We start from the raw sequence: 143,037 nt of genomic DNA, 5'->3' as shown, positions 1-143,037 counted from the left end.
GGCAGCAACAGGGAGCAGAGCACCCCCAGCACCTCTCAGCAGTGCTGGGAAGCAGGAACCCACTGAGGGAAGGTGCCCTGTGGGCGTCACCTTGGCTATGCAGTGAGTGGGCGCCTGTGCCACTTGGGATCACAGCTGGCAGCTTGGAGCTGAGGGGAAGAGCAGCCTAAAAGGCAGCAAGCAAACAGAAATCCTCTGCACAGAGAACTGCCTCTGCTTCCACCCTCACTTTCCTGGTCTTGCTTCCTTCCCCAGTCCCCTTTGTTGTAGCTCAACAGAAAGGGGACAATAAGACTTGTCATTTTTCCAACTGCTGTGCCCACAAGCCCTCTTTGCTCCAGGCAGGAGCAGGTGATGGGTGTCCCAGTAGTAGCTCTGGAACTGGCTGGGGATGGAGCCTGGAGCCAGAAACATCTCCGTGCCCCTCCACCTCCATTTTGCCTGCTGCCGTAGACATGCCTTTAACTAGTCTTTAAAGATAATAAAAGGACTTACAAAGCTTAATATGAGTCAAAGTGTTTTCAAGAAATGTCAGCTGCCACATGTCTCTATTTAAATAGGGAAAGGGTTTTCTTTTTTTTTCCCCCATCTGTAAAGCACAAAACCACACCGCTGCGTTAATTCATGAAAATGCCATGGAAAGTGGCGGTGAGAAGTAAAAAGGGAAAAATGACCAGGTCACCTCCACTGCCAAAGATGAGTGAAATGCTGAAAGGCTGAACAGAAAACGTGGTGTTTGAAGAGATTTGGTGCCTGATTTAACGCCTTCCTTCCCTCTGTAGTTCTTCTGCTATTGTGCCTCACAGGGTGTGCACTGGAGCAGAGGCACGGCCTCTGTCCCTGCACTCCAGCCGGGCACGTCTGTGCCTTTATCAGAAAAAAAAAATGCAAAAAATGATTTTTTTTTCCTCTGGGTGAGTGACATTTTGCTTTAATAGCCTTTATCTCCTGTCATTGTGCAACAAATCTTGTGCCCAGCTCTGACCCGCCCTGTGCACCCTGCAGCCCCAGGGTGTTCCCCAGATCACAGGGCTCCCTCCAGCATGAGCCATGGGGTTTTCTTTGCATCTCCAACCAGGGACACTGGGTGTTCCTTTGAGCAAGAAAACCCCCTCTCTGTGGCAGGAGAGGACCCTCAGTCCCCACCAGCAGTGTGCTCAGGAGTTGCTGTGCACACGCCATGCTGGGAGCCAGGATTTGGGAGCAGGGAGCCAGGAGCTGGGAGCCAGGAGCTGGGAGCCAGGAGCCTGCAGCCCTGGTGGCTGTTTGCACAGTGCAAATCTATTAACTGAGTTACTGCTGTAATTTCCTAATGGGATGGGGAGTGCTCAGGAAATGATAGAACTGTATAATTAAACCAAGTCTATCTGAGGATCTTCCATTACGCCACGGTAATTTTCTGGATCTCGGCATCCTTCTTTCCCTTTTTTAGAAGTCGGGGAGAAGGGAGATGTGTGCGTGCTGCTTTTCTCTTGAAGCCTTAGGTAGCGCACCTTTACGGTCATAAATCCCTGCTTATTTATGATCCAGGGAAGTTAACCTTCCAAATCAGATTATACAGATAATTCTATGCCTTGCCTTTACCTGGCTGGCAGGAAGGAGAGCTGCTAGGGAGGAGGCACGTATTCCAGCAGTGGAATATGTTGTGTATAGGAATTTAGCAACATCTTTCTGAGTAAACGGAGAGCTCTCCTTTGGGACTCACTGTTTTTTATTGCAGAAGCTATTAAAAAGCTATGAGAGCAGCAGGGATCAGGGCAGCAGGTTTTGTCTATTTGCAGAGGGTACTTAACCTGGTTATTTAGAGTCCAGTTGTAGATGTTCCTCTGTATTCCTGAACTGCAAAGAGTAAAAGCCACAGCAGTTTGCAAATTCTCCTTCCACGCTCCACTTCCAGGACTTGCAGTTCTCTGGCCGCTGCTCAGGGTTGAAACTCTGACATTGCTCAGACCTGCAGCAGCTCTGCCAATACCCGGTGTGATCAAACACTGTGAGACCCAGCAAAACGTGGCAGCAGGTAGGCAATTTTCCCACTGAAGCAGGCAGGAGCCAAGATTTTAAGGACAAAGTCAGGCAGCCCAGGTTTTGCTCAAGAAACAACCGCACTGGAAGACTCCAGGAGACTGACAATAGGTGCTGTGCACAAAACAGAGATGTCTCCTTCAGGGTTATTCTGGGCACATGCCCTTTGGTGATTGATGTCTGACACCTTCAATGCAAAGTTCCTCTTCACTGGGTCTTGTTTTTGACAATGCAGCCTTTCATTCTGGCAAGGCTCGCTCGGGGCGTGCGCCGACTTTGCCCATCCAGGCAGCTCAGAATAAAGCTGTGGTCACAAAGCACTGAGGAAAATGAATCTGCACTGGAAAAAAACCCACCTTTGCCTGGTATTTAGAGTTAGACTGATCTCCAGACTCCTGCAATAACACAGCCTCACTGGGAATATCAGCTTTTCTTAAATCCTTTTTCGATTTACAATGTTATTGCTGGAACAAGGTAAACAGTTACTTAATGCAAACAGATATTTTATGACAAGGAGGGATCTGAGACGCAAAACTTGGGCTCGTAAGAAAGCAGAACATCTCCAGAGTTGCACAGAATTTGATTCAAGGCTCCCAGGGTTATAATGGGACAAGAAGAATGGCAGATTTGCATGCCCCTTCTTTTCTTTCAATCCAGTATTTCTTTATTTTGATGCAAATAAGCGATCCGTGACCGAGCGGCCGCTGGAGCGCGGCTTGCTGAGACCTGTGCAAGGGCTCTGCACATCTCACTGGCAGCTGGCAGAGTCCTTTATTATCCCATAACTGTTCCATCAACATCCTACACCTTTTTCTTCTCTTCCTTTGAAATCTTTGGCTGTCCTTCCAATTAAATGTCTCTGTTCTAGCACCAGCATCCCTTGCTGGTACCAGACTCAGCGCACTCGTGTGAAAGGTGAAAGCTGCAATGTCCTCTCTGAGGAGATATTGGGCACATTGGCATTTTGGGGTGAATTTCCCCCTCTCTGCCCTCTGTTAAGACATGTTGGAACACAAGTAGAAATGCAGAACCTGGTCTCTACCTTAACACAGAGACCTATAGAGCAACTACCCAGCAGGTAAGACATGCAAATCTGAATCTATGGTCTTCATTACAGCCTAATAACATTGGCTAAGGGTGGCAGATTTCCTCATACAGCCTCTAATAGTCAGTTCTGGAAAATAATAGATCCCGATGCCTGGGATTTCCTGGGCAGAGGCTGCAACCTGCCAATTTTACTGTGCAGACAGTCCAACCCCCAGCAATTGGTTTAAGTCCAACAAATTAGTTCCTCTAGTGACTTAAGAGCCATTGGGATGTGGATCTCCAGAGATAATCGTAGAATCATTTAGGTTGGAAAGGATCTTTAGTGTCATCAAGTCCAACCATTAACCCGGCACTGCCAAGGCCACCACTAGCCCATGTCCCCCTGTGCCACATCTATACATCTTTTAAATCCTTCCAGGGATTGTGACTCCACCACTTCCCTGGGTAAGCGTATAGCATGTGGCAGGGAAAGATGGGAGTCTGACAAAAGCACTTTCTCCTTACATAAAAAGAGCATCACTAGCACTAGGAAGGTTGGGAAAAGGAATATGAAAACCCCCCAAACACGTAGAAGTCTGTGAGATCTCAGGAATCCCACAGCTGCTTCAGGCCTCACTGAGGTGCCAAGGACTCCCCAAAGGCAACATTCAGGCAAGCAGGATGTTATTCTGCATTCTTATCAGAGCATTCAGAGGTTTATATTCCCACATTATTGGCATCCTGGGACTACAGATTACAGAGCTATAAATTATTACCATTAACTGTCATACCAGTGACTGAAGTGCCCAACTGGAGACAACACAGCACAGTCAGGCACTGCAGGACCCAGGACCTGTTCATCCAATGTAACAGACGAGCAACTGGACCCATCCAATCACTTGGATTAATGTAGCAATAGTGTAAGCAGAGATTTTGAAACAAAGACTTCTGGTCTTTCAGCCAGCTCAGGGTTTCCTGCAGCAAAGGGTACAAACTGGAGGTTTGGTGGTGGTAGAACTTGTGTAAAGGGGCACCTTCTCCACTGTTCAGGTGCCCATGGATTCACCTGCTGCTGGTTTTTTAGGGATGTGTTGTGGACTCTGTAAGAGGAAAAAAAAATCTGTGCTTGCCCATGGTTACTCTGAAAAGAGACTGCAGGTGCTTACGGCCTTTGAGCAAAATCCCCTCCTCCCTATATATCTTCAAATTTTGCTTGTGTTAGGAAGTAATGAGTGCAATCCGTGTTGCAGCCTGACCCCTCCATCAGGAGTATCTATTGCATGGACTTTATTAGGCTGTCGGGCAGAAATGAGGTTAGGGAGGCTGGTCAAGAGGTGATGTGCTCCTTCATTTATAAATGCCCATAGCAGGGTGTCCTGGGAAGTGCAGATCCGGTCTGCAATTGCTCCAAGGACAGAAGCGAGGTAGAAATGAACAGATCAGCTATGAAAATTATACCCTTGCCTTTCCACTTAGGAAAACATTATCTGTGCACCCTGGTAGAGGTCTGGATAATGATAAATGGGTACTAATGGAAAGCACTAAGTAGATCTGCCAGTCATGGTACTTATTACCCGCTCCTTACCCAGCCTGAGGCACGAGCTTTGGGCGATGGGGGGATCTTCGTCCTCCTCATCACCTGTAGAAGGAAAATGAGAGCCATATGTGGGCATAATGCTCTTTGAGCCAAGGCCACCTCTCATTCCCAGAGAGCTCCTGACACCACGGATTTTGCAACCTGCATTTTGGGTGCAGCTCACCTAACTGCAATTAAACTTTTCAATAAGTAAAAGCTTATAACCAGCAGCGGAGAAACAGTGTCTTTGGCATTTGCTCTCACCACTGTGTGTGTCTGTGTCTTTGCAACTCAACCTGGATGGAGTTTTGGTTCCCTTTCCTCGCATGACTGCAGCAGCATCTTGCTGCAAATTTAATCTATTTTAGTGCTTTATTTTCTTCCTGGAGACATTTTCAACATCAAAACAAACCTTGTGTGTGGGTAAGGGTGCAATGAAGAGTGGGTTCTCTCAGCTGATCTTCACTGTGAGCAGAAGCAGGGCTGGAGCAGAAAAGGCCTGAATTTTGGCACAGTTTTGATGCAAATCTGCATTGCTTTTCAGGTGGGATTAGGCAAACCAGTCCCTCCAATCTTCAGGCCAGGTTGTAACTCATTGAAAAAAAAAAAAAAAAGACCAGTTTATTTTTAACTTTCTCTTCACTAAATATGCAAACCCCATTCTTTTAACAATTAGTCTCAAACATATTTTTTCTCTTCCCAACTGTTATTCCTTATCTTAGTTGTCTCCCTCTGTTTATGGTGCCTCTTATATCAGGCATTAATGTATTTCTTAAAGGTAATCTCTAAATACCCAGGCTGATTTTGGAAAAGGGAAGATACTGTTGGTCTTTTCTAAATAATTTGTTTTGAGGGAGTCTTGGAGGAAAGGTTTTATGTATTTATTAGGAAAATGCAATAACACTTTAATGAGAAAATACAGCGCTAAATATACATCACATGTATTTATTTCTCAGAAAACTCATATTGTTCAGTCTTTGGGTGAAAGCCAAGCACTTGTAATAGTTACCTGACATGATGCAGCCCCGTGACAGAAAGTCTAATGAAGACTTTCTTGATAGGAATGTAATTGTAAAGAAAAAAAATGATTAAAAAAATTGGTTCCAGTGCTCTGTGATCCAAGAGTTCATTTGTTTCCTCATTCATGCACTAAACAAGTCCCTAATTAATCTTGAACCTCGGAGAAAGGAGACTAGATTGGCATCTTCTGAATACGAACGTACTTCTCATTTTGGGAAGTTTGAAGAGGCTCTTAAGCATTCTCTTTTAATGGTATTTTTGCAAGGGTTTAAAGTGGCTTCATTAGCCTGCCAAAGCCACTAATTGCATTACCATATTTTTAAACTTCGGAGATTCCTTTTTAAAAAGAAGGAAAAAAAATTAGATTAATTTGCCGGTTGAAACCGACTGAAGTGCTCAGTGACTGTCACGGTCCTCAACTGGAACCAGTGTGGCACCGAGCAGTGAGTGCTGCTGGGGCTGCCCCCAGAGGTGCCACCACTGCCAGTCCCACCCACTGGCTCCTGGGTAACTTGGGCAGTGTGATCTCTCACCTGGACACAGCTCTGCTGATGCAAACCTGCCTGAATTTCTCAGTGCCGGAGCTGGACAGGAGCAAATCCTTGTGCAGGGCCAAAGCTGTGCTGGATCATCGGCTTTGGCTGTTTGGGTTAGAAATGCAGAACTGACAGATCTCTCCAACATGAGCTATGGTTGGGAAATGAAGTGCTGATTGCATTTTGAGCAGCTCTTCACCATCAACGGGGGATCTTTAGCAAAACAACCCCATCTCTGGGGATGCAGCCTGGGGGTTCAGCTCAGTGCTCACCCTTCCAAAACCCTTCCATGTCCAGTGGGCAAAACCCTTCTGTAATCCCAGGCCTTTTGGAGGAAAAGTGGCGGTGCTGATTAACTCCGGCTCCTCCATTCCTCTGTGCTGTGAAGTGTGAAAGGGATGGAGTCAAAGCCTCAGATGGAAAGTGCCAGCCAAGTTCAAAGTGTGGCTGTGTTAGTCCAGCTGTTCTTATTACAGTAAATAGGCACCTGAACTGTAATGAGGTCACTTCCCTGGATCTTGCTTGTGTTCGGCCCCAGGTGGCTTATCTAAGGTAATATGAATAATACGAACAAGATAAGATAAGGCTGTTAGCCCCAAACAATATTATCAGCCTGTGATTTTAGCTGCCTACCTACTCCATCCTGACAGCCAGGGATAAAAGAAAACCTAAAACTCCAGCCTTGGAGACTTACAAAAGCCTTGTTAAAAACCATACGAGAGCTCCAAGAAGAAATATTACCCTGGCTGGGGGAAGGGGGTGGAGGAGAATCAAGGGCACCAAGAAGAAAATACAGCTCACGGTTGAGGGAGTTGGTTGTTTTTTTTTTTTTTTTTCCTCCTTTGCAAATGTGTTCTTGCTCATTTCATTGTGAGCACCGCGATATATTATCAGCTTTCACGGAAGTGAAGAGTCGTCGAGGTTTCATTAGTTATGTTTATGCCAATAGAAATAAATCTCCACAGTCATCAGAACAGGCTTGTTCATACTCCCGGCCCCGACTGGGGAATTTCACTGGCCACATCCCTGTTGTGCTGGTGGAGCAGATACAGTTTGAGATATACTTTGGCCTTATTGATTTGAAGGCTTCTTCATTACTTCTCCAGCACTGCAGATCAATAGCCATGCCTAGAGCAGCATAATAGATTTTTTTAAAAAATCAATTAAACAGAATATTTTTAACAGAGCCTTAGTGTGAAATTCTGTTGCATTCTGATACGTGCGGTTTAAGCTTTGTTGCATTTACCTGCAGAGCCATATGCCTTGCAAAGGAATGGGAGTCTTTGTTTGAGCACCCATGTACTGAGGTGTTTAGCCTTCAAAGGAGGAGGAATGGCTCAAGATTAGAAATAAGAACCACCCAGCTTTTCTCCTTTGAAACCCATATTCATCACTGCAGCCTCGCTAGAAAGTGAAATAATGTTTGTGGTCTTGGCTCAATCCTCAGTGGACAATAATTCAGTTAAAATGCATCAAAATCTGTCATGCTTTTTCCTTGCTCCATGTCTCTGAACACAAGGAGATGAGCTCCTCTTAAATTAGCTTTCATGCTCGAAGGGTTTCCTTGTGCATGCAGAGCCTGATCCTGTCCCTGCTGGGCCCAGTGACAAATTCCCTATTGATTTTGGTGGCCTGGGACTGGGGTCAGGCAGCAGTGTGGCTGAGGGCAGCCTCGGGTCCTGGAGCTGTGAAAAGCAGCTGCTCCTGTCCTGGGGTCCTGTGGGACTGGGTAGCTGTTGTCCTGGCCCTGGAGCTGGCTGGGAATCTTCTGTGTCAGATTTTGGCAGCAGTGCAAGTGGTTAACGTGGTATAACAGAGGCAGGTAAACCCCCACGGCAAGGACAACACATATTTCAGAAGCTTTTTCCCCGGTGGAAGGATGCAATGAAGGATTCTGGTGATGTTCTGCATGGTGATGCTCAGTGAGACCTTTCTCCAGTCATCTGGTTCCCCAGATGGGGTCACTTAAGGCCATCCTACAGGAAGCCAAAACCAAATTTCCCCATCTTTATTCCTCTTTCTCCCTCCTTCCCACCTCCTCCAGCTCCTTACCAGCTACTCTGGGCTGCCTCAGCCACTGGCCACTCTCCCACCATTTCTTCCCAAGCCCTGGGTTCAATTGTTTCTTTGAATAATTATTTGCCTGGCAAATGACACAGGTGGGTATTTTGAGAACCTGCTTTGTCATGTCCCAGCACAGCAGCTGCAGCCACGTTGGGTTGGGTTGGGCTGGCTGGGGCATTTTTGCCTTGCAAAGTGCAAGTATTTGTGCACACAACCCCCAGTGCACCTGGACCTGCAAACTGTGAGGGTTTCACATTGATCCAAATTAGGTGTGCACATTGTGGGCCCAGTGCACCAAAGCCTTATGGCAGAGGTGCAGATCCCTTCCCAATGCCTGAGTTCATCAGCAAGCCCCTTTCCCAGAGAGATGCTCTCCCAGGGGATGATTTGGAGGAGACAGACTACTCTGCATCACTATTATAGGAACAGCTATTTGGCCAGGGAGGGAGCTGAGAGAGGCTCACTGGATACAGCCAACTCCTCAGATGTCTGCAGCTGGGAGCTCTGGAAACCTCCTAGTTTTCTTTCTGTCATCCACGTGTGTGGGGGACTTGAGAACTGCTTCCAGAAAGCCATGACTTCCCTCTGCTCCCCTCTATTTATGCTTAAACATCTCGTGCAATCCAAAGAGTTTAAAAACATTAAGCCTGGAATGGGAAGAGGAGCGAGGCAGAGCCTGGCATTGCTGAGCACACAGATTGGAGCCCACCCAGCCCATCATACCCCTGTCAGCTCAAGCTTAAAGCCAAGTGGGGTGTTTTCTGTGAGGATGGGAACTGGGAAAGAGGCAACAGTTACAGAGAGCCGACAGGTCTGCCTGGAGCAGTGGTGGTGAGCTGGGGGCCACAGGGAGGGCTCGGCTGGGGGATCCCAGCCACGGGTGGGCTGTGCCAGTGGAGCAGGTCGAGGCAGCAGTGCTCACACACGTGCTCGATTCATTCATTTTTCATGCCTCATTTTCAGGCCTGCCTGATTTATGAACCCCATTCTTCCTTCCCCTTGGTTTAAATTTATCTTCTGAAAACAAAGCCAGTGTTTAGAGCAGACCCTCCCTTCCCTTGAGACAGAGGAGCCTGAGTTGGTTTAAGGCCACCAGCTTTAACCAGGGCATGAGTGCTGTCCTGGGGACCCAGGAGCCTCTTGGGTGAGCAGCTGTCCCCACAAGTAATGATCTCCCTGCTCCAGGTCCTGCCTTCACCCTGAGGCCCATCCAGTCCTTGGCAGGAGCTAAGACAGCAGAAACCCACCCCATTTGCCAGCAGCTGGGTTTACTTGGGAAGCACCAGAGCTGAAATCTGGAGTGGGCTTGGAAACCAGAGGAGGAAAGGCAGTAAGATAGGGGGAACATGAAGACAAAGAGAGTGGCTGGATATTATGGGGATGGAAGGTTTCCTGCCCCAGCTGTGACACTGGTGCCTCTGGCTGGTCCTCCTGGCCCTCACTAACCCAGCCAGGACCATCACAGGGGCTGCTCCAGCCCCTTCTCTCCCACAGCCATCAGGGCAGCTCCAATTCCATGTTTGTGGCAGCAGCCTGCTTGGACCTCCTGCACTGACACAGCTCCTCTGGAATTGTCCCATCTCCCCGTGGATTGGGAACAGGCACAAATTATCCACCTTTATCTCTCGTGTGTTCCACATAGACAGCAGAGTGATGAGACGAATTGCTCTGATTTGGAGGGAACACACAGCCCATGGAGCTGGGATAGGACTTCCAGTCAGTCTGCTTTGGTGGCATCACCAGAGCTGAGCTGTCCCCTGGCAGTCAGGCACGTGGCCTTCACCCAGGGTTTGCTTTTTCCACCCAACAGGACTGAGGTGGGTCTCTGGCCCTTCCAAGGGGCACCACGATCATGCCATATCCTTCTCCACTGCAAGCTGCCAAGGTGTAAAATCTGGGGACAGCAATTCCCACAGTGGCTCTGCCCTGGCACAGGTCCTGGCGTGCCCGTGGATCCTCCGCCGGGCAGCGCTGACCTTCCCCTGGCATTGGCAGCGCCAGCGCTGTGGATAATTACTCAGAGGGCTAAAAAGAGACTTTGTTATTAGGAAGCCTTTTTTTCCCCAGTTATCTTTCAGCTAATTTCCCCCCAGTTCTTAATTTGCGCCTGGCTCCTCAGAGCCGTTTCAGATCTGTCAAGTGCTCTCCGTGAAACGCTTGTTTTTGTTTGACTAACACGTTCTGGGGGAGGGGGACGGCGGTGCTTTGGAAGAGCCGGTCTGTTTGCTTTGGTGATAGCAGTGATATTTGGGAGAGACAGATGGAAGGCACTTTTTATTTTCTGCAGACACTTTATGATCCAAGCTGCTCATATTGTATAAGAGAGGCCAGATGCCTTGTTAATTCATAGACATGTTTACAGCATGGAGCTTCTAATAGGTGAATATGAATACTAAATAGTGATTAGTGCTTGTCTGACAGACGTCTCCCTCCTGACTGAAATTGGATCTAAGTTTGACCTTTGGTGAGGGAGGAAGGTATTCTGGTATATTATAAGCCTTTTTTTTTATAAATATCTCTTTTCTGCTTGTAGAAAGACAAATCCTTTTCAGGCAAATCCTTTTTCTTCCCACTGAAGGATGTATTTGCCCTAAAGACACGCCAGCCTGCCAAGCTGAGCTGTGCCCCCGTCCCCCTGTCACTGTGGAAACAAGGGGGAACCCCCAGCTGGGCATTGGGAAACTGTGTGTTAAGTGGGGAGCGTGAGACTGATGGTGGTTTAGTGCCCACGAGAAGGATGGCATTTTGGCTTTCTGAGAGGGTGTGAGGAGCACCATGGTTTTCCCCCTGCATCACCAGACTTTTCTGGGATGCTCCTGGCTGGACAACAGCTGGTGCAACCCATGGGTGTCTGTGCACCCTGTGTAGGAGGAGAGGTTTGTGTCTTGGGGTCCTGACACCAAACCAAACACACAGCATGTAAGAACTATAGAAGTGAGAAGGGCAATAGGGAGAGAAAAAAATTAGTTAAGAGACTTAATTTATTAATAATTCCCAGCACTGCTGGTGAAAAGGGGCCACCAGCTCTTTCAGAGGATGGACCAGGGTGCCAGGCCCCTGCACATCCCATCCATGGAGCTTTGCATCACCTCCCTGCAGGACCCAGAGCTATCATGTACATGGAAAACCTTTCTAGGAGCAGCACCAATATACATTTAACTGTTCTTCATGTGGTATAACACCTGAATACAAAAGGGTGACCATCACCCCGGGGTGCTCAGGTGCATGGCCAGGCTGCTCTGGAGGTGGCAGAGATGTGTGTTTGGGGGGATTTGTGGAAGCGAAAGTGAGGAAAGCAGAAGCAGGTTTCAAAAGTAGATTTTGTGGTTGTTTGTTTTTTTTGCAAACTGCTCTTTAAAGATAAGAAAGCCCAGACTTCTCATCTTTTCTTAAGGCATCACACCTATTTGAGAAATTGCAGCCTGCCTTTGGGAGGAGTGCAAAGCTGAGGGGGAGCTGCAAGGGGAGGTTGGCTGTCAGCAAGGTCCCCACACTCTGGGGTTGTGTCACTTCTCCCTGGGGATTGTGTCAGTGGCACCAAACCCACAGGACCTGGGAAACAGGGCAGGGCACCCACACAGCCTCAGGAGAGCCCCAGGTGACCTGTCCAGCTGCAGCAAGTCCAAGGTACCCCAGGAGCATCCCCTTGATCACACGGTCCCCCTTATGGGTGCCAGGCATTTCCCAGTCTGCTTTGGCTGGGAGAACTTTGTGATGCTCAGAAACTGGTGGGGCTTTGGGAAGAAGTGAGAGTGCTGAGGGAAAGCTGAGTGTGTAATAGTCCAGCTTTCAGCCTTTTTGGCCGTGCTAAGCAGTCATAGTGAGGGGCACTCCAGCATCACTGACTGCGCACATCCAGACAGAGAGATGGCCCTGAGCCAGCAGGAGAGTGGAGGCAGCCAGAGTGTGGAGAGAGGGAAGAGGGGTCAGGCCCCACATTTCCAGCCAGGCTTCCCACCCCCAGCCAGGCTTCCCAGCCCCAGCCTGACTCCCTAGGGTTGCAAGGCAGCAGCACGTATCTCTCTGCATTATCAGAGCATCCTTTCACACATGCAAAATCATCTGATGCCCATCCAAGGCACTATTAGGGTTACTTTGGGTTCAAGGGACAGTGCACGAGTTATCACCCAGGAATCACCCCATTAAGCTGAGTGGAGCTGCACCCAGGGTAAGGGAGATGGAGCTCAGCCCCACACACCCAGTGCTCACCCCGCTCCAGCCCCTCCCAGCACACAGCGGTTCCCAGATGAGGCTGCACATCATTTTCCAAGCTTTGGAGGTTCTGGTGGTGACAGGCACCCAGCTCCCACCAGCTGTGTTGGAGAGCAAAGGGCCTGACTCCTGTCACAGCCCCACTGACTTGGAGCCTGACAGGCAGAGCTACTGGTTCCTCAGGAGATGCAGACCCAGCCTGCTGCCTGTGATCACGGCTGGGTGCAGAGCTCGGCTAGACTTGCTTTTATCCCTTTCCTTTTCACTTCATCCTTAAAATTAGATGTTAAGTTTATTCCCCAATTAGACCAGGAAAGGATAAAAATGTTTGGTTTGGGGGATTTTTATTTTTATTTTTTTCTTTTAAAGGCTTGCTCTTGCTGTGAATTTATTGGGTATTGCTGACTGCAGAGGAAATCCTGTGGTTTTTGCTTTTCCTGCTTGTTGTTCAGATGTGAAGGTGCAGAGGATGCCTCAAGCCTTGAGTGAGCTCAGCTCTCACACAAGGCAAAGAGAGCACAAGCGATTGAGCAAAATCAGCCCACAACTCTCCTTTCTGATCTCAGCCTCCCCTCTGCTTGGACTGGAAGCTGAAGCAGGAATGTGGTTTTGGCAAACAACCTCAAAAAGTAAATTGCTTGCTCTGTGGACCGAAAAACACACTCTTTCTCCTCTAACCACTGCCTCTCTGCAGGGAAACAAGCCAATAAATGAACAAGAAAAGAGACCTGGCCTCTAGAACTTAGCAAAGCAGGAAGGCTATGGGTCCTGGGTGGTATTCCCACAGGTCAGGGAGCTGATGCTCCAGCCCTGCTCTCACCCTAGAGCCAGCCTCTGCTGCTGGAGAGGAGGAGAAAAGGGATTTACTGCATAAAACACCATTAAGGACTTTGCTTTAGGTACCAGCTGAGTGCACTTTGGTGGCCATAAACCAAATGATGTGTATATATTATGTGTGTATGTTTGTATGTATCTATACAACATGTTGTTAGATGTTCTTTCCAGGCAGATCCTGCCTCCTTCCAGGGGGAAGGGAGGCAACAAAGCCACAGCATTTTGCACTGACATTAGTGCCTTCCCCAGACCAGCTTCCCTTAGGCATTTGCCTGTGCTGGTGCAGGGCTGGTGCTGACAGCACAGGCAGGTTCCCCAGGGTGCTGCCTGCTCTCACCACTGGAGTTGCTTTGGGTCCAGCCTGCATCCCTTCCCAAAATGATGGTCTAGCAAATTCTGGCACCGGGTCCCTCGTGTGCCTTAGGCTGGACAGGACAAGGGGGCTGTGGCTCTGGGGCAGAGGTGGCAGTGGGGCTGGAGGTCTCCCCTGGGACACAGAAGGTCAGAGCTGTTTCTGGGGCAGAGGCTGGCTCTGGCTAATGCTGGTTCTAACCTCCAGCATGGTTTTTGTGCGAGCTCTTTTCTCATGGCACGGCATCGCTGCTCTCTGCTTGCACGTATTTAAACCCCTCCAGGTCAGCAGGGAGGAGAAATGTCCTCTGTGCTACCAAAGCACAAAGTTACTCCTGCATTCTGTGCCTGTGACACTTCCACAGGGGCCCTGGCTGCCATGCAGGGCGCTGGCTCTCAACTCCACCAGAAAAAATGATGGTGTTTGGAGCTGGGATTTTGGCTCAGGCCCATCTTGAGCAATATTGTTTCTCTTGTTTTTGAAACCATAATGCACTGCACTTGGTGGTGATGTCAGGTACTTGTGGGTTGTAATTACTGTGTAACCCAGCAGCCTGGAGAGGGATGTCTCAGGAGGGGCAGCCTGAGGGGAAGAAAAGTTAGTCCTTTATGAAATGCAGATGTTTTTAAAGAGCTGCAATTAACTGGACTCGATGCAGAGTATTGCAGATATAAAAGTTAAACAGGCTTGTATTTTTAAATGTCTTCTGTGTATTTCAAGAGGTCACTCAGGTCTGTAGTGCAGGATTTCAGTCCTGTCTGTGCTGACCCCAGCATCACTCTCTTGCTTCGGGTTCTGATCTTATCGTGGCGCTTTTTCTCCTCCATCCAAAAACTGAGGAGCACCTAAACTCCGTGTGCAGGGCTGTGACCCTTTGCTCCATCCCTCAGCACAGCACAGGCTGGAAACAGGCTTCAGGACGATGCAGAGAATGAGGCAAGATGGGCAGCACGGAAAAGAAAAACAAAACCCCCCAGCGCTCGCAGCTGAATAGAGCGAGCTCTCCAACCCCAAGTTATGAATTTTGTCAATGAAATTAGCCAACAATGTTTGGGAAAGAATAAAAATAAAGCAGTGAGGGCTCAAAGAAAAACCAGCAGAGCCCGGGAGTGAATGGGGGCTTTGTTCGGGCTCCGGGCCCTTCAATAGGCAGCCTGAAAGCCTGTGAGTCACGGCGCTGCTGGCCAGGCGCGGGGCCTCCCGGAACGGCCGGGGGGAAAATCCACCCCTCTCCCACTTCACAGGCTGACCAGCGACAGAATAAAGTTAATTTACTGTTAAAGTTAATTTGTTGGGTGAGAGGAGGAAACGAGGAGCATGTTATAATAAACGCAGCAGCAGAGAGGCTGCGGGAAGAGTGTCTGAGCGAGGGCTGCCCCTTGCCCCCCAGATAACAGGGTCTGTTTTGGCTTTGGGTGTCACAGTGCATGTGATCCCAGTAACACTCTCTGCAGGGAGAAACCGCCTTTACACAGGAAATCCCTGGTACAGCAGCAAGGTGATGCTGGAGATGGGGATGCACATGAGCCCAGCCACATCTGTGGCTGTCATTCCCAGGGCCAGCACCGAGCCTGGCATTGGAGATCCAGACCTGTGTTGGTGTGGGCTGGCTGTGAGCCATATTTTGGTGGCTGTAGTGCAGGCGGGGCAGGCAGCACCTCAGGTCACACCAGGTGTGTTTGGCACATGGAGGTAGGCTCTGCAGGGCTGTGCAAAGCAGCACATTCCTGGGATGTGATTTCACCCCTGGCCACACACTCAAAGCTTTGGAGAACTGGGAAGTGCTCGCTGTGCCCTGCACATACCCGTGAGGGTGAGAGGGAAGCACGGAGCGGGGGAACAGGTTACCATGGAGTGGGGGAACAGGTACCATTTTGTGCCAAACCAGTGCTGTACGTAACGTGGGGGTTTGCACGCGCAGAGCCCCGTGCGTGGTTTGGTGGGAGTAGCTGCTGTTCCCAAACAAAGGGCTCCTTTCTTCCCAGCAACCCGAGGTAGCTGGTGTGAGCTGAATACAACCTGCCTCCAGCCTTTGTTCTGCAGTACCTAACTCACCCCGTACTTGGAATCAGACAGGAAAATGATGGTCCATCTCCACGGGGCTCGGAGGAGCTGCCTTTGCTTTGTCCCACCACTCCATCCATGACCCTTCCCGCAGGCAGGGATGTCCCAGCTGAGGGTGATGGTTGTGTAGGGTGAAGGATTCCCTGCCTGGCACTGACTCAGCACGCTGGGAATTGTACAAGTGCCTACCCCCCCCCCCCGTCCAGTCCCCGGGACGCCGCCACGCTGCCGTGGTTTCAGACAGGCACGGCTTGTCCTGGGGGGTAGCCGCCGAGCAGGGGAATTAGGGCATTGCTGGGGCCATCCAGCTGGAGCAGGGGGGAGCACGGCAGGGCCCTGCAAGGTGGAATGAGCCGGTGTCAGAGCCAGTGCCATGAACTGGTGTGGATTGGATGTCCAGCCTGGACGGGGCTCTCCTGCAGCCCAGAGCGCAGATGCTGGGTCATATCACCTCCCTCGCCACATCAGCCAGTATCTAATGAGGCAGAGAGGCACCAAGATCGCTTCTGGATTACACATCATTTGGGAGGAAAATTTAATGGTTTGTTACAACATTTTAAAATCTGGGTTAAGCCCAGAAATGGCACAGCAGAGGTAACCACCAGGCAGCAACAAAACGGTACCATCTCCCCTTCCCAGCTGCACGGGGCCATGTTGTGTGACCAAAGTAATCCTCCTTTCTGCTCACTTCACCTTTCCGGATTTATCATTTTAATGTTCTCTGGGCCACCAAGCCCCACAGCTGTAAATTAATTTTTAAAGTAATACAGGTCTTAAAACTTCCATCTGCTTTAATGAGCTTGGGGGAATCCTGTTGTATTAAAAAACATGCATGCAATTATTTTTCCATCTTGGGTTTCGCCAGCTCCCAGCACCACCCGGGCGGTGACATCTTCTTCCCCTCTCCAAAGTGTTTTCTTGTGATAATGTGGCATTGTATCCTGATGGTGTGTGTTTTGCCAACACGTGGGCAAGGCTAGAGAGGACTTCTCTGAGGACGAAGCAGTATCATTAGCAGGTCCCTCGGTGGCTTCCCAGTCACCTTTCCATTAATCCAGTTCTGCATCACAGAATTACGAAGCGGCTAATGAACAACTCCAGCGCCGGGAGCCTGGAGGTACCGTATTAACCGGACGTCTCTTTGAACTGCCTGATTTCTGGTGGGAAAACTTCATGGAGAAACGAGATTGTGTTTGTTTTCACAGCCTTCTGCATCTGTTTTTAAATATTTGCTCACAGTAGTTCTGGTGGTTTTTTTTTTCTTTCTTTCTTTTTTTTTTTATTAGCAATTAGCCTAATAAGGCACCTTTTCATTGCTTTGCATGTAGATTAACCACTTCAGAGAGTACAAAATAAACATTTTGCAATGCATGCATGTATCTTCTGGAAGAGATGAGTAACTTGCTTCCGCTGAGACAAAGTCCTCCTAACATCAGGGTTTTGCTCTAATCATTAGTGCCCGAGACTTTTTTTTTTGTTCCCTTTTATTTCCCTTAAGACAACTTCTTAAAGCGTTCTTAACCTGAATTTTTAACACAATTAATTCTTATTTAGCCTGTGCCTTCAAAATGATGTTCTTTATAAGTAACAAATAAACAGTCTGGGATTGTTTAACTTTCTTTTGATACCTGAGCATTCAGAAGGTGCATTTCCATCAGCCTGGCTGGCTGTCAGTCCAACCAGGAGCACAGTCAGGGAGTCACTCTGCACTTCGTGGAGACCCTACTCTAGTCTTTTTTACCTCCTGCATCAAAATTTGTAGGATCTAAACATCTTCATCACTTCTCTGTCGAGCACAGTAAATGTTGTGTTCCAGAACGAGAGGGGGACAGTGGGAAGGAAGAGGTAGCATGACTGCATGAGCATGATTTTTTTTTTGGCAAATGAGGTTCAAAATCACTGAGCTGTTTATGCTTATCCCTTGCCATCACAGCATTGCCACTCCTGGCAGAGCCCCTGAGGTCCTGGACTCAGCATTCTGCATTTTCACCTTAATTTTTTGCTGTTCAACTTGAGCTAGCCGGTGCTCGATTCAAAGGCACTTGAGCACAAGCAAAGCCCTGAAACTGCAGCCAAAAATTAAGCCTGAGTGCCCACAGTGACCCAGGGCAGTGGAGGTGACAAGGGCTGCCTCTGCCTCTGATTCCACACTGTTTCCCCCAGACGTGCCCGCCGTGCTGTGCCCCCCGAGGATGTGCCGGCGGCTCCTCCCCGGCTGGCCCGGGCACGGCCCCAGCTCTAATAAGATCAGTCCTGCGGCGTGTTTCCTGAGCACTGGGAACAATGAGCCTCTGTCCCACACGCCGCCGCAGTGAGAACGAGAACCAGACCGAAAAACAGAGAGGAAAAACAGGAGGAGGGGAGGAGAAAGGTCTTCATCTTGGAGCAAACCTGTGCTCGTGTTCACCTCCTGCGTCGGCAAAGCTAAACTGCCTGTGCCCGCAGCCAGGCAATAAGTTACCAGTGCTGGTGAAGGATTTTTTTCCAGTGCAAGGCCTTAACCTCCCCCCTCCAGGGACTCCTTCGCTCCTCTAAGCTCCCCTCGTGCCCACATGGCCCTTTTCCAGAGCCGGTGACAAATTCCACATCACTGCAAAGGAATTTCCTTTCCCTTCCAGAGAAAAGGGACCAGGCTGGGTGCAGCAGGGTGGGCCCTTCCCACCCAAGAGGGGTATCTCCCTGGCATCTCCCAAGAGGGTTTTGCTGTGCTGCACCAGGGGCAGGAAACACCTCCTCCTATTACAAATGGGGTTGTGGTCCAAACATGGAGAACAGCCAACCTGTGAAATGGAGATGGATAAATAGACTACAGACTGTCTTAAATCAGAGAATCATAGGATGGTTTGGGTTGGAAGGGACCTTAAACCTCATCTAGTTCAACCCCCTCACCATAGAGGAGTTGGGAATGAGTTTCGCTCCTGTTTAAGGCTTTTGCCTAAATGACAGCTGCAGGTTCTTGGGGAATTTGATCCTTCTCCCAGCCTCAGGGTTGGGGCAAGCCCAAGGTTTCCCACAGAGCTCCCTGGCCCTGCTCTGGGCTGGCTCTCCAGAACACTCCCCGCCCTCCAGGAGCCTGCCCACAGCAGAGTCCAGGGCCAGCAGTGAAACACAGCAGAGCCTTGGACCAGCCAGGCTGTGCTGGCCCCACAGCCCGTGGATTTTCTTTGGAAAGGTTTTTAGGGGAGAAGCACTCAAAAGGAAGTCCTTCCAGTGTAGCAGGAATCGTGCTCTTCCCTGCTGCTTTTTTGCCTGAATCTTTCCCCTGTGCCAAGTGATTATTTGGTGTGACTCAGTGGCTTTGATGGAGCATTGCTGATTTACACCAGCTGATGAGCTGCTCTGATTTTCTTATAGAAAATCACAGTTAGGCTGTTACACTTAACCTGTACTAAACTGTGCATGAATGATTTATTGTGTACTTCTCATGCAAATGACACTAATAGACTTTGTCATACATAGGAGAAGATGCTAGAAGATTACTAAAAGCTGCTGCACTTAAAAATGTTTCAGAAGAAAATAATGTCTTACATTGTATTGCCTGAGAAATCCATCTGATCTCCCCTTGAAACATGTACATGAGAGAACAGTGTGAAGGTTGTGCTGCATTGTGTGAAGTACCTTGAGGCTGTAACAGAAAAGCTACAAGAAGTGTTTTAAAGGAATATATATCGATACCCAGAGCTGCATCACGAGGAGGGAAAGAGCTGTTTTCCTCATGTATCTTGTTCAACCCGACTCCACTCGTGATCCAGGAGTGTTTGATGACTTCAGGATCAGACTGCAGAGAAGAAACAAACCAAAAGCAGTCCTGTCTAATTAACTGAACATATTTACATGTGTAAAACTCTCCTGTAGTCCTCCTAATGACTAATGCATAATTATGCACAGACAAATCCCCACAGTAAACACAAATATTTTTGTTTGTGATTATTTATCTCAGGAGACCCTGGCAATTTGTCAGGGCTTTGCTGAGCTTCTCATCTGAGCCAAGTGAGGTGTGGGCAGGGGGTGACTGCCATGGTCACCCCAGGAGCCCCTTTCAGCCATGCAGCAATAGAGGAGGGCAGCTTTGGGCTCACAAAACACCTTTGCATTGAGATTTATAGGATCATAGAATTATTTAGTTTGGAAAAGACCTTTAAGATCATCAGGTCCGACCATTAACACACCACTGCCAAAACCACCTCTAGACCACGTCCCCCAGCACCACAGCTACACAGCTTTTAAATACCTCTAGGGATGATTGGGATCAAAACAAGGCATTTTGCAAGTTTATTCCAATTTCATGGAAATACTGTGGTTTCCCCCAAGTCCAGACCACGTTCACAACCTTTTCCTATTAAACCCCTCTTTCTTTTGTGCTGCCTTCCCCAGACTGCTCAGATGGAAACGGGCTCATGTGTGCTTATCCTGCCTAGATGTGACTTTACCAGATGATGATTGTCCACAGAGAAAAGCCATTTCCCAGTGGCTCCTTCCTCTGCCCAAGTTCAGTTATCTGAGCTGCAGGAGCCAAGTAGGACAGGCATACCTGTGCACCCTCCAGCACATTGCAGAGGGGAAAGGAACATCCTCCAGGGGCCAGATCACTTGGCCCCTTCACCAGGAGAGGACCAGCATGGACACAGCAGGTTCCTGTGGGAAAATCCTGTATTCTCCCGGTGCCTGCAGGAGAAATGATGAAAAACCACGAGAAAAAAATTAATCCTCGTAGCCAACATGGAAGGAGGATTTTAGCTGGGATGGGGGGAGACTACTGGCACATTGATCCATTGAACATGTGTGCTGGGTAGCCAAGGGAGTGTGAGCAGAGCAGAAAACAAGAGCACTTGCAGGGTATAAAAGTGTAGCTTTACACTTCCCACTGGCCTCAGTGGATGCCAGATTTTTGTACTTTTGGTGTCAGCTGGCTTGCCCCAGGGCATTCCACAGCTGGGCTGCAAGGATGGACAAATCTCCCTACTCAGACCCTGCCAAAGCCTGTTTGACATCAGCTCTGATGTCCCTGTTTTCAGTGGGGCATCTGTATCAGAAAATCCATAGCACTTTCATTTCAAACAGAACATCGTGGTGGCCTGGAAAGCCGTGGGGGAAGGAGAGCATGAGGTGGAAATCCCAAGCCAACACCACCACAGGTACAGGCAGCTGTGGGACTGTCTGCATGGTGCCCTGAGCTCACTGGACTTGCAGGAGCTCTGATCCACCCCACTGGTGTCATGTCTCCTCCCTGACCTGCTGTCACCCTGCCTGGGAGCAGCCTGGTCATTTCAACCTGCACCGATGCCTCTGACTTCCCAAAACTCTCCGGGGCCACCAGTCTGCTCTCCAAGGACTCTGTGCCATCTCATCTTAATCCATGGAGCCATGCAACCCCTTGTGATAAATTCATCACTTGGTCAATGGCTTTCCTCCTAAAATCCTCTTCAGGGAACAATTCTCCCATGTCTGATACAATGACTAATTGATAACTTCCTTTAAGAGGACTGCACAATAACTTTCTTTAAAGCAGTATATTATGATCAGTGGGTTTTCCAGGGAGCATGCTGCTCTCTTAATTCTCACCTTCATTATTTTAATACCTCTGCAAAATGGGTTTCTAATAGATCTATATTGCCATAAAACTTTAGGGATGGTGTGTGGGTGTCAATAAATTCTTTGCAATCCGAGCGGCTCCGCCAGCTGGGTTGGGAGCAGAGTGACAGGCTCTGGGGAGAAGCCAGATCTTGACTCAGGATTGCAGCTTCCAGAGGCATGACCTTCCCTGATTTGACCCCATCCTGCTGTCTCTGAACACCTTGCAAAACTTCATTAAGCTACATGACTAGTATCTGTCACAAGCAATTCTTTCTCTCCCACCTCCTCACCCCAGGGATAAGTCATATCAGCTCTGTCAGGAATACAGAAGCTGCCCTAGGTACAATCCAACCCGAAGTGTTGATACCTGGTAGGTCTGTGAAGAATAGCAGTCATCACATCAGAGCTTTTCACCCAAAGATCCCAAGGCAGGCAATAAATGTATGTTATATTGGCATCAATCCCCTTCAGAAAGCTGTCAGCCACCAAGGAGACGGAAGGCAGCAGCCACGATCCCCAGCATAATCAAAGAAAGAAAGAAATGGATGTTATGGCTCTCTGAAAATATGGGAGGCTTTTAGAGAGCTCAAATTATTCCCATGATGATTAGCCAGGACATTGGGAAAAACTCTTTTACCGTTGAATCCACCACCTGGTCTCATGAAAACTGCCCAAGAATCTTGTTTTTGTCTCACCCATAATAACTAATTTTTACCTTGAACATTGAAGTTGCTGGCTGTAACTGTAAGCATTTGCCATTCTGCCTCCTTTGCCCTGAAGAGCTCCCAGCATTAGATGTCTGACATATATTATAAAGCCCTGCTGCAAAACCCCACCAAAGGCTGTTGTTTGTCCTAAGGAGATGGTGTTGGGTTGCCACGGGCACTGTGGAGGTGGTGTGGGAGCACTGCCTGGCCTGAGGACTGGGGTTTATTTTTTTACTCAAGTGTTTGCACGTTCTTGCACTGCTGCTCTGAAAGCTGGTGGGGTGCTAGAAGGTATTCTCCTCCCTGCCACTTGTTTCAGAAGAATTTTCCTGCCTTGGGCGTTTCTTGGGTGCAGCTGTTTGAGCTGTCCACGTCAAAAAAAAGGTCAAACTGGTATACACAGCAAATTAACCTTTTTGTGGCCTGCCTCCAACTCTGCTTTATTCCATTGGGATAAGAGACTTGCAAACAGGAAAACCAAAACCATCTTGAGTTCTGAGCACATCACGAAAACAGCTCCAGTGCTTCCCATACATGCCTGAGGCTTTGTGAGGGGTGAAGGCAAAAATCAACAAGCTGAGGGAGACTCAGAAAAACCTTTTCTGAAAGGTGTTTTCAGCAAAGAAGTGCTGGCACCTTCCTCCCAGCTCATTGAAATGTTGGGCAATCAGGGATTTTTCCCTTTCTGCTGCAGTATTCTTATTATGGACACTTGGCTTGGTGCCCCTGTGAGCTTGCCAGTGCCAGAGGTGACAACTCCAGTATTTCCCTGGGGGTTTGCACACTCAGCAGTGGGTTTTCTCCAACATCTGCAGCTGTGCCCAGATGATGAGCACTGTCTGTGCCACTGGAACAGTCTGTATCTTCCCTCTGCTTGTTCCAGCCCCCTCCTACCAATAAATGATGACCGTGCAGGTGGAAAACAGAGGAAGAGAAACTGATTAATGGCAATACTTTTACTCCCAGAAGCACAGCAGGAAATTTGCATCTCTGCACACTTCTCCAGGCTATAGACTCAACTCAAAGTGGACATTTACAGGTTACAGCCTTTAAACCATTGTTTCCTCTCCCCCAAAGTAAGCTATAGGGTAAGCAAGTCCTGGGCTCTGCCCACTCTGTTCAGGGCAGATTATGTATTTATTGTTAAACAGCTATTGATAATGAGCAGAGCATGTTATCACCACTGCTGTGTGCTATGGCAAGTGGGATAGGGAGTCATGTGCTTCTTCCTTGCTTTTTGGCCTCAGGACACTTGTGTTCTTGTTTGTACAATAGCTCTGCTTGGAGAGCAAGAATAAAAAATACCTTGTTTTCCCCCTTCCCAGATCACTGTTTAGCATCGTGCTACATCTCTCTCGTGGGAAATACAGGTTAGAGACTCTCAGGTTGGGAATTGAATTGAATCCAGATGTTGTGTTTTCTGGGCAAGTGTTTGAAGTGTTTGGTTGTTACACAAAAAAGGGGAACCAGCTCATTCAACCTGGGGGTAAGAGGTGAGCTGTCAGCCTCCTGTGATGACGCTCGTCATGGTGGTTTTGCTAAATGTGAAATGTCTGTGCCAGAGATCAGGAGGAACCCGGGGTACCAGGTTTTCAGGAGCCTTTTCTGCTTTGGGTCAGTGCCACAGAAAGGGCACTTCATGGCTGGGTACAACCACCCCAGTGTGGGTGTCTCACAGTAGGGTATGGTCCCAGCAAGTAGGATGAAAGTGCGGGGAGGGAAACGTAAGTTATTAAAGTGAGTTTTTCCATTAAAAAATGATGTGTAAGTTAAGTACAGTTCATTAATGGTTGGACTCAAAGATCTTAGTGGTCTTTTCCAAACTTAAAAATTCTATGATTCTGTGATTCCACGATTCTATTTAAATGTTCACCCTAAAGACACAGTTCATTGGTAGGGTGGCCAGAAAAGATGTTTGCATTCTTCAGAGGGAATGGACTCCATGCAAACATCTCATAGATCCATAACTTCCTTGGAAAAGCCCTTGCTATCCTTGATCCTGGCTTCCCAGTGTGATCCTGCCCACTCTGCCTCTGAGAATCAGCTCAGACAAGGGAGGGCCTTGGAGGTGTAGCTTCACCTTGTGTGGGCTCTGGGAAATCCTGTTCAGCGTCAGGGAGTGGATTCTCCTCAAGGCTTTGAGATCAGCTTTGTGTGTGCTCATTATCGCTTGGTAAGAGGTGCTTGGTGACTATTTTGACCCACTTCTGTACTCGGTTGGATGACAGGAAAATAAGCAAGAGGTGTCAAGTCTACAGTGGAGGAATATTTTGCCTTGGTGTGGTTGAGCCACCCCAACACAGCCCTGAATGTGTGAAGAGCTCTACTTAGCCTAGCTTTGTCACTCACTCCCAGCACAGAAAAGGCTGTATCTGTGTGAGTGCCTGCCTCTTTGTGCTCATACCCATCCATTCAGCATGCCCAGCACCCTGCGAACATTTTGGTCACAGCCCTTTCCCCGAGACACAGGCGGATTGGGAAATTGGAAGTTTACAAGGCAGCGGTGCAAGCACAGGAATTCCTCCTGCTCTGTGAGCGCTGAACCGCTGGCATCCTATGTCCCTTTTCCTCCCCTTCACACCAGCTCACATCTGTTCTTACTCATGTGTGACAAGAAAAGACTACCTGAGTGCTGGGGGGAAGGAGAAGGTTCAAAGGCAGCAGTGGCTGCCCGGAGCAGCTCTGGGAAGCACAGCTCAAGGAGAAGCCCGTGCCCCACCAGGGTCCTGTCAGCTCAGGCCAAGGGGGCTACTGAGGACAAGTGTACGTGGTGACAGCAGTCACCAGCTCCTACAAAGCCTCAGCCCGTGGTGCTGGAGGTGCAAATGCACCCAGGATCTGTGCGAGCTTCCAGGATCTCTGTGAGCTCCCAAGGGGAGTGGGAGGGCAAAACCTCAGCGAGAGAACAAAACAAGGGGGGGGGGAAATAAAATTCCCATTGGATAGAGCCCTGTATTTACTGGTAAAAGAACTCAGGTAAGACAGGAAAGGTTTACTAGAACACATTTTTACCTGTTAAGGATGGTATCTTAGAACACAGGTATCAAACACAGATACCCGTGTCTGTGTGGCTGCCGTTACATCATGCTTTTTGATGGTAATTTTGCCAGGGCCAAGAAAACAGATTAGTACACAAATCACTTTCAGTTTTATTCCATTTTGACATTTCAGGGTCTCCAGCAACTTGGCATCACTCTGCGGAGCCAGAAATATTTGTGTGTTAAAAGCGTGTTTTGAATTACAAATATTTCCATGTTCACAACACATAATTTAAGGGACCAGGAACATTCCTCTGCTTGATTGCCAAGCAGAGTTTTTGGTGCAGGGCAGCCTCTTTATGTATGTGGTGAGGATGAGGATGCTTGTCCCCTATGCAGGACATGTGGCTTCTCCTGTTCTGCTTCTTTGGGGTGGTTGGTTTATCAGGAGAGCAAAAATCTCTTTTGAAAGCAGCACTGTGGGAGCTGCTGCAGCTCCAGGGCAGGTGTGGGAAGGAGTCTATAGGTGCTGACCTACATTTAAGCAAGGAGACTGAGCTGGAGCTGTGCCAGCTCTTGGGATGGCACAAGGGCATTTTTCCTCCAAGCCAGGTCTGCCACCGTCGTGGTGCATGAATTCACTCCTGTTGAAAGGTGTCAGACTGATATTCAAAACGTGGTGGGGGAAAAAAAAAGCTCCTTTTTCTTAATAATTTTTCCTTTCTTTGTGCCAATGAAGTACAATGGGACATTTAAATCTGATTTTTATAACATTTTGCATGGCTATAGATCACGGTCTGACCTGGAGAAGACACATTGTTCTGACTGCAATGATTTGATATTTCATATTTTAGTATTTTTTGTCTTCCCCGTAGTATTTCTGTTGCATTCTGGCACAATATGGGCTCCCTCCAGTGGTCAAGGGGCTCCGGGCTCCTGGTGCCGCTTGCCCAGGGGCTGGCACAGGGTGGCTTTGGGGCTGGCATCACAAATCCCAACAGGAATCGTGCTGGGGCTGTACTTCTCTTACTCCCTACACCCTGCTGTGGGTGCGATCCCGTTGCCAGCAGTAACAGCCCTGCTCTGTAACCCACGTTCAATCCAGATTTAAGTGGAACGGCCTGAGCAAATAAAGATTCAGGTTCTGGATTTCCCTGCAGTTCCCAAAACGTTTGCTGCAGAAGGGGGAGAGGAAGCAGGAGAGGAGAGAGAACCAGAGAGGATCTGCCGAAAGACCCAGACACAACAATTTTTAGCAAAAATGACTCATTTTTGCATTCCACTCTTCCCCGTGTTATTTTGAGACCAAATCCTGATTCTCTCCTCAAACAAACAGTTAACATGGTTATTGCGGGAGGCAAACCAACCACTCTGAAACCTGACATTTCCATCTCCCCTCTCCGAGGTGCACAATTCCCGGGGGGTTCCCCCGGTTTGCTTAGCCAGGGCTTCATCTGAAATACTGGAATTATTTTTGGAAGCACCTGGGTAGGATGGGGATCCCCTGCGAGGGCCGACAGCCCAGCAGAGCTGTGCAGGGGGGCATCGTGCAGGGCTGGGGTATCTGTAAATACACCGGGAGTGTAACCCAGGTGCACCCATGTGCACACCCACACCTCGGTGTATCTGCTGGCACACTCACAGCCATGGACATGCCAGGGTACAGGTAGAGCCAGAGGGACGTGTGTTTAAGGCAAGGGATGCTGGAAAGGGCGAGAGGGGGCTGTTGGCACCTCGGGGTGCAGCAGGACCACGTTTCACCCCCCCTTTCCCCTCTCCTCCCCCCCGGAGCAGCCCCTTCCCATCCCCACAGAAGGGAGCTCCAACGTGGGGTGAGCAAGGAGAGGGGTGAACGCACCCGCGGCTGTTTGCAGGGGGTGTGTGAAGCCTCCCTGCACCCCTTTGAGGGTGGGGGGCACAAGCTATTTCGCCTCCCCTAACCCCGGTGTGGCTTTTCGAGGGAGGGTGAAAAGCACCGAATGCCGTTTGCACGGCGGTCTGCGGGTGAAGCCCGTCTGTCCCCTTCGGGGGGGGGGCACAGATCTCCCGTCCCCCTCCACCCCAGAGATTTACGGGGGATGGGGGGGGTGAGAGGGAATGTGAATGCACCGACGGTCGTTCGCACGGGGTTCGTGTGTATGTGTGAAGCCCCTGTGGCCGCCTCTGGCGGGGGGACACAGCTCTCCCGTCCCCCCTCGCCCCGCGGGTGTTTAGGAGGGAGAGGTGAACGCCCCGACGGCGTTCGCGGGGGGTGCGTGTGAATGCACCGGCACCCATGTGCACGGGGGGGGGCGAAGCCCCTCTACACCCCTTTGGGGAGCACTAGCCCCTCTACAATCCTTTCGGGGTGAGGGCACAGCCCCTCTGCACTCCTTTGGCGGGGATGCCCCCGCACAGCTCTCCCGTTCCTCCCCTCTTCCCTGCCGCGGGGGTTCACCGGGGTGTTTGTGCAGTGAATGCACCGAATGCACTGACACTCGTGTGCACGGGGTGGGGGCGAAGCCCCTCTGCACTCCTTTGAGGAGGGCACAGCCCCTCTACAACCCTTTCGGGGGTGGCACAGACCTCCTGTTTCCCCCCCCCCCCCGCGGGGTGGGGTGTGAATGCATCGAATGCACCGACACCCATTCGCACGGGGCGGGGGTGAAGCCCCTCTATGACCCTTTCGGGGGTGTGTGTGTGAAGTCTCTCCGCATCTCTTTCGGGGGTGGGGGGCACACCTCTCCCGTTTCCTCCTCCTCCGCGGGGGTTCACGGGGTGCGTGTCTGTCTGTGGGTGTGAATGCACCGACATCCATTCGCACGGGTAGGGGGGGGCAAAACCCCTCTACAAGCCTTTGGGAGGGTGGGGGGCGAAGCCCCTCTAAACCCTTTCGGAGGGGTCACAGCTCTGCCGTCCCCCCCCTCCCCTCTCCCGCGGGGGTTCACGGTGGGTGGGGCTGCGTGTGTGCGAACGCTCCGAATGCACCGACACCCATTGGCACGGGGTGGGGGACGAAGCCCCTCCACACCCCTTTTTTGGGGGGGGTGTCACGGCTTCCCCCCTTCTCCCCCCTTCCCCCCCCTCCTCCTGCGGGCGCGCGCGCGCGGGGCAGTGGCGGGAGGGCGCGCGCGCGCGCGGTGGGCGTAGCCTCGCCGCTGTTTGGCTGCGGCCGCCGCGCTCATTTGCATGTCGGGGAAGGGCGGGGCCTCCCCCGCTCCCCTCCGCGTCACGTGGCCCGCGCGGCTGGGCGGGTGGGGGGGGTGGTGAGCGCGGCACTTCCTGTTCGCGGGCAGCGCGGGAGGGGGCGCGCGCGCGGAGCCGCCCCGCGGTCTCGCGCTGCCTGGCGGGGCTCTGTCAGTCAGCGACAAAATGGCCGCGGCGGCGGCGGCAGCGGCGGCAGCGGCTCCTCTGCTCCCCAGGGCGGCACCGGCACCGGCGGCGGCGGCGGCGCGGAGGAGCGGGGGACCGGCCCGCCAGCACTGAGCACCCCTACAACCCCCCTCCCCGGCACCGCCTTGCCCTGCGAGCGGACGGAGGCGAGAGCGAGCGCGGGAGGAGACGGCGAAGAGGCGCTGCGCCCCCCGCCCCCAACGCCCCGGCGGACCGACCGACCCTGCCCGAGGCGCTGCTGCGGCTCCCCGGGGACGCGCCGCCGCCTCCCCGCCGACCCCCCCCCCGGGTCCCAGCTGCTCCCGCCGCCCACCCGGATCCCCGCCGGATCCCTGCGGAGGACACGGAGAGAGCCGCGGGATCCCCCGCCCCGCGCCCGCCCGCGGATCCCGCTGCGAGCACAGACTGTCGGGTTTCCCCCGCTCCCTCCTCCCTCCGCGAAAGACTTTTTGCTGGATCCTCCTCCCCGGATCCCCCTCCCCGCGCTCGCTCCTTCCTGCGGGAGCGGCCGTCGGATCCTCCTCCCGGCCCGGATCGCCCGCGGGGTCCCTGCGGAGCCGCGGACCCTCCTCCCCTGGCAGAGACACCGCTGGATCCTCCGCCCCCCCGGAGCTCCCGGCGGGATCCTCCTCCCGCCCGCAGCCCCATGTGAGACTCCGCGTCCCCCCCGGTGGCTCCGCCGTGGTGTTTTAATTTTTCTCTCTCCCCCTCCTCTCCCTCTTTTATTTTGAAGGGGGGATCCATCTTAAAAACTCTCTCTCTCTCTCTTTTTTTTTTTTTTTTTTTTCCGCTGGATCCCGGTTTCTCTTTTTTGATTTGCACTTTTTGAAAAAGCCCTCAGATGCTCCTCCATGTGGACTGAGAACCCATCAAGGCACACACAACACGAGAACTCATCCCGATCAACTCCAAATCCTGGCTTTTCGTGGGTTTTGCTGCAACACATAAAAGCAAACTTGTATTTAAGACACACTCGTGCAAAAATTTAGTTGGGGACTTGAACGTGTATTTTGTCTTGGTTTCTTGGTCTTGGTTCTATATATATATTTTTTTTGGTTTTTATTTTTGCTTCACTGGAAGTCAAAAGCTTGTTTTGGAATTGGACCTGCTTTTGCTGCACTTCTCCTCTGGGCTGGATAACACTGAAGCTCTTTGCTTTTCTACTTGGATAGTGTTTTCCTGTTGATCTGTTGGTGTTTTTTTTTTTTTCATCTCCTGTGTGGCAGACTTTTTTTTTTTCTGAGGGGGGTAAACAAATGACAACAACAAAAAAAACTTAAGGTTTTTTTGGCCGTGTGAGATTTTTTTCGTATTCAGATTCGTGAAATTACGGGTACACTTACAAAAAAATTTAAAAAAGAAGCATTAAAAATAAGAAAGGAACACGTCAGAAAGACCCCTACACGGTAGACAAAATACTCACTTGTTTCCTTACAGCAAGACTGAATCGAAAGCTGCCAAAGAGCCCCATAAAGAAAAGACTAAAAGGTAAGAAGGGGTAAGAGCCTCTCTGAATCCGGGCATGGTAGAAGTTAGCAGGGAAGAGACCTGCTAAATTACTACATTCCTCCTTTTCTCACAAGTCTAAACCAGATTATTATATTTTTGTAAACTGCTTATTAGTCAGTGAAGCAAGTACCACCCGGAAACACTTCAAAATGCATTTGTTTTTTTACGGTTTTTTTCCTGTGAACTACTTGCAGATTTTTTAAATACTGCTAGAATTAATTCTGTATCTCGTTCTCTGTCCCTTTCCCCTGTTGCAGTCGCTGTTTTTCACCAAACAGCGATTTGAAATACCATTTGTAAGCATGTTGTGCCACTCAGACACGACACGATAGCAGGTTCTGCTGCAAGGCATGACCGTGTGCTCTTGGTTTAGAACTTACACGTGTGAAAATCATCGCAGAGCGTGTTGGAAATGATCCCAGGGCTGGAAAATTGAGGGCATGGCCAGCAGTGCTTGCTCTGTGGGCGAGCAGATGAGCTCCAGCTTTGTCCTTCGTGGCAGCTTTCTCTTAAAAGTTAGAATATCTGGATTAAGGGTTTTTTTTCCTCTTTCCCCCCAAGGAATGAGGCTGTGGGGGTCCGCAGTAATTTTCTCCTGAGTATTCAGAGAGATGTTCCTCTAAACCTGAAATGTCCAGGGGCAGAGAGAATATGAAACAGAGTTTATTCCTTTAACTGCGACGCAGAATGGGAGGAAAACGGGGAGGGCTCAGTTGTTAACCTGAGAAATCTTGAAACACTGGAAGTTTATTAATTGTTTGAGGCTTCTTTGTTTGTATCACAAGTTTGTGTCAAAGGTTAATCTTCTTAATATGTAATTAGTTGAAGGTTCAATTATGGGATTTATTGAACTCAGTTGGGTTTTTCTCCCTGTTTTTTCCATTAAATGTAATGCTGCTGGTCTTTGTGGGTAGTTTATTTTCTGCTACAACTCCAGTGTAAGTGCGAGAAGAGATTTATTCAATTATTCTAACAGCCAGTTTAAATTTAGAAATAATCTTCGGTACGTCATTCCCGTGTCTGTTGCATATTTTCCCTCTCGTTTGCATATGGATGTATCTGGCGAATTATGCTAATTTATATACAGAAATTTGCTTTGGACATTAGGCCGGTTAAGGTAATTAAAATTCCAATAAATCCCGCTGTTAGTGGGCTGGTCGATGGTGCAGAGCTTTAAATCAGGTGGGTGTCGGTGGTGCCGTGGACCCGAGGACAATGCCAGAGTGGAGGAGCAGGAGAACGTCTGCACTGCTGCTGGATGCACTGGGGGAGGAAGGCATGGCTTCCAAATCCTGCCCTAATCCCATGCGGTGGGTGGGTTTTTTTCGGCTTCACCTACGGCTGAGAATTTAAAACGCAGTTTCCTCTCGGATATTACATTTTTTATAATAATTTTCAAGAAAGTGGTGGGAAGGTACACGCAGATTCTCACTGCTTCCCCCCCCTGTGTTTTCCAAGGAAATAGTAGGTGATTTGCAGCGGGTGCAACCTGTGCTTAAAGCACAGCACACAGTTTTCCACCATCGCGGTTCCTCAAATTCGGAAATCCCCGGGATATCGGTCTGGCCGCTCCAGTGTGTTATCTGTGAGCTCAAAATGGTGTGCTGAGGAACCAGCCCCCGGATGCACTGGCGTTCCTGCTCTGGCTTCTGGAATCCTTTCCAGAACATGAAAGCATCAGTGTCAGCCCTGCGTACGCCAGTGAGAAAACTGCTCCAGCCTGTGGGAGGCTCGGTCTGTCATTGGTAACACTGATGCTGCTTTTTGGGTGAGATTGTTGCTTTTTGGGTGAGATACAGAAGCTGTGTTATCCTCGGGTGTTGGGTAACCTTTGCTGCTTCCGAGCCCGTGACTCAATCTAAGAAAGCTATAGTAAATCAGATTATTTTGAACTTTTTTTTAGGGAAAATGAGTGCTGAAGGGCACCAGCAGTACTGTAATAATGCCTTGCGTCGCTTTGTCCTTATCTTCAAAGGAGAACGGATCATTTCTGACTTACAGGGATCCGCCTGGCACGGAGCTGGTGAGATGAGGAAGGTTCATTTCAGTCCAGCCCCTGGAGAGCAGGTGCTGGCATCGGGAAAACTGTGCTGGAGCCAGGACTTGCTCCAGGGCAAGAGCGGATGCGTGTTAGTAGGGGCTGTTATTTTAGGCAATATTTTGTAGTTGTGTCTAAAGGTTTTGTTTATAGTAATGAAAGAAACAGGGCAGGCAAACCTTTTTAGTGAGGGCTCGTCTGGATTGCTGTGGGATATATTCAGGAAATATTTATGTTGTTGTTCTCTGGGTGGATTGCCATGTTGACAAATTCAGGGATCGGTGTCCATCAGACTAAGAGCTGACTGGACCCGAGCAGTGTGTTACATACGAGTGGTTTGTGTGTGCTCGTACATGTGTTTTACAGCACTGGGATTATTTTGTAACTCGGCTGTCAGTGGTGCAGGGCATCATTCCCAGTGCCCGGGAATGTCCCTGTGGGCAGCCTTGGGCCGTGCCGTTTCCAGGCTGGTACAGAGGATAGTGGAGTTTGCTCTGGGACACTGCCCTTGGCTGAAGAACCACTTGGGGACCTGGAGGTTCACCTTCAGACCTGGCATCTCCCAAAATCTGATCCCCTGTGAGTGGATGAGGTTTGCCTTCCCTGCCATTGCAAAGCCTGATGGACCTTGCTGGGATCCATGAAAACCCCACCTGTCTGGCTTAATTTCTTTTTTGTTATTCCAGGGTTTGTCTTTCCTGTTAAAATAACAAGGTGTGCTTTTTGGCGAGTTGTGATCTTTCACTGATGTTTAAGGGAAGGAAGGTAATTCTATACTTTTTCCTTTCAATGAGCTTTTTAAGACTTTGAAAATTATAGAACAAAATTCCCTTAATATGAGAAATAACATACTACTTTTAACCGGAAGATTCTTTGTTGAAGTTCTCAAAGCCTCCACGTTCCATACCTTGCCGAGCTGGAGTAACTATAAAACAAGATCAAGGTTTTGTCAAGCAGGGGCTTATAATCACCTTGTGTCTTGGAGCAAACTGTTGCTGAGTGGCAGCCTTACGGAAAGCTTACCTTTAAATTAGTCTAGTAATAAACCCTTCTGTTTTTCATTCAGAAAGGCCATGAAATTTATTTACAGATTAACTGCCTGCTGTTAATTCAAACTAACCTACACTTCTCCAGCCCGTTCAGGTGCTCCATGCCGTGGAGACTCCTTTTCTCTTTCGTGTTCAGGTTATTAAAAGCCCAAGGGCAGCGTTTACTTTCAGTTTTAGCTGTGAAGACTTAACCAAGAGCAGTGTATGTGGGAACGGGTAATATGTTAACTTAGCAGCTGGCCTCGCCGAGATAAACATGCGCTTTTCCAAATGCTGTCATCTGGCCCCTTTCCAAAACAAGCTGAAGGAGGAGGTCAGGGGTGGAGCCATCCCTTGCTTCAGTAAAAAGAGGCTTTCATTTGGAAAGAATCGCCGGAGCGTATTGACTACACGAGAAGTGCAGATTTAGAATGAAATGGCCAAACCTTCCTTAAGTAAAGCAAATAGTCTCTGCTGATGACTTAAATCTCAGTGCCTTGTTACACTGCTGCTTCTCTTTGAAGGTTCAGCAGCTTAAATGCAGGGTGCATATGGCTGCTTTTAAAAAAAAATAATCAGTGCTTTATGGAAGACTTTGAACGTGAGAACTGATGGAAAATGTATCATCTTTGGTTACAGTAGAGACCTGCAACACAAAAGTGCTATTGTTTTAATTGTTTAAAATTCAGATTACAAGATAATGGTAATACCATTAGAAGGTTTCCCTTTGGCCTGGAAGCTGCAGGTAGGAGTGTGTCGATCCCTCAGTATTAAAGATGAATGATAAGGAAACCTCTTAAATGCCTGTGACGCTGCAGTCTAGCCAATTTAGGATCAGCTGATGCCTTCTAGTGATAATGGCTTGAGGTTTTCAGCTGTATTATGAAGATATCAGCCAGGGCAAATAGTGTTTAGAGGAGAAGTATACTTTATTGAATGGGGAGATGATCTAGGAGTGACAGTAAATTGCATTACTAAATGATCTATGTGCTCTGTGCAGTCTCTTCACTGGCAAATGCTATTGGTGAAATGAAAGATGGTTATTCTTAATGTATGAAAGCAGAGGAATCAAAGTATTATTTGATCTTCCTTTAGGAATCTGTGCTATTTTTGAAAACTGTCTGCCAAAAGCATGGCTTAGTTGTACCTCTTAAATTCCCAAAGTAGATGTACTTACAGTTATTTTATCATTCCTTAATGATAGTTAACTTCTAAAATTACTTAATCATGGTTAACTTCACTGTGGCTTCACTCACACAGTTACAGCTGTGTTTTCTGAAACTTTATTTGTGCAGCTTCCTGCCCTGTCACTAATATGTTTTAAAATCTCCCGCACAAGATAAAAATATCTGAATTTGATCATAACAAAACTACCTGTTCTTGCACAGAATAGCCACAGTGCTCCTTGAGGTTGTATCAAAGATGGTATCGCTCGAAGAAAACACAGCAGTACTTGAAAACATGCATCTGATTCCTTTGTCTTTTTTTTAAAGTGTAACATATCTCCCTCTTCATCCCAATGAAAAGGCTTCTGTCACTGCAGACAGCTGGAAAATAACGGGCTGTTCTTACATCTCATGGCTCGGGGTACCAAGCAAATCTGAGTGAGTTTTGGTCTCAGCCCTGGGTGTGAATCAGCACTGTAATTTTTCAGCACTGAGGTCTTGAACGTAGTTGTAATTCAAGCTCATAAAATATTCGAAGCCCTGACGGTACCGAGCTCTGCTTTCTGGAGCTCTTCCCCGTGGGTTTGCAGCCAAGGATGGCTGAGAGCGAGAACAGTTATCTGTGCTGCAGCAGTGATGGTTTATGGCTGGGTGCCCAGATTGTCTGGCTTTGCACACAGCTTTATAGTTTGCCTTTGAGGGCTGTGGAGGAGGTGGAAGTCATTTGTAATAAACAGCTATCTGCAGCCTGCTTTTTCTGGGGTTTGAAATGTACAGCCATTTAAAAAAAAATTCTAAGGTAGATATACATTTACTTAGATTTCAGTCAGGAAATTCTATGTTTATAAGCTCAATTATGAGAAATGTTAACAATTGCTTATTGGTTTCTATTAAAAAAATAGCTAATATTTATCCCTTGGATGTTTGGGCTGCTTTTAAGCTCTGAATGGCTAGAGAATGAGGTTGGGGTTTTTGGGTATTTTTTTATTTGAGAGAAAAATTGACTTGTCAAATCGGTTGGCATCCTTTGTGGTAATTAAGCCCCAGAGAAAAATATGTTTATATGTCTCAAAATAGTTATCATGCAGCTACCAGCTATAGGCTCATTTAGGAAAAGATAACACCCACCCCCCTTCCACCCAAGGAAAACAGCCACCCTGGGCTGTGAAGTGTTCAGTGGCTGCCCATGGGTGTTTTCCAGAGGCAGATCCATTCTTCCTCCCCCCACCCCCCGCCTGCCTCTCCCCAGCTTCTTGTTCATGAGGTCTGTGCATGTTTTCCTATGACTTTCCAAAGGGATAGTGGATGCTGCCTTTTTTATGGTCTTGGCCAAGAGGAATCCCCTAGATTGGCATTAGCTGTTTGTTTTTTTTTTTAGCTGTGCTGTTTGCTTTCCTACTCCTTTTTTCCTTTACTGTGTTCTGTCTGCATGAAGTTTACGGTTTTGTCTCTCATACTACATTTCCAAGACTTCCCAGTGGGAAATGGGAGAGATTTTTGTTTTGGTTGAGGGATAAGGGAGCACTGGCAGTGGCTTGGATACATTCTGGGTGGTCAGTATGTTCACAGATCGATTGTTAGTCCAGGATGGCTTCTGCCAAGTCTATTTTAGGCTCAGCCAGATATCTGCGTTGTGTCACTCCAATTTCAGTGCTGCTCTAGCCCTGGACTCTCAGGTCTTTTAGCTCTTCAGAATTCCAAAGTGTTTTGATGGCTGATGCTCCCGTCATTCATTGGTGCTGACAATGGAGAGCCTTGTTTTTAAACAGTAGCTGGTTACTGGTAAACAAAAGAGCATCAGCCCAGTGCTTTAACACAAACCATTCTAGGAAAAAAAAAAGGCAGTTCAGGGAGAATGCCAAGGAAAAAAAAATCAGCAGTACAGATGCATAATGTGTGACTGCCATTTTCCTGTGTTCCTACAAGGTCACTGACAGACCACAGAAGGTGGTCTTTGACGTTGTTTGTGATGTTTTTGCTTGAACTCAGTGTATGTTCACAGTAGCCTTGAGGATGATATTGTATATGAAATGGGAAGTTAAAAACTGTAGTAGCCCTTGCAGGCATAGCCTAATGGGGTGTGTGTAAATCAAGTAAGACTCTTTACACAAGTGTATTACCAAAGCCAGTCTGGAGCAGGATTCCTCGTTACCCCTCTACTGTCTGTCTGTACATTTCAATTTTCTTCTTCTCTCAATATTTTTAATCAACTGCACTTAACAAGTGCACAAGCTTACTTAACACAGGAGAATTGCTTCTAGTGTTTGAGTTGTCTGAATTTTCTCCACGTTGTCAGCCTTGAAATGGATGCTACACTTGAAAGTGTGTCTCTTACAAAAGATACTCCATCTCTGCAAATCTAATCATCCTTATCTCCTTATGGGGTCACGGCTGGAATGCTGTAAGTGCCCAGTTCTGTACCTCCTTCCTGTTCTGTGATGCTGAAAAAAACTGCAGTTAGTTAAAAATAACCTGTAGGCATAAGAGTGCTGATCACATCTGCTCATAACGTACCTCTCCATCTTCCTGCCTGTGAAATTATTTGTTTTCTCTTTGCTGATGTGAACTATAATGAGGTGTATGTTTATCTTCAGCCTTTTGAAAATAAATTAATGTGGAAGATGCAGCATCTTCTGATAAGGAAGGAGGAGAGCATGGTGGTAGCAAACTAAATGCTATTTAATGTGTTCTGGTATGATCACAATAAAATATAACTGTCTGATCTGGGTGTGGAACTCGAATTTGGTCTGTCACAATAATAGAATTGCTGCTGCTGAGGAGCAGAGTCTCTGTATAAAGAGGAGAAAGATTTATTATATGGGACTTACTGGAGCTTGGTGAATGTGTAATTTTTACTATTTCTGTTCTTCTAATCAAACTCACAGAAGTCCCTCACTTTAGAAGAGGATGGTCCAATTAAGTATCATTACACACCAGCAGTACATTATCTAGAGATGTCAGTTTTTATACTCTGGTACCCCACTTACATGTAGTAATTGAATAAAGCAATAGTTGGGTTAGTGGAGGGATGTTTATGTAATGATTTGCTTGAAAAAAGACCCTCAACTTTAATTTTTTTTCTTACATTTGTGAAAATGAAATATTCTTCACAGATTTCTGGGGGAAATACTGCAGTGATAACAAACCCCATTGCTTTCAAAGCAAATAACCCAGACTGATAGATATAGTCTGTTTTATCTGGGTGATATTGGAACTCTCTGATAGTCAACTGCACTGAAACCATGATTCCATCTTCCCCCCATCCCCAGTCCCTCCATCAGCATCTAGATGAGCAAGAGCTGCTCTTTCTGGAATTCTGTCTGCATCTCCTGATCAGATAACATACTTGGAGACATATTGGATATATTTCTGAGAATATTTGCTCCCCTGGGCGTTTCATGCACTAAATGAAGGCATAAAATAGTTATTACTAAGATCGTAATTGACCATAAATTGATTTCCAAAGTGGTATTTACTGCAACTAGTTTTCCTGTCCTGGAAGATCATTTACAGCTATTTCCTTTCCCCATCTCTTCCCTGACCCTGTCTCTCCTCCCCTGTGGAGCTGCTATTCATTTGCTAAGTTGAAAAATGGATGAGGGCCCATTCTGATGGTGGATCTGATATTCTAATTTATGCTTTTACTATTGAAAGCCAAGTAGAGGAACAGAGAAGTTTATTTCCATCGAGTTCATCAAGTTTTAAGGGTTACCTTTTCAGCACTGCTGAGCTACTCTTTTAAACTCTGATAGATTTGTGGAGGGAAAGGTGCTGCCTTGGATTGTGCTCTTTCCTTAACTTTGGATGATAAATCCTTTTCTGAATTTTGTGAACCCAGTTTCCAGCCTAAGGATAGGTACAGAGTAATGTAAGGGTTTCTTATCTCTTGAGTTATGTTGCTTTAGTAATTTTCAAAACAGCATTGCAGCTGAAGAGACAGTGGAACAAAAACTAAATAACTTCAAAATGTATTGAATAGCTTCAGAATGTGTTGTCTTTAAGTTGAATGAAATGATCATGGTGAGCAGTGCATTGATTTTTTTGTGGTTAAACACCAAATGTGTAAAAAGTGCACAAACAAGTAGATTTTCTTCATTTGTGTTTAAACTTTCACGTATTTGCAGTGCACGACTTTTAGTACAGTTTATTAGTCTATAGTGTGTTTTGTCTTCCTTGACTGGGATCAAATTTGGTGTTAACCTCCTGCAGAGAATTCCAGGACCCCTGACATTTTATTGTGACTCTTGATTAGCTCACCAGGGTTCCTGCTAAGAATTCTTCTTTCATTCATTTGATAAATTGAATTCCCTATTCACAGTGCCTTTAAATAGAATGGTATTTGGAAAACTTGAAGACAACAGCTTGAATGCTCAATGAGCTCACTCAGCAAATTTAAAAATGCAGAAGAAGGAAATTATGGGTTTGTGTATAAAAGTTTTAAAAGAATGTTTTATAAAAACTTAAGATTTGCACCTTCATATTTGCTTTAAATGTATTTCCCTTTTGGTTTCTAAGACAAGGGAGTTCTGTTAACATCAGTTTTCCCTTTTTCATCCTATTTTTCCTTGTTGTGTCAGGAGCTGTGCATTCGCCCGACATGTCTTTGTGGGAGCAGGTACAATGAGGTGACACACATCCATGTAGTGGATCTTCAGCTTCCCAAGGCAGGATGGTTGTGGTGTGGAGAGAGAGCATCTATCTTGTTCTTCACCTGGATTATGCTACTCACCACTTTCACTGTGCTGCACTGTGCAGTGCTCCATTCTGGGCTCTACAGCATGGGCTCATTTTTTTCTAATTCTGTATCTTGAGGCACCTTCCCTGTGAGGCTGCTGTCCTTTGTCCTTTGATAGCCCCATCCAGGACTGCAGCAGTGTCCTGCCCCTCCCACCACTTGTACTTTCTGAGGTGACACTTGGAGATCTCAGTGGTGGGATAGCAGAGGCCCATTCCCTGTATGGGATGCAGCCTTCCTAGAGACTGGTTTCTGCAGGCTTCTGCCACACATCGATGAAATGACTTCAATATCGTTGTAAACTCGGGCTGGAGGGGACTCAGGAGGTCATCTCAGATGGGCAGGTCAGTGTTTAAGTCGAGTGACACATGTGTGTCTGGTACCTGCTGCTCCTCACTGTGGTGCTGGTGTTATTCTTAGACTTGCCTGGTACAGCTTCCCTGCCTGTGGGTAGGAATCAGGGAAGTGTCCATGCATTTTTCTGTTTTCTGCTGTGCCCGTGGCAGGAATTCTGCCTAAAGGAGAGGTATTGCTTCCAGACCTCATCTTCCTGGGCCTGTTTAATGACACTGGAGCCACTCATGAATGTGGACACACAGTGGATGTGTGTGACTGTGGTTGGGTGCCTTTAGCTAAAGGTGTGTTGGCACCACCTTATTCCCAGAACAAGCACAAGAGTAGCACCATAAACATACCTGTCATCAGTGTAAATTCTGTTTCTTGCTTTTTGATACTCTAGGTTGTGTTGTCCAGCCCCCACTTGTGTGAGAGCACCAACCTCATCTTTAGCTCTGGCACTGTGCTTTCACCTCCTGCTGCTACCAAAGTGATTGGGCTCAGAAATATGTATATATCACATATCACTGTGGAAGGGGGAAAGGAGAACTAGGGGTGCTAAATCCTTACGGGCAGAAGAGTGCATGATTTTAGTTGTGCAGACTTGCCATTTTTTTAATGAAGAATCGTGAAGGTGTAGCTGTGTTTGCTGGAGGGCTGTGAAGGTTTGGTGCTCCTGCCCTGCCGACCTGCAGCACATGTTGTCCCTCCTGAGCCCGTTACTGCTGGACAGGGGATGGGACAGGGGATGCTCCACCAGCCTCTGGCCCTGGGAGTGGTCAGCTCTCAGAGCCCAGTGGCTGTGCTGCGTGGCAAAGCATCCTGTGGAGCTGCTGTTCCTGTTCCTATTTCCCAGCCTCCTACATTGCAGTATCCCCGTGCAGCTGCCCCAGGAAGCAGTGCTCCTCTGACATCTCCTTCGAGTTCATCCAAATAATTTGGGACACAAACTTGTCCATAGGTTGCTTCTGGGTCAGTTAATGGGAGATAACTCAGTTGGGCAGTCGGTCAGTGTGGGTTTGCCTCTGTTGGCACAGGGCTCTCATCTACTGAAGTATTTGCAGAAACCAAAATAGCAAACAGTATCTGGAGAGACAAATGCTGTGCTCTTGCTGAGCTGCTGGATTCCAAAGCTGTTTTCCTTTGTGCATTATGTCCCAGGAAGATTGGGGACGAGCCCTGGAGCAGATGCCAGATCAACTGCTGGTAACTATCATCAGGCCAGGGAGGGAGGCAGTGCTAGGAAAGTAAATCTGGTTATCTGCACTCTTCACAGTGTGTAGCTTAATTTTCCAATTGGTCCGTGTTTGCTGGGGGAGGAGAGTTGTTTTTCATAGCACATTTTGTGCTGTTTGTTGCCTGCTTGGAGTGGTGAATTTAATGGTAGCTTTTTCTGGGGGTGTGGGGTTTTTTTCTCTTGGATCTTGCATAGCCTGGGTGGTGCACACAATGGGATACTTGAAGTCTGCTGGGGTATTGTCAGCCGGCTGAGGGAGCAAATTCTGGTGTGGTTCATGTCTGACATGTATACAAGGGTGAGAGGGTGAGGTTTGGTAAAGAGTGTTTCAGCCCATGCCCACATTTACCTACTAACTCCTTAAGTTGCCCCAGAGTGGAGGTTGCATGGGCACTAATAGTCCTGCACTGTGGAGCAACACCTTCCCAGGAGAGGGGATGTACCTGTGTGAGGGCAGCTTTGCACCCTATAGGATCATCTACATGATGAGCCTGTTGGTTCGGAAGGGGAGTTCCATGTTTGATTGGCATCATGTGTCTTGGAGTGCAGCTATTAGATTCCTTTTAAGTGTAATGGCATTGGATGATGAGTTCCAAGGGTGCAGTTAATGTTTTCCTGCTGCAAGTGAGGGTGGTGTACATGGGAGCTGGTCTCCACCTGAAACAGAGACAGTGTGGCAGTGAAATCCTCTGCACCAATAGTTTTGCTCTGCAGATCCACTCCTGTGGTCTGCAGTACTTAGTCATGAAGATGTAACATACTTCATCTTAAACATTCCCATTTGTACTCCAGTACTCTCATTAATACACTGTCCCTCTCTGCTACAGTCCAGGAGAAATTGGAGTGTTAAACGGAAACAAAAGGAAGCCTGTAGGTGAAAAACAAACCCTCCAAACCCAACAAACATTCACTGGGACTTGGGCAAGTGCTTAAACATGGACTCTTCAAACTCCTGACTCATAGTTCATCTGCATCCTTAGTTTATAAAGACTGTGTTTCTACTCTGGGATTTCCCCCCACCTCTAGTGACTGGTAGTCAACCAGTAGAAGCTGAAACACGGCCAGGTCAGTGTGCCTTGAATTGCATGATAATAACTGCCTAGTCTGCTTTATTTTTGTTCTAATCTAATCTACTGCAGTGGTTGTTTACCCTACACCTACATAAAGTAGGGTCACAATAAGTTAACAGTGGGTGAACTTCCAGGAGGAGCCCAGGTCCTGCAGGCAAACAGTACCTGGCACTCTCCTCTGCTCAGAGTCCTGCCAGGATTTTACTGCTCTTCGACCAGCAATCCAAAATGGCATGTTAGAAACTCCATGTGCTGCTGCTGGAGAGGCAGCCTGGAGACAGGGTGTGGAACACAGGTGCTCTTTTTTCTTCTGGTCGTGGAATTTGTATTTTACAGGTTGTAAGAGCAGGATTATTGATTCAGTCTTTTGGGCAACCTAAAACCTGCCTGTAGTTTTAGTAAGATACTTTAATTGAATATGTTGCTTTTCACACCACGTTCTCAACTGATGCTGTGTTTATTGAGTGTTTTTTGAATGGCATCTGCACTCTGCTCCTGCACAAATTCCTAATTTGGTGGACTTTCTAAGTGACTACGGGAAGCAGGCTGCTGTCCTTGTTTAGGAGATAAGTTTTATGTTACATTCTTCGAGATAAGTTGACAAGAAACTGGGGGCATCAAAGTCCCAGGCCCATAGCTGTTGGCAGTGGGTGATATTCTGATGTTTCAGAGGAAGGAATCCCCTGTTAAAGCAAATCATGTATTAAGGAGGGACAAGTGCAGGGCAAGGACATAATTTGGCAGTGAGAGGCCCCAAAATGTGGGATTACTAAATCATAAATTGAGGTCAAACAAAAACCCTTGTCAAACTTCATTTAGGACTCCCCATAGGAAATAATTTTGCACCCAGACTTTGAAATTACAGGGTTTAGTTTCAAGCTCTGTGATCACACCTGTACATATAACTCCTCCACAGACTTATCTTCTCCACAGTGGTGTGACTGAGGGCTTTCCCCCATTAATTCTCTTGAAGGGATATTGTAGGATTTTACTTTGTGAATGGGTAGAGGCCTCCAGTTTCCAGACTGATTGTCTTTGTGTCCAGGACACGGTGTGGCCTTGTATCAGTGTTACTTCATAAAAATAAACCTTTTTTTTTTGTGGTTTTCCTCTTTTCTCCTCCAACTGTATATTTATAAAGATTTGGTATCTCTTATAATGTTGGGTTTTTTTAAATGCTTCAGTGAGGAGGATTTTTCTTTATGCCTAATCCAAATCTTCTTTGTTGCAATTTAAATTCGGTGCTACTTACCACAGCTAAAGTAGAAAGATTTTACTCTGTGCTCCTCTCCCTCTGTCTTTAACACCTACTCGAATAAGGGGGTTGCCATCTCTTTAGATTAATTGAATCCAAGTCTGAAGTTTCTTCCAAGAGCCTGTGCTTTTTTGATCTCTGATCCTTGGTGCTGTTTTATTGACTCTCCAGCTGACCTGTATTTCTGTTGCTGTAGATAGACCCAAACTGGACACAGCACAGCAGCTGATAAATTTCTGACCATCTGTGACATTGTTGCTTTGCCTTTGCAGTGAGATCCGCTCTAACACCTGCTTTTTTCCTCCCCAAAACTGGTGTTCAGCCAGTTGTTCCCTATGCTTTATTTATTTAAGATTATTCCTACCAAACGTGGTACCCTGCACTTTTTCCCACTGAATTACTCTGCTTTTTTTCTGCATCTTGAGTTTATCATGTTGTTCTCCATACTGTCCCTCCTTAATTGTTTGGCAATTGTTTGGCAATTGTTTGGCAACCCCATGGCTTGACATATTCTGGAAACTAAGGAAGTGCACACATTTTTCCAGCAGCAAAGTGGTTAGTAAAAATTTTGCTGCTGGCCATGTGTCATACTGCAACAAAAATCCATTGATTCCCTGCCTCATTGGAGGGGTTTTGTGGGTGTTTTATTGTAAGTTTATGTACCTTGTTCTTAAAACTATTAAATTATAAAGGAACCATGTTCTTATTAACAAAACTTTGCGCATTGGTTGAAAAGTCAGTAAATTAGTTTTGTTGCCTCCCTTTCATCCTTTTCAAAAATACCTGTGACTGAGCCACAGGAAAAAAATCTCTCCCCCCGCCAAAATTCTTGATGATGTTTTTCTCTCTTCCCCTGTAAATTATATGCAGTCTTTGTCATTTGCTGCTCTTCCACAGTGTTACCCACCTTCTGCTCATGCTTAAATGACTTGGACACAGTTGTTCCTGTGGTAAATGACAGCAGGCCCAGCCAGTGGAGGAACATCCCATTTCTCTTGGGACTTTTTAAGCTGTTCTTATTTTTGCTGATCTGATTTCCTATTTGGAGTGGTAGCAAAATGTTTAGCTCCATCTCCTTTTCTTCCCTGGTGGTTCATGAAGTTTTCCAGAGAAGCCAGATCATTCCTTCTTCCCAAATTTTAGGAGAAGGGACTTAAATACATCTTGAGCTTCTTGCTTGGAGCCGTGCTCACCAGCCCTTTTTGGGGAGGGAGCCAGAATGGAACGTGGCAGTGGTGGTGGTGGAGATGCTGGGGGCAGGAGCAGCTTGGCTGTTGGTGCTTTACTGCCCCTGGAGCAAAGCCTCCCTCCTCAGGGAAGAGCCCCATGAAATCCCTGGGAGAAGAGAAGTGCTGTCATCTGGGGGCTCAGCACCAGCGCAGGCGGTTGTTGGCCATCTGTTCCCAGCTGACCTCTTTAGAGAGGGCTAAAGCAGAAAGAAAAGTACTGTCACTTTAGCCCTTGTAGGGTCATCTGTCACTAGTCCCCCTTTCCCACTGAGAATCAAAACTAATATTTCTTCTTGTTTATTAATGAAGCACTTAAAGGTTGATTTATTGTTGCTTTTTATATGCACGGTGCTAATATTTTGTTGGCCGTCCTCAATTTGTCCCCCATGTGTTTGTGCTGGGGTTTTTTTCATATTCCTTCTTATTTATTTGACCTAGTTTTGCATGCTGCTTTCTTTTTGAGGTGATTGGAGAGCTTGTAATTAGGGACCAGCTTGACTCTCCTTGATTAATGACTGAGCCTGGATATCAAGGGAACAAAGCTGGCACTTCAATGTCACACCAGCTCCTTGCCTTCACCAGTATTTACTCTAGAAAGGTCACAGAGCTGGGTTGTGTAAAGATGAGACAAAACCAGCAATAGGAAAATGTGGAGTTTTAGTTTATCCATTCTAGAAGTCATGAAAACAAGGGCTGCTGCTGCTGCTGTGACTTCTTGCTTTATGTAGTATTCCTCCTACACACGTGGAGATCTGCATTGTTTAGATTCTTGGTGATTTCCAAGAAACAACACCTGCCTCATCCTGTGGGACAGTATTTTTCAGTTGCCCTGAATGAATTGAAACCTGCCTTTCCAGAGTTTGCTGCTCTTTTTTTTTTTTCCAATTTTACACCCCTTTTTATCACCACTCTTCAAGCTGTTTTCTCCCTTTGTTATCTCAGCCACTTCTTTCTTACCGTTTAGAATCAGATCCTGAAGAACTTTCTAAATACTAATTTTCTTCGTCTCTATTTGAAAATGTGTGATGCCAGATTTTGAGAACTTGTGATTACTTTGTGTTTCTTGTCTGTGCTGTCCAGACCCTTTTGCATGCATCTATTAATTCCTCCCAAAAAGCCTCCACTGGTAGCTGCCTTTGGGTGATTATTTGCCAGTTCCTTACAATTCTACTTTAAAGATTTTCTTTCTTTTTTTTTTTTTTTCATTTCTTTTTTCTCCCATCCTCACTGCTAGGAAAAACACCTGCACAGGAATGCAGGAGGGCCTGTTTTATGGTGAGGGAAGTCAAAATGAGAATACTACTTGAGCAGTTTGTAGGATTTCTGTCAGTAATAGCAAGTTTCACAACTGTCAAGAGAGGTTATTCCAGCAGGATATGAATTTCAGGTACAAAAGGTATTCTAGAATTAAGATATAGGGTTTAAACCAGACAAAAGCATCTGTAGACCAAGATTAATAATTCTGTGCTGAAGAGATAGCTTTCCTATGTTGTTAAATAAACCTTCAGCATCTTACAGATAAAACAAAATTCATTAGGCTGTTGGGGTTTGGAGCAGCGTCACATGGAACAGGAGAGACAGGTCTCTGTTTTGTCCTCAATTACTGCAGGAACTTTTGAACTCCAAAACACCGTATGGGTAATAATACAAATACACTCTACTTGAAGTTTGTTTAAGAACACAATATTCCCTACAGGTGTACTGCAAAATGCTGTCAGAATGTCACATTAGCTCTAATTCAAAGTACCAGCTGTGGAAGCAATCCAATGCCTGATACCAACTAGAAAACTCAAGTTCTTACTTAACCTAAAAAGTAAATCATCTGAGAGTTGTTATTTTTTAAAAGGGGATTAATAAGCCTTTCTGCAGCAGGCACTGACAGACCAGAGCCACAGTCCTCAGCTTGTTCTCACCATGACCTGCAGTTCCTCTCGTTTTCCTGTTCCGAGAGCTCTTAAGCACATGCACTTTAAAGATAACCTTGGTTTAGGCTTGGATTTAATAAGCTGTTTGCAACCTGTGAAAACAACACTTGATTCTGTGGTAAAACCCTTTGCTCGTGAAAATCCCCCACGCTTCTGATACATCCAATCCATATATATTAAAAAGGCAAACTCCTACAAGGATATTCTGAGACACTCCTGGTTTAAAACATGAGCTTTGTGTTCATAAATGTTTTAGAGTATTTCCTGTAATAAAGATTAAACTGTCTCTCAGGAACACGTGCCTCTGACAACGTAATCGAACTTTATATAGCAGTGTTTTTATTGTTTTCCTTTTGTTTTGCTCTTAGATGACTAATTTCTGACTAGTGACAGCAAGAGTTGCCATCTGAGGGGCCGCTTGGAGCTTCGTTTCTATTTTAAGCATATTTAAAGCACATGTGTTCAGAAGTGTCATTATGTAAATCAGTTTTTGAAAATTGAACTCCATTAAAAATTACAGTATATCATTTTCTGAGCTAATCTGAGGCTATTTTAATATCAGGAGTGAAAAACCCCCACAACCAAAACCCAGGTTTTGGGGCAGAGTGGCACTTCTACCTCAGATGTGGTAATTGATGTGATAATATGGTTATAAAATGTCTTGTATTTTTAATGGAGCAAAACGTTTGCTCTTCTTTGATTTGGAAGATCCACTGAGGTGTTGTATTACCTGGAAACCAAAGTTCATAGTGGAGTCCAGCGTGAGGAATGAGACTTTGGCAGTGATGAAAGTTGATCCCCAGTGCTGGACACTTAAGGTTTGGCTGGACAAGGTACTTTGGCCGAGAAAGGTTGGACCAGATGATCACTGAGATCCCTTCCAACCTGGTGTTCTATGGAAGGAACTTGATATTAAAAAAAGAGGCCTAACAAGAAAATGAATACTTTTGTAGCTTAAAGAAGACTCTGCATATAAAGCGAAGTGGTGGTGGTTTGTTTTTGTGGGGGCTTTTTTGGTTTTGTTTTTAAATACTACCCTGAGTATTGAAGGGGTTTGAAGTGTAGTTGTGGTGTAGTGGAATTGCTGTAATGCCGTGGGTTTTCTTAAGTACTAACAAGAGGAAGCCAAAAAGTTTCTCATTTTGCACTGACTTGTTTCATTCACCTGCTTTAAAAAAATAAAACCAAAAAAAGGCTTGAACTTCCCCTGGCAATAGTCTGACAGTTTGGGAGAGTTCACTGGAACACAGGCTTTGTAGAGTCTGGTGTGACTTGGGTAGGGAGCACTGAAAATGAAGGGACTGGATGTTGTTTCTTTGTAGTTCCTGAGATCCTGGGGACTTCAGTTCTCCTCCGGAGCTTAGAGGAATAAAGGCTCTTATTACGGTTTCAACTCAGTTTCTTTTGGCAATGTAAGTTATCACTTTCTGCAGAGCTCTAGAAGAAGCCATTTAAAAGTACAGTTTTAAGTACCTTTTTCTTAAGTGCAATTTAACATGTGTTGCAAACGCCCACCTGCAACTCCTGTGAGCAAACGTTTCTCAAACCTTGATTTACAGTGTGAGCTCTGAAAAGGTGGCCCTTTGGAACTGGAATAAAGCTGAGCAGTCATGCAGGTGATGAAATTTTGGCCACGACAGGAAGTGATTCAGTATTTGAAGTACAGATATCTAATGCCATTTCAGATGTCCTGACCTCCAGTGGTGCACCAGGCACTCCCAGGTGTGCCTGACCTCCAGCTGCTCTTCCAGGCCCTGGATCTTGCCCATATATCTCACTTCTGCACGTAATTTGGGTGCTGTGAAGTGTCTAAAAGGGCACTATCACCTAAGTTTAGACCTGTGAAATGCTGAGTGTAGTGTTTACTGTTTTGGGTAACACAAGGAAAGGTGGGGAATATGCTTTGATTTAGTCTGGAGCTCCATGCAGGATCTGTGTAAGCATTAAAGCATCCTCAGTGGCCAAAGTCAGTATTTTCAGGCAAACGAAAAAGCCAAAAACCAGAACACCCTTCAGCAGCTGAAATCTCAAATATATTACAATGTTCCTTTTTTATAAAAAGCCAAACTATGTAGGAATAGGCAAATTTGTTAAAAGGGAAATGAAAGAAACAGTTAAATTCAAAATGTTTCAGGGGGAATGTTTGAAAACACAATGTGCGAAATGTCCTTCAGCCAAAGGGCTGAGACACACACAGACCTGTTGTGATTAAACAATTAAGCAGAGAGTTTTGTTACTAAAAAAACCTTTTTTAACAACAACAGAAAAAATCTAAACAAAAAAAACGGGGGGGGGGGGCTGTAGGCTTTGGCAAGTTAAATGTAAAGCAGTAGTGAATTAGGCTAGAAGTGGTCTTGGGGAGTAATTGGAAGACATTGAATCTAATAATAGTGATAGTAATGGCTTCAACCCGTCAGAATCAGCCTTCTCAGAAGATCTGTAAGGCTGATAAATGATCAGGACCTGAAGAGCTGTCAAGGATGATAAAATAGTTATAGAGAAGTAAATGAATTATTTGCATTGGTATTTATTGGGAAGGATGTTAGGGAGGGTCACTGCTATAACCATTTATTACAGTGATGGACATAGCAGAGATAAGAAGCTTTCAAATAGGTTTTCTTCTTGATTTGGGACAATTCAGGTTAAATTTTAATCAAGATGCTACTGGAACAGTCCTATTTTGTATTAATGCAAATGATTCAGCTAGAATTTATAGGATGAACACAAAACATGATGATTGGATTTCTTCCGGATCTTAGTGTACAAGCCTAGAGAACAAAATTGATGTGTATGAGAAATTAATACAGCACGTGTTTGATCAAAAAAAGAAAAGCAATTCAAAAATAATGTACTCATTCATGATCTTTAAAGTATATTGTGAATCACAGCTGTTGAAAGCCAGCAAAGCTTGCACTAATTACCTAGGGTTATTCCTTTTTTTCAGTTTTAAACTTTCTTTCCCTAGAATATGCTTAATATTAAGTAGTACTTGTGAGTGATTGTGGAAAGAGGTTCCAAATACAGTCTATCCTTTCTGAATTTTCATTGCCTACTGGTTTATTTGTTGTTAGTTTCAATTTTGGAACAGCTTTTTTTTTAGTACTTTTATTGCAGCATTAGAAGCAGCCTTTATTAGACATGAGATGTAGAAAGTTGGCATACAAGTATGGATTGTTTACCTTTCTAGATAAACTTGGTCTTATTGTAAATCTCTTCCCAACCTTTGTTCTTATCAGGGAGAAAGAACAAGAAACACAAGAAGAGGAACATTTGATGGAAGAAAAGAAAAAGAAAAAGCAGGAAGAAAAGAAAAAGAAGGAAGGTGCTCAGAAAAAGGTTTGTTCATGTTCCTGTTGTAAATGAGCCCTTTACTCCTAAGAGTAACCTGCAGGTGTTGATGGATTACACTGTTTGTTTTGATTTTAAAAAGGAATCGATCACTGTCTTTTCCAGTATAAAAATTAGGCATCATAAAAAAAGTGGGGTAGGTTCCAAACAGATAAAAACTTCACAGGTTTTGTGTCTAAGCCAATAGTGTGTGTGGATTCAAAGGGGGATAGTGGACAAGTTCACAGAAGTTACTTCTGCTGAGTGTTAAAAAGTTCACAAACATAATGTTTGGTTCAGAAAGCCTCTGTTTCTCAAGAGAGAGAACACTAGATGGGTAGATGGGGTCAGTGCCATATCCCTTGCCATACTTTATACTGTCTCTTTGGCATCTGCTTTTGACATCAATCAGACAGAGGCAGCCATTCTTACATTTCTAATACGTGGAGTTGAATTAACATTCTCCAGTTCTTAACTGGAACTAATGCCTGATTTGTGTGAGGACTTCCTGCACAAAGTTAGGCCTGCAGCCCTGTAATTGTTAGGTATAATTTTGAGTATTGACAAGTAGTTGATTTGTTTTGTTCTTTTCTTCTTTCAGGCTGCTGAACAAAAAACCAAAGGTAAATTCATGTTTATTCTTTGTGAACCGTTTGATATTTTTATGAGCTTGTTTAAAAAAGGAGTGCTTCTGCTTTTCATTCTTTGTGTCTGTTTATTGGGGAGAGTATATCTAGGATAGTTCTGTTCCTAAAGTTTTGTTGGAGGATCTGACTATATGTTGGATTTCTCAGCTTTTGCTTATATTGCTGTGTATCCTATAGCAGCTTTTTGACAAGAATATATGGATTAATTTTCTGTGAAATGTGACACAGCATTTGTCCTCTTTTTTTCTCTGGTCTCAGGACAGATGTAGTTCTCCATTTAGTTGTTAGTTATTTATCTGCTTCAAAGACAACTAATGGCCACTCTGCCTCTGCATGCACAATTCAACTCAATTTAGTGGGCAAACTCAGTTCATTGAACTTACTAAAAACTATTCCCCCCCCACTGGCACCACTGCCCATTTTTCTTTCTTGGGCGGGTTTTCTGCTTGGGAAGAGACTGGGGCTGGTTTGCAGCACAGTCCCAGGAGCAGCAGAGGTAAGGACTGGATCCCCCTTTGTGGGCACTGAGCTCCCAGGTGCCCTGGGAGAAATCTTTTTGTCTGGTCTGCCCTTTGGTTTACATGGCAGCACACAAAACTGAGGCTGTGGAACAGTTCTGAACCAGTTAATATGCACTGTTATTTATTGCTGGGTAATTAGGTGACAGGCAAGTGGAGCTTCCCAGATTCCCAAAGACTGGGAATTAGAGAAGAGCCAAGCCTAACATAAGGGATCGACTAAACAACTTATGTTTCAAACACTTTTCATGTATTTATACAGCAGAAATTAAGTATTGCCTCAGTAATACTGAATTCAGAAAAATAAAGACCTGACTACCTGATGAAGACACTGTAACAAGTAATTTATTGAAACTCTTGTCCTTCTCTTTCCAAGTTGTTCCTATGTAGAAAGTGTGAATTCAGGAAGTTTAAGTTTAAATTCTGTTGCATCTGCCCTGTGAGATCCCATGCAGTTTATAACAGTGGATTTTGCTTTCAGAAGGCAGCAAAAGTAGCTAAATCCCACCAAGTCTTAGGCACATGAAAAACCTTTGGAATTAAGATGCACGAGAGCGATTTCTAGCTAAATATAATGTTTCTGTTTCTGCAGTATTGCGTGTTTTGTTCTCTGTATCAGCTCATTTCTGTGCAAAAAGATTTCTCTGTTCTATAATGGATTATAATGACTTTTTAATATCACAATTCAGTGGCAGATGTTTTTGCTGTCAGAGTAACTGCATCCATTTTCACGTGCTGATGCAGTGGCTCTTCATTTCTGTTACTAGTGAGACTCAGCGCCTTCTGCTTTGCCTCTGTGGGATGTTACTATTTCTGTCTCTTGTTGTGACAGCTTTGCTTTTAATTGCTCGAAACTGCCAAGTTTAAGTTTTTAGATAATAACTTCAGGTTTTCAGGTATGCTTGGGAGTTTGTTTCTTTCAAATATTTTTGGTCCGCTCTCCTCGTATTTAATCATCCTGTGCTACTGCTATAAAATATGAATTGGGAAGAAGACAACAGTGAATAAAGGTAGTTATCTTAGAGATTAAGTAGCTTTGGCATTTATTGCTTCATCTGTCAGAAGCAGTGATGCACCTTTTTGCAGTTGATCTGTCCTGCAGAGAAACAAAACCTCCTGTTCATCCTCAGGGCAATGGCCAGGGGTTATTTACAGTCCTTTAAGTGACCCTTCTTTGAATTTCCTTTGTCTGGCAACTACTCATTTCTTTAAAGGTTGCTCTGTGGGAATGCTTTTCGACTTTGGGGTACAGTTCCTTACATTTATCTGTAGGAGGGATGTGCACAAGCTTATGATAGGTAGCAGGAATTTCCTAAAATATGGAAAATATTAATACAAAATTAAAGAGAGGAAAAAGTTGACTGAACCTTTTTTCCTCAGATATTCAGAGTTGACTGTAAACTTTATTGCAGTGCTGCACCAACTATTTTATTTGGATACATTTTCAAGGTTGAGTGACAAATGCTGCTACAACTAAAAGGCAACCACAGGGATTATCACTGAATTTAATTAATTTATTTCCTATCTGGGACACAGTAATTAAATTAGTTGTAAAGACAGGATGACACAGTAACACTGAGTGGACTGCATCAGGTATCACATGCCAGTGGGCAGGATGTATTAAATCAGAGATTAAAACTGGGCTGAAACTGAACATTTTGCAAAATGTAGATTTTGGTAGTGAGATATAAATATGACTTAATGTAGCTGCTTATGGTAACTTAAAAGAAAATTGCTTCATTTTATGCATGTGTCATTCACTTCTGCAACTGGGTTGCCATAGCAGTGAGAAACACTTGCACCAGTTGGAGAAAATAAACCACACAACTGGAAGTGGGATATTGAAGGGTTTTTCAGTTGGTTTTTCGGCTGATTGGAGACAGTGTGTTTCTATTGTTCCTTGTTCGCTCTCAGCAGTGTTTGTGAAGGAAAAGACACTTTGTTGAAGTGGGTTGGAAGGGCTGAGCTTGGGAGTTGATAGCGAGGGAGGGTTTACCCTTTGGGGATGTGCTGGAAGCCTGTGCTCTTATCAAGGTGCTTTTTGATTCTTTTTAATTAGTAGTAAGATTAATAATTAATAGCAAGTAATAGTAAGGTTTGCATTTATTTGTCCAGCACAAAGGCAGATGTGGAGATGTGTCCCATCTAATAATGAGCTCGTTTGCTTTGTACACGAGCCCTGATCTCTGTAAGCTGAGATGGGGCTGTTGCATGTTCAGTCTCTGGTGAGGCCTCAGGAAAGAGAAACTAGTAAGGAGGAAGGAGGTTTCCTGTGGGGGTGTGTGTGTGGTGTGTTGTCAGTTCAGTATTGCCCTGAGGCCTCAGCCCGAGCTGAATGTTTCCATTTGTGATGTGGAGCACAAACCCCTTCCAAAATAAACACACATTTCCACCCACAGAGGAAAGGTATGTGGCTGCTGCTGGAGTTACTGGTCCAGGGGTAGGAAGTGCTCCCTCACACAGCTCTTGCATCTATTTAAACAAATTATTTTTTGCTGTTTAAACAACGATCCAACCCTTTAAATCTTCTCTACATAACAACTCCTTCATTTTCTATTTTTTTTTCCTGCAACGTTGTTTGCCAAAGTATTTTTGTGAGGCTGAATCTTTTATAAATACCCCGTGTGCAACAATTCTAGGGAATGTGTGAAAGGAAGAAAGATTGAAGAGCTGATAAGTAGCTGAAATGTTTCTCAATTACTTGAGAACAAATGAAAGTAGTCTTCCTGTTCAGCTGAAGAGGAGGGCTGCAGAATTAGATGAGGTGAAATGAGCAGGTTTTTATTGCACATCCACATTACTGTTCTTTTATGGTAATTTTTTGAGAACAGGACTATTGAGCACTGGCTATTAGTGTTTATTTTACATGTGTAAACTCGTGCCAGTTTATATGCACTTGATAAAGAAACTTGGTATATAAAGGCTTTTGTAATGAAAACATTCAGCTGTAAGTACCAATAAGAGTTCTGTTCTGTATGGTAAATAGTCACTAGTATGGGAAATGGCTGTTATTTAATAACTATAGGGGACTTTAGGGGAGCTGTGCTCATGATAAATAGTATGAGGTCAGTGTGTTTTGCTGCCTGCTTCTCTTCCAGCCATCCTGCTGCAGGTGTAGTTGGCACACAGGTGATCAGTTCCTTGGCTGCTTTACTCACACCCCAGCTGAATACACTTTGTCTAAAGTGTATGTTGAAGTGCTGATATAAAATAGTTTAAGTGGGTTGTTACTCAAACATCCACCATGGTGATTGAAAGGCAAAGTATCCATCCAGGTCTCCAGCATTACCTCTAATGAAGGTAAGTGTTGAATCTGCAAACAGAGAGTTGAGTCTATACCACTTTTAGTTTGAAGTAGGAAACCAATATTTGGTTAGAAATCTTAATCTGGACAATATTTCTGTAAAAGCAGAGATGGCCAGTCTGCCTCTTGGACCTTCATGATCCTTGTAGGTCAGTCTTTGGCATGTTCATGGCATGGGACCAGGAAGAGAGGTGTGAGCTTTCCAAGGGGAAAATGGGAACTTCAGCTCACTGCTTGTGAAGCAGGATTGCAGAAGCTGGAGTAGCTGCAGTAATCCTGGGATTCAGCAGCTCATCCAGCACTGCCCACCCTCTGTTAAAGGGGTACAGTGAATCTTGAGCATTGTTCCTTTCCACCCATGGTCTGTTCTGGAGTTTTCCCCCTCCCAGGCTGTCTGGGCCGTGTGTCTTGGGACTCTTCACCGTGTCATGATTTTAATCAGGAAGGTTACCTGCAGACTAGGAGGTTATTCTACCAAGGTTTAGGCTTTAATATGTTTTATTTTGAGGGACTTAAAAGAACAGAAAGCACTTAGCAGTATGTGGTTGCTTGGTGGACCATTGTGATGTTGCAAATGTTGGCATACTTTCTTCAGGTTAGCTTTAAAATTTGCATAGCATTTTTTATCCCACAAGCAGTGCTGTATATTTTACCTGGAGCACCATGGTCAACTGTATTATAAAGGAGAGTTAAAGGGAAAAAAGAATGGATGAATATACCTGAAATACCATCCCCTGCTCTGGCATTTCTATTTAAATGACAGGAATAGTGGCATACCTGTCTTAAAAGCCAGGCATTTCCATTTCCAAATTAGCCATGTAGATGGTTGCATAGTTTTAAATTGATTCTTTACTTACCCTCCCCAAATGGGCTGTTAGAATGTTCTCTGTTGGGCTCATTTGGATGTGAATCACCTTCCTGTAACCTCCATTCTCCTCATACAGAAATGCAGTTTGTGTACACTGATAATGTGCTCTTTCTGGCTGTGATAGATGTGACTGATGTGTAGTGGTAGTTCCGTAGAAAATAGGGGAAAATGAAACTTTTTAGAGAATTTCATTGGTATTTTAGGTGTAATTATGTGTGTAACACAATTAGTCTTTTTAAAAAAGTAAAGTCTTGAGTTTTTCTGGTTTGTGTCGTATTATTGTAGGAACCAGCAGAGGCTTTTTCCATAAGATTAGAAAATGTGTTCCAGCCTACAAATCAGGTATGATTTTCAACAGATTTACAACCTCTGACTCATTTGAGTATTTATAGCTTATGCTTGAATATCTGCCTCTGCCATCTTGTTAGTTAAGTGCTGTGTTTGTACTGAACTGCTGCACATTGTAGTGACAAAATGTGCCATAAATCATCATTGCAGAAGGAGGGGGAGCACTGCAGTAAGTTCTTCAATTAGATCTTAATATGCAGTCACTTGATAACTTAATGATAACCTGTGGCCATACATTAAGGCTTAATAACACAAAAATGTTTTCTTTTTGATAAACGTTATCACGGTGATGTTTTGCTATTATAAGTATCTTTAAACAAACATGAGTTTGTTCATAAAACCGACTGAGATATCAACTTCTCTGATAGAGGAGTAATTACCGTTTTATAGCCTGCAAAGAACTGAGTATGGAGGTAATTTGTGAGTCCCTGCCATAATACTGGGTGAAAGGGAGTAGAAAATGCAAAAGATTAGAGCAGACAGGAGGAGCAATTTGCATAGTCAGGGAGACAAAGCAAGAAGGATGAGCTGGGAGGCTTGGAGTTAACTAGTACAGGAAAAAACTTTGGTTTCCTGCTTATCTATTTCAGTTGGGATGGCTGTGACAAGCCATTGAGTTCTCGTGGTGGCAGTAGTTCAGTGGTATTTAATAGGGTTTTTGCTCTCACAAGTGTAAGCAGCATTATGGGGTATCTTCAACATTGCCATTATGAAGTAAAGGAAAAAAATTAAGGTAGCGAGTAAGTGCGAGGATAACTATGGTAAACTATATTTGGGGTTGTAGCACTGTCCATGTTGGTCTTCAAAGGTGTCCAGCTAGAGATCTGCTTTGAGAATTGGTGTCTTTCTGCAGGAGAGGGGTTTGTCAGGGCTGGACACCCAGAGCCCTGTAACCAAGTACTGGCAGCTCTGAAGGTTTAAGTCTTCTGTAGTTCCTGTGGAGCTTTAGACTGTTTAGCTTTCAAATAAATCCTCTCTTCAGACAACGAGGCACCAAAGCAATTAGTTCAGGTTTTTAGGAAAAGAAGAAAAACAAGCAAACACAAAATTCTCCAGGGTTGTTTGAAAATAAGGAGAACCCAAGAGTTACATTCTTCCTAATGTGTTCCTGTCCTGAGCTGGATTTACAGGACACCTGCCCCAAAGAGGTGCTTCAAAGTCTTTTCCTGGAGTTGTTGCTGCTTCCTTTCTGCTGGTCCAGTAAAGCACCTCCAATCCTGGTCAGCGGTTGCCTTGTGAGCTTTGCACATTCCTCATCAGGGAATACAAGCTTTTATTTTCCTTAGAGATGGTCTGTGGTAGTTTGCCATTATGGAAATGTAGGGATGTTCTTATAATATAAATACAGGCAGAATATTGCTCTGGTCTTCCACACGCTTTGCCTTTTCTCAGTTTCCTCAATTAGGAAATGATCTGGGCTTATCAGATTGAGGATGGCAGCAGCCTGACCTGTATATAGTTAGTTTTAAAACTAGATGAAAATGAGAGCTTTCCAACACTAGACACAGTTAATTAAAAGCATTTTTCAAATGCTCTAAATGTTGTAAGGGTTGATAACCTAGGCAGTAGGACTAACATGCTTTCATCAGATTTCCCTTTACATTGTCCATTGTCAAATACATTTCAAGCCTGGGATATTATCTCTACACGAATACTCTGTGAAGAGAGAGTAAGCACAGATTAGGTAACAGCAGTTTGGCTTTTCTCATCTAGACCTAATTGTCAGGGTGCCCTTTGGTGGGAAGCGTTCCCAGGTAAATCCCTGGTTTACTTTCTGAACAACAAAACTGCCAATACAATTGTTGACAACTGGATATTCTAGAATTTAAATTCTAACACAGCTACACAATGCTAGCAGTGGTGGTTAGGGTCAGACTGCACGCTGGGTTATGGTTATTTATCTGCCCACAGTGGGCTCTTTCATCCCCAGTGCTGTGCTGCATTTGCAGTGCTGGGCATTCCCCAGTGCAGTGTGTTTGTGAAACATCAAACTGTTGCACTTCTGACATCACAGCAGCTCAGGCATTGGCATATATTCTGTTCTTCTGTCAGTCTGCTTATAACTGTTTTCCAACTGTAAGTAGAGTGTTGTCTGACACTTACTGTCCATCAGAGCGTATATGCCCCAGTACTAGAGACCAGATGCATTTTTGCATTTTAACATTCCACTTCTGTATCTACTGATCACAACAGACACCCACCCCACATCTCTTCACTTTCTTACCCACCCAAAAAAGTCTGAGATTTGTTTTCTTGGGAGTGGCTTTATAACACAGCTTATGTGTTTATCAGTGTGCTCCTCCCTTTGCTTTCTAAACTGAAGTCTGTCGTTCGCTTTTTCTCTTCTTTTAAAGAAATACGTCCATGAAGGTACTTTCTTGTCTGCCTTGAGGCCTGGCTCACTTAAGTTTTCCTGGAGAAGGCAGCTCACAGTTTCCCATGGAAAAATGACCTTTGGAAAAATGAGCTTTGATTTATCTGCAGTGTGCTGACCACTTTCCATTATTAGATTATCATCTTGCTATGTGGAGGAGGCTTGTAACGCATATAAATATAATATTGATAAGATCTGCGAACTGTGAGCTGGAGGAGGGGTTCATCAGGGAATGTATTAGCTCACTTTGGTAATGATTGTTTTGAGATATGTGCTGGGGTTCTAACGTTTCTCGATCCCTTCCTTGAGAAGGATGAAATCAGCTTTGAACTGTAACTCTAGTACATGCTCTTGGGGGGTAGTTACTGTACAAATGCTGAAGAGGGTTATCTTGGGAAAACAAAGGGAACAAAAACATGAGTTTGATTCTTTTACACTGTGTGTGAAGCCTTTGGCCTGGGGGACCTTGTATTCTGGTGTTACATTCCTCTACTCTGAGAACCCAGACTTCCCTGTGTTTTGCTAGATAATTTTAATGTTTTTCTCAAGTTCTTACAGACTGTAGCCCCTACTTTACAAATCCTACTTAAAAAGTGTGTTTAAGCAGCTCACACTCTTGGTCAGGTGTGTGCTGTGCATGTGATCCTTCAGGTTATTCCTGACCTGGCTCAGGCAGTGCAGTGTGCATCAGCATCCAGAGAGGTGGTTTGCTCATGGGATTGATTGTAGGTCCAAGATCACCACGAGAGGAGGTGATTTTCCCTTTAGGCATCCTACCCTGGCACTGTGGGATGGCAGCAGTGGCTCATGCTAAGCTGTCTTGTGGGACTGCATTTAACACCAGCACTGAATACTTCAGACACTCCTCAGCTGCCCTGAGCGTGTCAACTGTTCTTACTGTTTGCCCAAGGGGAACAGCTGAACTTGAGGCCAGATTCAGGCTCTCAATTGCCTCTTCCCATGTTAACAGAAGTGGTTCTCTGTGTTATCATAGTCTCCTGGAGATCCGTCCTCCTGTTTTCAGGATGCCCTTAATGTTTCTGGCATCATTCCTGATTTGGCTGCTGTTGCTGTCTTTTTTTCAACAGTCTATGGAGCCAGACTTTTCACCTTTCCAAGGCCAGACAGGCTCTCATGAACTTCTGCTCTAAAGCACATGAGTTACTAAGCTGCAGAACTGACGATTCCTCACCTCTGTTTAAAACTCAAATGCCACATCGAGGTCTTATTATCATGGGACTATATATATCCCTTTAGATGAGCAGGAAGGGATTATCTTAACCCTCTCCCCATTCTGACAGGCCCAGCAAAAGTTCTTGAAAGATGTATTGATTATTATTGGAAAGTCGTCTTCGTAAAGGCCCAAACAGTTTTTCCTGTAACTTCAGCCCCTTCTTTCTTGGCTGCTTTGCCCAATGTGTGGAGGGCAGATTTCCCCTCCTCTGCAGGGACCTTTTTGTGTTTTTTCACTTGACAGCCCATTCAGTTTTTCCTTGTGCTAGTGTTTTCAAGCTGTTTTCCAAACCATAATAATTTACGTTTCTCTTCTTTGGAAGGCCTTCCAGTTGGTCCAGAGTTATTTTTTTAAATGCAGTATCTGTATGTTGTGGTTTAACCCCAGCAGCAGCTCAGCCCCAAGCAGCCGCTTGCTCACCCTCCCCCAGCGGGATGTGGAGAGAACTGGAAGAGTAAAAGTGAGAAAACCCGTGGGTTGAAATAAAGACAGTTTAAGTAGAGCAAAAGTCACACACACACAGGCAAAGCAAAACAAGGAATTCATTCCCCACTTGCCATGGCAGGCAGGTGTTCAGCCATCCCCAGGACAGCAGGGCTCCATCACACGTAGCAGTGACTTGGGAAAACAAACACCACTGCTGCAAATGTCCCCCTGTGTCTTCTTCTTCCCCAGCTTTATATGCTGAGCACGATGCCATCTGGTCTGGAATATCCCTCGGGTCAGTTGGGGTCAGCTGTCCTGGCTGTGTCCCCTCCAGCTCCTTGTGCCCCCCCTTCTCCTCCCTGTCGCTGTGGGGTGAGGAGCAGGAAAGGCCTTGGCTGTCTGTGAGCCCTGCTCAGCAATAGTGAAAAGACCTGGTTATCAGCCCTGCTTCCAGCACAAACCCAAACCACAGCCCCATGCCAGCTACTGTGAAAAAAATTAACTCTATCCCAGCCAAAAATTAACTCTGTCCCAGCCAAAACTAGCATGTTAATTGCAGGATTATTAAATACTGTTGAGTTAACTGTGTAAGGATAATCTGCTGCTTTTCACAAGTAAAACCAAAGGTTGTTTTCTGTGCCTGTCAAGCTCACCCCATTGCACAGCTCTGTAATCTGGGCTGTTCCATAGCAGTACTGCTTATTCTCCTTCAGTTACCTGTCCCTGAACTGGGCTTGCTTTAAGGAGCTCCCAGGTTTTAGATACCTTCTCTAATTCTGTGAGGATGTAGATTTAATAATACAGAGTTTCTTCTTCACACTCTCCCTGTTTCTCCTCTTTGTTCACTGACCTTTTTCCCTGTGCAGGTTGTCCTTTGAAGTATACATTTAACTGTTTTACTTGCTTTAGTTTCCCAACAGTTTCCACTGCAGTTGTTTAGGCCTGGTTGGCAAACCACGAGAGCACTTCCTGCAGTGCTGGAGGTGACAGGCTGTCCTGTGCTGCCTCATTGTCAGGTCTTTTCAGGTGTACCTGTGAACATCAGGCATCCGAGGAGTGACTTTCTTCTCAAAAGGAAAAAGTCTCCAGAGAGAAACAGGAAGAAAATAATGTGTTCAGTGCCACGTTTCTAATAGGCTTCATCATAATTCCTGTCTTGCTATAACTTCCATATCTTGCTGCCAGCTTTCAGGAGTAATAATTATTATTTTTTTGTTTGTTGTATAGTTATTTCTAATCTTGTCCAGTGGTCACTGTGGGAATTGAAATAGGAGGTCATCCTTAGCCTTCTCAGTTGTTTTGCTCTTCCTTCCCAGAAAAGATCACTTCATGATTTGGTGCCTTATTGTGTCTACTAAGACCCTAAAAAAACCCTAATTCTAACTTAAAATCTCTGGATAATAACTTAGATGCACAGCAACAATGAACACTTAAATCCATAATCCCGTTTTACTGATACCTGGGATGTAGTCGGGATGTTGAAGCTCAGCTTGTTCCACCCCCGGGGTTGTCACTGTGTTAATGCACCCTTGCTTTTCACATTTGCTTGAGATGTTTTAATCCTTATTTACTGCATTATTTTAATGGAAGTGCTGCCTTTCCTCTGGGTGTTCCCAGAACTGACGTCATTGTGGCCATGGCAGATGTGACAGTGCCGTGTGCTCCCTCTGCTGTCACCAGCTCCCTTCTCAGCACTAACGGAGTTTCTTTCTGAAAACTAAAGAAGTAATGTGGGTTGTGTTTCTGAAAAGTGATTAATGTTAGATAGGGCCCATTTTTGCCTGAAGTGTCTTGATGAGTCTGTAGTACAAGTTAAAGTCAGGGTCGTGGGGTCAGCATTAACACCATCAGCTGGCAGCTACAATAACTTTTTATTTATGTGAGGAACTGGGAGCATCTTGGATTTGCCTCCCATGGCTATCCTACTCCAACTACTTTAAAAAAATCAAACTTACTAATGCTTTCTTTAGTAGATCTGTAAAGCCATTAAAGAGCTCTTATTTTCGTACCCTGCCTAGGCAGACATGGTGTTTTCCTCTTTGTTTGCAGTTGGACTTACTGTAAAACATTTTCCTTTCTTTCTGCAAAAAGCAGAAATAAAACTCTTTGTAAGCTGGACACAGTCATTGAAGATGTGGGAATTTACCCAAAGTATTTGCAGAGAAAGGATTTTAGGATGACACATATTAAGCCAAGCTGTATTTCTCCTTAAAATGCTGGTGTTACTTCTTTTAGCTCAGTCTAAGCACATTTCTATGAAGTAACTGTGTGTAATGCATGTGAAGTAATTAGGTATTCCTTCCTAGTGAGGGGAAGACATGTGTCTAAAATAAACTGAGCAGAATTTTTGAATTAAAATGAAGTAATAATATTAAGTTATTATTAGTAATCTTTATTAAAACATCTTTAATTTCTTTTAACATTCATGTAATAGAATCTGATTTACTGGGAGTGGCATTTAATTAATTTAATTCAATTTAGAGAGTTAACTCTATTACATATTAGTACAGAAAATTACCTCTGAACAGTCATTTCTCACTGGTGACATGCAATAAGTTAATTTAGCTCGGAGTTCGTTTGGGTGCATTGTGAGTTCTTGGTGAAAGTTGCTATGGTGACAGCCCGATCACCAGAGCTGTCACTGCGACAACAACCCCGCCTGACACCGGGCTGGAAACATGGGCAGGTGTTGGAATTCTGGGAAGAGCTTCCTCGGGAATGCCTGGGCATTGCCAGCCCTGTGCAGCTCTGCCCCCCTCACCAGAGGGGTGGGGTCAGAATGGGCAAAACAAACCGAACTCGGTTTGTTGTTTGGTCTTTCTTGGCTTCGTCTCAGCTGCAGTGAAACGATTGCTAAATAAATCCCCGTTGAATTTTAGTTTGGTTCCATTAAGGAAATTTTCCTGAAGAATCAGAAGCTCTCTGAACTGCTAGGACTGCTTTCTTCATGTTTCTGAATAACTTAAATCCTATTTTTCGTATGTGGCATTAATGCACGATGGCACTGGAGACATAAAAAAATCTGTTCAGCTTCAGCTGAATTAATGAAGAGTTTGCTTCAGATTCGGTGTTGAATCTGAAATGAAGGCTTTGCTTCAGATTCTGGAGGTTTGGCTGTCAGGTAGACAAACTCTTAGTTCAAAAGAAAAACCTTCCAATAAATAGGCCATCACTGAGAAGCTCATTCAGAAAAACACTATTGCATATGACGTCATGCTTAGATTTAAGAGCAAGTATTAAAAGAATTGAAATAGAATTTTTAAGTTCAGTGTATTTTCTTCCACCAACCCCCCCAAGATATATATGCAGACTTAAAAACTTGTTTGTTTGATTTTTTTTTTTATCTCTAGAGCACAACTTTAATTTAATTGGGTTTACCCGAGTAAGGGATTGTTCTTCATTTTGAGCTTCAGGTTTTTCACAGCTGCTCATTTCTGAAGCAGAAGAATGACATTTCCATGGGACTGCTTGTCTTTGCAGTAGTGGGAACTGCATCCAAAGTAGGATGTAGAACCCCAAACAGGTTTTTATGATTGAAAATCTGTGAATTTTTCTTTAAGTACAGCCCCCTAAATTGGTAACGATGTCCCTCTGTTTTTTTACATGTTTTTAAGAACCTACCTTGCTCAAAGCATCGATCCTCAGAATAATTTTGTGAAATACAAATGATCTTTAGTTATCCCAATAAGGATTCAGACTTTGACATCTAAGGCCAAAATATTTCAGGTTTAGCTTTCATGGAGTTGGCTCCATGCATGGTTTCTTGGGGTGATGCTACCTGAATCTTGGAATATATCCACGCTGCCCAGGAGTGGGGAAGCTGGTCCGTGCTGGGCACTGTGTTGGCTCTGCTTCAGTTTTTCATGCTGACTGATTTAAAAGGATTGCTGAGATCACTGTCTTTAGAGCTGTAGTGTAAACATATTAAGTCTTCTTTTGAGATACAATGTGAAAACTGGAAGGGTTATGCCAAAACTACAGAGGCCTTTCAGTGGTTGCCCACAAAATCGTTACTATTTTAAGATTCCACCTAAAACGTTCGTTTGGTACCATACATGTACACGACAGGAGAGCCGAGGCTGTGTGTTTACACAGGACTGTAGTCAGTGTGACATGTGTGCCCAGTGCCATGGTTCCAGCAGCACAGCCAGTGTCAGTAAACATTACACTTCATGTCCCACCAGCAGACTCGTCTGCGAGCGGTCGGCACCACGCTTTCATAGGCACGTCTGAGAGAGTTAAATAACAGCCTGCTCGCCCTGCATCCACCCCAGAACACAAACACAATGCCTGGAGAAGCTGTATTTCTGGTTTCCAGAAGGGAAATGTGTGTGTGTATAGCGACTGTGATGTGTCCGGGCTGCTGGACCCAGCGTGGTGCAATGGTGTGTATCCACTCTCCAGGCCTGAGGCGTTCCCGGGGCATTGATCTTGGGCACACGTGCCAGCTGCCTGCACACCCAGTAGGTCAGATGTGTCCTGGACACATTGATCCCCCTGTCCACATGTTAAGACATTGATCCATAAACACACAGTGGCAATTTCCAGGCATTCAAAAAAAAAAAAAAAAAACAAAAAAAACAAAACCAGCCGGAGTCCTTATCTTTTTTTTGGCTCAAATGTCAAAGTGGAAGAAGAGTTTGTACCCGAGGCAGCATGAGTGCTTGGTATTCCCAGTTATCCTGGGTGGGATGCCAGTGCTGACTGTACCCTGGGAGAGACCCTGAAACTCCAGGAGCATCTGCCTTGGGTGCAGAGACCACGGGTACAGCACATATTCCAAGTGTGATACAATTGGTGTGCTGCTGAATAGATTTCTTTAGAAACAATCCAGGATGGAAATGGGGGATATATGGGGGATCTCTTTACACTACCCAACCATGTATGTTTATGAAAGTGGAAGCATTTACACTGTGATTAACTCTCCTTGAGCCCCAACTGAAGAGTGGACTGTACCTGTAGATCCATCAGTGTTGAAGGTTTGAAGGAAATTTCAGTCTCTTGTATACAGTAAACCAATGGACACTGAGATTATCTCAATTTTCAATTACTTATGAATGTACCGTGAATTTTTGTATTTATCTGTTGGTGTGAATGGTTTAATGACTGGGTTTCTGTTGTAAAGAATATTTACTGTTCAGTCCGTGCCTGGAACTGATCTGTGGAAGGAAGAAAAAGGAACATATCCACTGTGATGGCTGCACCATTTGTAAATTTTTTTTTAAAAAAAATTCTTTTTCATATGAAAACTGTGTGTAAAACATTATCTAATGAGATTAAATGCACACAGTCAGCTTAAAATTGAAGGATTCAGTTCCTGGTTCTGCCCAGACCTCTTCTGTGACTCTGTATGAAGTTATTTAATCCGTTATTATATGCTTGAATTTTCCCACTTAGCACTTGTGGTGATGATAGTGTTGGTTTTGGGTAATTTAACTTTAAGCTGTTTCCTGTCTTCTCTGACTCCTTTATTGTGTAGATACTGATGGGGTTCATTGCCTGGAGCAACACCGAGGAAGGGTTTGGAGGGTGAGAGCAGAGGTGAAGGAGGGAGCACATGCCCGTGACTGGCTCTTGACATCCTTTACTGTGTGACTGAATTGTTGGCATTGTGTTTGTGGGGTTCTCATGTCCTGTTGGTGGGATAGAACTTAATATTTTTCCCATAGTGGGTCTCTATAAAATTAGAGGAGTTCAGGTATTTCTAAATACTCTGGGAGGGAATACAAGATGTGAATTCTCTCTCTCTGAAGAGGCCTGAACACTTTATAGGAAAGTCTTATATCAGAAACCTGAAAAGACTCTGCAGATGTTTCTAAGTGCTTGCTGAGAATCCCTGTCTTCATTCAGAGCTGCCCTCTCACTTAAATTTTACAGTAGTAATTTCCTGCACAAGCTAATTTGTCTCAGCAGTGACTCTTATCTCCCTCCCGTCCTTTTTAGACAGTTCTTAGTGCTGTTGTTTCTTAATGTTATTAATACGAGTGATTAAAAACTTCTAATAGCTTCATTATTTTCCTTTTATAATAGACAAGGTAGCTTTCTAATGTCAGTGTATCATCATGCTCTGGGGGTGGGAATTGAGTTTACGGGGAGTCTCGAGTTCAAAGTTAAATGTGTGATGACATGTTAAAGGAAATACGCCTGTGCTGAGATGTCAGAGGCTTCAGGACAGATGTAGTTTAGGGAGCAGCTTTTAGCTGGATGTATTCATTTATTTATTTGTTGCTTTACAAGGGGTGAGTATTTGGACGAGCCTGTGTGTGGAGAGATGTACATGATTAATGCTGGTATTTGAGTTACATGAATTCATAAAGGCGCCTTCACATCCCTTCACGTTGGAGAACTGTCGCTTGAAAGAAAACAGATGAATTGTTAAGTCTTGAAAGTTACCATCTGTTATCAGTTCACGTCCTGAAGGAATGCAGCTATGCTAATCTAACTGTTCCATTACCCAGAATCCTGATTCCTAGCTTGGACTGCCGAGTTTGAGGCCTGATGTATATGATCCAATTCCTGTTCATCAATTAGATGACGGCAAACCCCATGTGTGTGCACTCAGAGCCTTCAATAAACATGAGAGAGCTTGGCTTGCAGTGGAAGAGCATCATATTTGCTTTGGATTATCAATCCATTGTTGATGACAACCTATCAACCTAATTAGCTGTACCATTTTTAATGGCACAGCTAATTAATTGTGAATTTGAAATTAAAATTATAATCAGTGCTAACATGGAGGAAAGCAGCGAGGAAAATATTAAAGCTGTTAAAAGTGTAAATATTCGTCACAAGACTGGTGCATGTGAAACCAACCTGAATAATGTAGAATGGGATTGAAGAAAACTTTTAAAAATACGTGTTGAGTCACCCAAAGCAGGTTTTGTATCTTTCTCTTAAAAGAAGTATTTGTCACCCTCTCCGCTGACAGATTTGAAAGAAAAAAATGTAGATGCTGTTCCAGAAAGGGAAACGAAATCTCGTGTCTGAGCTCTGAAGCATGCACGGATCTGTGTTTTTATTAGGAACTTCTCCACCTCTTAAGAGAAAAGTTAAATTTGTGAATACAGAGTTGTGTCAATAGAGTTGGGTTCGTACTCTTTGCTGCTCAGAAGTTCTGCTGCAGGGTGGGCTGTGCTGGGCTTACACAGAGGAATCACTGTTGTGGTGAAGAGATAAAATGTCACTCAGGATTGATACAATTCCAACTTGACATTAATCAAGAAGGACATGGGGAAGGTCCAGACAAGTGGGGCTGGTGAAGAAAGACCACGTCTGAAACTTATTTAAAAACCAGCTGAAGCTGGAGGGAGTGCTGGGACTATCAACCTGGGAGAAAAATGATCTCTTTGTCATGGCTGAGGGAAGGAGAACTGAGTAAGATGGATTTGGAGCTCCATTTGACATGTAGGGTGGTAGAAAATGATGCTCTTAAGGTTCTTGAGAGGTCATCTACTCCATCCTCTTGCCCTGAGACAAGATCACCAAACCTGTATCATGTCTGCAGATAATCCCTAATCATCCTTATTGTTAGAAATGTAAATCTAAACCTCCCTGACTGCTGTTTAAACCCAGCAAGTTCTGTCTTATTCACTGTGGGATGGAGCAAATTATTTCCTCCTTTTCCTTTGTGTTTTTTTTTCTCCTCTTTTTTTCTTGCTTTGTGTACCCAGTGTCTTGTAGACTGAACATCTTCCTTGCCTCTGTCTGCTGTGGTAGTTCCCATTTCCAGATTCCTGTGTCCTTTGTACTCTCTCAGGTAGTCCAGCTCTTCCTTGAAGAGAGATGGGTACAGACAGTGCCGTAGTGAAGTAGATGGGTTACTCTGAGCCTCAGAGCTGGGTATTTATCCCATTACAACACTTGGCTTCTTACAGTCTTTTTGATTGATCTTTTAGTTCTCTTTGGATTGTGATCTGCTAAAGCATTGCTTCTTTTTCTGCAGAACTGCTGTGGGGTGAGTTTGCTGTTCTGCATTTAATTCTTCGTGCCTAATAATGTGACTTCTCTTATTCAATTGCAGTGTTTTGTCACATCAGTTCTCCAGCTCATCATTTCTCAGTTCTGATCCCATCACACAGTGATCTGACCACCCCCATCTTCTTTCCCCCCTCTTGGTGTCATTTGCAGGTTTAATAAGGATATCCTCCAGTCCCTCATCCACTTGTTAATGAAAATATTGAACAGTGTAGGCTCGGCTCCAGTCCCCATGGAATCTGTTCTGAAACACACTGCTGTTTTGACAGCAAACCATTGATTCTCCCAGGGAACATTTCAACCAATTTTACATTTTGCTCACATTTCCCCAATTTGCTTATGACAGTATCAAGTACAAATGTCATTTCAGAAACCATGACATAGTTAAATTATATAGAGAGAGCTTTCAGTGGTGGGACACGGGTGGGAAATGTGAGAAAAGAGGCAGAACTTGTTTGAACTGAAGCAGATGACGGGGTCTGGGGGGAGGGAGGAACAAATGAGTGTCAGGGTAGGAGTCAGGGTCAGCTGGATTTGTGGATATATGGCTCTGGAGTGAAAACAGAGGTGGGTGGTGGATGAAGTCCTCAGTGTTTCTCTATTTCAGACCTTTGCATAAAGCCAACACTTAAGAAGGTGAAACCTCTTGTTGAAGGTAGTTGAGAAATCCTAATAAGTCATTTAGAGGTTTTCCATGAACTTCGCAGCTTCCTGTTAATTCCTAGACTGACTTCAGATTTCCTGGCAAAATAAAATTCAAGTTCTGTGTAGAAGGTCCAACTTGGTAGAAGTGAGAAGGCTATCGGGAGAGGTGGGTTATAGAAGAGGTTTTAGAACTGTGATGATGAAAGGCTAAGGAAGGAGGAAGGAAACATTGCAAAAGTCAAGAGAAGGAAGTGGAGAGGAAACCTGTGGAAGAGGAAGCAGGAGAAGATGCACTGTGGTCATTTGGGAGGTCAAAGTAGGGGGAAAATGAAGGTAAACCAGGTAAAGACTTCATTTGTTCTGAGCATACCAATTCCTGACAATATCATTTATCCAATAAAACTGAGTAATTTCTTTAAATAAATGGTGATAAAGTTCTAAAGCCACAGTAACAAATGTATTTTTACTTTTATCCCTGAAAGTGGGCTTTGATGTTGAACAGCAGCTTCTGGTTACATTATAAAAGCCATTCTGAGTACTGTGGAAAACGAGTTTTTGGGTTTCTCTTGGCTTTAGACTGTAAATTTTCTGCAGGTGTTTTTCAGGAGAAGTTTGTGAGCTTGAGGGAAGGGATGATCCAGACAGAAAATTACCAATTTTTGTATAAAAACATTAAAGTCAGCTTTTATGCAATAGTTTCTGAGCACCTTTGCTGTTACCAGTAGATGTCACTGTGGATAACAAATCCCAGCGCTTAGGAGACAAAGGAGGTAATTTGTTAAATGAAAATTCAGCCTTTGAAAGTAGGTGGTTGGGGGGGGGGGGGACAATTTTTTTCCGAAAGAGACTTTTGTCAGCAAATAAAAACGGATTTCTTGCTAATGAGGATGTCTATTTTTGGCCACTATAATCCTGTATTTCGTGGCTGCCTTCGCCCGACTTGGGTAAGTTCCTGGCGCTCGGTGTGACCTCAGAGGGGGGGTGTCTGTGTGAGTGTGCTCCTGTTCAGCTTTATTTTGAAAGCCTTTAGTGTTTGGAGGGTGCTTCAAGCAGCAGCCGTTGTCTCTGCAGTGTGTATGTGCAGGGAATTGGCCATGGAGGAAGTGGCTTCATTAAGGTTGATTTGGAGGGGGGAGCAAGATGAGGAAAAAAATTGCCCATATGATTGGCTGGGAGAATAGCTCTGAATTATGGGATCCATCTGTTTCCTGTAATGAATTCATAAACCCATCAAACAATGACCTGAACGAATTGCTGAAGGAAAAAAAAAAATAATACACTGGCATGATATGTTTAACGCAGTGAGGCATTGGCATTGTATAATCAAAAATTCTCCTCACATCCAGCACTTTGTAATGGAGCTGCTGTGTTTAATAGAAGCTGTAAATAAATCCTGTCACAGTAGCAGCCAAGAATGCATTTCTGGGTTTAACTGTTTCTCTTCTGGAATGTCTGGTACTCGAAGGCTTTGGAAATGCAAGTTTTATAGGGCTGGAGTGGGGGATTCTGAAATATAGAGAAATGTTAATGAGGTGAATGAAAGGAAAAAGCTGCCATAAATCAGTATTATGTGGCTTAACCGGTTTCTTTCATTTATGCATGTTCTTTCCTTATGTCATAGAAATGTACTTAAAAGCTATTGTTGTAATTGAAATCTGTTAGACTGATCCTATTCATTATATTAATAAAATCCACCTACAATTGCTCGTAACACTTTTTTATGCAGTTGGGATTCCCGAGATTGTAATCATCAAAAAGCATATGGAGTAATTATTGGATTTGTTTGGGTGAAATTGGATTAAGAAGTTTAGATACCATTAAGTACTGATAATTATTACAGGCAAGCTCATTGTTTAGTGTATGTACAGCTCGGAATGGAGAGTAAGCAGATACCCATCACAAACATCTTCAGAGCGAGCAATCTCAAGGCTTTTATTTTACGCCTTTAATTGTATTTTTGCAAGAGGCTTTCTGCTTAAATGTTTTTGCTTCAGCTCTTAAATCACTCAGTATCAAATCCATTCCCCCATACATTTTAAACAACAGTTTTAGCATTCAGGCAAATTTAGCTGTAAAAGCTCCGTGTTAATTCCTGGATTCCCAACAGCTGCCCACATGCCATTAGCTGTGACAGTGGATTACTTTCAGGTGAAAGGGTGGACAGGCTGCTCCTCCGGGGCTGGAAGGGGCTCTCCATGGATTGGCAGGTCGGCCCTTGGGGCTGATTAAACGCGGAGCTCACGGAGCATCAGTGCTGGGGCAGCTCCGCTGACTGAGGCACTGCCTGGGAGAGGCTCCCTCTGCTCTGCTTTTGTACCCTGCAGTGAGCTGAAATGTGTCTTTGTGCACTGTGTGTTCTGCAAGGGACAGCCCTCGTCTTGGGAGTGTAGCCTTTTGGGAAGGAGAGTGGCCAAAGGGTTTAAAAAGGTGTTGTTGGAGCAAATAGCACATGAGACATGCAGGGCAGACACTTTGAACAGTTGGTATTTCTCACAGTGCATATCAACTGAAAATTGCTGTTTAAACATTGCTGAGGATGACTATAGAATACAGTCATATTGTCTTTGTAAGATATATTCCCCAAATGTTATTGCTGTATTTGAAGTCTAAATTCTAGCCCGGTACGAAGGTGGAATTTGGAGCTCAAGCCCATCACTGTGATGTTGTTCACTCTTTTTGCTTTATTCCCTGTCAGTGGTGTAATTAAATGGTTATTTGCCAGCTGCCATGATTTGTAGACACACTATTCTTGCAAGAGCTTTCATTTAACTACTCTTTTAAAAAGATTTTTGATGTACAAAATAAAATATGCTTTTCTCTATTGATGAGAGAAAAACTAACATATACTCAGAAATATTTTTATTCTAAGATACAGTGATATTTTGATTTTCTTTGTTCTTTTCTCTCATATGGGATTCAGATATATAGAGGGAAACATTGTCTCTAACACTGAAATTGGGTTTCTCTGGCCACACCTTTTTGATCAAACAGCTTTGTGAATTTACATTAAAGTGGAAAATGTGTATTCTATGACTTGCATTAGTGATGGGTTTTATATATATCTCTATATGCACACCTATTTGGAAGTATCAGATGTGATTTATATATACACAGTACAGAGAGTATAATGCTTTTTAAAAAGCAGCCTGCCTTGCTCTCTGAAATATGTTTCCAATTAATTGTTATTCCTTATGAAATCTCAGGGCCAGACAAATCCCGGCTCCGCTGGCATCGTGCCAGTTAGTGGTTTCCATTCTCTTGTCCTTTCCCTCCTCTTCCCTGGCATTCCTTCTCATCTGTTGGCACAAGGGTTTGTGTGCCTGGTCTGTCAGCCGACTTGGAGAACCTTCCTTGCTGGAATGGTGCATTATTTTTGGTCCATCAGCTGCATCTGGAATGCTCTTGATGAACCCTGTGATAAAGGAGTTGCAGCTTCATCCTTTGCAGAACCACTGAGTATTTCAGGTCTCTGTGTTTCTAAATGTTTGCATCTTTGTGATAATGATGGCTTTAGTACGTAAATGCTTACATTGCTGTAACAGTAGTAGCAATAGGAGGAGGAGTTAAAAAGCACCCATTAAAATTAAGTCATATTTTCTGTCATGTGGACAACAGATTTATTTATATTGTGGAAACAGAACAGTTTTCACGTACACGTTGAATATGCAAATTTGATATTTGAAAATAATTATTCTGCGTTCCATGACACTTTTAAACTACTTTTTTCATTGTCAGAGCATGGATAAACTGTTTCCAAAGCTGGTGATATGTTTTGAAAAGGCAATGAAGGTTTATTCTCTGCTCTTCAGGTATTACTGGTGCTTTAATTTTTTTTTTTATATTCAGAGTTCCTTTTTTGTCGCAGACATAAGCATAGGTGAAATTGTTTAGGCTTCCAAAATAAACAATTTGGAGAAGCAGAATGTTGATGGTTCTGTCAAACTTGGCATATTTTTGCTTGGCCAAGTCCCTGCTTGCTTTGACCACCCTCAGCATTCCCCTGGTGCCTGCTCACTGCTGCTGCTGTGGAAGTTGATCAGTTTTCCAGGGTGGCCTGGCTGGTTTACTGCAGGCAGGGTCAGTGTGGGGCATATCAGATGTACACCTGGGGTGTCCTGAAGTGCTTGAGGTGAAGGTTTGTAAAAAGACCACAAGAAAATTAAAGTTTGCGTGAGTGTTGAATAAGCTGGTGTATCAGATATTTTAACTTGTTTTTGGGGAGCTCATTAGAAACCTGAAAATGTTTTTTTTCGTGGCTGTAGGCCATGGGGTTTGATGTTAATATTGGCAAGGTCGCATCCAAACCTGCAAAACTGCTGAACTGAAAAGGCAGCTTAACTGACCCTCCTGTTTAATACTGAATCGTCACAGCTCTCTCTTGCCCTCTGTGTGGTTTAAAACAGGAGGGAGGATGTGCTGCAGTAAGGAATAAAAGGTTCAAATACTGTCCTGGACCACGTTTTGCTTAAGCAGAAAACACATTTTGCCAACTGCGGGACTAAGAAATATTATCCATTTACTCATTTACAGTAAAAAAAAAAAACCACCACCCCCAACCTCTCTGATACTAAAACAATTAATTTTTTTTTTTTTTTTAAAAATGCAGTGCCAGAACCTATTAAGACCAGTTTAAGCCAGCCCCAACCTGCCGGTACCGGTACCAGTACTTCCACCAGCACTATTACCAACAGCAGCAATGGCAAGCGCGCGTCTGCGAATGGGCAGCAGCCGGCTGCGTCCCGATACCTGCCTCGAGAGGTGCCTCCACGCTTCCGCCAGCAAGAACAGAAGCAGCTCCTAAAGCGGGGGCAGCCACTGCCCACCGGGACCCTGAGCGGCACCAGCCCCGCGCCAGGCGCTGCGCCGGCGGGGGCCAGTCCTCCTCCGCAGCAGGGAGCGGGTGGACAGCATCATCCCAGTAAGACCCAACCAGGTAAGGCTCCTGTCGCCGTGGAATTTTGATGCTGAAAAAAAGTCTCCAGAGCGGTTAATTTAGGGGTGAGATAAGAAAGGGTTTATTTTGCCAAGGCTAAGATGTTATAAGACGCGCGCCGGCCGTGCCTGAGATGTTGCATTTTATAATACCATCCATCCAATCCCAGATGTGTCCACCCTGTGGCCTTTACTCTGGTCCACCCCGGGTCCACCCCCTTAAAATGGGTCTGGGGTGCATTTCGGGACCCCCTATTCATCCCACCTTCATCACCATCAGAGCACAAAGGGTACACAGTTACCCAGTTTTTGACCGTGTTCTGTGGTTTAGGCCCTGATATGCTGTTCTGCCAACAATCTAGGCCTTGCCTTGACAAAAGGCTAAACATTTCTATTGGATTTGGGAGTAGGATTGATATATAGGGAGCATAGAATGGGGTAAGAGGGTTAAGGAATGTGTAAACAAGGGTGCTAGAGGGAAAGGGATAAGGGACGAGGGACAAAGGAGGGAGGGATGCTGCTCTTAAAATCTACTTATAAAACTTACAAGTCTTACAAATATTAGAAAAATATAAAAAAACATTAGGGGCTTAAGGCATCACTCCAAACCCAGCTCCGGCACAGGTGGCATAAAAAACATGAGGAATGTTAAGGATTGTCTTAAACCACAGATTTTAAAGCAAAGCATGTGCTGCTGCTCGTCTTCTTACGGGGTACATCATTTCAAGCATCCGCTTCTAAAAGGTTTTCTTGCTTATTCAGATGCTCAGAGCTGTGGGGTCTTTCTTCAGTTTGTTTGTTTTTCCCTCCTCCCCCCTTCCTCTGATATGAATCTTAAGTATTTATCTAAATATTTATTTATTGGTCATTCTTACAGAAGCATTGTTAATTCAGGTGTTTCCAAGTTTTCATCTATGATTTTGATGGTTTTAATGCTCTTTAAAGAGCGTTTTGCATATTTGTAAATAAGGAATAGGAACTTTGCTTATGTCCTGTTATGTTGCTTTTATGCCTTTATTTACTTACTTATGCTCTCAATTGTTATTTTCACATTAGGAAAATAATACTTTGGGAAAAGTAGTTGAGTGTCTTTGGCCTTTCTACCACTTCATTCTCTCCTTTGCAGATCAGAGAATCACAGAATGGTTTAGGTTGGGAGGGTCCTTTGGGAACTTCCAATTCCAACCCCCTGCCATGGGCAGGGACACCTTCCACTAGCCCAGGTTGCTCCAAGCCCCGTCCAACCTGGCCTTGGACACTTCCAGGGATGGGGCAGCCACAGCTTCTCTGGGAACCTGTGCCAGGGCCTCCCCACCCTCACAGTGGAAAATTTCTTCCTTATGTCTCATATAAACCTACCCTCCTTCAGCTTAAAGCCATTCTCCCCTGTCCTGTCACTCCAGACCCTTGTCCACAGTCCCTCTCCAGCTCTCTTGGAGCCCCTTTAGGCACCAGAAGCGGCTCTGAGGTCTCCTTGGAGCCTTCTCTTCTCCGAACTGAACACCCCCAGCTCTCCCAGCCTGCCTCCAGAGCAGAGGGGCTCCTCCTTGTAGCATCTCTGTGGCCTCCTCTGGATCTGCTCCAGCAGCTCCACATCCTTGTTAATTTGGAGGCCCAGAGCTGGAGGCAGCTTTGCAGGTGGAGTATCAGACACACCAACCTTCCTTTGGCTATTGGAAACAGGATATGGAGGAGTAAGTCTCTTAGCTGCCTTTATTTTCCTGAAGCTGCTAATGAATGAGAAAATAAGGAGCTCTCTTCTTACTTGCCCTTCTGTGCTAGAGATCATGTAAGTTTTCCAGTGGAGATGAACTCAGTCAGTAAATGGTGCACATCCCCTTTTCCATCACTGCTGTGTGTGTGTGTGGTGTTAGGGAAGGCAGGGAGTGTTCTGATATAGTTATTTGGGCTTAAAAAAGTTATCTGGACTAAGTCAGAAGGAGTTTTTTGATATCTTGAATATTAGTGATTTCTGTATGATCTGAAGTGTTGCTCATTATCACTCATTAAATGCTGTCAAACATCACATACTTCAGATCTGAACTGTCTGCAGTTTTTCCCTTTACATTACTGAATCTTTCACTATTTTTGCTGCTTGAGCTGAACTCCAACAGAGCAAATTCTTTGGTGGTGTCCTTAGAAGTTTTAGTTAGATAAGAAAATAATCTCTCAGAAATTACAGCTTCTGTGGTTATCAAGATGGATTTGAATATATTATTCAGCTTCTCCCCAGGAACTCAAAACTGAATAGACAAAATAAAACAATTGTTTATTTACTCAAAATGGTCCTGTTTTAGGGAGGGAGGAGGTTCTACTTCTGCATTCTCAAGTATTTGGCTTTAGTGGAATGGAAAGCAATCAGTTCCCACTGGTTAGAGCAGCATCCTCATCTTCCTTGCAAATCCTGGTTCAGCAGGGATGGTTCTGACATTTTTGGCTTCTTTTGCATTTGGAGATGTTTGTTAACTGTCAGATTAATGTTCTGTGTTGTATATGTTTATTATTTTATTTTCAGAACTTTAGAATCATAGCATATCCTGAGTTGGAACAGACCCACAGGGATTATTGAGTCCAACTCTTGGCCCTGCATGGGACACCCCATGTCCCTGAGAGCGTTGTCTGAACCCTCCTGGAGCTCTGGCAGCCTTGGGGCTGTGCCCACTGCCCTGGGGAGCCTGGTCAGTGCCCAACCACCCTCTGGGGGAAGAACCTTTTCCTGATATCCAGCCTACCCCTGCCCTGACACAGCTCCAGCCATTCCCTTGGGTCCTGTCCCTGGTCACAGAGAGCAGAGATCAGAGCTGTCCCTCTGGTCATTATTTATGTGGCAGAGACAGACTGACCAACTCAAGTGGCTCAGGCTGCCTGAGGGTCAGTGTGAGATTTCTTCCAAGCATCATTATAAATATATCTGAAGCATCTGTGTTTGAGTTTAAAGAAACACACTGTAAATCATGAAACAAAGTCCACTGTAAATCATAACATAATTCATAAAGGAACTTCACTTGTAAGAGTGTGGTGCAAGCTGTCTGACTTTGATCTTGCCAGATGCATTTCTACCTTGAGGCTTTAGACTTCTTTTCCTGATTCCTGTTTTAACCTGCTGTAGGTAGGTAGTTGGTCAGCCTGGCAACCTTCAGCAGATGTTTTGCACTGTTGAATTAGTTTGGTTTTTTTATTCTTTTGCTACTTTTCTGTTACCATTGGAAAAATTCAGAGTGCAGTAAAAGCTAATACAAATGAGAGGAAGAGGAGTGCAGCACCTTTTCAGCTTCATATTATATTCCATATTACACCAAACAAATTAACCAAGATCAAACTCTTAGCAAAAGTGTTACTTATAATCACAGAATGACAGAATGGTTTGGGTTGGAAGGGATCTTAAAGCTCATCTTGTTCCACTCCCTGCTGTGGGCAGGGATACTTTCCTCTATCCCAGGTTGCTCCAAGCCCTGGATAACCTGACCTTCAACACTTTCAGGGATGGGGCAGCCACAGCTCCTCTGGGAAACGTGTGCCAGTGCTTTATCCCCCATAGGGAAGAATTTCTTTCTGACATCTAATCTAAACCTGCAGTTTAAAGCAATTTGTGCACTGAGTCACAGTGTTCTGGTGGTTGTTTATTCTGTAAAGGCAAAAGCTTTCAGAGGCATCAGAAGATCTGCACAAAGTTCTTAGTGCAGGGAATAGAATCTTAGACAAGCTAAATCCTTGGCTAATTTTTTGTCTGCTGACTGAAGAGGTGGTTTTTTTGAGTCTTCAAGGATTGCATCTTCCCCATAGGAAGAACTCTCTGAATTCTGGAACTCGTGTAGTTCTTTCCAGCAGGTGGAGCATCAGTTCATTTACTGACTGCAGATGGCTACAGGAGGAAAAAATAAATGTCCAGCTCAGTTTATAGTGATGACAACTGTGTGCCTGGCTTCTTTGGGAGGCTGGGAGAGAAGTATCTCACTCCTGAGAGACCTCTGTAGCCATGAGATACATTTATCAACAGTTTCACCCAGTCTCATATGGGCTTTGTCTTCACCTTGATGAGCATAAAGAGGAAGGAAGTAGGAAGAGTATGGAGGGAAGGCCAAAGCTTTTTCTTCTCAGCTGTTAGAATCTGAGTGATTGTTAGCATTAGAAAAATTTTGGGGCTTCTATATGCTGTAAACATCCAACATTTAAGTGAATTTTCAGGAATTTCCCATGAAATTTAATTTAAACTAATCACATTTTTGTGAATACGAAAATAAATTTTAAACAGGAGGATTCCAACTGAGCAATGCTTTATCAGAAGGAAGATTTTTGCCTTCTTCCTCTTAGCATCAGTAGGAACTGTTTTCCTTTAAATGTCTGTTTCTGGTTCCCTGGGTATTTCATTTACTGAAGAGACTTTGCAGGTCAAGGTTCTCTGGGGGAAGTGAAGTAACAAGATAAATTTAACTTGTCCAGAAGACTCAGTGTAGGTACCTGATCCACATCTAAACAAGACTTTGTCTGCCTGAAGGGCACCTGTGTTGTGGGAGAGTGGACATTATTCCTGGCCATTATGAGACATCTCAAAGACTAAAGGCAGTCAGTAAAGAATCCATGCCCAGGGCTCCCTCCCTCTCTGGTGCCCTGATTGCCTGACCAGAGCCCCTTAGGCCTGTGCTGGATTCTGCCCAAGCAAGGCTCCATGTGAGGCTTCTTTATACTCATCATGAACAAAAATAACTTCTTTCTGTGGATGAGCTGGTGTAAATCAAAGAGCCAGGATCCAGAAGATGCTTGATGTAAATTCATGTCTGTAGCATTTCTTTTTATAGGCTCATATTCCCTCATAGTTAATTTGTAATTGTGCAACACGTTCCTTCCAGGCCCTATTTATAACTGCCTGGATACAAGGAAGGCTGTTAGAGAGGCATTGCCAGCCTCTTCACTCTAAAAATCACACTATTTTATCTCTTTATTCTCTTATCAGCACAGTCTCTGTTATCTACTATCCAAAACACTGATCAGAACTTAACTGCAATGTCGGGAACTAAAAAGGATGTTCTGCCAGTGTAAGGCAAGTGGGAATTGATGGCCACTAATATATTCTTTGTCAGGTTTATCACCTGGAAATGTCAGTGAAGTGGGTGAGAGTAAAGATTTTTTGTTTCTCTCTTAAGGTAATGTCTAAAACATTAACTAGATAAACTGTTAAGAGAAGAAATTAAAGCATTTTAAATTGCATGGAACATTTTAGAAATCTTATCCCTTGAAAACAGTCTTCTACTCATTGTTAAATATTGTGAAACTGTTTTCTGAGTACTTTAGAGTAGAATACTTACTTGTCTGGAGCTTCTGCCTTGAGCTACAAAGCTTGTTCTTGACATTCCCCCTCTGTAATCCTTTTCAGGATTACACTGAAGGGAAACTGTATATCTAATTTATGAGCAGCATTCTAGTATCTAGTCAGGTTTGTTATTGTTAAAAATGGGACTTTTTTTCTGTTCCCACTTTGTCACTAACTCCAAAAAACATGGTGAATAGTTACCTCCCCTTATTGTGAAGCATTAGTTGAATCAATGGAATGGATCTTTTGCCACGTGATCTAAAAGAATTAAAAAGGTAATTTCTGGAAGATGCCATGGGAGATTAAAAACAACAAGTAAATACAGACTTCTTTGTTTCTTTACAAATCAAGAAGTTTGTATAAAAGTCTCCAGGCAACCACTGTGTGTTTGATAATTGTAAGAACAGAGATCAAAAGAAGTCATCAGTTCTTCTCCAAGATGCCTTTGATTTTCCTGCAATTCAGTGATGTGGAACCACCATCCATCAACTCAAAACCAATGTACCATGTCCTACAGGAATTGGGAAGGAACTTCTGTCCCTCTTTTTATTGGCAACTAGAGTGTTTTGTGGAGCAGATCCATATCATAAGTTTTCAAAGTCTAAAAAGAAACGAGAGCAAGTAATTCCTGCAGTAATTATAAGGAGAAAACACACCAGCATTGTGGAAACTCAAGAGTTAGGCTTTTAATTTGTTCTGTCTGTTGCTTTCTGGGAAGTGAGAATTGGACAGCAGTTACAGAGATTTATTTTCCTCTTGTGTGCTGGTGCCAGATTCTGTGCTGAGCTTTATTCTTCTTTTCTGTGGAGCTGGAAGTTTTATTTCACGTTTGAAGATTTCTTTAGCTGAAGTTTGCATATTCCTGCTCGTGGCATGATATGTGCACATAAGTGGTTGTTGTGGGCTGGAAGTTGCTTTGTGGAGTTGTGTATCAGGATAACTCCTATAATATGTTTGTATTAATTCTAGTTTTGATAACTTTTTTAGGAAGCAAGATTAAAAAGTCCTGCTTACTGTTAAATTCATGTCTGGCAATACTCATTCCAGACATCCAGTCCTTTAACTGTGGGTTGCTTCAGAATTCCTTCTGATAGGGTAATTTTATATGGTTGTAAAGTCAAAATTGGAGAAAGGTTTTAGGGTGAAATATCATTTCTTCTAAACCCAGTCAATATAGTTGGAAAACACTGATAAGCTTTGGCATACAGTTGTTTCATCAGATCCAGCAAAGTCGTAGGACCTTCCTGCTAAACTCATGTTTGAACAACTCAGCTTGAACAGTTCTGCCTACTGTGATTTGTGATGGCTGTAGGTAAGGCATGTTCATGCAAGAGCAGTTCTGAAATACATTAATAAAGTTTAATTTCAAAAGTCTGAAATAAGATTTAGCTTGATCTCCTGGAGGCATTGCAAACAGGCTGAGCCTTAACAAACAAAGCACGTGAGAACACCCTTTATGGAAATGATTTGCTGAACTTCATCTCTTTGAGCCCATATTCTGTAATTCCATTAGCAGCATATCTCTGTTGGCAAAACAATACTGTCTTTTTTGCCTTTAGTTGGAAAGTTACACAATTAAAACCAGAAAATATAGAAATTGATTTATTCTGGATCCTCCCATAAGCAGAGCTTTTCATGTGTAACAGTTAAAACACAAAACACTATAAAGTAGAAATCAGGGATTAGATAATATTTATTCATCTTGTTTGCACACTTTCTATGTATATAATTTCACACTTTCTATAGAAAATACGCTTTAAAAGAAAAGTGTTCTCCATAATACCTGATGTGCCTCATTGTGCCCCATGGCTGTTGGTGTCGGATGAACAAGCGTGGTGATGTTTGTTTGGAAACACAGGAATTGGCTGTTTATGCTGTTTCCGTGGAAGGTGGCTGTGTGAAGCAAACACACCATGCCATTCTGCACTGAAGCTCCTCACAGCTTGCAGTTCTTACACCACTTGTCGAGGTGTTGGCCGTGATTTGCAGAGCAGGTCCCTCTACAGCTCTTCACTACACACACATTTCTGCTGAGTGGCTGTGTGAAAGTTTTCCTACTAGTGGGATTTGTTTAAAAACATGGGGAGATTTTTTTTGCCAATACTTAGTGCTGTAAAGGGATGTTCAGGTGTAAGAGGTGATTATGTTTCTGTCTTCTCCTGGTGTTTAGCTTTGTTTAGCTTTTGGTAGTGCTTGTTGTCTGGTTCGTGTCCCTGGAAATCAGGCAGTGTTCCCAAAGGTCACTAGAGCCAGGTATATATTTAGACAAAAGGAAATGAAAACATCATACAAGGACGTAAATGTAGAAATTAACATGGAGATGGGATCTGTCTGGATATGCTCCTGAGTGATGAACATTTCCTGAAATGCAGTGATGGGAAAGTTGTGGAATGTGATTCTCAGCTTGTGGAGGGTTTTGTCTCCCATCTAAATTTTCCAAGATTCTATATAATACCTTGAATATAGAGAAGAGGCAAGCTCTGTGTAGCCCAAATACGGGCATTATGAATGAAAAATAATGGTAAAAACTCATCAGTAAACTAATCTCTGGAATGAATTTTTCTGTATTGTGTGTGTTATCTGACATCAGGCAGCAGAGCGTGCAAAATAAATCTGCTGCTTCAAATCTCTTTGACAGTGATTAGAATTTTTCACCGGGAGAAGGAAAAATAGAAATGGGTGAAAGGATAAATAACTGAGGTGCCTTTGTAGTTTTTGCTGTCCTCACTTTCAAAGAGTGGGGCTGTGCAAAAGCCTGATGACTCAAAGGTGGCTGCTTTTGGTTTAGAAGGTCCAGAGCTGCATCCCTCCTCCAGCTTCACTGTGGGTGGCAGTGCTGCAGTGATATCCAGGGACAGGAACTGCCCAAGTGTCTGTGAGGAAAGAAAGGCCAGGACAGAGCCTGGCAAGGTGTTCAAATGTGCAGGTGGCAGTTTTCTGACGAAGCATGTGAAGAGATGAAGTAACAGGATGTGCCTCTGATGGTGGAGAAGGAAAAGGCAGAAAGCAACCACCTTTCTAGGGAATAATAATTGACTAGGGAATAAAAAGAGTTTGGCCCTTGGGAAGAGCAGAAAGGGTGTAAGGTCATGTGGAAATTATTGGAAAGCTGAATTTGTACAGCTCGGGAAACAGGTATGATACTAGAAGAAACAAACAGAACTCCAAATTTGTAGCTGTTAGGAAAAAAACCAAAGAATTAATGAAAATGTAACAATTTCACAAGTCAGTTCAGTAAAGGGAAGGCCACTGAAACTGGTCGAATGTTCAGCAGAGAGAACCACTGATGGATGGCATCAAGAATATTTTAAATGCCTTTTCCCTTCGTCTGTAAACTAGTGGTTGACTTAGAACTAAGGCTCAAGCAAGTTAAGAGTACTTAAATAAATAAAGTTTCCAGTTATCTGGAAATAACAACGTTCATAGTAGACTACATAGAGGATGGGTTGGAGCAATGTGATCACTTTCAGAGTATGAGAACTAGAAAACAGAAAATAAAACAACCGATGTTTAAAGGTGAGAAATGAGGAACTGAAAGATCAGAGTAATTGCTAGAGCGATCCTAGAAAAATAACCAAAGCGTTTTTTCTGTGCATTTAGAACTTTGCAAGAGAGACTTTGCAGAGTCAGCATGGGTCTGTGGAGAGCAGGTTGTGCCCAGGGAGGGTACTTCCCTGTCAGCAGTGCAAAATGTCCTGGAAGCCAACCTGGTGTAGCCTTTGATAGTGGCTCAGAGGACTTCGTTGTGCTGGATGTGTGGTGGTGTAAATAAGTGGGAGGTATAAGATGAAGCTATTGTAAGTGTCACAGCTGCTCAGGAAGGTGTAGACAGGGAGTAGCTGTTGGTCCTTACTGGCAGAATGAGAACATTTTGAGCAAGAGTGCAGATTTGTACTCTGATATTTGAGTCAGGCTTTCAGCTGTAAACAACAGCCTGCATTAAATTTTTGATTGATTCCAGCTGGAGAAGAGCGCAAGGCCACAGAAGGACAAACAGTATGGAACAGTGGTGACACAGTTGTGTAATTGGATAAGAAATAAAGAAAAAAAAAAGACTCTTTTTTTGGGCCAGAACAACTCTGTACCCAAATACAGGTATGTGAGTATCATGCTGCAGAAATGGATCTGGTCACAGGGTAAACTAGGCTAAGGTGTCATACTGTTGAAAAGAGGACAGACACACTGAGGGATATGGACAGTGCTTCCCATGGGGCACATGGGATAAGGCCTCTGAATACTGAGTCCAGTTTGGGCTATTGTGCCTTCAGAAGGATGTGAACCAGCTGGAAGAAGCAGAGGAATGCAACAGGAATGAGTAGAAATCTTGGAAAAAAAAGCCTTGCAAAGCGTAAAGGAATTGGAGCTCCTGAGCCAAAGGAAGACTGGAATTATAAATGCAGAGATACCTAAATGACTGCTGCAGGGAAGAAAATGATATGTTCTGTACGTCTGTGATGGATCAGATAAGAAATAATAGGCTTAAATTTCAACAAGGAAGATTAAGGGTAGACATTAGGAAAAACATGCTGGTATGAAAACTGTCTTGAGAAGTGAGATAGAGCACTTGGGAATGTGCAGACTCCATTGCTGGAGGCCTTCCGTGGTGAGTTGGCTAATGTCACCTAGTGTGTCTCAGGAATAATTCCTTAGACCAGGTGAGTGGGCTGCATCACCTCTGAAATCCCCTTTTTTTAGTCTGCAGGCATCAGTACTTATGAATTTCAAATTTATCAGGCGTAAGCCCCATCAGAGTTGCTCCAAGATGGGACACATAGAAGGGAGCATACGTGCTCTGCCAGCACGGTTGGAGTGGAAGCTGTGCTTCATTTTGCTCCCAAACTTTTTAGTAGGCTCTGACCTTTCTTGGGGTTCTTCGTTGCCTTTCTGTGTACTCGTGACTGGTAAAAACAGTCCCCTTCGATAGGTGCCCGTGACAAGTACCCACCTCCATAAGTCGAAGTTGATTACAGGAAGTTTGTATTATTAATAAGAAGAATACAAGGAACATGGGAGTGTATCCGATGTTCTCATCCAGTTTTGACATATTTTAACTAACGGAAATTTCAGTGTGTATAGGTGGTGTCAAAGGACTGTCATGAACCACAACAGTAGTTTCGCTTAAAAAAGTTACTGCAGAATTGACTCTCCGGCTTAGTTCCTGAATGCATCTGAAATAGTTTTCTGAATAGAAACAAAGCCAGACAGATTTGGTTTTCATTCATCTGTTGTTTCTCAAATGAGATTGAACCCGACCAGTATTCAGAGACTATTGCAAAGAAACAGAGAATAAAATGTCTTCAGAAGGAAACCCAACTATTTTCAGGAGTACTTCAGTGGAGCAGTTCTTGAGCCAAGAATAGCAGCAGTGATTGTACTTTGCTGGTGAAGTGGCAGCGACCCTGAGAACGCAGCCAAACCCTTAAAGAGCCATGGGCTGTGAGATCCAGCACAGAGGGGCCAAACAGCTCCGATGGGCACCTGACACGAACTGAAACAGCAAATTTAAAACGTGCTCCACTTACTGCACCATCGATATGTATTTGGGGCAGGTAGGAAGGGGAATAATCATAAAGGAGTGTTTTGGACATACTGGAAGTTTGTGTAAATCAGCCTTTGCAATTCGTGTGTATGCACCAATACAAGTTCTCCATGCGTGATCTGAGAATTTGTGATGATCCTTAGTCCCTTAAAAACATTAGGCTGACCCCCTTTGTGCTCGCCCTGCGTGTTCCTGTGCCTTGAAGAGCTCCGGGGCTCCCACTGCGGGTGTTCCAAGATGGTTGGTCCCGGCTGTGCAGGCGCAGCCAGCGCCCGGCTCCTGCCGCATTGTTCGGGCAGCTCTTCCCTTCCCTGCCTCTATAAACAACCACGCCGCTGATTAATGCGCTCGTGTTTGCCACTTAGAGCTGGTTTAGATAGAGGCAGGGAAGTCATTAAGGGCTTGGCAGCGATCCAGTGTACATCTGGGACTTGGGAGCTGCTGCTGGGGCAGGGAGGAGGGCGGCGGGCAGGAGCTGGGGCAGGGAGGAGGATGGTGGGTAGGAGGAAGGAGCTGCCATTGGGGCAGGAAGGAGGACACTGGGCAAGGAGGCAGGAGCTGGAGGAGGGAGGAGGGCAATGGGAAGGAGGCAGGGGATGTGGCTGGGACAGGGAGGAAGATGATGGGCAGGAGGCAGGAGCTGCCATTGGGGCAGGGAGGAGCATGCCAGGCAAGACCTGGGGCAGAAGGCAGGAGCTGGACAGGAGGAGGACTCCAGGCAGGAGGAGGACTCTAGACAGGAGCTGGGGCAGGAGGAGGACTCCGGGAAGGAGCTGGGGCAGGCGTTCGGCAGCACCCGCGTCTTGTCTTGGCTGACTTTCAAAAGCGTCAGAGAAGCAGCTACGGGCGCTAATTGTAGCTGGGTCCTGAAGTGAAAATGTTTTGTGACAGTTGAAAGAATTTAAAGAGGAAGGAAGATCGGTTTAGTGTCAGCTGCAATTAGATAATCAAAGCTTAAAAATCCTGCTCTGTTGATACCTTCACCTAGAGCTCAGGAGCGGAGCGAGGGGAAGGGGGAGGAGGGCTGTGCGTGGAAAGGGCATTTCCATAGCCAGTGCAGCCGAGGCCCGGCCGAGCTCGCAGGTTGTCTGGGCGCACGCTTGCACAGAGAGATTTTCTTGGCAGCTCTACAGGATGAGGCTTACACTGTACACAGCCGACATATTGAAGCCGGGAGCCCTGGAGAACGTAGAGGCAGGAGTAGGAACAGCTCTGCACACAATGTAGCGTCTCCTAGGATGGTTGGGCGGCTCCTTTCTTCAGGTATTTTATTACCCATCAGCCCTTTTTAGAGCCAAAAAAAGAGGGAAAGTAACCCTAACCCTGAGAAAATAGCATCTGCTTCTGTTAAATCAATTTATTACATAACATTTCAGCGAGAGAGCAGCAGCACAGCGTCCTGAGCTTTTGGCTGCGTTTCAGGTTTGATAAAATGGCGTCTTCGCAGCAAACTGCTTGTAAAGATATGTTGCACTGAGCAGAAAAATGCAATGATTTTGGTGTTTTCTACTGCTGCTTTTGTGCTGGAGAGGTAGCATTTAGTGGAATCTCTACTAATAACGGGAAATGCTGTTTATTTTTGCTTGTTTTCTTAATGCATTTGAAAGCTTTCAGCACCAGAGGAAAGCAACTACATTTGAATGTCGTAGTGCAGAAAATGAAAAGGGGATAACAGGCTTCCCCCGTGTGGGCTTAGCTATGGTTTAGTTTTAAAATAAATAAAGCTGCTTTATTCAGTGCCTCCATCTCTTTTCTGTCTTGCCACGTTATGTACGCTGTGCAAGATTTCAGCTTCCTCGATCCATGAGACTTGTTGTGAGTGAGCTTTGTAGGGGCTTCACATAGATGCCAGTTTTCAAATCTCTCTCTGTGCCTACAGCTGGATGCAGCAGCTAACCTGAAATATTAGCACTACAATGCCCAGGTTTTCTACTTTATTATATTTTGTACTTCAGAATAGATGCTTATGTCGTATTTTCTTTATGAAATTAGGCTACGTTTCGGTTAGCACTTAAAAATGTTCCCAGTGATTCCTATTTAATTTAGATTTAAAGAACTGAGTTATAGTCTTTTAAAGATTTGCTCATGTTGAATTGAAAACTATTCCTTTTTGGGGGGAGAAAGTAATTTGCCCTTTTTTCCTCATCTGCCTACTCAGAATCACTAACCTTTGTGTGCCAAGGAAAACCCCCAGTGGGACTATCACTGGCCTTTGGGATTTTATTCTGTTCTGCATGTCAGAGCAGGGAACATCGTCTGTCATCTGTCCTTTGGGCAGCACAGGGCGAGCCAATGGGTCTGGTTGTTGTTACGTGACTAACATGGGCTGAAAAATAAAACTAGTAATAAGAGAGGGAGCCACTGTTAGTTCTGATTTAAAATTGGGTGAGCAAAACGTATTAATAATATTCCATTAAAAGTTCATCCTGGGCTTTGCCATTTAACACCCTCCCCCTGCTTTGGTTCCAAAATCAGCTGAATGTTGTGTTCTAGTCAGGGATGCAGGGTTTTACTGTGCAGCATTTGAACTAATTACTGTGGTGGAAGTTACAAAGATACGGTTACTTCTAATTCAGCTGAATGAAAAATTGAAAGAAATATTATTCTAAACGACATTTTCAGGGGAGGATGGAAGTTTTAGGTGAATTGTTTGTGCAGGCAAAGTATTTTGCTTTTCTAAGAAATGCATGCAACAGCTTCTCCTATTTCACTCATATTTTGCATTTGTAATCTATGTAAACACTAAACTGATTTTGCAACTAATTATTTGTTATCAAACACAGCCAAAAATGTTTTCTGTTTTAATAACTACTAAATTGAAGTTGGTCAGTTATGTTGGCTACAGTATGTAATAACACCAGCAAACTCCACCATGCCATTAAGGATATTATTTAAAGAAAACCAACCCAAAACAACCCCCTCATGCTTATTGGTAATAGTGATCAAAGCAGTACATTTTTCAGGTCCCATCTATGATTGTTGCTGTACAGAATTTATATGCTTGTTAAAAACAAATTCGACCCGTTATCCTCAAATTAATATTTCCTTCCTGATTGCCGAAACAATGTTGTTAATCAAGGAAGCTGTATTATATAAAAGATACAGAAATACTTTTTTAAAACACAAAGTATGAATTTAAAAATCAGTTTCACTTTGTGGTGTACCTGCACTGGGATTTGCTAACACAGAATACCCGTGGTTCCTGTTCTTTGTGCCTTGTTTACAATCTTTGCTCAGCTCACAGAGGAGGGATAGAAATGCTTCTGGTGGGCTCAGTGCTTTTATTCCAGATCTTTGCATAAATAAAGAGGAACTGATTCTTAAAAATTTTCAAAATGGGTTTCCCGTTTCAGTTTTAACAACTTAAAAAATGAAAGAAAATGTTGGGAATTTCTATGAAGAGTTGGTTTCCTAGAAAGTTGAAAGGAAATATTTGTGTTAAAAAAAGAAAACTCCAAGCAAGCAAAAAAGGGTCTCTAGATTTAATCATATGAAGTATTTTGCTTTCATTGTTTTTCCCAAGTGTTTAAAGTCCTTCTGTATTAAGCAGGACTGTGCTACCAGTTGTTTGATTCACAGGAGCGAATTCCTTTCAGTGTAAAGAAAATGGAAAAGCGTCTTTTGGCTATCTGCTTCTAGAGACAAGAATATAAAAACTGCCCTCTTCAGGATCTGTGCTCAAACTCTTCTCTTTGTCTGGCAGCAAAGTCACAGTTTTTGCAGCTTTCTGTTTACTTTGTGAATATTTTTTTTTCATTCTCTTCATCTGTCCTGTTTCTGACAAGCTTTATAGCAGCGGCCTTTGGTGTTAAAACCAGTTGCTCCAGTAAATATTTGGACACTGTGAGTCTATTGCATGTTTTTGCTCTATTTTGTGAATCTGTGACTTGTGGAAGGTACCGGGGTGATCCCACTGCCCCTGGAGCAGGGAAGGCCCAGCACAGGTACCAGCTGCTCCATAGAGGGATTGCTGATTTCATGTCCCCTGCATGGAATTATTGTAATCCCTGTCAAAGTCACCACTTTCAGATTAGTCCGTGGTTATTGTTGAGGGCATAATCTGAACCTCAGGAAGAGCAACTACGCTGATGGTACAGGAAAGGGAGTAACTATGGATTTGCAAACCCTTGGGAAGCACAGGGGTTTGAGTGCTGCTTCTCAGCCGAGCGCTCTTGGTGGGATGCTGTCTGGAGTAGGTGTGCTTGGCCATTTCCTACTCTTAATATGGACATCTCTTGCTTTTTATAGTTCTTCCCCCTCATAATTTTCTTTTCATCTTGTTTCTCATACAGCTCCTCAAAATCTGGTCTCTTATTTAATGAATTATTTTACTCCCAACTCTCAGCCATCTTTCTAAGCTGTTTTGTTCATCTTCCTCTTCCATCCCACCTCTTCCCTTTATTTTCAGTCTCCTTAGCGCTCTCAAACTCGAGCATTGCTTTAACCACCATCTTTGAGGGCGAGGAGAAAGGAAACTATTAAAGAAGCAGCTCCCTTTTATCTCGTCTTCTCGGTCGTGGTGCCATTTTTGTGAGCATGGAGACGTCTTACTTGGTGCTCTTGATCCTCCCTCCCAGGCCTGCCCTGCACAGCTCTCCTCGGGCAGCGCCGTCCTTCTCCCAGCACCGGCATGTGGAGCTCAGGTTTTGGCTTTTACAAGACCTTTTATTGGAACAATGTATTTCAAGCCACTTTTAAATCCTTCTGTCATGTCTCAGACGCAGTGTTGAATCGCACCACCCACAGGGTTGAAAAAAATCTCCCATAACTCCTCTTATCTGATTCCTTGGTTGGCTCAACCTCTTATCTTCTGGCCTGGCCTGCCACTGCTTTTTTCCCTTTGTTCATTCCTGCTCTGCTAAGAGCGTTCCTCGGCTCATTTCTCTGACCCTGCTGACCCTTTTTAAGTCATTTCACAGGCTGCCTTCCTCTTCCATGTCTTATCTGGGATTCTGGTCTTCATTTAACACCTGTGTAGCAAATCTAGATTATCAGGTAAGTGTTCAACCTGCTCCCTTAGCTCTGTGCTGTAACCAGTTGGCTGTATCCAGGAATACCAGCATGCTTCCTTGCTTTCCAGCCATTGCATGTCGGGGAGGGAATGGAGGTAAATCCAAGTGGCTCCTTTCACATTCTCTTTTGGATTTGTCATATGCTTGTCGATTATTAGGGAAGAAGTTAATCACCCTGTGAGGGTGGGGAGGCCCTGGCACAGGTTGCCCAGAGAAGCTGTGGCTGCCTCATCCCTGGAAGTGTCCAAGGCCAGATTGGACAGGGTTTGGAGCAACCTGGGCTAGTGGAAGGTGTCCCTGCCCATGGCAGGGGGTTAGAACAAGATGATCTTTAAGATCCCTTCAAACCCAAACCATTCTATATTCTATGATTATTTAGCTCTTTCTGTGAAATGTTAGGCTTTTCCTGGCATCATGAGTAGAAGGGCAAAGAGCTAAGACTGTTTTCCCTTCCTTTCTCTAAAATGCTTTCTTTTGCTTCAATTTATTTAAATTTTTTTTAAAAAAAGCAGCAACATGACTTGGTTTAGCGTGTTATTTCTTCATCCTGCTGAATCTTCATAAGACTACCAAATTATCACCCCTCCTCTCTTGAAAAGCTACGGGTGAAATGTGTGAATAAGACTTTGTCAAACAGAGAGAGAAGTATCAGAACACCTTTAATTGGAAGAGCTGATCACACCAAAATATTTGTGATTTAATACATATTAGGTATCTGCTGGTAAAAGCTTGTTTGGGAGATTTATAATGTCCATCTTCCCCACAAAAATATGCATTTAATTCAAATAACAAAGAATGAAAGTCAGGTTTTGGCAGATTTACAGCAAGTAAAAGCAATTGACTTCCAAAATTTGGTATATGCAACCAGTTGAGAGGAACTCTTCTGGAGATTGTCTCCACTATGGATCCCTTGGATCAGATTGAATTACTTGCTATCAAATTCCCATCAAAAGAAACTAAGAGGAATAATCTTGTAGAGAGCAATGGGGATGGAAAGTAAATGCAAAAACTTGACCAAAGCTTGAGGTCTTAGCATGAGATGTGTTGTGCCCCCCAGTTTAGCTTCGTACCCTAGCGAGCAAGTAGATACTCAAAAGCTTTTGTTTAATTTTTTGAATTAGCATCTGTGAGGATGTGACAGTGCTGAAAAGGCTTTTTGGGATATCTGTCCAGCACAGCATCGCTTTTCACTGGGTTGGGGAGAAATAGGACTATGTGTACAAGTGCAAAGGAATGTTTAAACCACATGTAAAACCTTTGAGAGGTAAGTTTCTTGACAAAGCTGTCTTTTATTTAGAGGTGCCCAAGTTCTCTGCTGAAATGTAAAATAGTGGTATAAAATAATTGGCACCTAACAATAAAGGTCCTTGTCTGTATTTGTTCTTTATTTACAGGAAGGGTGGAAAACCTAAATGCAGTATGAATGTAGTGTGTTAAATGTGATGTGGGGGTATGTGTATGTAATAATAGCTCATGGCAGGCAGACATTTTTACATTTTTTTATTGGATGCTTTTTCTTTGTGTTTCCCTAAAGAACGAGAATTGAGTCAAAATAAATGGCAAGAGTCTGCTAGATACTTGTCTGTGTTTTTTCCAGATTTGCTTTTCAGATTCTTCACATGGATTAGTGTATTTGCTCGCCTTATTTTCTTGCCTACTTATTGTTTTTACTGGTACACTGAGGGCTATGAAACACTTCCTCTGTTCTAAAATGGGATTGTTTCATTATTTTAATTGAGAGTTTTTCCAGATTAAAAAGAGAAACAAATTAATATGAGCATCATGCTCTATTGTGGTGGGGAAAATCGCTGCATTGTGTTAGAGAATGTTCTCTAGATTTCAGCAGAACGTAGTGTTGTAACCAGTGATGTAAGACAGTACTTAATAGAGGGGTTTTGCAGGGCTTGAACACTGGACTCATTTTTAACCTTGGATCCTTTCAGATCTCAGCCACAGTGGATTGGGAGACCATTATGAGAATTCCCACTGGGGACAGCAGCCCGCTTTCAGGAGTGAAGGCAACTGCAGCTGGGATAAAGTGATAATAGACAGGACTGACAAGGAAGCGTGGCCTTCCATAACCGGAGCTGAGACTGAGTCTGCCTCAGAATGTACTACAGACACTGACTCTGCCTCCAACTGTGGCTCAGAGAACAGTAGCATGGCTACAGGGAGTGCCCAAGGCAACTTCACTGGACATACAAAGAAAACTAATGGCAATAATGGCGCCAACGGAGCACTCGTCCAAAGCACTTCTAACCAGAGTGCCCTTGGAGCTGGTGGAGCAAACGGCAACGGCAGCTCGGCCAGGGTGTGGGGGGTGGCTGCGGGCTCCAGCTCTGGCCTAGCTCACTGCTCTGCCAGTGGTGGGGATGGAAAGATGGACAACATGATGGGAGACGGTAGAAGTCAGAACTGCTGGGGTGCTTCCAACTCGAATGCTGGCATTAATCTTAACCTTAACCCTAATGCCAATCCAGCTGCCTGGCCTGTACTTGGACATGAAGGAACTGTGGGAGCAGGCAACCCTTCCAGTATTTGCAGTCCAGTCAGTGCCATAGGTCAGAATATGGGCAACCAGAATGGGAACCCAACAGGCACCTTGGGTGCCTGGGGAAACTTGCTGCCGCAAGAGAGCACAGAACCACAAACGTCCACTTCTCAGAATGTGTCTTTCAGCGTACAACCTCAGAACCTTAACACTGATGGACCAAATAACACTAACCCCATGAACTCTTCACCAAACCCTATCAATGCAATGCAGACAAACGGACTGCCGAACTGGGGGATGGCTGTTGGCATGGGGGCCATCATCCCGCCCCACCTGCAAGGCCTTCCTGGTGCTAACGGAACATCGGTTTCTCAAGTCAGCGGGGGCAGTGGTGAAGGAATGGGCAGTTCAGTGTGGGGGATGTCCCCAGGTAATCCTGCCACAGGAAACAGCAATTCTGGGTTCAGTCAGGGGAATGGAGACACTGTGAACTCAGCATTAAGTGCTAAACAAAACGGATCCAGCAGTGCTGTGCAGAAGGAAGGAAACGGAGCGAACGCGTGGGATTCGGGGCCTCCGTCCGGTCCCGGGGTCCTGGCGTGGGGCAGGGGCGGTGGCAGCAGCGGTGTTGGTGGTGTGCATTCTGGAGCTTGGGGCCACCCCAACCGTAACACCAGCAACGGTGTCAACGGGGAGTGGGGCAAGCCCCCAAACCAGCATTCCAATAGCGACATCAATGGGAAAGGATCAACAGGGTGGGATAGCTCTAGTGTTACCAGTCCGAACCCTGCCATGCAGCAGGGCAATGAACAAATGAACTCTTGGGCCAAAGCTGCAGCATCTGGCACCACGGCTAGTGAAGGAAGCAACGACAGCGGTGGGAGTCAAAATGAAGGCAGTACTGGGAGGGAGGGGGCTGGAGAGGGCAGGAGGAGAGACAAAGGGATGATAGACCAAGGGCAAGTTCAGTTGCCAAGAAATGACCTTGACCCCAGGGTCCTGTCCAATACGGGGTGGGGACAGACCCCTGTAAAGCAAAACACTGCCTGGGAATTTGAAGAGTCCCCAAGGTCTGAACGGAAGAATGACAATGGAACAGAGGCCTGGGGTTGTGCAGCTACTCAATCTTCAAACTCAGGGGGGAAGAACGATGGGTCCATCATGAACAGTACAAATACCTCTTCAGTATCTGGGTGGGTCAACTCTCCACCGGCAGCTGTTCCAACAAACACAGGTTGGGGAGACAATAACAACAAAGCACCAAATGGCCCGGGGGGGTGGGGAGAGTCAGCAAGCTCTACTACTGTTAATAATGCTGCTGCTGCCAAAAGCGGCCACGCTTGGAGTGGGACCGCAAATCAGGAGGACAAATCACCTACCTGGGGTGAACCTCAGAAACCCAAATCTCAAAACTGGGGAGATGGACAGAAATCAAATCCAAGCTGGACTTCAGGAGGTGGAGACTGGACAGATTCATCATCTGTTCCTGGACACTTGGGTGATGGGAAGAAGAATGGATCTGGATGGGATTCTGACAATAGATCGGGGTCTGGCTGGAATGATTCCGCAAGGTCTGGGACCAGTGGGTGGGGAAATGGCACAAACAGCAAGGCTAATACAGGTACAAGTTGGGGGGAATCTTTAAAGCCAGGCCCCCAACAAAATTGGGCTAATAAACCCCAGGACAACAATGTGAGTAACTGGGGAGGAGCTGCTTCTGTAAAACAGACGGGGTCAGGGTGGGTTGGTGGGCCAGTGCCAGCCAAACAAAAAGAGAACTGTGAGGCAACTGGCTGGGAAGAGCCATCGCCACCGTCCATTCGCCGCAAGATGGAAATCGATGACGGTACCTCAGCTTGGGGCGACCCAAATTACAACAACAACAAGACTGTAAACATGTGGGATAGAAATAATCCTATAATTCAGAGCAGTACCACAACCAACACCACCACCACTAGCACCATTATCAACACCAACATGGTTGAACCTCAGCCATCGCACCAGCCAAGTGCCCAGCCGAACCGGTCCCCGCTGCTTGGCCCAGGTATGAAAATAGTTTTATAAGTGATTTTACAGTTTTACCAAGTACTTTATACCAGTACCACTTAACTGAGTGCTGTCTGTCCTGTCAGTGCGAGGTTGGCGCATTAAAGGTAGAAATCCTGTGTTTATGTCGTAGAATATGTTTTATTTCTTTAGTCTGAAGCTGTTCTAATGTCTCATCTTGAGGACAGAACTTAAGGGGCCCGACACAAATTTCCATGGTCCAAGTGAATGTAAGAAAGGCTTGAAACAGTGTCTGGTCAATAACCTGGAAGGTTCTTAGATGGTGGACCCATATTTATTTTGGCATCTCTTCCCCAATTACTTTTAATTTGAGAGTTTGGGGTCTTTTGGCAAACCTCTCTTCTCTTATTTGTCTCCTGTTCCTGTTGGATGGGCTCTGTTCATGTTTAGATAGTCTGCATCTGTTTCTTTGCTGCAAACCATATCTCTTGGCAACACATGTTTGTTAACAGTTGCATGAATTCAGGTTTTTGCTGTTTCTCTGTTGTCTGTTATGAAGGAATGGTTCTCCTCCCTACCTCAGGGCATGGGCAGTACCTTGGATTTTGTGTGATTCTCATAAAGTAGGATTGGCTAAACATGTTAATATTCAGGGTGGCCGGGTAAGGTTATTCTAGCTTCAACTGTGCTCCAAAGAAAAGTTTTTAGACATCTAGGAATTTTTCTAATCAAAGAGAAGGTACTCTTGTGGACAATTATCAAGGAATAAAAATGCATAAAAATGAGAAAAATCCTTAAGAAGGAGGTTTTTAAATAAAAGTTAACACCAGCAGCCCTGATCTGTATCATGACCACAGACCTCTCCAAGATTAATCTAATCTTGCAGTGCTGTTACAAATTCTTCATCTGATTTTTGTTTCCAGGTTTTTGTTCCATCTTGGTCATGACTAAGTACTCTCTTTTTAACCACGTTTTTTTCCAAGTGGGATTTGCTCTCTCATTTCCGACAGTTTTCTCTTTTGATGTTGTGAAATAATTCAAATTTACTCTAATGACTGTGTAAAAATAGTCTTGTGTTCCCCACTCTGGTCAAATATTTCAGCAGTTGAGGCACATGCTATTGGAACACATGTTATTTTAATAAAAAATTTAATAAAATAATATGTGCTCCCGAAGGAGAAATCTTTAAATAGCTTTGTATCCTTGGTCAGTTCAACATACGTGATTGATAATTAATTTTCTTTAAACTTATTTCATCCATATTTAAAACTTCACCCATGGAACAAGAATTCAGATTTCTGAATTGTAGTGGAGCTATCATGGAGGTGAAATTTTGATTGGTTTAAGTGAGGTTTTGTTTTTCATTAAGGTGATTTTTGGAGGATAACCTTGGTGCAGGTAAAACAGTTCATACACAGCAATGCATTGTTAATGCTATTAAATAATCTAACACTTTGCAGAGGAAATCTTACAGTTCTGAGTCTTTCAGATTTTGAAAAGGGAGTTTAAAATTTGGTGTTAATCTGCAGTGATTCCTCTGGAGAATGGACAGTAGCAAAGGAGGGGTTTCATTGAAGCAATATGTTTATACATATGCTTATGAATCTGTAACCTCCTGCTCAAGTTGCCTCATGACCATGTTAAAGGTACAGTGTTGGGCATCTTGTAAAATGTGAATTGGAAAGATTCTAAGAAAAATATTTCTTTTTTTTTTAATGTTTTAAGATAAACAAAGCCAGCTCTCAGAATACACTGAAGTCAGCATGCAAGGAAGTATAAAATGAGCAGTAGTGAGAACAATTCAAAATACAGTTCTGATATTAAAATTGAGGTCAAGCTGCTCCAGGCATAAATTAGGCCTTTTGTTGTGTATTTTTGTTCTATATACTTAGAACTGTGTACAGAGGTACAGGTATAAAGGCCAAACAAGGGAATATTTTGAAGGATTATTGTCTAATCTGCAAATGGAAGCGAGGAGCAGTCCCCTGAGCCTCAGTGTGTTCTGCCCATGTTTACTGGTGGCTGTGCCCAAGAAGGACCAGCCTTGTGCTTATCTTACTCAGAGAGCAAAAACTGCAGTTTCAAGTGATCCCATTAACTTCCCATCCGGAGTGCAGGGGGCCCAGTTTCCCCAGTGGCAGGGCAGCTGCAGAGCAATATCCTCTTGGTCTGTGTGGAAATTACACAGACTTAAAACATCTACAAATCATCTCCCATCTGGGACAGCTAAAAGATGGGAAGCAAGTAGTGAGTGTCTTCCCTCCCACACAGACGGGGACCTGCAGCTTGGAGTCGTGCTGTTTAACCGTAGTTTTTCCTACTCCAGTTCCCTCTCCACTTGGCTTTGCTTTTCCAGCCTCTGCAGTAAGGAAGACGAATCCTGTAACCAGTAGACTTCAGTAATCCACAACCAAATTTCATCCAGCAGCAGTTTTTTTTCCATGTACAGTATTTCCAAGCAAAACATGATCGTGCCATGAGAGGCTGTGCCATAGGGCACAGTTAAGTGCTTGTCTAAAATCTTGCAACACTTGGACTGTGTAGTTACCGTGGGCATTTTCTCATCTTCAAGGGTCATGAAGTGCTTTGCCAATCACATTCAGGGAGTAGAGTGAATAAGGAATCATGGATTCTGCTCCTCTGTAAGTAGGGAAGGTGATGCAGCTGTAAGATGTCACAGTCATACCTCCTGAAAGCAAAAAAGTGGATTTTAATTTTGCTGTACAGCACTAGTTAGGGGTTCACAAAGGATTAGCAGTCCCCTTTAGGGTTGAAGTTTATGCTTTTTTAGTTTAGAAGTAGAGGCCAAGTTACAGTCTTGTTATTCAAGTTGTCACCCATCCCCAGAAGTTCTCCAGATTCTTTGAACACAGAACTTAAAAGCTATTGATGGGAAGCAGATGTTGGTACACACTTGATGAAAATGCAGAATGCTCTAAGGAGTTTCTTCTTCTATTAGAAAAGAAGAAATAAAAAGAGGGGGAAGGGGATAGATGATGTGATAGATGTAGTCCTTTCTGGTTCTAGGAGCTTAGTCCCAAACCTCCAGTGAGTTACTTAGGAAGATGAGCAGGAAGCTGGTGAGTTTGAGTTAGATTTGATTTTAATCTAAATTACTTGTGCATAATTCTTCCCAGCACTTTTATTTTGTGTGGTTTGATACAAAGGGAATAAGAAGCGAGAAGAGGTTTTTCAAACAGGAATGATTAAAAGAGATTTTTGGATCCCAAACAGCACCAGATCCTTCCTCCAAGTGCTGAGGAGTGGGCTTGATGCTTTCCTGTTCCCATTAGGCTGTGAGAGCCTGGCAGGGTTCCAACCACCCGTCCTCCAGCTGAGGAAAGAAAAAGCAAAAGATGATATAGGCTTCCCTGGGGGGGGTTTAGGTCAAAAATTAAGGTCTTTGTGATTCCTAGACAGCAATAAGGTTAAGTTTTAAAAATCTTACCCAGGCCTACGATCTGAAAGCTCCAGACATCTCTCTGTTCCTTTCGTAATCCTGTGCCACTGTCTCAGTGGTAACTCGTGACAGCCATTGCCTGTGATTGATGTGAAATGCAGGGTGCAAGTGATGTGTTTTCCTTACTTTGAACTTCCATCAGAATGCATTTGAAACCAGCTCAGCTTTGGGCTCAGTTAGGATGCTCCTGAAAACCTAAAACCCTGTTGTGGGAGCTCAGCCCATGAACAGCCAGGTTTTTGGGGAGCAGCCAGGTGATGATGAGAGACCTTGCCCTTGATTTTCACACAAGAGTGATCTCACTGCTGAAACCCAAATTAAAGCTTCCTGAATGCTGAGAGGTACAAGAAATCATGGAGTTCCACTGCATGAACTGGAATCCCTTCAAGAAAATGAAGATTTGAAAAGTTAAGGGTTATAAGTGGCTCTTAAATATATATATGTTTATTTTTATATATATGAACCCCTCCCTTGTACATGCACACCTTATAGCTTAATTTCTTCTATTAACAGACTAGTGTCTAATTAGTAAACAATCTCTTTTCTACCTGATTTCTTCTTTTTTTATCTACATAAGGTCCTAATATTTTGGTTTGCCTGTATTGTAGTCATGTATCTGCTCTTTATCACGGACCAACAACTTCAAGGAAAACAATTTCTGCCATCCAAATGGCTATAGGGTTATTTTGAGGGAAAACAACTGCATCCTGCCACAGCTTAGTTAACATTTCACTTTCCCTTGAGGATTTCCTGTTGGCTGTGGCCCAATGTTAATTATGTTTTTATTTCTATAAAACAAAGCTCTGCCAATGTGTCCATGTTTATTACTCACTGTGATCTTTTTGTTTCTTGCAATTCTAACAGTGTTTAAAAACTTCAGTACTAAAACCTCACTTTCTTGCCAAAGAAGCCTTTAATGGAGCTCATTCTGTTGCAAAACAACACTCGTGCAGATCTGGGTTGGTTTTAAGGAGCTTTTTCTTGAGAAAGCCTAAAGCATATTATTTTCATAAAGAAGTTATTAAGTTTTCTCCAAGCAGAATTGTTGGAAAATGTTAGCCAGGTTCAGGTTTTGAGGCCACGTAGCGTTTTGCATCATTCATTCAAAAATGTAACTACATTCACCTTCAGAGTTTCTAAAACAGAATCCTATGGAGTCATAAAAAGGTAGCACAGAGATAGTAATGTTGGGACAGCAGGTACTTACACAGAGAGGAAACAGGTTTGCAGTTCAGAATTACATACAGGTTCATTCTTGCAGTGCACAGGTGGTTTCTCCAGCAGCCTTCACATTTTATTTACTAATTTCCTCCACTTAATTTGATCTGGTAAGATAGTTTTGAAACCTTTTTGTTGGTTTGTTTAGTTTGCTTTTATGTATTTGCATTACCCTCATTTAGTAAAGGCTGGTTCCTCCATTATTTGTAATCCTGTATTATTTACTGCTCAGTGCATTCAAAAGCACTTAAAATAACTTGGATGTTACAGATCTGTGGCCTTTAATCGATGTTGTTGAATTTATAGTAAAAAGCAACAGCGGGAACGGTTCTTTTGAGGCTTTTATTCTATAATGTAGCACACTTTGGCTTTTTAATATATGAATTGTGTTTTAAGGTTGATTTCATAAATGAATTAGGTAGACTTTCCAGTATAGTTTGCATGAACTCAAGGAAATATTAGTATTCTGCACTGTCTCTGCTTGTGGTCTGGTCGGTGCTGTAGAGATGTTTTGTTTCTATTTCATTTGCCTGCAGTTAATCTTTTTCAGCTGCCAATATGATTAAATACACACAGTTGTCTTCCAGTTGCCTCCTGAGTAGTGAGGCAGAAATTCAAATAAAGCTTCCCTTAAATAAAACTGGCTTGAAGATACAAGCAGAAACCTTGAAATGAGTATTTCAGGTGCAGCACCAAGGAAGCTGTCGTGTTAAGCAGAGGTTCATTTAGATACATCTGTGGATCTGCCAGTTTATCTTCTTTACACACCTTAAAATAACATTGATAGAGCCTAAACCACAGTATTTTTTGTTTCAAATAGAAATCACTTTAATGAAACAGTGACATTTTGGGTTGTTTCAGGAGTATGCTTTAAAACAGAGTGAATCTTGCTGGTAGTGAAGGAGTTTTATTAAGCTGTTTGTTCCTGAACGTGTCGCCGTGGTTTTGTGCCATCTGCACTTTGATCAGTGTCTGAGAGAGCTGCAGTGGCTTCAAGAAATAGAACCTAAAATAAATATCTAATATGGGAACACTGGAGCCATGGACAGATCTGAGCACATCTATTTGAAAGGAATTTTTTTTTCTCTGCTGGCCAACATTTGAGTTGTTGTTGGCAGTGAATGTTGCTCCAGTTTCTGGTAACAGAAATTCTGTGGAAATCAGTGAGTTCTGCAACGACTTGTTGCTTAGTGAAATGGTTAGTTCAAATTATTTTGAGGTATTCTTAGATATAGTTCTTTTGTGGTGATTTCCTTGCCATTGTCTACCTATTCTGTGTCTGTGGAGAAAATGTTGTTCCTGCTCTCTGAAACCTTTCCAGAATATTTTTATAGAGCACTGGGGAGCAAAAAAGGAATACTGCCGAGGCAAAGTAGGCATCTAGTTCTTCAGTTATAAAATACCTGTCTTAATAATATTTGTCTCCAGTTAAAAGAGAACAAGTTCCTGAATTAGCAGCCTAATTACCAGGGGAAGTTTTAAGCAGACTGAATTCTGCAGTACTTGTTGAGACCTCAGTTGTCATGTAATGGGATGCAATTTTTTATAATTGTGGAAAAATAGGTTAATATCAGGTATCTGTTCTTGTTTTCTTGCTTGTTATGCATCTCTTTTGTATATATTTAGAAAGTACCTCGAACTCCATCTGTGATCCAGGTTCTCTCTTCAGAAAAAGCTCTGGTAATGATAGTTGTAAATTCAATTTACCCTTTTGCTGTGTTGGTCAGGGTTGCTCTGTAGGCCTCAGAAGCTGCATGGCTGTTCCTGCCACATTCAGCTTGAGGGCTGAAATGGTGTCATATGGATGTAAGCGCATTACATTCAAGCCAAGCCAGACTAAGGCTGTTTCTGCACAGTAGCTTACGTCTTTCAGTGAGTTAATGCAATACCCTTTAGGAAAACAGTCACTTCTACCTGCTGTTCCTCATGGTTTGACTGTGGATCCTGATTGCAGTCTTGTCTAGTTCCCCTAAAAAGTTATATTTATTATAATGTAGAGGCTCAGTGTTGAAGGGGTACACGTAGGGAGCACAGTCAACCATGAGCTGGAATAACAAACAAATAGCATCTTACTCACAGGGCACAAGAAAAGAGATTTTATAATTTGTAAATAGTTAAAAGGAATTAAAATAGGTTAAAATCTTTCAGTGAATCAAGGCCTGACTCGGGTTGGGTCTCCTGGACTCTGGCCCTGCTGCCTGTGCTCCCTGAGCCCTGTTTAAGCCGCTCTGAGAAGTCACGTTTGAAGCAGCTGCTCCTTGGGATCAGGTGTGCTGCTCACCTGGCTGCTCCTGGCTGTGGAAAAAACCCACTTTCTGCCCTGGCCACTTGGTGTTACTATTCAATTAAGAAAAAAGACTTTTGGGACCGCATCTAAGGGATTTTTTTTTTTTTTTTTTAATACACTTAATTAGAATCACTGCGTGTGCTTACTGGTTCACGTCCTTTGCAGAAAAACTCTTTAGTGATATGTCCACCTTTGAAATGAGTGACAAAAGGAGCCTTTCCTCTCATCAGTGTTCTCCTTCCCTTGCTCCAGCAGGCTGGGGAGAGATGCCTGCTGTCCACACAAAGACCGAAGCTTCTTGGGGAGAGCCCTCGTCCCCTTCTGCTGCAGTTGATAATGGCACTTCGGCGTGGGGGAAACCCCCCAGCAGTGGGACCGGGTGGGGAGAGAATCCTGCCGAGCCGGCAGGGACATATGGAAGAACAAACACTCCAGCTGCTGCCCCAGCACTGTGCAAACCAGGTACACACGTGGGTGTCACACCCTTAGAGGTTGGGGGAGAGGACGGGGAAAGTGGGTTTGTTTCTGCCAGCAGTTTTTAAACAGAGCTCCTGGTTTTCTGTGCACTGAAATCAGAGGCTCTCTTAATTTCGTTCTCAAAGCTGCATTAGCTGCCTCTAACTGTCGATACTCCGGGTACCAAATTAATCCAAAAATATGAATATAGTGCATCAGTCCAGTAAATTTAAAGGAGAGTAATTTTGTGTGCTTGGAAAGCAGTATGGTAGAGAGGCGGGAATTGTAGAGATGCAGAAGAACATGACTAGATGCCTAAAGAAATGTAATTGGGATGAGAAGCAGCAGAGTTCAGCCAAAGTAGGACTGATTCTGGTAGGAAAAGCAACACCTGAGAACAGCTAGTCATAACCTCACTGTTGGGTCATAACCTCACTGTTGGGTCATACTTGAGGGAGTGGGTGTTTTCTTCAGCTGTTACAATTGTTCACAGGTTCAGGAACACCCCAAACTACTTCCTGCTTCATGATTCCTAACTCATGTTATTTGATAAAAATCCTTTATCTCTGAATGCCCTGAAGGCTACAGTGATTGCTTTTGGCTTCTGTTTTGGCTGTGGGAGTTGCCTGAAGTTCACTCCTGCAAAATACCATATTGAGGGAGAGATAGAAGGCTCAGAACACATAAAAGGAGAAGCGAGAGGTCTTAAGATGAGTAATCCCAGCTTTAAACAGAGTAAACAGAATAAAATGGACTGCAGGGACACAACCTCATCACTGAATAGGTGATGAGGTTCCCTGCAGCTCCTTTCAGACTCCATTCTTCCGAGATGGGAATGAGTTTCTGACCGTTAATGACCTCGAAATTTGGGGTTGTTCGTCGGAAGAATGTGGCAGCTAAAATGGTGAGATTCGTTGAAAGCAAAATAGCACTTAACAAGTGTGTGGTCATAGTTTGGTTCCCTGTTCCTAGGAGACTGGAGTGGCCATGACCACAGATCTTGCTTGCTCTGGGGGAAAGCAGGACTTGTGGTTGCTGGATTTTTTTCTTCTCTAAGTATTTAGAGAACTTTTCTTTTTTGCTAGCTTCAGAGAAGGCGTCCTTATCATTTAATGCCAGTTAAACTATTTGATAAACCTCTGTGTCTCTTGGAAATACTCCTGTTAGCACAATGAATATGGCACAAAAGGATATTTCTGCAAAATTAAGACTTTTTCTTCTCCCTCTTTCCCTCCAGCTTCAAAATCTATGCAAGAAGGCTGGGGCAGTGGTGGGGATGAAGTGAATCTCAGTACTAGTCAGTGGGAAGATGAAGAAGGAGATATGTGGAATAATACTGCTTCACAAGAGAGCAGCTCCTCCTGTAATTCCTGGGGGAATGCCCCGAAGAAAGGACTTCAAAAGGTAAAACAAAAATAAAGACACTCTCTAGGAAGAGTGGATTTAGTATTAACATTTGTAGAATAAGTTGTCACAAGTTTGCTGTTGCATTACACCTGAAATTAGATCTCTGACACCTGAACCCAAGCACAGCTTGCCACTACAGTGGTTCAAGTACAGCCTACCTTGTTTCCAGGGGAAAATGGGAGATCTTTGAATTTAAGCATGTCAGATGCTTTGGGAGTTTTGTTGCTTTTGCCTTTGTTTTTTTAAGTTTTCTAAGCTTCCATGTATTCTAAAATGAAAATGTATTAACAGAAAGAAAAAAGGTGTTAAGGGGGCTTTCAGTCACTTCCCATGGTGGTGGGAAAGCAGTAGTTTGTGATGGATTTGTTTAACAAAACCAGCTGTTTTCTGTTTGTGAGGAACCAACAGATAACTGTACGGGGTGTGTGTGTGAACAAAGCGAACTTGTATTAATGCTGCACTCAACCGAGAACGTAGAAAATTGTGTGAGGAAGTTTCCCATTGCACAATCTTTATTTCAGGACAAGGCCAGGCTGTAACTTAAAGGAATTGGGAATGCATTTAGCCACTTTGTTTGTTGTTCCATTAGCCAACAGTTAGGCTGGTGATTTGATCAAGTATGGTTGTTTCTTGTACTGTCCGCAGCCCAAAACAAATCCGCGCTTGTCCCTTGGTACTTTCTGGAGAACTGAAAGGAAGAGACTTCTTAAGGATTTTGTGATAGAAAAGCTGCACAGAGATCTTTTAAAGGTGTTTATCTAGACGCTCTTGTTTGTTTTTAAGAAAATACACTGAGTAACATTCTTAACTTCAAGGTCGCAAACTTGTTTTTGGGAATGTTTTTCAGGAAGTGTTGTACTATTTCGGCTTTATTTCATTACGTTTTTCTGCCAAGGATTAAAATGAAATATGTAAATTCAAAGGTGGTTTTAATTCAGTGGTCAACAAATCAAATATTAAATAGTACACTGAACTTTATTCAGCTGAGATAAAATTTGTTACACTTTTGGGGGAAGAGAATCGTAGTCGCGTTGGCTCGGAGGGTTCTTCAATACTTTCTGAATTAATGTACTAATACATCTTTCAGTAGCATGTGTTATTAATAAAAAACACTTACCATTTCTTTTATGTACATCTCACTAGTATGAAGGTGGAAACCAGCCCATTAATGCAGTCTCCCATTTATTTACTAAGGGCATGAAGACATCTAGCAAGCAGGATGAGGCCTGGATCATGAACCGTCTGATAAAACAGCTCACAGACATGGGCTTCCCTGTGAGTAGTGCTCAGACAGACACCTCTGCCTTAGCCTTGGTAGCTTATAGTTCTGGCTTGATTTGTTTCAGACTGTAGGTACAAAAAGACCTTCAGTCTCTTCTTCAGGTCAGGAAGCAGCTCTGTTACCTGCACTTTGACTTCAGAAATCTGCTGTAAACTAGTGAAGTGCTCTGAAATCAACTGGAGGATACACTTGGTGTGATGGCATTTATAATATTTTGATGTTCAGAGTTTTATGACAACAGGTATTGCTTTGAACTGCAGTAATAATTCCACTCCTGTTCCCCTTTTCTTATTAAACAGGTAAAATGAGAGTATAGCTGGATTATTTTTTTTTTTTAGAGAAAAATCATTGTGATATTTAAGTTGCCTGTAGGAAACGGGAAGAGTTTAAACAGAGCAGTTGGTTTGACCTCGTAGAGCTGGTACTTGGCAAACTGAAACAACTGAGTTGTGAGAATCGCCCAAAGGAGAAAAAAAAATACACACAGACATTATTTAGGCTGCAGAGTAAATATTAGATCCAGTGTTTAAGAGATTTATCTGTTTCCTCAGGTTGCTTAGAAATCCTATGAGTGCGATTACCTTTTTTCTTAACATAATTCATATTTTTTGACAGAGAGAGCCAGCGGAAGAGGCCTTGAAGAGCAACAGTATGAATCTCGATCAGGCCATGAGTAAGTATCTGTGTAAGTAATTTTTTTTGTCTTTAAAGCAACAGAGGGAACCCTTCATGATTCCGAGAGTTTCATTACGTCCAGATCAATTGGGTAATATTTATTTTCTTGCTTTTGCCTTTGCAAGCAAGATGTATTTCTCAGAACTACCGTTGGCAACTCTATACTGTCTCTGTGTCACCTTTTCCAATATAATTTCCTTTTCTGTGCAGGTGCTCTGCTGGAAAAGAAGGTGGAAATGGACAAGCGTGGAATGGGAGTGACCGACTATAATGGAATGGTCACCAAACCCCTTGGCTGCCGCCCACCACCAATCTCCAAAGAGTCTTCCATGGACCGCCCCACCTTCCTTGACAAGGTGAGCTCACAAATAGGGATGTGATACACAAGCCCAGGTGTGCACTGTGTAGAAATACCGATGATTTCCACTATCTGTTTAGAAGGCATAGAGAGAAGTGTGATGGATATGGCTTTATTCCTTTTCTGGTCTTTATTTGATCTCCCGGGGAATTCGGTCCTTGCGTGAAGGACCAGTGATTTGATTCCCACATAGAAATAAACAATGGTCATCACTGGTTTTACACTTGAAAACTTTTCAAGGAATCAGTAATACAATGAAACTAGAAGTAGAAAACACCAAAGAAATGAAGCACAGAAATCCTTTCACTCTGTGAGGGTCCAGACAGTCAGTGACCCTTACCCTTGCCCACATTAACAATCAGGCAGGACTAAGGCCAAAATCTTCACGAATTAGGCTCCTAATTCCTCTTTCAGTTTTGAGCTTCTTATAGATTTCAGTGAAAGTTCAGTACCTAAATAGGAAAGAGAAGCTGAGGTATTTTCGTTAAGTCTCAGAGCAGACACGCACAGTCAAAAATAGCTTCTCCAATGAGCTTCCCTTTCTCTGGTCACATATGACAAATTTCACAGCACCACTTAATGACTGAAGAGAAGGCTCCACAAGTTTGTGGTGTCCAAAATTCAAAGAGACTAAAGAAAAGAATATGGAGAAAAGCGCTGCCAGATGTTCAGTACGAAATGAGGTTTACAATCTGATGCAAAGTCCCACTAAATCACCCCAGAACTCCCCTGAAAATTATTGATAAGGAAAGAACAATCTCACATGCCAGGTCTGTGTGTCACAGGTTATCCAGAGGTTCATACAGATGGGTGGTGGTAGATTCTGAACACATAAATTGGTGCTTTTCACAAACTGTGCTGAAACCAATTCATTTTGCATAAGCTGTGTACAGGATGTGAGGCAGAAATGATACCTAGTCATATAAAGTTCATTCTTAGCTATGGCAAACTTTAATGAATATGTTAATTGAAGGCCACGAGATGCATGCATGCCTGCCAGTTAACCTTCCCTTTTCTTGGATAACAATATCTTCAGCAGTAAAATTATTGCCAGAGAGAGAGGTGCATTATGTGCAGCATGCTGCATAATTATGGAAACATATGTTAAACACAACTATTGAGAAGGGAGTACTAAAATCATTAATATTCATACAGCAAGTAAAATCTATCAGTCTAGGCATAATCTGTCACAGTGACTTTGCTATAACAAAAGGAAATAATCCCACACTGTATTTGTTAGCTATCACAGTGTTGAGCAACTTGTTAAGTGAATTAAATAAATATAGTTCCTACTTGAAGAACAGATTTTTTTCTCCAAAGAAATTCTTTCTAGTTTTGCAGCTCATGCTAATAGAGCAACTCCTCTTCCCCAAAGGCTTTCTGCCCTTTGTAGTAGTATTCCAGAGCATGAGTCTGGAGCTGTTTCCTTTCCTGCTCAGATCATCCTTGTGAGGAACAAGCTCTCAGCACAGCTGGACAGAGCATTCCAGCCAACATTCCCTGTTTTACTTACTGCCTTAGCAAGTCATTATCCTTTTATTGGCTCTGCTGAGTCTTCAGTGAGTTCTGCAAGGGTCCTCTTCATGAAATTTTAGGTTGGGTTTGTGTGCTCATTGCTACCACTCTCTCACTGATTCTCTCAGCTCACCTGCATTGAGACTCCATCATTTTTCTCCTGCATTTTCTCTGACAGGTAAAGCCAGCACTTAACTTTTTTTTAACCTTATGCATTTGAGGAGGGAGAATTTCCAACCCTGACATTTGCTTCTGGGCCCTCTGAACTCCCTCTTCTCTCTGAATCAGTAGTGATCTGTACAACTCACCATCACCTTTGAATGTTTGCTTTCTCTTGTTCCTCAGTGCTTGCTGCAGGTGCTCTTTATTCCGTGTCACACTGAGTCAATCTTAGGCACTTGGTGCTTTGTTAATTGTTTTATTTCTCAGGGTGTTATCTTGACCTGTAGGAGCATAACATGAGAAGGGAGAAAATCCAGTGGCTTGGAAGAAATAAAGATGCAGCCCTGATGCATGACCTCAACCACATTATCTTATACTTTGCCCTGATGCTGCTTCCAAACTTTTCTCCCAAATTCTTGAGCACACAGGAGACTCTGAAATTCTCACCTTACAAATGAAGTCTCCTTTTCTCTGCTGTCTTATTCATTGATGAACTCTTCCTTTCTACTACTGAGAGATCCAGGTCTACAAGTCTTGATGCCTCTTAACTGCAAAAGTCTTATAACTAGATGTTTTTCTTGTTTCTAATTGAAACATCATATTTGTTGGCTTTTTTCCAACCTCATCCTTCACATTCTGATCCCAGTAATCTCTGGTGACTGTGACTGTTTTTTGTCATTGGGACAATAAACAGGATATTTTGTTATTATGCAGAAACACTTTTTAAGGCCTGGCAATTAGATAATAATTGCCAGAATTTTAAGCTTGACTTAAAATTCTTCTTTCCTTCATCTCTGCTTCCTATGATTTGATGACTGTTCCTTTTTTGAACTTGCAGACTTTGAAACCACTTTCATCTTCCCCTGTATAATGAGTATTTCTTTGAGTATTGCATTTCCTCCAAGTTTCTTTTGGCTCTACCTAACTCCTGTCTGATTTGAAGAGAACTTATTTTGAGATGAGATTTTATTACTTTACTTTCCTCTTTTAGAAAAGGGGGGTTTTTAAACTTTTTTTTTTTTTTTTAAGAAGTCAGTGTGTATTTTCTACCACCTATTTCTGTTACTGACTTTGCATAAAGACCTCTGACAAAATTCATGAGCCTTGCTCTCTGTTTGGGGCATTTTGATTCATGAAGGTGGCAGTTGTTGGGAGGTGACTGTCAAAGTGTCCAGGAATCCTCTGCTAAATAATCTATATCTCAAAGGGCTGAAAAAACCTTAGAGTAACACCACTTGCATTCTGTCACATTTGGTACTTGAGAGTATTGTGAGAGACTTTCCAAAGTCCTAAAAAGCACCAGTGTGGTGTTTTGTGTTGGATTGCTGTAGTAGCAAACCCTGCAGTAGGATTTTACAGGTGTGTCAAGTCCCTCCAAAAAAGTTAAAAGCAGTGCTGTATTGAGCATAATGTGATGATTCCAATGTGGAGGATTTGCTTAATTGATTAGCCTGAGGGAGAAATGTAACATAAATTTGTAAGTAAATCGCTGAAGAAGAAAAGTTAGGTAGAAAAGATTGCTCTTCAGGAAACAAATATTATGTAAAGGAACCTGAAAAATAAAGGATTACAAACCACTGTGAGCAGTAAAGGTGTCCCCTGGTCTGGGTTGGGAATGATTTTAAGTTGACCAACTAAAATACTTTTATGTTAAATGAATTGATTTCAGTTCAGTTACAGAGCACAGATTTGTGCAGCAGTTTAAATAAAAGAGAACCAAATGAATGTGAACAGAGTGTCATAAACTTGAACAAAAGCCATTTGCTGCAAAAGGAACACCCTTGTGAAGGAGTCTGCCTGGTCTAGAAATTAAATGCCTGGGTCTCCAGTGTGGCTTCTCCTCCACCATCCCTGGCACTACCTGTTTCAAAATTGAGAAAAAATAACGTCAGTGAGACAAGACTTGAATAAATTTGGGGGGCAGGGAGGGATTGCATTTCTCTTTCATGGTCAGTGGGTCTGTTCACATAGGAAACAATGGCATCTGAAGGAGAGAGCACACACCAAGCTTGAAATTATTTTCACTTTAAAGGGGGAAGGGTAGAATTGTAAACATATGTCTGTGATCTGAAGAGAAATCCTTGAACCTGTTACTGTCATGCAAGCTGCAGTTGTTTGTGGAGTGTGACTGATGTCCAGTAGAATGTAAAATATCTCAAGCTGAAAGGCCTTGGGGATATCATTAGAAAATGTCAGTGTCCCCCTCAGGATAGTCAGATAACATGTCAAGTGTCACTTTGCCTCATAGTAAAGAAACTTTTCCTTTGCATCAAAGGAGAGCTGTTGAAAATGCATTTTTCAGCATTAACTTAGAACATAAAATTCACTGAGCATGCTTGCTGCATTAGGTCATTTATTTGGGTATCTGGTTCGCAGACGGGGCTGCTTTTTGAACAAAGGAGGTTTATCAATACCTCACAATCCTCTGGGGCGTTGAATTTATAGGTTGAAATAACCAGGCTCCTCACCTGTTCAGAAAGCCTTTCCTTGCAATGAACACATCGCCTGAAAAACCCCAGTCCAGCGCATTGCAAATTAGAGATTTTTCCCTCTGCCTGTTTTTTCGGAGCCCTACTTTGTACACAGTGTTATTTGATCATGCTTGCCGCAGGCTCCCCAGACATCAAAGCACAGTTTGAGACAGAACTCGGTGCCCCACTGTAATACGAGTGAGATATCTACCTGTTTGATTGGGGATTCTGTAATTTATTTTATTTTCTGCCTTGCTGTTTGCCCCCCGTGGGGGCTGCCTCCTGTGCATCATAGCCACGCTCAGCCGTGGTTCCTTGCAGCCCAGTTATCAGAGGGGGCTCCTCCTGCCTTGCTAAAATCTGCCTCCTCCTGGGGATGTTCAGGAAGGCTGCACAGACGATATTGTCATTATTGGGTTTAAGTGGTTTGTGTTCATTGGGTGCAGTGTAATGTTTCATAGTGGGTATTAATAACTCAGCGCTATGTGAATATTAAAAGAGGCTCATGTGTCTCAGTTAGGAAAGGGGATTAGTGCAAAAATGCTTTTTTAAGAGCAGAGCTATGATGTGGAACCAAATCCAGACTGATGTTAAATAAGCTGATCTGGCCTCTCCCAAGTTCTGGGTTGGCTAAAGCGGTATGTCTGGTGTCTGCACTCCGCTGCTGAGAGTTTTCCAAACAGACAGAGGACTTCCCTGAAATGTGCTGGCTCTCTTCCCTTTGCACCTTTCAATCTGGTGGAGAAAAGAGGAGATAATCCAAGTGGGGAGAAGGCAATGGCCACATGATAGCTCTGCAGTTGGCTGCTAGAATCCCTCCTTTCCTCTGGAGAGGTGGGTGAGGGTGATTGTGCATTTGGGGATTAAGAGCAACCGAGTTAAGAAAAACAGTACCTTAATGCTGTTTCTCTCTTTCTTCTCCCTTCACTCCATGCTTCTCATTCCCTGTTATTCATACCTTTTTTTTATATATATATTTTTATTCATCCATGCCCTTTTCTGTCTCCATGGGACACTGTTTTGTGCGCTGTCGGCTCCTGGCACCGCACACAGCTCACCCTTTCTTTCTCCAATCAGGATGGCGGCCTAGTGGAAGAGCCCACTACTTCACCATTTTTGCCTTCACCAAGCCTGAAGCTCCCCCTTTCAAACAGTGCACTCCCTAATCAGACCCTGGGCGGGATTGCCTCAGGGCTGGGCATGCAAAACTTGAATTCTTCTAGACAGGTAAGGCTGTCAGGGGAGATCCAAGGTGAATTTCAGCTCTCTTGGATTAGCTGCTAGAGCCCGTCCGTCACTTCCCCAGGGAAAACGGGTTTAAACTGAAAGTGCAACATCTTTGTTCACGTGAAATATCAGTGGAGGAACTACCTGCTGTGTAAACGTTTCACCTTATAGGACATAAAACAACTGCTTAGTTTTAATTAGCCTGTTTATGACACACTTCCATTAAGAAGAGTCTGTAGTGTTGTGAATTTATATCCCTGAACCCTGGCGTGGCTCTGCTTTGATTGATGGAAATCCCTTTTTTTGAGGCATTGCAAATTGTCACACTCAGAGGCAGAGACATTGCTCTAGTTCATTTTTCCTGGCAGGCTTAATTATCCAGTGATGAGATGGGGAGAAGTGAGGGGGGCTTTATTATTCCTGCTTTAAGTATCAAGGCAGCTCATAGTTTTGCAGGTGGCAAGAAAGAAGCTGGGTCAGATGCAGCATTGAGGCAAGGGGGGTGTTTTGGCCCTTGGGTAGAACATGCTGAAAGGGAAAGAAAAGGAAAGGAGATGGGGTGGAATACTGATAAACACCATAAGACTGAGAGGCTGTAAAGGCTGTTGATTATGAAAAGGTTATTTTTGCCATCAAATTGAAGTTCTAGCAAAAGTAAAAACAACACAGAAAAATGCTGTCTGTCATTCTAGGGTGGCTCTTCTTATGTATATTCTTTTAAAGTTAGTTTTTTAAAGGCAATGCATGTCCAGTACTTCCAGCCCATTAAGCACATCTTTCTGAAAGAGAGCCTGCACTAACAGCATGTCCATTTTCAGGAGCTTTGTAAAATGATCAAGTACAAAAACTGCTTACCTAACTTGAGGTTGGGGTTGCTGTGAGTTTAATGCCTCCATTCTCCCTTCTACACAAATACAAACATTTTGGGCAGGTACTTTGTATTGTTCATCTCTTGACCCTCCAGGGCTATGCATCTTTATAAAAGCCACGTTCAACTTCAGCTGCCTTTTGTTCAGGCATCTGTATGAAGTTTTGGGGGTTTGGGATGTTGGGTACGTGGCAATCCTTGCCATGCCCGATTCTAAACCCGGTTGTCAACACAGTCTGTATGTGCTGCTTTCTTTATTCGTGCCTGTCATAACCACTGAGAATAGAGACTGCGCAGACAAGTAACATCCAGGTTATGTGTTGAGTGATGTCTTTACATGCCAGTGCCATTCTTGTCCTGCTGCAGATACCGAGTGGCAATCTGGGTATGTTTGGCAATAGCGGAGCAGCACAAGCCAGGACCATGCAACAGCCGCAGCAACCGCCAGTGCAACCTCTTAATTCATCCCAGCCTAGTCTTCGTGCTCAAGTGCCTCAGTTTCTATCCCCTCAGGTTAGATTTCCACTCATAAGTTTTCCCTTTGCCTAGAACTCTTCCATGCTCTCCTCTCCTGAGGTTTGCAGCCACTGCTGCCTGGCTGTGTCCCTGTTATCTATTTACATGTTGCATGGCTGAGATGGTCTCACATTATGTACATTACTTGTGAGGGCACATCATTGAGTTCCTTTTTGCAAACAGTGGGTGTTTCTAAGCAGTTTGTTCTCATCTCTTTTTCTGTAAATGAACTTTTGAGTATGGTTATTAAGATAACCTTGCTAATTTTTGGATAGTTCACAATACCATTTCAGGTAACAGTAATATATTCCAGCTGAAGTTTTGTGGCTCTTATGAATGGCTCACACAGTTGTCACTGTTAAAAGAGAACATACAATGTTTAATACACTGCTCTTCCTTAGGTTCAAGCACAGCTTTTGCAGTTTGCAGCAAAAAACATTGGTCTCAGCCCTGCACAGTTAACCTCGCCAATTAATAATCCTCAGCATATGACGATGTTGAACCAGCTCTATCAGCTGCAGCTGGTAAGTTAAAAGACATGGCAGATAAGCTCTAAATCAGAATTGAAGGCATGAAGATAAAATGGGGAACTGCTATCTAAATTTTTAAATGACGTGACTGATCTTCAAAACAATCAGATCCTGATTTCTTTGGTAGAGTTTCTTTTTAAAGAAACAGAATCATATTTTTTGCCTCAGGCTTTATAAATAGTCATTTGTGGAATAATTATCCTTTACAGCTGATCAGTGGAACTAAAAGTCGGTTGTCTTCTTACTGCTGTGAGTAACAGTGTATTCTAAAACAGCACTGATGTGTGTTACATGTCGATATAGACCACTGACTGACCAGTTGAGAGGTGTGTCACAACAGAACCAGAGAAATCTTGGCAGTGCTGGTCACCTGAGTTACCTGCAGAACTTTCTTCATTTGCCTCATTAAAACATAAAGTGTAGGGCAAATTTCCTTGAATTAATGGAATTAATGGTATATTAAAAATACCATATGATAAGAACTACTTATTTTTTGCAAGCATGCTCTTTTGCTGTTGTGTGAAAATTTTGTATATATATATGTGTGTGTGCATATGAAAATTTTGAGTTCGATTTTAAGATTATTTTAAAAAGAGATACTGCAAAGTCAGTATTTGCCAGGGTTAAACATAGAATTGAGGATGACACGCTAGCTTAGTTGCTGCTCTCAATGTGCTAGAGAAACTGTTCTGTTAGTAGTAACACTGTTTGATACTATTATTCATTTCTCCTTACCTTTTGAGGAGCACAGAATTATTGTCATAATAATTTAACAGTACCCAGCTAGTTGAAAAATATCGGTACGGAATTCCTTTGGATTTTGAATTCATGTGTTTCAGAGAAACACCTTGCATGTCAGTTTGCTGCCAAGCTAACCATTTTAAAATCGTGGATTTTTTTCAGGAATAAAGTAGCAAAAACGATTTAACTGCAGTGTTGTCAGAACTCAAAAAAAAAACCCCCAAAACCACAAAAATGAACACTGGACTAAAATAAATATATTATAAAATACATTTGTGACAAGGTTGTTACTTTTGCTTCATTGACTGTTTTCAGAGAACTCCAGTGTTTGTCTTTTCTATTTCATGATGTACCAGAGCAGCTCTAGCAAGCATGTTCAGCCTGTTGTGTGTGTTTGGGGCTCTGACCTCTCCCTTGTCTCTGCAGGCGTACCAACGTTTACAAATCCAGCAGCAGATGTTACAGGCTCAGCGTAATGTTTCCGGACCCATGAGACAACAGGAGCAGCAAGTATGTTTGCCTGCCAGCCCAATCCCTGCATTACTTTGGTTTCAATAGCTTAAAAAGACCAAATGACATTATACCAGAGCAGCTAAAGCATCCTTAAAACAGGAATGCAGTGAGTGACAGCAAAGGGTGCTGAGTGTTAAAGCTGTTTCACAGCGTTATTGGAGGAAAGCTCTTCACCCCTTAATACAGTCAATTCTTATTTGTAAAGAGATCCATTGTGTTATTTCACTGCAGAGAAAGAAGTCTGGTGTCTTTTTGTTCCATTGAGCATTTATTGATCCTCTCTCCTGCAGGTTGCACGTACAATCAATAACATGCAGCAGCAGATCCAGCAGCACCAGCGCCAGCTGGCCCAGGCCCTGCTTATGAAGCAGCAGCCTCCCCCTCCACATCTATCTTTGCACCCCTCTGCAGGCAAATCAGCCATGGATAGCTTTTCACCCCATCCCCAGGCTCCCGGCCTACCTGACCTGCAGACCAAAGAGCAACAGTCTTCACCGAACACCTTTGCTCCTTACCCTCTTGGTGAGTGTCCTCCCTGCAGCAGGTCCACGTGGAAAACACAGAGGGAGTCTATTTCCTTAACTCAGCATCTAAATATTTTGCTCCACAGTGTAACAAACATAAATACATAAATATATATGTTTATTAAATAACACTGAAATGCCAAAACAAAATCATGGCACTACATGCCTGTGTTTTGGCTGTGTTTAAAGTTTGTGGTAGCTGTATTTGCTCACCTGTGTTCTGCCTGCAAATAACCAGAAGACAAAATTTGCCTGATTAACTATTCACTTATGTTGCTGTTTATGAACTAAGTGTAAATTAACAGCATCATGTTGTAAAATGCACACATGTCATATTGATAAACAGGAATATCATCTGGGAAAGTCGTGGAAAGTCATCTTTCCACTGTAATCAGCACTGGTAAGGCATCAGTTTTCGTCAGTGTATTCCAAGAAATAAATGGATCAGAGTGTAGGGGAGGTGATTAGGTGTTTCAAAAACACAACTGCTAAGGAAAAAATGAAATCCTCTGCTCACTGTAGTCTAAAGAAGATTTAAGAGACATGCAAGAATCTTCAAAAATGTAAAAGAGAGCTGTGAATAAGTTTTCTTGCATGTGGCTAATGGAAGAAGTAATAAACTTTTGTTACCTCAAAGGAGAACTAGCTAAACATTAAGGATCACTTGGTTGCTTTAAGCAAAGTAGAGTATTGGAATGAATTATCTGGGAAGTTCCTAAAATCTTCTTCAGCAACCATTCTCTGCTAGATTAGACATAGATCTGTCAAATATGATTGATGTCAAAATAATCGATTGGGCCTGGAGAAAGGCAGAACAGAGCAACCTTTCAGACCTGTGTGATTGTTTGATGTATGCTACAGACTTCCTTTATGACATAAAGGAATTAATTTAATCTCTTTGTGACTCTCTTTATGCTGGGTACAATAGAATTGCCAAGCTTTATCTGCCATGCAGCAGTTAAGAAGGTAATTCTGACTGCTGTGGTGAGCTGTTATGGCAGGGAGCATCAGAAGGCAAAAGAATTTGTGAATTAAAGGCCTAAGTCTAAGAGGTTCTTATGATTTCTCAGCTTCCTGTGATCTGCTAACATTCAGGATTATATATCAAAAAAGACCCAGATTCGTGTCACAGGAGCATGTCAAAATTATTCCCTAAATAACAGTCTGAGGGAGTCTGTTCTGTGTATACAAAATACAAGCCCAACTAGTAAAATACCCGCTCTGATGAACAGCCGCTGTTTGGCCTTTAATTGGTTGCTTTGTTTGGGATTTTTAAAATGTTGTTAGCAAAATGAAGTGGCAGACATCATGAGGGTGTGCTGGGGAGACATTGGGAATATTTTGGCGTAGCCATGGAATGCTGCAAACTCTTCACTGGTTTAAACATAACATTCCAGTGCATTCTTCTGGAATGCCTTTCCTGAGACAAGTGAGGAGACTGTAAGTAGAAACACAGCTTTAATATATTATCCCTACATCTTTTTTTCCCTCCCTTTTTCAGCAAAGTTTTACCATTTTCTGAATTCATGGGAGATGTTTTGGTATTCTCATAAAATCAAAAGTTCTTGACAGCAGGTTGTAAGTGACACATATACACACATGGGTGTTCAGTAATTCCTGTAGCTAGGTTTTTAAACACATCTTTTAATTATATGATGGATATCTAATGACCTGTTTCCCCTCAGCTGGACTGAACCCGAACATGAATGTAAATAACATGGACATTACTGGTGGTTTGTCAGTGAAGGACACTTCTCAGTCCCAGTCTCGCCTTCCTCAGTGGACACACCCCAACTCAATGGATAATCTGTCTAGTGCTGCTTCTTCTCTTGACCAGAACTCCAGCAAGCACGGTATGTCCCCTGTAATCCCTGTGTCAGTCTGGTTTTTTGGGATTTGAGCCATGGTGTAATTGTAATAATTTTTCTCATGTTACTTTCTTGTGTAAGTGCTCGTAAATGGTTGGTACCGAACGCCTTGTGAGCTCGTGAGCTCGTGAGATTTTACAGATGATTTCTGCAGTCACATCCAGCAGTGCACTGAAGTGCCTGCAGCTCTCACTTCCTACATGCAATGTAGAAATGGTTTTTTCATTTGTTGAATTTTGTTGTTGAGAACCTGGAGTTCAAATAAAACAACCCTTTAGTGTCGGCAAAACAAGTCCCACAACCTCCCCCTTATTCCAGACCTGTATACCTTCAGTCCTAAAAAACTTTACATGGGCTTCCTCCCACAATTTTTCCAGTATCATCAACCTTTCCCAGCCAGTACTGTACAAAGGCACGATGGATTGCCTTTGGATTCCACCCACCCTGGAATTAGGAGCACAGACTTCTTATTTTTCCCGAAGTGATTGCTAATCTGTTTGAACACCTTTATCCCTAACACCTCCAGTATCCTGAGTCAGTTAGTCCTTTATTTCCTGTACTAAGTTTATTCTGTTGGAACATGGGGCTCTGTTAACTTTAATGTATCCTGGGTTTTGTTATGAGCAGCATGAATTATTCCTTCTATGACAAGTTTTTTATTGTGAAAGTAGCTGCACTGCTTATGCCAAATTGTTGTTTGATAGTTTGTAGGAACACGAGAACAATTTCAAGTCATCCATCCCATCAGCAATGAATGCCTTGGGAAGGATGAGATAAGGGGTTGTCTACACTGCTATTCCTCAGTATGCTGTCACAGCAAGTTCCTATTTACCATCAGTGTAATGATTTGAATTACTCAAGTCTCTTTTTGGCAGGAATTTAATGCAAATTTCTTTAACTTGAGTCTAGATTGTACCAGCAGCTCATCTCACAGCTGTAGTCCCTAGTAAGGCTTCAGAGGCTCTTAAGCCTGACTTACTGTGTTTGTGTTTTAGTTTTCTTTTTACCTTTGTAATACCAAAAATAATTAAAAAAAAAAAAAAAGAAAATAACAAAATATAGGAACTGATGAAACTCCATACCCCAAATTAGTCCTGCTCCTAAAAGAAGCCTTTCCATCTCATTCCTTGCAGGTGCTATACCTGGAGGTTTAAGTATTGGTCCTCCAGGAAAGTCCTCCATTGATGACTCCTATGGCCGGTATGACCTGATTCAGAACAGTGAGTCTCCTGCCAGCCCACCCGTAGCTGTTCCTCACAGCTGGTCACGTGCCAAATCCGATAGTGATAAGATTTCCAATGGCTCCAGCATAAACTGGCCACCAGGTAAGAAAACACAAAGCCTTGGTGTTGAACTGATGTCCTTAAAATGTACTGTTAGATTGATTTATTGCATCCTTCTGATGCACGGGGACTGCACAGAATTGTGACCTTACACCCTTCTCTTTTCTGTTGTATTTGGAACAGAGTTTCATCCAGGAGTGCCATGGAAAGGACTGCAGAATATTGATCCTGAAAATGACCCCGATGTTACTCCTGGAAGTGTTCCAACTGGGCCTACCATAAACACCACGATACAGGATGTTAATCGCTATCTCCTCAAGAGTGGAGGTAAACACACAACTTACTCTCACATCTGTGCATTCTTTCTTCTTCTCTCAAAAAATGTTGACCTCATTTGTTACAGATACAGCATATTTTTGCATGTACTCCTAATCTAATAATGCTTCTGCTCAGAACTTTCACTGACTATCCAGAAATACTTGTTTTAAATATGGGATTAAGAAGTTTCTTGTTTTCCATGGGAACGTAAATATTTTTCTGTTTGAGATGTAATTTAAACTTCTGTGGTCACTGGAAGTTTTTCCTAACCTGTAACACTTGGTTTTGAACGAGATTTTGCTCTCCACACTGCCCACCCTCCTACTTACACTGTGAAATGCTAAGAAGACACAGTACAAAAGTTCCACAGTTGTTGCTGAGGCAGCAGGCTTCTGGCACACTAATTAATTGTAGCTTTGTTAGAAGATCAATCAGCAAAATAAATTAGAGCTGTTTTATCCCCAAAACCATAAAAGAAAAGAAAAAATTAGGGGAATTGACTAGTAAACTACTATTTCCCAGTGTCATTTCCATTCCTTTTGTCTTGGCAGTGCTTACTTCAGAATAAAAAGAGAATTCTATAAAACAATCAAGCATTGGGATTTGTTAGCTAGATGTACTGGAAGTGGATCAAAAGGAAAGGTGGCTTGGTTTAATTGTGATCAGTGTGCTGAAATAGCCAAGTCATCTGCACTCTATTAGAGCACTGTAATAGGCACAGAAATAGCACAATCAGGTTGTCCAGAAGGATCTGTCAGGATTAAAAATGTGGATTTTTTTCTAATAGTTACATCTGTGGTATCAGCACAGATTGTAAATCAGAACTATCCTTGAAATGAGTGTCCAGCTCTGGGCTTGTTAATTCAGCGAGGGATGTGAGACATGAGGGGAAGGAGGCAGGGGTTTCATTGCCTCCAGCCATTTGAGTGCTCTCTTGCCAGGAAGCAATCTTTATTTATGCTGAAGGATGGAGTATTTTTGTGCATGAATAATGTTGAATTAACTTTCAATGACCCAAGTGTGCTTCAAGGGGCAGGCAGAGTTTGAAGTTATAAGAAGTACAAAGATGTAATTCAGTGGCAGCTCAAATAGGGTTCACCCAAGAAATACTCTCTTCAGGCCAAAAGCCTACACCTACAGAGCTGTACCTCTAAGTCAGATGATACCTAATACAGGGCTTCCTGTTTTAGAGAAGGAACACTGGCTCTGCTGGTGTATAATCTGCTGGTAGAAGAAATAATTTGCTTCTTGGAGAGGGTCAGCAGAGATGGTCTTTGCAGAAATAAAAGAGGCCCTAAGGAACTCAAACCTTCTGCAGAGCAGGGACTGTTGGGGTCCACCTGTGCTTCCTTTCCTCATTAGCTTTTTCATTTGGCCATATAATCTTAATAAAAATATAGTTCAGAATCTGTTTCTTTGTGCTCATATAACCCAGGGGGTTTGCTCTTTGGTAAAATTGCTTGTTGCTGTCAGTACCCATCCATATGAGACTGTGGCTTTCATGGGAAGAGCCTGTCTTTGAACACTGCAGCCTAAAGCACACAGATTGTATTGACAGAGCTGATCCCCATTTAGAGGGTTAGGCTGTGGTGTGCCATTGGAAGCAGGCAAAACCCAAACTTTTGGGTTGGTTTTTGCTTTGCCCTGTTTGCTAATGAAGCTTTGCAGGGTCAGCTACTGTGAGCTGAGAGACATAGCCACAAGGAATCAGGACCAGTGTCAGCTCTGTAGGCTTTTGAATCTGCTATAATTCCATCACTCCTGCCTAGGGAATAGATTATTTCCAGAGAAGGCCTGATACAGAGTTATTTTGCTTCAAACTTGATGTCTGTATTGGTGTCCTATGGAGTGCAGGGAGTGTGGTGAAGGTGAAGTTTGGTGGGTTGCTGTTCCAGTTGAACAGACAGCCTTTGTTTTTTATTGAGCTGTGAGGGATGAGTTTGTCCTTTTACTTCCTCCCTTCTCCCTCAGTACAGTGCTCTTTTCTAAAGAACTCACCTATTTTTATTAGTCAGTTAAAGATGTTTCAGTATCACAGTCCATCTACGTGTGACAGGAATGATAAGTCACCCAGGATACACATTTGATTTTGTTGGTGGCTGGAGAGAATACTTCCAGCTCTTCTGGTCTTTGTAATGAAGATTTTTTTTATTTTATGTTCAGTTTCTTTCATTTGCTGCCAGCAAGGAAATGTATTCTTAGATAGCTCCTCAGATTGTAAATGATTTACTGAGGTAGTTTCAGGCTATTTCATTTATGTTATCAGTTGAAGAAGAGATTGCTAAAATATATCCTTACTTTAGTGAAAGTCTGCAAAAATTTAAAGATGTTTGTGGGCATTAGGATGTAGGGAAAGTACTTACCTTGAGTAATTTAGGACAGATCACCCCTGGTAAGAGGTTAGTTTATCATATGCATCTCTGCTCATCTACAGTTGTCATTACCTAAGTCAGCTGGCAGAGGACCTTGATAAATGAAGCCTGTTCCTTGAGACTAAACAGTTTAACACTAATTTTTTTGAGTCACATATCTTAAAGGAAACGCAGAATTTGCCTCCCTCACAGGCACTACTCCAACTGCTACTGTGCCAGCTTTCTTCTCTTTCCTACCAAAGACTTCTGCTTCACTGTAACACACCTTCAATAACATTTCATCCCTAGCCTTCAGAGACCAGGCTGATTAAGGAGAAATGCCTTTGCATGGTTTGTATTTGCACATAACAGATTTGCTTATGTCACACCAAACATCATTATGCCCATCTTTCTTAGTTGCTTCTCTGCTGGTTCTGCAGGGTCATCCCCAACATCATCTCAGAATGCCACGCTGCCTTCATCGAGTGCCTGGCCGCTTAGTGCCTCCGGCTACAGTAGCTCTTTCAGCAGCATTGCATCTGCACCTAGCATTGCAGGTACGGAACTGGCCTTTCTACTTCCACATCCTTCTGCATTCTCAGCAAAAGGCCCTAGGAGGTGCTTTCCCAGTGGTTACAGCACTGCTGCCAGAGACAGAAGCGTGTTCTCAGTGCTGTGCTCGGTGGGCAGCTCTCCCGGCAGCCCTTCAGCGGGGAGTGCTGGAGGGTGTGCCTGGAATTGTGCTCAGGAAAAAATGTGGTTATTCCATTTGGTGCCATGTGCTGTCACTCTGTATTGGCATCAAGATCTCTGAGGAGGAATGTTGTCTAGGACCTCAGCAGGAACACCCCTGCTAGACACTTTCCAGTAAGAGCTGATGTGAAAATTTTGTTACTAAACTCACTCTTAAAAGTGAAACATCTTCAGCTCAGGAAAAGCTTTAGTAGTACCTCCAGGACTTAACTTTGCATGTCTCTGGAGGGGTTGGGTTTCTTGGGGCTCTTAAATGTCTTTTAATAGCCAAGCCAAAGCCTGATGCTGCCCCATATGACTGAGCTTGTAAGTGGACTAAATAACTGCCCCGTTCTTTTTAATGAGCTCTGAATTCTGGAGTGTATCTCTGCAAAGCATGGCAACTTCGCTTGCAAACTATCTACCTAAATATCCAGTTTGTCCCATTATAAAAATGTGTTGGGGCTGTTGTATGGATTGGATTAGCATTTTCACTGAAAACCCTCCACTTCTCTGGATGAAGGAAGGTGCAGCCTCCAGGTCATACTGCAGAATGCGAAACGAAAAGGGGTTGTTTGGAACGTTTTCCTCCAGTGAAAGGAAAAGAAAGGAATGGCTTGCTTTTCTTTATCTGCCATGCATTTCTGCTTTATTTGCTTCTTATATTTTTGCAGTGTCATCTAATGTTTGTGTTACCCCCATGAGAAGTAGTGACATAGCAACATCTGGTCTGTGGTGATGTGCATGTGTCGTGTGCCACGTCACAGGCTGAGCTACTCTGAGTTCTCCAACTCAGACTTGCTCCCTTCCCTCAGACCATTTTACACTCATTCATGTCCTCATCATCATTGTCAAATTGTTTTTGTTGCTACAGTTTGCGAGAAGATGGGAGAGTGGTTGCCCTTTCACTTGAATTGTTATGATTCAATATAAAATCATTGAGTTAAATGATTTAGATAAATGGAGGCAGTCTGGGGAGAGTGTGTGTGTATATAACTGAGGCTGTGACTTGGCAACAGGTGAATTTGACTTTAGGACTGATAAAAAAAACCCTCACTGGCTGCCTTGATGCAAAGCACTGATCCAGTATAAACTTAAATCTGCCAGTTCAAATCTAGTCTTGTAAAAACTCACAAGATTTTTGCATCTTAGACTTTGTCAGACCAAGTATTTTCTTATTCTCTGCAATCAGCTTTAAAGCATTAAGGCAGCACAGTCACAACATCATTTGCTGTGGCAGAAGATGCAGGATGTGTCCCTTTCAGTCCAGTCCAGTCCAACACGTGCTGCCAGTGTTGGTGACAGCAGGACTGTGCTGTGACAAGGAAATTGGGTTCTAATTGCACAATGTGTTGGTACAAGGAGGAAAGGCAGGGAGGTGTAAGTCTAAAGGTGAATAAAGAGGTTTATTTTGGTACCTGTATTTTAAATCAATTTTGTCTGCCTCTCTAAATGCTAAACTGTATTTGCTATTGTTGGTTTTGTGTTTTTTTATTGAACTCTGATTTGGCAGGAACAGTAGTCAGAGTTTAAAAACTGATTAGAGAAATAACAAACTGAACAGCAAAAAGTTACAGAGTGACAGGTTGTGATATGATTTGAACTTCTGCAGACTTCATTTTCCTCAAAGATACTTGGAAAAAAGAGTATTAGTTACTTTGAGTATTAAGAAATAAAGTTTTTATTGGTCTTTGATCTTTAGAATTTTAATAATATGTCAGGAGAACATATGGATATACTGGTTTCTTTGTTAGATAAAATGAGTTGTTAAAAAAAAAAGTTTAAGTCCTATTAAACCTTTGAGAGAGACAATCTTGAAATGTTTCATTATAATTTTGGTGCAATTAGATTTCAAATAGCTAAGTCCATTTTCTGGCCTTTTTTTCATGTATCATCTTTAAAAAGAAAGAGAAGAAGTAGGAGATTTTAAAGAGGGAACTGTGTATGTAGCAGGTGGTGTGAGGTTCATTAAATACGAAATTGTTTGAAAATGTAAACCCTGGTAGGTTCAAAGGCTATAGGATTGATAGCACTGGGTGGTACAGAAGGTTGTTGTTGTTGTTTTCCTCCTGAAAAGCTGGAGGAACGTAGTCAATGACACCCTTCCTACTGGGTTTAAAATTAAGAACACACAAATGTGGTTTTTTCCTGCTGCAGGTAAACTGTCAGACATCAAGTCCACGTGGTCCTCTGGCCCGATCTCTCACACCCAAGCCTCTCTGTCCCACGAACTCTGGAAGGTACCCAGAAACACTACGGCTCCGACGAGACCCCCTCCAGGCTTAACCAACACCAAGCCATCATCCACGTGGGGAGCCAGTCCCCTGGGCTGGACCAGCTCTTACTCCTCTGGTACCCACAGCTTCTCTGCTTTACAGCACCTGCTTTTATTCTGTGTATTGGGCTTCAGAATCTGGAGGTTCAGTGCAAGCACAGTTGTGTCTCCTTTGGGGATTAATCTCATGTCTATTTATTTCACTTTGGCTAAGTTGTGAATGAAGCTGCTGTCTTTCAGGTGGTCACATGAGGAATTCTATACAGGAATTGCCAAATTATTTACTCCAACTGGGATTTTTTTTCCCATTTCCTATTTTCTAAAAATGCCTTTCTAGTTTTGTGGTATGATCTAAAACTCCCTGCGAGGCTTCAATATCAGCTCAGGGAATTTAATATGGCATACATATTTGGAGCATGGATGTGAAGCATTTAGGACCTGATGGCATTGCAGGGAATGCCTTAATTTTTTTCACACAGACTCTTTTTTTAGATGTTGTTTTGCTTAAATGCAAATATGAGAAACCATGGCTGTATATATATATATATGTATGTATATTTGGCTCTCTATATAGATATCTGTATAAATATAGATATATATATGCAAGTATTACATCTGTTTGATAAAGCTGACTATTTTATTAATCTGCTTTCACTAAGCTGAGAATTAAATGTTTTTCTCTTTTTTTTGGTATTAATTTTGGATCTGTTTCCTTCACCACAGCCCCACCTGTAGGGGCAGATATTGCTGCTGCCCAGATTCTCTCCAGCCCGAGTGTGGTCACATGTGTGACCACAGGCTCCACTGTGGTTTCTCAAGTGCCACTCATAAATACCAAGCTTGGACAGTTTCTTAATGCAAAACTCCAAGCTGTAAAACACCAGGCTGAGGTTGGAAGAGCAGGTTTTGTTGGTTATGTCCTTGTATCTTCAATCAGGACATTGTCAGTGCAGAAATACCTGTTTTGAATAAGTCATATACATTAATCTGTCATTGGCAAGAGAGCAGAGTGCTGCAGTGCTATAAAATCTTTAATAGCAGGCAGCAGCCTGAGCTTGGACATCAGAATTGCTTTTAAAATGTGCCTTCCAGATTAATTCTAATGTATCCTGGAGATGCAGTTTGCTGCAGTGTCATACCTGCATCTGCCAGTTTCCTGATAGTTACTCTGGGAGTGTGGAAAAAGCCACAGACCTTTTAAATGTAACAAGAGCAGGTTTTCCTTCAGCAACCTTTCATTCCAGTAAATCAAGGTGTGAGGAAATAGCCATAGGATTTGTTTTCAGTAGCAGAAAGGCTTGCTAGGGTGTTGTGATTCCAGATGAATTTGCTTGTAATGTGCTCTCCAAACCATGATCAGTGCTTTTTTTTTTTTTTTTTGTGGAATTTTATTGCAGGTTCTGCATGGAGTACTGACAGCTCAGGGAGAACAAGCAGCTGGCTGGTTCTTCGGAACCTCACCCCCCAGGTAACTGGAATTGTGCTTAACTGGTTAGGGAAAAAGAGCTGGTACATTTAAGGGATTATAAGAACAACATTTAGCAGCCTTGGTTATTTGAATTATTTGAAGGAAGAATAATTAGTCTGCATTTATTACAGGTGTCTTCTTCAGGGAATTTATTAGGTTTTCAAAGTGCTGTCAAATCAAGTATAAACTTTTAAGGCTGTAATTAGTCATTCAGTGGGCACCATTTGTGTATGTGTAAGTTTGGAGGTGAATGGTGCTTTAAAGCAGGCACAGAAATGTAAAATCTGCTTTTCCTGTGGGTTTTTTTGGTTCTTCTCACAAGTCTGTTAAATCCTCTACTTGTCCTTCACACAGTGTCATTGAGAAGGAAGAATATAAACCACAAAGCCTTGAATGCAAACATCCAAACTGATCTTGGGGAAAATTAAGTTATATTTATGAACAATGTGTTTTTCCTTTGACTTCTTTCTCAACTTCTATGGACTTTCAATGATAAATATAATTTATATGACCTAAACTGGGAAATTTTGTGCACTGGACTATAGGGAAGTCTTAAGAAAAGACAGGATGTCTCCCTGTGCAGAGAGTGCTAAGTCTGTAATTAAATTCTTCTTTTTTTCCTTTCACTTGTACTCACTCTTTAGTTTATAAAACTTGCTTAACAAGCATTTTAAGTAACATCACAGCAGCACAGACAACCTTTGCCCCCTTCTCTCCCCAGATTGATGGTTCCACACTGCGGACACTGTGTTTGCAACACGGCCCTCTCATAACATTCCACTTGAACCTGACACAAGGGAATGCTGTGGTCCGATACAGTTCCAAGGAGGAAGCAGCCAAGGCCCAAAAGTCTCTGCACATGTATGTTTCTGCTCTCTTTTTCTTTGGTTATTAAGCCACATTTATCTCAGAAACTAATTTCTTAGGCATTTATTTGCCAGGAGTCAGAACTCAGATCACTAGTTACTTTAATCTGATTTTTAAAATTACCTGAATGAGATAGAGAAAAATTAGCTGGGGGATAGGTACTCATGTACTGCTGAATAAGAGGTCATTACAAAACTTTATTCACCATTAATAATGTTTTCAGTTAGGATTTGTCACCTGTAAGGCTGCAAGGAGTTTGTAAGATGTGATAAGGATTCCAAAAGAAGCTCGGAGGAAGGGACAGGGTTTTAGCTTTAGAGAGCAACAGAAAGGACATAACGATGATAAATTAAGAATGTGTTCATGGTGCTCACCTTTTTTAAAGGAGTTATGAGAGAAGTGTATGACAACAAAATGTGGGGTCTAGGAGTTTTAAAACCCATGGGATTAATTGGCATAAAAGTGGGAGGGGAGAATCTGAGGGATGAAATCAGTGAATCAGGGAGGATGAAGAATGCAGAGACTGATGTTTCAGGAGAATACTTGGGTGCTTAGTGTTGGAAAGCAGTTTTCTTTATGAAGAGGTTATAGCATGAGTATAATGAAAGTATTGAGGTAGCAGAAACAGCAGTTGGCTGTGGGCTTTTATCCTTATACCTAAAGAGAGTCCCATTTGAAGGAGGTGATCTCCACACATATGGTTTTGGGTGTTTGCCTGTTGATGCAGAAAGGTGGATAGAAAACAGGACAGAGAAGGCTTTCTCCAAGAGGTGGGGATTGGTCAAAATGAGTGGGTGTGGTATAAATCTGCACCTCAATTTCAGCTTGGAGTTAGATGGACCTGTGTCACAGAATCATAGAATTGCCTGGGTTGGAAGGAACCTTAAAGACCATCTTATTCCACCCCCTGCCATGGACAGGGACACCTTCCACTAGACCAGGTTGCTCCAAGCCCCATCCAAGCTGGCCATGGTCACTTCCAGGGATGGGGCAGCCACAGCTTCTCTGGGCAACCTGTGCCAGGGCTTTATCCCTCACAGGGAAGAATTTTTCCCTAATATCCAATCTGTGAGATAGAAAAAGCCATTGCCCTTTTCCTGTCACTCCAGGCCCTTGTAAATAGTCTCTCTCCACGTTTCTTGTAGCTACTTCAGGTACCGGAAGGCAGCAATTAGGTCACCCCAAAGCCTTCCCTTCTCCAGGCTGAACAACCCCAGTTCTCCCAGCCTTTCCTCACAGGACATCCACCTCGGGTATTCCCAGAAGTACCCTTTGCACCCCTCGCCTCACATCGTTCCGCCTTTTTTGTTTGTGCCCTCAGGTGTGTCCTGGGAAACACTACCATCCTGGCCGAGTTTGCTGGTGAGGAAGAAGTGAACCGTTTCCTAGCGCAGGGCCAGGCGCTGCCGCCCACCTCCAGCTGGCAGTCCAACACTGGATCCACCCAGACCCGCCTGGGCTCCTCCGGCAGCTCCCACGGCCTGGTGCGCCCCGACACCGGCCACTGGAACCCCCCCTGCCTGGGGGGCAAGGGCAGCAGCGACCTGCTGTGGGGGGGGGTCCCCCAGTACTCCAGCAGCCTTTGGGGACCCCCCAGCGCCGACGACGGCAGAGTCATCGGGAGCCCCACGCCTCTGAATACTCTTCTCCCGGGGGATCTTCTCAGCGGGGAGTCCATCTAGGAAACGAGAGAGAAAACAAAATGGAAATAACAATCATCAGCACTAAAGGAAAAAAAAAAAAAATTTAAAAAAAAAATTTAAAAAAAAAAAAAATTGTAACCCTTTCCAGTCCCGGGCTCGATGAAGAATCCAGCTTTAACCCATGAGACTGGCAGCCCTCCTTAGTACCTCTGTCCAATATCGAATCCGAAACTGCAGAAGTCCTTGTGAACTGTTCCTGAAACAGTATGGGCTCCTTTTGGTCAGTGTCACATGCTAATGACAGGTTTTATTGTTTTGTTTTGTTTTGTTTTGTTTTTTTTTTCATGGCTTTTTTGTTTTATGTTGTCTTTTTATGTTTGTATGGTGATTTTATTTTTTTTTTTTTTTTTTTTTCAAAACCAAGTATAAAAGCTGCTTAGGATAGGTCTATCATGAAGGGCACTTTTCAGAATTTGGGCTGGAAAGGGTTATTTTATCAACTTAGGGGGGGTGGGAAGGGGAAATGAAAGCCTATTTAAATGAGCCTGTGACTATTATGCACATTACAGAGGCGGACCCAATAATCAGAAAGGGTGAAGTGTGATATTTACCATTGGTACAGAAAAGTGACGAATCCAAGTGGGAACTATGGACTGTACAGGTTGAGTGGGGGGGAGGGAGGGCAGGGTTGGGGTATCTCTGTGTCCACTACTCCCATGGATCTGCCTATGCACATTGCCCTTGTTTCATTACTTTTTCATGTCATTTTTTTTAATCCCAAAAATATATTAAAAAAAAAAGAAAAAAAAAAAAAATCAACAAAGAAACAAAAAAAAAATTAAAAAAAAAAAAGGCAACAAACCATATCAACATGCAAATACTTGAATCCAGCAGGCCAATAACAAAATGTGAACACTTTCTGAGTTGAATTATTACACTTCCAGGTCAGCATCAGTACACAAAAAACAGGCTCTAAGAATTTTTTTTTTTTAAAAAGTTCAGACTCTATGTTTTTGTTGGGACAGATGTGAGTGTGCCTGTGTGTGTGTGTGAGTGTGTGTGTGCCCACGTGTGGTTTAACTCAACGTGTGAAGTTTTTCCTTTTGATTCAGTATATGCTTTTTATTTGCTCATTGGTCAAATGTTTTAATTGTTATTAGCTTCTAACTTTGCACTGAGTGTCCGCAGCCCTTCTTGTAGCTAATCCTGTAATGGTAAAAAAAAAAAAAAAAAAGGACAAAAAAAGGAAAAAAAAAAAGAAAGAGAAAAAAAAAAAAGGAAAGAAACTGATAGAAGGGGCCGGCGACAATTCACGTGTAAATGTTTACTCAAGGACTCTTATTGCATTTTAAAAATTACAGTGTGTATCTCTGGAGAATAATATGTATATCTACCTTTAGCGGCTTTTTATTGTGGACTAATGCAAGAAAATTATTACCGGAGTATTGCACCATTTTTCCATTCGGAATATAAAGTTTAAAAAAAAAAAAATACTCTTGTTGAACTGTGGCCATAGATAATTGTAAAGAGTTGATAGTTCCCTTGCAAGCAGGAACAGAAACAAGCACTTGGACATAAGTTTTGACTGCTTTTGGAGGAGCCAGGAGTTTTGGCTCCCACCTGTTTACAGACCTTTTTTTTCTCTCCTTCAAACTTTAAAATAAAAAAAGGAATTACAAAAAAAAAAAAAAAAAAAAACACACAAAAAAAAAAAGGAAAAAAAAAAAGACTTCCATCGTAAAGAAAACTATTTTCAGAATGAAGATATGCTACTTCAGAGCTCTGGGATTGAACAGTGTTGTTGTATTATCCTTTTCTTTGGCCATTGCTGTGTACTATTTTTGTTGTTGTTTTCCTCCTCTTCGTCAAAGTGGCGAAAACTTTGTGATCACTATCTTGCACATGGTGGAAGATGTCTCAGGAAAGCCGGGTTTCCCGAGGAGCAACTCCACACCATTTCATGTATTTTTAAAAACCCAACTCCTAGCACTGAAGATATTATTAAAAAACAAAATAAAATAAAAAAAAAGACAGTAAGAAAGAAGAAAATACCTAATCTAATGTGTAGCAGTTACATATTTACCAAATAATGGACTCAAAAGAAATAGATGTTTGAAGAGTGCTTTATATATTAAAAAATCGCTTTATGTTTAAAAAAAAAGATCAATGTTTTTGATTGTTTTGAAAGGAAGAAAGACAATGGAATAACATACACTTCAAGTATGTTTTAAAAATTATATGAACATTGTGCTCCCTGCCTGCTTGGATCAGGAAACTTGTGCATTACATTTTTTTTTTTTTTTTGGAAGATTAGCTTTTTAATGGTTTTATCAGATTTAAAGGGTCCTGCAAGATTGCAAATTAACAAAAGCTGGTTTTATAGAGGATCATGAACTATGCACAAACTGGGTTCAAGACTTGTTTTTTTTTTTTTTCCTCAAGTTTTAGTAGTGTATTTAGCTGAATAACCTTTCCTCAGAGTAATTGCATCTCATTGCCATTACACGCCTGTTACATATATATTTTATATATATATACACACACACTTATATAAAATATGTATGTGTGTATGTGCGTGTTTACATACAATTTTCCATGCTGAAGTTTAGCATTGAGTTGTAGAAAAACTCCTGATATTTTCAAATTGGGAATGAAAATTTCTGTTGGCGGGTCAGGGGTGGGTGGGTTTTGTTTTGGGGCTTTTTTTTCTTTTTTTTTTCTTTTTTTTTGCCTTTTCCTTTTGAATTAAAGATGTCTGTAACTCTGAGATTAAAAAGAAAACCAACAATTGTGGCTTTTAATGTTTATTCTCCTCATAGAATGTGATTGTTAAAGAACATGCACCGAAAGTTGCTTTCAAGAGTACGAAGATTCTTTGAAACTTAATAAATTGCAGTTTTTTCTTGGCTGTTGAAATAATGTGTATTTTTCTTTTATGCAGGGGATACTAAAAGTATATCTATTGTTAAATCTGTAAAGGTATTTCATGAAGAAGTTTAACTCTTTCACTTTGAACGAGGATGACTTTTAAGCCAGGAAAACCCCTCCTGTGGTCGCTCCCTCTGCTTGTTGGTGACACACTCATGAGCTTGTTCCATGAACGCTTTGCACATCACATCCAAAAGCACTGCAGAACCAGCAGTAACCATTTTTATGTTAAAATTCTTTTTTTGTCATTTTTCCATGTCTTCAGTAACGCAGGTGACTCGTCAGCCCTGCGAAGGCCGCGAGGCTGGAGATGACTCTCCTGCTCCATCATTCCAGAGCCTCCCAGTTTCTGGACCTGGATGTCTCTAAATTGCCAGTAAAATTTTTGAGCTGAGCAATAGGGTAGGAACACCAAAATGTTTTCATGTTTGGCCTTTCAGGGTTTGACTTGAGGAAGATGTTTGCAGTGGGTAACCACTCCAAGGTCCCGCTACCCCAACCATGCCAACCTGAGGCACAGGAGATGAAGGGACGAGGATTCCTGGGGAGATCCCAACCTTGCTCCACCTCCCTCATCTGACCTTGAGTGTATGTTCTCCGCCCACCTCCACCAAACCAGTTCCTGACCCTTGGTGGCACTGGGGCAACTGGTGCTGAATGTGCTGTACAGCAGGGCTGGCCCTGGGTCCCGGTGGGTGCGAGTTTGTACTGGAGAAACTCATTCCCCCAGTCCATTTGAGAAGGAAAAAACTATCATGCACAGCTGGATTAATAAGAAAATGGTTCCCAGTCCTGAACAACCACCTGTGCTGTCACTGGGATTGTCCATAAACCATAATTCCATAAGGAAGACCCGTGGGGCAGGGGGGTCCCCAGCGACTTCAGAGTTGCAGTTTGCTGGTGGGTATGATAGTTTAAAATACCCAAATTCAGCTTTGGGGGTAACTTCTGTTATTGAAACAGATAAAAAACCCTGTCTGCAGCCTGTTCTGCCAATTTTATTGATCTGGCCCCAAAGTTGAACAGCTCTTTTTTACTGTTCTCCTTCCCACCTCCCTATTTTTTTAACTCTTCCAGTCATTTCTAATGTAACTCTTGGAAGAGAGTTTCCTTCTCTTTTCCTTCCTTGGTTTTTTGGTTTGCATTTCGTTGGACATTTTTTCCTTGGCAAGGAAAGCTTTTTGGTTCTGGTATCTTTAGGTTTTGTTGCCAAGACATCAAGTCCCTTATGAAGTTGGATGTTTCAGTCTTCCATGGGGTTGGCAGTGATGGCTTTTGGTAAATCAAATGCACTCTTAATATTTAGCATCCCCCTGGTATATTAAAGGGAATACAGCTTTTGACCAAAATCAAATCTTTTACTGTTGGCATAGCTCTTTATTTTCAGTGTCATTCTCCTGCTTCAGTGCTATTCAGTATTTCTCAAATTGTAAAGAAAGCTCCTGATGATCAGGATTCACCCTGTGGCTCCAGAATCTTTACAAGAAAACATTTTTAACAATTTGTGGTTTTTCTGTATATTGCATTTGCTGTACCCTCCATGGCACCTTCACTGCATGGCTCCCTGTCTTAAGGCCAAGAGAATTTCTGTTTCCTAAGTGATCTGAAACTGTCAAACTTCTTCTTAGTTCCTTGTCTAGTTTGTGGGTGGCACTGGCAGAGCAGATGTTTTCGCTTTTTCTGCTCCAGAAATATATTATTGTTCTTGCTAATTCAATATATGATTGTGTATGTGAAGGAGCTTTTTGATTAAAAAAAAAAAATTGTATATGGATATCTGTATATGTTAAGAATTATTGGAGTTGGAAGAGTCTGGAAATGGAATTGGAAAACCCTTTAGGATTTGGGTTGTGGGCAGCTACAGTGTGGAGCAGATCCAAGGTTGCCGTGGTGACGGATCCTCTGATGCTGTCCACGAACTGCTGCTGAGTCCCCGCTGTCCGGTGCCAGCTGTGCCCCTGTCTCACTGTATTGATGCTGAATGTACAATCTCAAGTCCTGCAGAGCCAGTTTCAGGGAAGGGGAGTTCTGGAAAAATGGGATGTGGAGCTCAAAGGAACTCTTGGTGTGAACTGCACGGATGCCTGGCGTCCGCCGCCTTCCGCAGCGCCCCGAGGGAAACGGCAGCTCCCGAAATGTCTGCAAGTGTCTGTGGCTCACTTGGCAGGATCAGAAGGAGATGCCCAGGACGTGTCAGCTCCCTGCAGGTCTCCTGGACTGTCTCACCCAGGTCCTTGTGCCGCTCCCGAGGCGGCGACGTGCCCGTGAAACCTTAACGGCCGCGGGAGCAGCCCGGCTTCTGTCCTCTCACATCCCCCTCCTTCCCGAGGGGTCTCTTCCAGAAATGTGCTCTTGGAATTCGGGAGAGGCGCCTCCAACACTCATCCACACTGTAGCTTTCCTGAGGGAGGACGGACTAACGTGCCCATGTTCTAGTGGGGTCTAGGTGTCTTCCTCCAGCGGATACACCAATCGCTCAGGTTAACTATTGCTGCAAGTTGCCAGACTCCATCCTCCAGCACCAGTCCAGCCTCTGCAGAGACAGTCCAGCTGACCATCAGATGACCATTTTAACCCCTCATGCTCCCACTGTTTCCTTCTCTCTAATGAAGGTGTTTCATTAGACGTGAATATGACACTTTGTCCTCTGTGTGTGTGCCCCTGGTGTTTGGTTTTTACTGTCCCATGCATTGGAAACGAGTTGCTTGTAAATTTTCTCTTGATGAAAACGTGGTCCCAGTGCAAGTCATGATTTCAGGGTTATTAAAACAATGTTATAAAACACAAAAAGCTGGAAGATTGCTTTGCTTTCAATAAATATGGTTATTGGTAAAGGCGGTTTGCCTTGACCTACCTGTGAGGTGCTCACTCCTGGGGAGAAGTGTGTGGGTGTCCCCATCAGTGCCTCTGTCCTGAGTTAATATTGTCTTAAATGTTCATTTTGTTCAGGGAATGGTTGTGATAATATTCAAAACTGTGGCAGATTACTCTGTAATTTTTCTGTTGTTCTGTCTCATGGATCCTTTGCCCACTTCATAATTTTTCTGGATTTCTTAATTTATACCAAAAACATGTATTCAAGCAGGCTACAGACCTCTCTGTGTTACTGATGGTGGTGGAAAGGAGCAGATTCTCTTTCCATTTTCGCAGTAGGTCTCCTTGTTTTGGCTGCAGTATTCAGGAAGTATAAGTATGTTTTACTGTCTGTACCTCACACGAGCAGAAAAAAACATCTTTTCATTATTTTATCTGATTTCAAGAGGGACCCACTTTTTCTGCCTTTTCCTGTCGCTTGTCTGTCTCCTTCCCATCTCTTCCCTCCCTACAGATGACAGGAAACTTCTGATAAAGGCAGAGGAGATGATTATTCTGCAGGTGAGGAATGGCAGCTTCTGCCTGTGTGAAGTCTGTAAGTTGCCTAATTAGAACTATAATCCCAGTGGGATATTTGAGCATGAGCACAAAATATCTGAAAGACATAGGAGGGGACAGGCATTAGTCCCCACAGCTAAGCAGCCTCTCTTTTCTGGGAGAGTCATGAATTCAGAAGGAAAAGCTCATAGGAAGATTGCAGAGAACTCTGATTACCTTGTGATTCTTTTATAGCTGAACAGTTTCCAAAAAACTACCAGGATGGGGAGACCTGCAGCATCCAAGGTGGGGTGTGGCTGGTGTGAGGAGGGTGGAGAGCCCAGGGACAGGGCTGGAAGTGTACAGGGATCTCTCTGATTCATAGGGGATTTCTGAAATAGCTAAAAATGGCTCAAATTTAAAAACAAAAAAAACAAAAACAAAACAAAACCAAAGAAAAAAAAAAAACCAAATCAACAAATGGGTTTCCCCACTGCTCTGGCTCAGTGATGGATGTGGATTTTTCTGTAGCATCACTATGCAAACTTAAACACGGAGGGAGGTGGTCCTAAAGTTGTGTCCAACTTACTGGGTTGGTCTAATATCCTTTATTTCTTGCTCACCAGCAGTTACTGCATGTTCAGCTGCTGTCACCCTGAACTGCTTTTTAAGCTTTTGCTGCCTCTTGGTTTGTGAATTGTGGGGTCACACAATAACCTGGCAGGGAGCACAGGTGGGAGCAGTTTCAAGATTTCCCCAGTATCTTCCTTTGAAAAATACCTTATCCTGGGACTTTTCTGAAACACAAGACATGAAATTGGGCACTCAGAACCAACAATTCCAGCCCAGGAAGGGGCCTCAGACACCCCTTGGTGCTGTTTTTAATCACAGACCATTAAAGATTAAAACTGGGATTGACGCACAATAAAGCTTAAAACTTTTTCTGCAGCAGGACAATATTTGTTTGTTATTTAGTGGAGGTTAAGCACGAAACACTAAACCCTCAAAAGATGAAATTTAAGACAATGTAAGGAATTTTTGCTTCTGTCCCTAAATAGGGGGGCAGAAGGAAGAGGGGAGTATCCAAACATAACAGGACCCAGTACATAGGTGAGGGATTGAGTCATCCTCTAGTACAGACATCTCCCAGTAGAGACAGTGATCTTTATCCCCTTATAGTTCAAACACTGATTTTTTTTTTTTAATCTGTTTTATAGACCCCAGGTGTTCCAGGACATTGGAGCCCACTCTGGGCACTGTCTTTAGATGAGAAAGGGAAATTTCTGAAGCGAGTCTGGAGGGAATTGATTGAAGTCTCCTTTCACCTGGACCTTCAACAAGGCTAGGAGGCCAAATACCATGTTTTCCAGATGGGGTTATTCCTAGTGTTCTTGTCATTTCCCCCTGGCATAACAAGGATTGGTGCATTCTTAAAAGTGCATTGCTGATTTCACAGCCAGTGGTGGGACCACAGAGGGATCAGTTGTGTGTCCAACTGCTGTCCTGTGTGGGACCTGAGAGAGCAGAAATACCAAGTCAGAGGATTTATCCAACCTTTTACCTTTTCTTCTTCTTTTTCTTTTATGTATTTATCATGGCCAAGTCTGGAAGTTCACAGTCTGCAGAACAAGCAAAGGCTTATCAGCACCTTGGCTTCTCCCCGTGGGTTACAAGGCTGTAACAAAAGGGACATTGGGGCTCCTACAGCACAGGCAAAGCTGGATTCTGCTGCCCTGTGATTAAGGCCAGAGCCCTAATGGGGATGGTCAGAGCTGTGGTGAAAAGCTGGGAAAACACTGCATAGAGTGGAGATTCCTGCTGTTTTGGAGATGCTGCCAGGCTCAGCCCAGCCCCAGAAGCCAATCTGCCCTCCAAGGCTCAGGGGGACACCACCCTTCCATGGCTTGTGGCACAACTTTGTGCCAGGGGAACAAACCCCACTTTTCCTCTCTTTGCAGGGACAAGCAGCCCTGTTTTATTAAGGCACTGTCATGTACATTCGTGGTCTTTCCTGAAGGCCACCTGGATACTCAGCCCTGGGAAGACTCAGGTGTTTACAGAGCAGTTGAGGCTCCTCGCTGGAACCTCCTGATTTGGAAAGGCCTTTGTAACAGGCCAAGCTCAGCTCGCTGCTCTCTGTGCATTGAGCTGTCAACTGAAAGGCAAAGGAGTGTAAATCCTCTTTGCAAACGCTCAGTCCTGCAGCCTGTGGATCCCTGAGCTCCTGCAACCTGCTCTGTCCAGGGAACGAACTGAGCTTGCTGCAGGGTGGGCTGGTGGTCACAGGGGTCAGTGGTCAGAGGGGTCAGTGGTCACAGGGGTCAGTGGTCACAGGGGTCGGTGGTCACAGGGGTCAGTGGTCACAGGGGTCGGTGGTCACAGGGGTCGGTGGTCACAGGGGTCAGTGGTCACAGGGGTCGGTGGTCACAGGGTCAGTGGTCAGAGGGCTGGTGGTCACAGGGGTCAGTGGTCACAGGGGTCAGTGGTCAGAGGGTCCGTGGTCGCAGGGTCGGTGGTCAGTGGTCACAGGGTCGGTCAGAGAGTCAGTTTTCACAGGGGTCAGTGGTCAGTGGGTTGGTGGTCAGATGGTCAGCGGTCACAGGGTCGGTGGTCAGTGGTCACAGGGTCAGCGGTCACAAGGTCAGTGGTCACAGGGTCAGCAGTCACAGGGTCAGTGGTCACAGGGTCAGCGGTCACAGGGTCGGTGGTCACAAGGTCAGTGGTCACAAGGTCAGTGGTCACAGGGTCAGCAGTCACAGGGTCAGTGGTCACAGGGTCGGTGGTCAGTGGTCACAGGGTCAGTGGTCACAAGGTCGGTGGTCACAGGGGCAGCGGTCACAGGGTCAGCGGTCACAGGGTCAGTGGTCAGTGGTCACAAGGTCAGCGGTCACAGGGTCAGCAGTCACAGGGTCAGTGGTCACAGGGTCGGCAGTCAGTGGTCACAGGGTCAGCGGTCACAGGGTCAGCGGTCACAGGGTCAGTGGTCACAGGGTCGGCAGTCAGCGGTCACAGGGTCGGTGGTCAGTGGTCACAGGGTCAGCGGTCACCGCGCCCCCGGGGCTCAGCCCTGCCCGTGCCCGCGGCTGCAATTCAGCCCGGGTCAGTCAAGGTCAGCGGTCACAGGGTCAGCAGTCACAGGGTCAGTGGTCACAGGGTCGGCAGTCAGTGGTCACAGGGTCAGCGGTCACAGGGTCAGCGGTCACAGGGTCAGTGGTCACAGGGTCGGCAGTCAGCGGTCACAGGGTCAGTGGTCACAGGGTCAGCGGTCACCGCGCCCCCGGGGCTCAGCCCTGCCCGTGCCCGCGGCTGCAATTCCCCGTGTCCCCACACGGTGGTGCCGGGGAGCCGCTCCGAGCCCCCGGCGCGGGGGTTGGGGGGGGATCCTTTAAAAACTTCCCTTCTTGGAAGCGATTCCAGACAGGGTTTGTGTCCCGGAGGATTCCTGGGTGCTGGTGGCTGCTCTGCCATAGGGGTGCAAACCGGCAGCGCGGGGGGGGCTCTGGGGCCGCACTGCGCGGATCCATCGCGAACGGAGAGTGAATTGCAGGTGAGCGAGGCGAGCCGGGAGCCCACGCTCCTGTGGCCGGTGCATGGGCTCAGTCATGGAATCATTAAGGTTGGGAGAAACCTCTAAAATCATTGAATCCAACTGTCAACCCAGCACTGCCGAGCCCACCACTAACCCATGTCCCCAGGTGCCACATCTACACAGCTTTTAAATCCTTCCAGTGATGGCGACTCCACCACTGCCCTGGGCAGCTGTGCCAGGGCTTGGCAACCCTTTGGGAGAAGAAATTTTAGCCGATATCCATCCTAAACCTTCCTGGCACGACTTGGGGCCGTTTCCTCTTGTCCTGTCGCCTGTTACCTGGGAGAGGAGACCAAACCCCACCTGGCTCCAACCTCCTTTCCTGCACTGAAAAGCACTGAACGCCGGGAGGGCGCTGCCCTGACAGGGTACAGCCCAGCGCGGGGAACTCGGTGACCTCCCAGGTCTTTTCCAACCTAAACAGTTCCACGATTCCCCGAATGCCAACCCCCCGGGAGAGCCCTAATGGGGCTCATGTGATGCGGGGGCCGCAGGTTTGCTCTTCCCAGAGCACTTAGCCCGCCTCGTTTCCCCGGTGCTTCGCCAAAAAGGCCCTAAAGACAAATACCCTTAATTATCCCCCTCGACGAGTAAGTGCCGCTTCTTCGGTTTAAAATGTTTTGCTTTCTCGTCGGGTGTCCTTGGCGCGAGTGTCCGTGCCAGGGCCGCGCATCAATCAGGGCTGAGCAAACTGCGGCAGCCAGCGCCAATTAGGCACATCCCGGGCGGCAGCTGCTCCCTCCCCGCGGCCGCGGCTGTCACTGGTGCGGCGGCAGCTCCCTTCTCCCTGATTGTTTGTGTACACAAATTAAGCGGGAGCGTCTCGCGGCGGTTTGATGGGATGTGCTACATGATGTGGAACAGAACGGGAGGGATCACACGGAGCTCTCTCTCCCGGGGGGGGGTGACGCGGGTGAGCGTGGGGACAGGGCTCTTGTCTGCGCTGGAGGCGAGTCTGGAGTGAAATGGGTCCAGCTGGGGGAAGGGGGAGGCAGAGGGAAGGGAAAGAAGTTAGAATGAGATGATGTTCCAGATCTTTCTGGTGTTTTGAGAATGGAAAAAGCAGCCCTTGGTTCTGCAAGTTCATTGTGATGGGTTTTTTTGTGGAAAAACAGCATCAGAGACCTCGGCACCAGCCAGGGCAGCTCTGGAGAGCCCTGTGTGTCCTGGCACAGCCCTCACTGCTTCCGAGGGGCTGGGATTTCCAGAGCAGCCCAGTGCAGGGAGAGCAACTGGCCCACAGTGACCCCACAGGGGCAGGGCCCTGTGTCCTTGTCCCACTCATGCCCTGCAGAACATCTCCCTTCCCGGTACCAGGGGAAGCCCCCCTATGGAAAACCAACTCCACCCTAAACCACAGCTGAGAGGGCCAGGTGAGGAAACCCCTTCAGCCCCAGAAATGGGATCAGAAGAGCAACCACTGCTGCTGCCTGGGATGCCACAGTGGGGACAGCCATGTCGTGCCTGGAGACTGAGGGATGCTTTTCCCTGGATCCTGTGCCTCAGATATTGCATCAGCCAATGGAGACAACAGCCCTCAGCCCCCAGCAGCCCTGACTGCCTTGGGCCACCATCATGGGCACTCTCCCCTCCACACTCTGGGTCTCCTGTGTGCTGGAGTCTTTGAGCAGCTGCTCAGGAGGACAGAGGACTTTCATCTGCTGCTCCCCTGACCCACAGGGGCTGTAGGAACCCGGGGATACAGTGAGCTCCTCTGAACAACCAAGTGCTTCAGGGCAGAGCTGAGCTGGGGGAAACCTGGACGGGTGTTCGAATGGATCCTGCTCTTCCCCTGAAGCCCCAGCACGAAGCACCTGCCTCAGCTGCCCTCTCCTCCTGGCAGGGGAAGCAGAAGGAAGGGCAAATTTTGCTCATCTCATTAGGTGTGTGCCTGGGTGATGTTTGCAGGGACAGCTGTAGCCAACCTGTGTGTGCAGGCTCCGTCTGTCACATCCCCGGACGGGGCTGCAGCTGCACCGTGTTCTGTACCTGTGACTTCTGTCTGGGGAGGAAAAGCCATTTCACCTGTTGCCATTTGTTGGAAGAAAATGAGCTGCAGGTGTTTAGCCCTTCACCGCCCCACATTGTACAGAGACACACTCGCCAGACATGCTGGCTCCAGCCCCCAGCGAGGCTTTACCACCCCTGTGCGAAGCAGACACCCCGGGACCACCCTCACCTGCATTTTGCTGCTTCAGCAGAGGCTGAACACAGCTTGCACACACCCCCTCTCAGGCCATGAGACACCAGACCTGCCTATTTTTAACCCAACTTGGCACATTTGCATTGGGGTCACCTCTTGCCCTGCTCTGGGTGAGGGAAGTGCTGCTGGAGCCCCAGCACAGTGATGGGCACGGGTGGAGACTGGGACAGGGCTCCAGCAAGGCTGTGCCTGGCACAGATCACTCCTCTGGGACAGGCACCAGGCATTGCTTTGGGTGAATTTCGATGTTGCAGCTGTTCCACAGCCTTCCTGCAGCACAGCACCGCTGCCTCTCGGGCAGGGCTGAGGCTCCCGCCTGCCCTCCCCTGCCCTGCCTCCTGCACAGAGCCGTGGGGAGAAGGCATCCAAAGGCTCTTGTCCTGCCAGAGCCCCTGCATGGCAAACGCTTGCCAACCCCAGCTCCATTCCGTGTCCCTGCACAGCCAGAGCTGGCTGATCCCAAAGTCCCAGCGAGGTGATTGTCTGCAACCCTGGCAAAGCTGTCCCTGCCACAGCATTTCATGGGAGTGATGCAAAACAACCCCAAACCTGCAGTGCCCAGAGAGGGGCTCTGCAGGTGAGGGCTGAAGGGCTGTGGAGCGCTGCCCTGCACCCCCACTGCATCCCTGTCCTGCATCCCCACGGCATCCCGAGCCCCTGCCCTGCTTGGCCGGGGGGAGCGGGGCTGGGGCCCCGCCGCTGGCACGGCCGGGAGCCGGCGGGAGAGGACTCTACAAGGCTGGCGGGCATTGGGCGAGGGGCAAGTGCTGCTGGAGAGCTCCTCCAATGGCTCCGCTCTTTGCTGGAGCCCAGAACTGCGGGGGCAGGAGTTGGGCCCGTGGAGAGGGTCCAGCATCTGCGTCGGAAGCTCCTGCACCTCCAGCGTTTCCCTCTGCACCTCCTGCACCTCCCTCTGCACCTCCTCCACCTCCTTCTGCACCTCCAGCATCTTCTGCACCTCCAGCATCTTGGTTTCTGCTCCGTTGCAGCTGCAGCATCTCGGTCAGGTCGTGGGCCCGGACTGTCTGGGAGTGGGGGGTCCTGGAGCCCCCCGGGGTTACTGGTCTGCCCAGGGAAGGCAGCAGTGGGACACAGGGGAGCCTGTCCCTATGGAAGCTCTGCCAGCCTGAGCCTGGGGAGGCTGCTGGGCCCCCTCAGATGTCAGGAGCTCTTTCCAGTCCATATCATGGATCTGCAGAGGAGGGGGCTGGCAGCCAGCCTTGCTCAGCCCAGCGTCCTCATTACACTGCAAAGAGGTTTTCTTCTTCTTTTAGGATAATACTGTAAAACAAAGGGCTGATCCTCCTGATTTTGCATAACCCAGTCCAAACACAAACCCTCTCTGGAAGGTGTGGGACTCCTGCAGGGCCAACTGGTTAGTGAGAGTTAGTCCAAGGCATCCCTGGCCAGGGTGAGTGTGGTCAGGGCTGGCAGGACAGCCCTGTCCCTGTCCAGCCATGCCAGGTGTCCTGGCTGGTGGGTACCACCACAGTGCAGCATCCCTGTGGCTGCATCCTTCACACCCGTCCCTGCTGTGGGCACCACGTTGGGTCAGCTGCCCAAAGTGAACAGCCTTTATATTCCATTCCCTGCGGGCAGGAGCCCCGTTTTCCCCAGGAAGGGGCTCTATCCTGAGCAGCTCTGTGTGTCCCCAGGGTGCTGGACCAGGGATGGCCACACACCCTCAGAGCGTGGCGGTGGCAGCACGAAGTATGTGGCAGAGAGACAGAGAGAGGTGAGGGCAACCTGAACCCCCAGCAGCAGTGGGTCCTGCTGCCACCTGCCTGTCCCCTCTGCTACCTGTCTCCCACCACTGCCTGCCCCCCAGCCTCGTCCCACATCAGACTCCAGACTGCAGGAGAAGGATTTTGGCTGCCTGGAGGTCACTGTCATTGCAGCAGTGCCAAGGGGGATGTGATAGCAGGGTGCCCCAGCAAGTGATGCCCGTGGAAAGGCTGGGCTTTCCCTGCTGGCACCTTCTCCTCTGGGAGCATTGGGTGCCTGCCCAACTAAGCAGGGGCACACCATCCTGTAGGGCTGGGCTTCTGAGAGCTGAGGACCCCAAACTGCCCATCTCCCTTGGGTCTGGACTAGGGGGGTTGACTCTTTAATCCACTGAGTTTTAATATCTATGAAAACTGGTGTGTTTGTGGCTGCTGGGCAGGTTAAGTGCTGGTTACAGCAAGGATGGGCCGTGTGAGGGGAGGGTAAATCGGTGCAGCACACACTCAAGCACAGCAAACAGGGCGCTTCTGTGCCTTCCCCTGCACGATTTATTATCTCCTTTTAACGTGTTTGTGGTTTTATTCCAGTGGATCAGCTGTCCTTTAATGGCTGGTTGTTTTCTGCTCTCGGAGGTGAGAAGGTGTTCTATTGTTAGTTTCTCCTGCTTGGTGAAAAATTGAAGTGTGGTTCAATTAGCAGCAAAATCATAATACAGTGTCCTGACACTGCCAGGGGAGGCTGGAGAACTGGGGAGGCTCCTCCAGTGCCAGGACACTCCAGATAGGGATGGAGCATGGAGGAGGGAACGCAAAATGAGTGATAAGGGCATAAAACTGATATCGGGCACTGCAGCACTTGAAAGACAGGAGAAAGAAACCGAGACAATTTCCAGCTCCACTTCGCAACAACGTGTTTATTGGGAACGCTTAAAAAACAAACAAACAAAAAGAGAATAGAGAAAACCAAACTGATGCACAGACTGCCCTATCTCATGCTCTACGCCAGGTACAAACTCAGAACTACTTTGGACACTGGATCTGCCGTGGTTGCCGTGGCTGTGCCGGGAGCTTGGAGGTGTGAGTGCTTGGGCTGAGGTGACCCAGGGCCTGAGGGCTCCCCGGGAGAGCAGCACCGGTGGGGGTGATGCAGCTGCAGGTCCCCAGATCTGCCTTCCAATCCCATGGCCAGAGCCCCACTGTTTGTGCCTGTCTACTCCCACCCAGCACTCTGGCTGCTGACGGCCGTTTCCCAGGTAAGCCCCTGCCTTTTTTGGGAATTCACCCTCTCCCCGCACTGTCCCGGCAACCAGCATCCCTTCCAGCTCCCTCCTCCTCATCACCTCCAACCCTCTCCACTCCCGGTGGGCTGGGTGGGGAAGAGGGAGGAAGGGGTGGAAGGCAGCAGGGTTAGTTTTGGCCGAGGCAGCGCCTCTCCCCACCCAGCCCACCTGAGTTTCCAGCCGGTGCCGCTGCTGCCAGCGCCTTCCTCCCGGCCCCGGGGCGGCCGGCTCAGCACACGGAGCAGCTGTTGGTCTTGTTCATGGGCGGCCTGAGCGCCTGCTCCTTGGGCAGGGTCTCCCTCCTCTTGCAGAGCGCAGGGCTGAGCCGGCTGGGCAGGTTGGCTTGCTGCAGCAGCTCCCTGAACACCTCCAGGACGTTCTCGTTGTCCTTGGCCGACGTCTCCACGAAGCGGCTGTTCCAGTCCAGCTCCACCAGCGACAGGGCATCCTCCACCGGCACCTGCCGCTCGCCGCCGCTCTCCGCCTTGTTACCGACCACCACGATGGGGGGGAACTTGTCCTCCTTCACCTCCAGGATCTCCTCCCGCAGGCTCTTCACGCTCTCGAAGGACTCGGCGTCATCCACGGCGTAGACCAGGGCGAAGGCGTCGCTGTTCTGGATCGAGAGCTTCCTCATGGCCGGGAAGGAGTAGCTGCCGCTGGTGTCCAGGATTTCCACCTTGACTGTGGCCCCGCACACCTCGTACTCCTTGCTGTGCAGCTCCTCCACCGTGCGCCGGTGCTTGGGCTCGAAGGTGTCCATCAGGAAGCGGCGGATGAGGGATGTCTTGCCCACGCCGGCAGCTCCCAAGAAGACCAACCGGACGTGGTTCTTCTCCTTCACCACCAGGGACATGGCTGGCGCAGAGGGGACAGGATGCTCCGCAGCTGGCACTCACCCCACAGGTGTCCCTGGGTGGCTGCAGCCCCGGTGTCCCTCCGTCTGTCCGTCCTCCCCTGCAGCGACTCAGTGCAGCCAGAGGAGCTTGGTGTCACCGCTCCGCAAACTTCTCCCCGGCTGTTTCGCCGCGCGCTCTACAATCCACAAGTCCGGCTCATTTTTTTTTTATCCTGGTTCCTCTCTGCCATGTGGCACCAAGCTGTCCAATCTCCAGTGGGTTGTGGGTGCTGGAGGAGGGAGGGCAGGGAGGGAGGAGAGCGGGGTGCTCCGGGCCAATCCGCGGAGTTCAGCCCTGGAAAGCCACTCCAGCCCTGGAGCTGAGCGCGCTGCATTGCACCGCCGCCGCTGCCGGGAGCACCAGGAGCTGCAGCACCGCAGCCGTCCAGCACTGCTGTCCTGCCTGGAGATTAACGGGTGCTCCTTGGCATTCCTGGGCTTGCTGGCAGCGGGGACAATCAGTGGCTGATCCCTACCCATTGGGTGGCTCAAGGCCAGGCATGTCAGGGGCTGGACAGCGGCACCCACAGCGTTTCTTGCGCTTACCTGGGGCTGGGGACTCGTTTGCAGACGGCGTTGCTGCAAATGTGCCCAAGCCTTCAGTGAAGCAATGAAATATTTGACTTGAGGGGGAAAAATAAGCTCTCCCGTCCATCATAACCTCCACACTCAGCTGTCAGTTATCCCCCGATTTTTATGAAATATTTAACCAGAGGGGAAAATAAAATCTCCCTGAAAACGATGCACCACGGCCTCCAGGAGCAGGTGCCGGCAGACGTGGGGAGGGATGCTGGCCCTGACTCAGCAGTGGGGTTGCTTTAGAGGTGCAGGCTTCCCCACCTGGGTGTGTTTCCTCAGCAACCACCTTCCATTCTGTGCTTGAGTTGTTTCAGAAGCTGATTTATGCAAAGTGCAAATACAAAGGGAGCTCAAAAGTTAAAATAAGTTTTTATCATAAATTTGGGGGTGTGTGGTTTCTTATAGCTTTAATGCAGCTGGTCTCCTTTCCATATCCAAGTCCCAGTTCCAGCATTTAGTTCTGGCTGAATGTATTGGTTATGATTTATTGATCTGGCTGAAATTTGTTGATTTCAAAACCCTTTTTCACAAGAATTATTCCTCCCTCTTAATCCCCAAATTATTGTTACATTTCAGCCATGTTCAGCTTTTCTTAGCTGGTCTTAGCTGATTGTATCAAGGTGAGCAGAGTCTTATCCTGGTCTCAGCCTG

At 44.6% G+C, this 143,037-nt stretch overlaps 2 protein-coding genes across 10 annotated transcripts; one reads left to right on the top strand and one right to left on the bottom strand.

The window, feature by feature from the left end:
* The first annotated feature begins 49,187 nt into the window (after positions 1-49,187).
* Positions 49,188-127,975, top strand: TNRC6C (trinucleotide repeat containing adaptor 6C). Of its 9 annotated transcripts, none has more exons than XM_039390189.1 (22): positions 49,188-49,201; positions 49,794-49,815; positions 72,137-72,463; positions 90,265-92,856; positions 100,040-100,246; positions 101,478-101,644; positions 102,842-102,922; positions 103,545-103,602; positions 103,815-103,960; positions 109,164-109,337; positions 110,572-110,718; positions 111,123-111,245; positions 112,419-112,502; positions 112,796-113,027; positions 114,715-114,882; positions 116,031-116,222; positions 116,364-116,507; positions 119,290-119,406; positions 121,739-121,933; positions 123,254-123,324; positions 124,046-124,185; positions 125,513-127,975. In XM_039390189.1, the coding sequence occupies exons 4-22, from the start codon at positions 90,483-90,485 to the stop codon at positions 125,871-125,873; spliced, it is 5,181 nt and encodes a 1,726-aa protein (XP_039246123.1). In that variant the 5' UTR covers positions 49,188-49,201; positions 49,794-49,815; positions 72,137-72,463; positions 90,265-90,482; the 3' UTR covers positions 125,874-127,975. The 9 variants fall into 9 exon arrangements, with proteins under 9 accessions (XP_039246123.1, XP_039246125.1, XP_039246122.1 ...); XM_039390191.1 differs by having other exon boundaries at positions 100,037-100,246; positions 109,188-109,337; XM_039390188.1 differs by having other exon boundaries at positions 100,037-100,246.
* A 13,057-nt stretch (positions 127,976-141,032) lies between these two features.
* Positions 141,033-141,919, bottom strand: LOC113984713 (GTP-binding protein Rhes-like). Its single transcript, XM_039390275.1, has one exon. The coding sequence runs from the start codon at positions 141,763-141,765 to the stop codon at positions 141,139-141,141; it is 627 nt and encodes a 208-aa protein (XP_039246209.1). The 5' UTR covers positions 141,766-141,919; the 3' UTR covers positions 141,033-141,138.
* Positions 141,920-143,037: the final 1,118 nt, after the last annotated feature.

The sequence above is a fragment of the Pipra filicauda genome, unplaced genomic scaffold, assembly GCF_003945595.2.
Source record: "Pipra filicauda isolate LSUMZ 115617 unplaced genomic scaffold, ASM394559v2 scaffold80_size11013439_pilon, whole genome shotgun sequence".
In the NCBI taxonomy this organism is placed as follows: domain Eukaryota; kingdom Metazoa; phylum Chordata; class Aves; order Passeriformes; family Pipridae; genus Pipra; species Pipra filicauda.
Note: the sequence above shows the minus strand (reverse complement) of the source record. Positions and strands in the feature narration are given on the sequence as shown.

What these genes read in the sequence shown, in the direction of transcription:
- TNRC6C (XM_027714952.2), top strand. Translation starts at nt 84,548, where the DNA reads ATGGTTGGGCGGCTCCTTTCTTCAG. An exon ending in ATCTGCACCTAGCATTGCAG is followed by an intron (nt 119,407 to 121,738) that starts GTACGGAACTGG and finishes TTCCTGCTGCAG; the next exon opens with GTAAACTGTCAGACATCAAG. An exon ending in TTCGGAACCTCACCCCCCAG is followed by an intron (nt 123,325 to 124,045) that starts GTAACTGGAATT and finishes TTCTCTCCCCAG; the next exon opens with ATTGATGGTTCCACACTGCG.
- LOC113984713 (XM_039390275.1), bottom strand. Translation starts at nt 141,765, where the DNA reads ATGTCCCTGGTGGTGAAGGAGAAGAACCACGTCCGGTTGGTCTTCTTG.